Source organism: Aplidium turbinatum, chromosome 14 (assembly GCF_918807975.1).
Source record: "Aplidium turbinatum chromosome 14, kaAplTurb1.1, whole genome shotgun sequence".
In the NCBI taxonomy this organism is placed as follows: Eukaryota; Metazoa; Chordata; class Ascidiacea; order Aplousobranchia; family Polyclinidae; genus Aplidium; species Aplidium turbinatum.
Genome location: NC_137485.1, coordinates 6,880,745 through 7,024,923, shown reverse-complemented (window position 1 = coordinate 7,024,923; position 144,179 = coordinate 6,880,745). Strand labels below are relative to the sequence as shown.

The window sequence follows — 144,179 nt, the reverse complement described above, 5'->3', positions numbered from 1 at the left end:
CACGACTCACAAAATAGATAGGCTATAACTTGACGACATGAAAACAATGACAAAACAAATAAAACAAACTAGCAAAAACAACATCATCATCTTGCGGAAATTCAATTATACCCAGGGAAGTTATGTCTTGAAGATATCAAGCGTGCTTTGATAAAAGTTGCGTTGATAAAGCGATAATTTTATACCCCAGTCAGCTAAACTCGTCACCTCCACACTGATCCAACGTTAGCAAACGTTGAATTAATGCAAAAACGACAGGCATCGCCAGCTGGGATGTAGTAGTGGTTCTTTGTAGGCTATCTATTTTTCTTGAACATAATTTGAGAAAACAGAAAATGAAGATCTTTAAGTTAAAAAATCATCCACTGGCATCTAAAAATGTGAAAACCAATAATTGCGCATATTTTGTTGTCAGACCACTCGGTATGCGACAACTTAGCTAGCACACTTCAGCTACTGCCAAGTCAGCAAATGAGTTGCTCATTGCTCAATTCGGACTTGCTTGGTCCATCGCTTGTAAAACTCATTTTGTTAACTTTTGGCATGCTAAGCTTCGGCTTGTAACTGTTCCAAAATCAGTTATCACTTGCTCACTTTCATCGTTTGCCAATTTTAGGCACTTGCTGAAGTGTTGCTAGCTTAATTGTCAATTGCTCAATGGCCATTTACTCAGTTCACAACTGCAGACTTGTGGGAGACTCTGCATTTCTTGCATCAGTAATAACATCAATCTGTAGTAAAAATTGGTAGAGCAAGACAATTGAAACATATGGTAGGACAGTCTGGCACGTTGCTTTGACGCAGTTGTGACAACATCAACCTCATAGACTAGTTGACGACTTCACGTTGCTTTGTTTCAGCAGAGTGAAAGAATGGAATATCTCAATTTCATTAGCGAAACCCGCAAAGCAAGTCGACTCTTATTTGCAGTTCAGTCATAAATAACTCAGGTTGGAGGTCGGTAGCATAATGCTAATTAGCTAATAGAACGAAGTTCTGAAAATGGATTTTGCAGTTCCGTGCCATTTTGTTGTTATTTCAATATCATGGTTGAGACTTTCTAGTGACATTCCAAAATACCCTTTCCTACCTTCTTTTCACACTTTTTGATCGCACCGCATTGCGTTTGATAGCCGAGGTTGACGACGAAAATTAACGTAGGGTTCGGTAGGGGAGAGATTAATAAATAAATTGAAATCTACCTGCTTTTTATTAACAGCCTGGAGTAGTAGTAGCTTACCGGTAACACAGACCACAGGAAAGTCGCGCTTTGGCGAGATGGTGCTATCAGCCGCGATAAGTCAGCGACTGAAGTGGTGCGAAGACTAATGTGCAATAACCTTGAGGCTAACTTGCCAAGTGTAGATTTTCACAAATTTTCACTTTGTGTTATACTTTGTGTATACTTTGTGTTATATAGTAGCCTAGTGTAGATATCGAACCTTCTAGCTGTTTGGTCGACGTAGCCTTGTCGATGGTGAGTGATTTTATGTGGCGATATGTCAACGACCAAAATGGTGCGAAGACTAGTGTGCAAAAAAGTTGATGCTAATTTACCAAGTGAAGATATCGAACCTTCTAGCTGTTGGTCTAGTGATTTTGTGTCGGTGATACGCTGGCAAAGCCGACTGTGGAAGCATTTAGTTATAAATTTTTAGGTGGGGTTAAGTGCCAGCTGAGACTGGGATAGGCCTACATGTGCTTTCATTTAATTAGGCTTACCGGGGAAAACATGTGCTTGCGTATGCTGAATGAAAAGATTAAATTGAGACTTCGTGGAAAATCTACTCAAACCAGGGCATATTGACTCAAACACAACGAACCTCAGGCTACTCATAAAAAGTAGATTACGGTATCAGTTTTTGCACCAGACTATATTTGAGCCCACCCATTTTGTTAAAGCTCAGCAGCCGGACTTTCATAAGATAGGCTTATGTGGTAACATGGTGAACTCTGACAATAAAAAAAGGTTAAGAAATTCAGCTGAAAACACAAAAATTGCAATATTGTAAGTTACATTTTTCAGATCACTAATTGGGAATTAGCGGCATGCATTGTGGTAGCGAAAACCAAAAGATATAGCTGTCTATTGTAACTGTAACCCCGTGCGCCAAATAACCATGGATTTGTAAGTTTTTCGTGTGCCAGTTTAGGCTATTAATAAAACATTAAATCTTTTTTTTTCTCAGTTGGTTAGCTCGCGAATGAAGAAGCTTCAAGATCAAGCAGCGCTGGTTCGACTCTTGGAGTGTGCGCTTGAGCAGCGCATTTTTAGGATTGCTATCCATTCAGCGGCAACTAATGGATGAAATAATTCCCCTAGAACAACAGTTCAATAATCGGAAACTTCACTCTGTCAATCTCGGTAACCGCCGTGCGTCAAAAGCCTCTACAAGTATGCGAAACTACCAGAATAACTTATCAAGGCTTGTCAGTCCGACAAAAGATTTAAAAACTAACTAAACCAACTGAGCGCAGTTTCTGGCTGTGTTGCGGATTAGTGCGTCTATTAAATTAATTTTTAAATGACAGATTTTGTTTGCTAACAGTATTGAAAGTTAGTGGCATACGCAGGGGGCATGCCCTTCTTCTAAAATTAAAAAAACAACATCATGCATTTTATGTCTGCATACAATATCTTAACCGCAAAAACAGTGACATACCCAAACACAACCAAAGTTCATATTGAGCCAACCGATGGGTTACCTTATAACTTCTGCAGGCTGTAAGATATTGAAGTGTTAGCCTACTCTTTTATTTGTCAATAAATCTCAAATTGAATCGAATGGCCCCCCATTGCAAATCGCCCGCCCACGCCGCTGTTAAGTCATTTTTCAGCTCATGTTTCAGTGAATGTGCATATACAATCATTATGTTTTTGGAAAAAAATCTCGATTTCTTTTTTTATTGTGCTAATTATCACCTCGAGTTTTGGTTAGTATTACCGTACAGAAATGAAAATGAATTTTAATAATCACGGTAATACTCTGAAAAAGCGACACAACTTCGGTTTTTAAGCCATCGAGTTTATTCATTTGCAGTAATGGAGGACACAGAACTCCACAATAAAACAATAGTAGAAAATCGTATGCTATAAACCTAAGTGTAGGCTATTATTTGAGACCAGATTCAAATACATCTGTCGAATATTATTATTGCAATATGTGAATAGAATGCTATAACAAAATAATCTTAACTAAGTAGAGCACAATTACTTGGTAAAAGCGAACAAAGGTTTGTCTCTGGTTTAAAAATGATGTTTTTGCATCAATAATGTTAACGCTATGGTGGACGTTTGTTTGTAATCTCAAAACAGTCGCTTAAATTCCAGCATACACCCACTCACCCACTGTCTTGCATACAATCGGTATATGTTTTTTTAATGATTAACAACCTAACCTTAGAATCGAACCCTGGCCTAACAAAAAAGGCCGGTCTGTTAACCAGACAAGAGCAGACCTGAGCATACTGATTGGTGGTGTGGAGAAACAGTTTTGTAATGTAAACGTCAATACACAACTTTTGCAGGATTGTTACGATCAATTTTATCATATCCATGGTTGAAAACACGTTTATTAAAATGAAATCAACAACAAAGATATAACCAAAGGGACTGCTCAGATTCTTCATGGCGAGCAGGGGATGTGAGAATGTTAATTTTTATATTTCGTTGTAAGCCTATAAGTTATCTTTAAGTTGTATGTGTAGGCTATGCTTCGTACAGTGGTTATTTTTGGTTCAAAATCAAGTGGAAGCAATGTTCAAACAACCACAAAGCCGATATCAAAGTAACAACTCCTTCGATAGTTTCTTTTGATATCTGCTTTATGGATCAAATCTTTGGTAGCCATGTGCCACTCTGTAATGTTGAACAAATCTTGTGAAGTAGAAGCACAAATTTACTTGTTCGTTCCAGCCAAATGAACACTTGTTCGCTCTATGGTCCGCACAAGCAAGCTAACCGACCAGGCAACATACAAGGCTGTGTGTCTGCATAAAAGGCACAAAAACAGTTCACCTAATAGTTAAACTTTACATATGATTTCTTTAAAAAATTATTATAAAAAACAAGCATAAAAGAGAAAATGTTTGAAATCGACCGTGAAGATCAGCTAAAATCGATAAAAATTTCTATAGAAAAAAAAACAACTCTACAAATCTGAAATGCTGCAGCACAATAAAAGCAGTTACGATTGAGGAGTCGTCTTTGTCTTTCCAGCAGACTGGATGATTTGCATTAAACATTTTCCAAATTCTTCTAAAATCATCATTTCCGCGACTTGCATTGGTCTGTTGGTTTTCTCCGCTTCCTCTGCCTGGGCAAGCAAACATGTACACGTTGCTTCTATCACCTCTTGGGTGAAAAAAGTACTGGGTGGTTTTTCTCCCGTGCTCGTGACAGAGGTTTGCGCTTTCGTGCGACTTGGTCTCATATCTCCGAGCCGAGAATCAATTTTTGATCTGGCTGCTGCTTGTTGTTGAGACCTGGCAGCCGCTGCATCCGCTAAGTTCATTAGCGAGTGTTGTTCATTCTGTATTGCACTGTCTTCTTCAACGTTTTTGCAACCAATGCATTTGCATTTCGAAGTGCAGGGAATATGAGCTTCGTAACATTCACAATAGTTTTTAAGGCAACCTGATCGTTTGCAATTGCATCCCTTCTGATGGGTTCTATTGTCGTCACAGCCACGACCAATTTTCGGCCGAAACGCGGCCGGATTCCTCTCCAGACAAGACTTGATTGCTTTTGACCGATCCCCTTCATATTCTAAATTATTGTGGCAGTTGATACAGTTGCAACCTTCGCAGAAATGACCGTTTGCAAAACATTCGCAATAAAGTTTTAGGCACATTGATTTGGAACAGTTACAAGATTTGCGCATTTTCCCGTTGGAAGAAACTTTGGCAAAAGTTGGATTAGTGTTGCGAGGTTCAGTAGTTGGAGATGAAGAATCTGCATTGAGTAACATTTGACTGTTTAATTGTTTTTTCAACTGCTCAACATACTTTGCTGGAACCATTGCATATCCAACATTTCCAGCTTGTAAAAGAGACCCTGGAGAAATATTAGCAATAGAAGGTTGGCTTTGCTGTATGGTGTTTGCAGGCATGATTAAACGCTGTGCCTTGACCTGTGAAAGTTGAACTGGCTTTGGAACAGTTTTAATATTCACAATGGATTGAACACCTGGTTGTTGAACTATAGCGCCACCAACTGGAATTGATGTAGGTGTGCTTTTTTGTGGCGCTAACAAATTGGTAACAGGAATGTTGTTCGAAGCTGAGTTTTGGGCACCACTGGCAGGTACAAGACGTAAACATTGGACTCTGCCTCCTGGTTGCTGAAGAGTTAAATTATGAGGAGCTATTGGTCTGGTTTGTACAGTGTTTGTCTGACTATTCTGGGGAGTAACAAGTGTTTGAAACTGAAAGTTTGAATGGGGTTGATTAAGACCTCCATTATTTTGCAATGCAGAGTTAAGATTAATTGTTCTAATTGTATTGGCATTAGAATTAGGAATAACGGAAACCTTTAATGGATTTTTAAGTGGAGATATGGGAATTTTAAAGCCTCCTTTAATTGGTGACAATGTAAGGTTGTTCTTGTGCACCATTACAGCTTGAGTTTTCTGCTGACCAACTGTAGCAACAGAAAAAGTATTAGGTTGCATTGGCATGGATGCTGGTGTTCCTTTTTTCAAAACATATTTTGTAAACACACCACTTGGTTTGTCTTGTGATAAAACCTGCACTGGCTGAGTGGCCATGACAATGTTATTTTGCGTCAAATCCAAAGCAGTCTTAGATGACAATGAAACAACTGATGGCCTCGAAGATAAAACAACTTCTTTCTTTGCAGCAGTTTCTTCTTCCATTAAAATGGTTTCCAAAGCATCATCAGTTGTATCATGAGGATCATCAACTTCCACCATTTCAACATCATCACTATGCTCATCCATGATGCCCAACTCAAAAAAATCTTGAATTTGAGGACCACTGGAAAATGTTTCCATTTTCCACACTAAATTATTGTTCTATCTGTAATGTAAAAAAACAATGAGAATTTAATAAGATTAGGTTTACTGCAAACTACCCAGTTAGACTTAAAAAAAAAAACAAACATAATAATCAACAAAAGCAGTGTATTGACCGAAGACATAGTCATTCAGTTTTGAAGTATTAAAGGTTAGAAAAGTGTAAAAATTGATGCCCAATGGAACGGATTAAGTGGTAACTATTCAAATACTGGCCAACCTCATATGTATGAGAATAACTTTGGTAAAACAATATGTCAGGCTTGCTCTGAAAAACCAAATCAGCCTTTTGAACTTGCTGCCTCACTTCCTATGCAGGTTTCATAAAAGTGAGCTACAAGAAATCCGGATTGTGGTCTCCTTGACAAAATGTATTGACTAGCAGCTAAACAGCAGTATTTCACTTAAAGCGTTAATAGCTATTACTGTAAAACACTTCTAGTATAGCTTGAATGTTTCAATTAGAACAACCACTGTTCCAAATAATATCAATATAGCAAACCCAGTAATAACATCACTATTCACTACATAAGTCTTCTAATATAATCAAGTACGTATATTGTCAACTACACCAAATATAGTTACAGTAGAATTCGCCTATAACGGCACCTCTAGGGGATTTGCAAAAACTGACGTTATAGCCGAATTGACGTTATAGACGAACTACCGCAAACTATTCCACAACTGTCTTTTGATTAAAGAAAGAGATGTATAATCCAATCAGGGTTACTGTGTACCACCAAACTGACAAAAGGCACGCAGAAAATACAGTAAACAAAGAAATTGTTTTAAAAAAATAACCTACAGCGAAAAGTACAGAAAATTTGCGCAATACAGCTCGTTACATACGGTAGTAGAGAAGTTCATTGTTTATTAGCAAAAAAGGCATTGATCTTGAGCTGTTTTGGATTTGACACAGCTGTAGAGCTGCTTTTTACATGTGATAGTTTTTCACGTGGGGGAAAAATTAATTTAGTTAAAGTCCCTGTTGAGAACGACGTAGCAAAATAAAGAGAAGACATTTTGCAAGCAGCAGCGCTAACTGGATTAAAAGACTGACCGTTCGTGGTGAAGGTGATGGCTTAAAGTGACGTTATAAACGAACAAAAGACGTCTGGGGACCAATAAAGGGTGCTGTTGCATGCGAATGGACGTTATAGGCGATGCTGTTGTAGCTGAACTACAATGTACGTAAAAGATAGGAATTCTGCCGGGACCGAGCGAAATGTGACGTAATAGGCAAATTGACGTTATAAACGAAGCCGTTATAGGCAAATTCTACTGTATTACTTTCTAAAACCTCTACAGCCTGTTTCAGCCTAAAAGGGGATCATCAGAAGGGCCTTCAGATTTGAATAAGGACCATCTGATGATCTCCCTTTTAGAGTAAAACGGACTGTACAGGTTTTAGAAAGTAATAACTAATATTATATATATTTGATGTAATTTGTCCTGTTTGGCATTGAGCACTTTTTGCTGTAATAATAGCGTTTATTGTTAATATTGTCAATTACATGTGCAGTTAAATCAGAGTTATAATACGAATTACGATGCTCCTGAATATTACCATGTTGGAAACACACACACACATTCTACACAAGTATTTCATATCTGTGTTCGACAAACCTTTTTTTGTATTACAAGACTTTATAGTTAGCCTTCATTCTAAGAATTGAAAGCAGGGCATAATGCTGGGCTTAGTGAAATGATTAAAAGTGACTGACAGATGAAAAAATAAGAGTGGGAAAAATGCAGAAACTATTTTTATTTTTACAGACCTTGTTTGGAGAAAAAAAACACCTAAAAGAAACGGAGACAGGACAGAATATACAACAAAAAGGGCCAACAAACAATAAAAAAATTCTGTCAAAACAAAGAAAAACGTAGTCTTAATAAACAATAAGTCTAAAGAGATTAGATAAGATACTAAACCAATTGTATTTTCTCTGCAGTAATAAAACAATTAATTTACCACAGCAACCACCAATGCACAATAAAGACAGGAAAGTTCCAGCAAGCACTACTGCAGTACTGCATGTTATGATGATCACATTGAAGTAGCATGAATGCTAACCGATCGATACTGCCAAATAACTGTAAAATGGAGCACACAATAGAAGAACCCCACAAAAACCAAAAATTTTATTTTTAATGCTGGGGCCTTTCCCAGCTGAGTGATATTATATATATATTTGTCAAAGAAACCCAAATGCAACACGAATGGTACTTGTCGACCTGTGAGTGTGACATGCAGGAAAAGACCAGCACTAAACAGTCTACCATGCCCCAAATGGGGAAATTTTGATTTTCCTGAATTGTACAACAAAACAACAGTTGCCTAAGTCAGTGATTTTCAACCGGTGTTCCGCGGAACACTGGTGTTCCGTGAAAGATCGTCAGGTGTTCCGCAAGAAATTTATTAGTTTGACTAGTGTTCCATGGAACACCGGTCGAAAATCACTCCTTTGACACAATTAATCCACACTCCTCGCGATCGCAAAAAGCAGCGCATTTCAGGTTGAAACGAAGAAAGTTTTAATTATTGCATCATAATATCAAAAATTATTGTATTAATTATTGCATCATAATATCAAGAGTAATTTTCGTCAGCAGAAACTTAGGGTTCAGATAAAGAACAGTTAAGCAAAGGACTTGAAGGTTACTGAAGAGTTAGGTTTGCAGCAAGTGGTTATTTTATTTATGTTTGCAGCAAGTGGTTATTTTATTTAACAACTTATTGTTACTTCAACAGTGCTACAAATAGACTTGAAAACAGTACGAAAAATCATAATTAATTTTAGCTTTCGAGTTTAAACTGGTAATAATGGATAGATATTTGAAAAGGAAATGTGCAAATGAACAGGCTAGTTCTGGTAACAATGAAAAGAAAGCAAAATCTGTGATGAGACAATACAGTGAAGATTACATTTCGTTTGGATTTACTTTCTCTGGTGATCCTACTGCCCCGATCCCATTATGTATGATATGTGGGAAAGAGCTATGCAACAGTGCCATGGTTCCAGCCAAGCTGAAGCGTCATTTAGAAACAAACCACCCGTCATTAAAAAACAAGAAAAAAGATTATTTCGTTCGCCTTCGTAAAGACATTGAAGTGCAAGCGAATTTCATGAAACGAGTAACAACAGTATCTGAAAAAGCTCTAAAAGTGAGCTACCTTGTAGCTGAGCTTGTAGCTAAGTCAAAGCAGCCACATACTGCAGCAGAAAAAATAATACTACCGGCTTGTAAGATGATTGTAAATGAGATGCTTGGTCCTGATGCAGTTAAACAAGTAGCTAAAATCCCGCTCTCGGACAACACAATTGCTAGACGGATCGAAGACATGTCTGTGGACATCGAAAAAGTTGTTTTGGAAAAGGTACGTATCAGCGGAAAATTTTCATTACAACTTTATGAGTCGACAGACATCAGTGGACATGCTCAACTCTTGGCAAACGTACGTTTTGTGGATGGTGATTCTATCACAGAAAACTTTTTGTTTTGCAAGAGACTGCCTGAGAAGACAACCGGGGAAGAAATATTTCGTGTTACCTCAGATTATTTTGAACAAGGAGGACTTGAATGGAAGAACTGTAATAGTGTCTGTACAGATGGAGCAGCAGCCATGGTCGGACGTCACGAAGGCTTTGTTAGCAGAGTTAAGGAGAAACACCCAGCTGTCATACTTACACACTGCTTTTTGCACCGAGAAGCCTTAGTTGCAAAAACTTTGCCAGCAGATTTAGCTTCTGTGCTTGATGCTGTGGTGAGGATGGTTAATTTTGTCAAAACAAGACCACTAAAAAGTCGCATATTCGCAGCTTTATGCGAAGAAATGGGAGCAGAGTATACAACTTTACTGCTTCACACGGAAGTCAGATGGTTATCAAGAGGAAAAGTCTTAGCTCGTGTTTATGAATTGAAAAATGAGCTAAAGATATTTTTAACGGATGAAGGCTTTGATGGGGCAAAGCTGCTGGCATGTGATGATTGGTGTGCAAAGTTAGCATACATGGCTGACATATTCCATCATTTAAATGAATTGAACACACGGATGCAAGGCCGAAATGAAAATCTTCTGACAAGCACAGATAAAATACATGGATTTCGTTCAAAAGTGCAGCTTTGGCAACGACATGTGAAAAATACAGTCCTTGATATGTTTCCACTCACCCAAAAATGTCAAAGAAATGTGAACACTGCTGCTCTATGCGAGACTATAGAAAAACATTTGAAAACTCTCGAGGAGAAACTGTCTTTTTATTTCCCTTCTGCTCCTACCGAACGCTTTGACTGGGTCAGGGATCCTTACAGCTCAGCAACAGCTTTTGAGAAAGTCATGACTGTACAGGAGCAAGAAGAATTTATTCAACTTAGACAAGATCGCACGTTAAGATTGAGATTTTCCGATCTACCTTTGGAACGTTTTTGGGTGATGACTTCCAAGGAGTTTCCTATTGTGGCAAACAATGCTATTTTGACTTTGCTTCCATTTTCAACAACTTATCTGTGTGAGATGAGTTTTGCAAGCATGACTGCTATAAAAGTTAAAAAACGAGAAAAATTGAGAACTGTTGAGGAAGAGCTTCGCGTTTGTCTTTCTGCAATTCCTGCCCGAATATCAGCTTTGTGCTCATCCAAACAGGCCCAGATATCGCACTGAGAAAGCTGACAGCCAATAAATTGTTGTTGTGCTGTTTATACTATTGCATCATTATAAAATTTCGTTTGGTGTTCCGCAAGATTATTTTAATGCATAAACTGTTCCGTGGCTCAAAAAAGGTTGAAAAACACTGGCCTAAGTAAATGTCAGTCTTTAATGAACTGTTTGACAGTATAACAGTCAAACATGCAAGTTTCACCTCAAAACTAATTTTTCTCAAGAAAGAATTTTATGGTAACAACGGTTAAGCCTTTGTAGATAAACAAAATCTGTGCCTTGCACTTGAATTCACATGAGATATAAATTTTGTTACAGAAGTTGAAGCTTCCATAATCTGAGACGTCACCTTTCCTCAATTTTGCAATGTGGTGAAGGACATATTATATGCAGTGGCTACTCTTACCATATATATATTGTAAATATAGCCTCAGAGGCTATGCTTACCTGATCACTTAAGCTTTTCACGCCTTGTCTTCAACAACAAAACGCTGCATTTACAACCTCTAAACTTGACATATTTTGGCATGAATGTCAAGGCTCACTGAGTTTGTATTGGTCTCATATTTCCAGGACCTCAGAAGCGTTTTTTTAGGACTTGATTAATAAATAGTGCTTTTTAGCTGCTTCCAGCTCTGTAACAGCATGAATACCGTGATCAAGCTTAGTTGTTAAAATTTTTTAATTTTACTGGAAGAATTTCTCTATGTAAATTTTTGTTTGCCAAATTGTGGTGTGGTCACTTTTGCTGAACTAATTTGCATGTGATCTTTACCGGACAACAACTTTCTTCTGGTTACCGAGTCAAAATTTCTTTTTGGTTTTTGCTAGCATAGTACAGTAGCCTATATGAAATTGACTGATTTTATACACTTTGTTACTGCCAACGAGTAAGTTTGACGGCTGCAAAAATTAACAATACTTATTTCAAGAAAATAGTTTTATCACTTGTATTATTTAAAGGCTTCAGTTTTGCCATTTTTTTTAACTACCATCTTGATAAATTTATTATAGCATGCACGATTTTACATTTTGATAAATATAGCTTCTGCCTATATTATAACCTTGTAGAACTGGCAAACACATTATTACCAATACCTAGGCTATAACTTTTCATAACACTATCACAGCTGAGTCTCCTACAAGTCAACAGTTGTGAACTGAGCAAGTGGTCTGATGACCATCACAGCTAAGATAAAAAAAAATTATAATTCTATTTTCTTTAAATTTGTTCTTGAACACTACAGGTAAGTAACGTTGGCTAAGACATGCCAACTACAAACTTTTTATATCTAAAACATCAGAAGGAGTCAATTAATAACACAAATGGCATAGATTAAGGAAGTCAACTATTCAAGTACCGGTAATGTTTAAACTTGACTAGGCAATTAGGCATGACAACACCTAACCACAATGGCTAACCATTAACATGAAAAAAACAACTTATTCTACAATGGGTTTGTAAATGAGAGGAAGCTTCCCAAATAGGGCCATTGAAAAAGAAGGCCATTGGAATTGGAAAATATGGCCATTGAAAAAAAGGGGGGGTAGTTTGGTTTTGGCTACTACCGGTACCTAAGGAAAACTTTGTTGTAAAGGTAGACCTGGAAGAAGAACAGAGTGGAGCAACAGTGTTCTCAATTGGAGAGGTGGAATTATCGGGCAAGAAAAAGCTGCTCTGGAGAAAGATGTCTATGGCCCGACTCATGAACTGAGTTGTTCTGGCACGGGAGGCTGCTATAAATATTTATTTTTAGATTCATTCATGTTCAAACAGTCAGTTCACATTCAAACATTCAACGTAAAAACATTGTATTTAAATGATTATGCTCTCTAGCACAATTTAATACACATTCAGCCACAATTTTGTAGTGGATATTAATTTATACTTCTTTTTTAAAGCATTCTGATCTGGTTTTCACAAACTTATTTCTGCCCAGTGCTTTTTTACCACAAAAGAAAGTTTACAGATAAAAATAGATACGCAACAGTGACAACGTTTGAACGTATTCACAATGATTTCAAAATCATTTAAACAAATTTTTCTATCGTTTGTCAAGTTCACTTTTATCACAAAACTCAGAACTTCCCGCCCTTCGACACAGAACAAATTGTGATTTCCTTTTTCTTTTTGCAACGAAAAGTCAATTCGTTATAGCGAAAATAAACCTAAAACACAATCGAAAAATGTATTGCAAAGGAGCACACTTGCTGCAGATAAAAATATTCGTTGGACAATTTCAATCAATGGTTTATTTGTCGGAAACAAGAACACAGTACATGTTTGCAATATGCAAGTAACAGACACAATAAACAATGCAAAAGTTAAACATGTTCCCATAATGGCAGGGAAACAACCAGACGATCATACGGTCAATTGCCATTTAAAATTTAAGCAAAGCGTGTTTGTTTCTTGGCAGTCGAGTGTACCAAGATTTCAGCGATAGACACGTGTTTCGCGCATGAGGCTTGGCTCATCAGTATCGCACCACTAATTCATGCCACATAGTTCTCAACCGCTGCTTTTTCCAGTCAATTGAATCTCATTGTGAACTGTAAAGTCCGGTAGTGCTGCTGACGCCAGGAAGATCGTTCCTTCTCGACAAAGCGTGTTTGTTATGCATGTACACTGTACAGTAGGCCTATAACCAACACTTGGAAGAAAACTATTTTACAAAAGTTTTCTCTGTTTTATTTTGCTTTAAATTGTCTTTTCATTATTTCAATCAAATCTTCAATATTCAATAATTAATTGGGGTAGGGCCAACAAAACGTTAATACACAAGGTAGAAGTGATTCAGAACAAATTTATTAGAGCCTGTTTGTTTGGTGACAGGAAAACCTCGACGACCTACATGTACAGCAAATTTCAGGTATTAAAAGTGTGTGACCTTGCAAAGCTGGCATATGCACAGTTCATGTTCAAGTACGAAAATAATTTTTTGCCAGCATGTTTCTCTGGCTACTTTGTTAAACTAGACGACATACATCAACATGATACAAGACATAAGGCTAAAACCAGATTTTTTCTTCCCAGGTTTGAAACAAACTTTGGCAAAAAAACACTCCATTTCTTGTGTGTGCAAGTGTGGAGTGAAATTTCACACGATATAAAAGATTTACCGTTCCAATGCTTTAAAAAAAATGTCAAAAACCAACTGTTACATGAATATACATGCGTACCTTAAGTGCTCAATACAAAGGATAACTTACCTTTACAGTATATCATCATATCGTACTTATTAATCTTTGTTCTCTATAGTTAGTATCAAATTGCCCTGTTTTTGTATGCTTTACATAAAAATTGTTGCAATTCGGTGGTGGTATTCACGTTTTTCACCGTTATTTCAAGAAAACTTTCGCAAGTGCTGTAGCCTATTATAGCACACAATCACTTATTGGTCGTTGGTTAATTCTTGGTCGCTGGTTTGAATCTTCATCCTCGGCTTACTCAGTTTGAGGATGCAGATTCAAACCAACAGTAGTTGTTTTTCAATCTCAGTGGCGAACCTTTTTATTCAATGAAGTAGTGTGCCTGCCTCTGCACACTATTGTGTATGAATGTGTAGTTAGATTTACTGTGACGGGGTGGTGGCTGACTAGATGACTGCTTATGGTCTTTCGCTACCATCCTGATTGCGCCATAATCTAACCAACAGTTGTACAATGCATTGTTTTGACAACTACATTTTACTCTGATTGTTTGTTAATATATGGCGCTGTTAAAACAAAATAAATTGACTTGACTTGACTAGGTGTAACCGAAAAGACGATCTGACGTTTTTTCACTTGTCTGGCTACTATTGAGTTGGTTTGGTTTTGAATCTTTATCCTCGGACTGACAATACTTTAATAGATTTCTCTTGGTAGTTTTGCATACTTGTAGAGGTTTTTGACGCAAGACTGGTCATCGAGATTGGCAGATTGAAGTTTCAGATTGTTGAAGTGTTGTTATCGGAAATCAATTCCATCCATTGGGCTTGGCTGCCACTAAATGAAGAGCAGTCTTAAAATGAGTTGCTCAAGCTTCCTTCTTCACACCCCGAGAACCGAACCAGCGCCGCTTGATCTTGAGTCAAGCACTTAATCACTAAGCTATGCAGTGGCCATAACAGCGAAAACTAAAAAACATTGCATGTCAACACAGCAAAGACCTAAAAAAAGATTGGAGCGACAAAATGTGAAGGTCAAAACGTCTGCCCCCAGCTCATCGGTTGGCAAAACGTCTGACGATACGAGCGAAGAAGAAACTGTAAGATCAAGCAGCGCTGGTTCGACTCTCGGGGTGCGCTTGAGCAACGCATTTTAAGGACTGCACTCCATTCTGTGGCACCTAATGATTAAGATTTCAAAGAAGCCTTCTCAATAAAGATTTCCACAATCAATCAAACCTTTTTATGATAAAAATGTCGCTTACGATCGCCTCACTGGCAAATTCACTTCGTTTCGTTGATCTGAAACAATTTTACCGTCGTGATTCGGATTAAAAAATACATTTCGGAAGCGCAATTTTGGCCGTTTTGCGTGCTCGCAAAGTCTTTGAGAACCACAGACACATGCTCATCAACTACATACCGACGTTGACATTGTGAAGTTTCCGCTTTCTGAAATGCAAAGTTTGAACAGATTTAATTTCTATTCCATAATTCTAATCACTAGATTAGACAAACTGAAGCAAACTTCTTATTTGATTAAATATGAGATTAAATAACATGATGCGTTCTACTGGTGCAAATTAAGCTGAACTATCACAAGATGTATAAAGTGACAATCTGCTTTTATGCCGACGTTTCGTCAATTAGTCACGACTGACTTCTTCAGGGGCTAGAACAGTTGGTGACTATCTGCATGGCATGGTAAAATACAGGACCATGTTGCTGAAATCAACTAAACATTCATGCTTGGTCTTCATTCAAGACAAGTAGCTTAGGCTACCTATCTATAATTTATTATTAAAGCTACCATCTATTCAATTCATTTTTCTTTGTCAGAATGCAAAAGAAATGACATTGTGAAAAAGAAATACAGTAACAAAACTAACAAAAGGAAAAGGTGGCAAAACCTTAATGGTTTAAGACGTGCATGAAAGGATCTAATATTGCGGTTGTTCCAGACAATTGTTCACCTAATCAAACGTCATATAAAAACCGTTCAAGTCTACTGAATATTACGTCATGGAAGTTGCTAGAAAATGTGCCAAAGTTGCACCATCGTTCATGGACTTGTGTCAAACCTGTTTAAACCTGTTTCAGTTTGAAACCTGTTTAAACATGAAATATTGCATCAGCCTCTGGAGTAGGTGTTTGGATGACTTCATAATTGTCTTTCATTATTGCGTCACACTGACTGCTGACGTGCCTTTGAGTTATCACAAATTTTTCTGATTCATTCTTAAAATTGTTTGTTGAAAGTTGGCCGCACATTTAACTGTTGGCTTAGTGCTTGCTAGCTGGACAAAAGTTCCGTCTTTTATCCAATTAATCTGTTCTGTAGTGACAGTTTTTAGAGGTGTACGGCGTTGCATCTCGATTTCGATAGCCGCGGGCTAATTTTTACAGAAATACAATTTGAATAGACGTTTCAAAGGTGTGTTTCTTGTTCGGTCATTGCATGCAGACGAACGGATTTGGGAATCTTACGTTACAATTTTCCCACGAAGAGATTATGGTTTACCGCTGTGACCAGCGGTATATGCATCAATAAATATAGTTAAGCACGGCCACCAAACCTGATACTTTAAAATAAGTTGATGAATTAGTTAAGAATCAGCAGTCGCCTCCTCGTTCCTGGAACAACTGGAGCGCCAATTCTTAAAGCAATGAGAACACGACTGAACCCAACATCACAAAAACAAACTAATATACACAGTTACACACACATATTGAAATTACGTAACAGACTATCAAAACAAGGACTATTTACAGATTTCATACAGAAATAAAGTGTTCGCAGCAACGATATTAAGTAGCCTATAGATTGCAGAACAAATACATAATATGGGAGCTCATTATCAAGATAAAATAGTTAAAAAGCTTTGTTTTTTAAATTAATTTCCTGCGCACATAAGAGCAGTGGCCGAGTGGTTAGCGCGTTGGGCTCGCAGTCGAGAGCCTGCATGTTCGACTCCAGCCACCGCACTTGCTGTTGTTTCTCTGGGCAAGAAACTTTACGATAATTGCCTCTACTCAGTGATCGATTTCGAGTAATGGGTAGTACCAAATTTAAGTCATAAGTAGAGTAGACAACCGGAAACAGACATTGCCGTTGGCTGCAGCGTGGGTCAGGTGTACGTCGGAAGGCGCACACCGATGCATAGCGCTCAAGTCCGCTTTCCCGCAATGCAGGGTAAAGATATAACAAACAAACATAAGAAGCATGATGATATAGCAGCGCGTTTTTGGTATTTCTAATAAGAGTTGAATCATCTTTTATAGCGTCAATGAGGGATGGAGTGTTTTTGGTATCGCTAATGAGAGGTGGAGATTCTTTGGCAGTGCCGATGAAGGATGTAGTGTCTGAGTTGTTTCAAGCATCTTTTCCAAACCAACCTAAATAATAATCTTACGAAAAGTCAAGCGATCCTCTGAACGAACATATAATATCTCGGTAAGTCTGATTCGTAGGCTAATAAGTAGCCTAGGTTCCGCTCTTCCCTGGTAGGTGGAAAAACTATAGTCTATCCTCCGTGTGGCCTAAGCATGGTGTAGCCTTAGCTTTGCTGAATGTTTGAGTGTGAATACGGCTCTCCAAGCTGCCGTACTGATAAGAAGTTTTGTACAGAAAAAGTATTAGCCTAACTTACAAGGTGTAGGCCTAACCCTGTTAATTAGCGTTTATACTGTGTGGGTAGGTCCCTTTGTTGGCCTGTTTTAATATCGTGATATCATTAATTTCAAATACAAAACTAAACTTTTGCAAAAAAATGTGCTCCAATTTGTGTTTTCAAAAAATAATAAATATGACTCAGCTAACCCCAGTAAGGCTATGTGGCACAACTGACCTTCACTGTAGTGTTAGTTGAGCCATTTGACTGCTAGCTTACGCTTTTAACAGAAGTTCTTTGATATACAACACACGTAAAGCACTGTGAATGAAGAAATAAAAACAACATAGAAAAAAATTTATCTCAATTAACCCGACCATTCCCTATCGTGATACGCTAGCCAACATCAGATTAGCACCTACCTTATCAAAGACCATGTAGGCTAGGCTGCTTGTGTTACTTTGCATGAAGATCGCGTGCTCCTATCACCCCTCGCCTAGGGGTGTCGTCATCACACTGACGTCTAGTAGGCTAACTTATATCATATGAGCTGGTGGCTTAACACACCACGCCAACTTCAGGCCGCATATCACTACCCAACGAGCCTTAATTTGGTGCCATCACTGTAATTTGGCGATTGGGAAGTTTAGTCAAAAGCAAATCTGTAACTTCAACGGTTGTGGAATTTAGATGTGGTAACGCTGATAGCTCGCGTTCGCTTTTTACCCATGACATTTCACGCCGTAAGATAATTATCAAGCTCAGAGCTATATATTGAGGACACAAATCAATGCGAGACCATCACCGACTCGTAAAAGTGTAACATGTAGGCTACCATTATTATTATTATATTATTATTTTAAGCAACAAATTTATATTTTAACATTTAACCGAAACTTATCAAAATTGCAAAATGCATTTCAACGCTGCAAATTCAAAACCTAGGTTCTGTTCTCACGAAACTTAGGTCACGCTTCTTGTTTAACCAATGTCAATCACACGAATTTAGCTCATCACATCTGTATTTCTAATGCGACCCACCATGTAACCGGTATCGCTTCCCCACAAATGCCACTCTCACGATAGGCTATTACTCACTACCGGTAGCTATATTATGAAATAAGCGGGGAATTGAAAAAGGCACACACTCAGAACCGACCGAACGAGAAGGTAAAATTCACGACAGGAGAATGTCGCTCTTGTCGCAATGAACTAAATTGGGTAGAGACAGAATCAGTAGGCTACTTTTCAATTTCCCGAACTTGTAATTTTCATTTATAACAAATATATTTGATATTAATTTAACTTGTTTAATTTTTGTAGGAAATCATACCCCTAGACAGAAGCCTAAATTACCCTTTTTGTACAAGAGACTCAGAGTCTCTCAATAACCAAAAGTCTACACTAAAAATATAGCCAATTATTAGGAAAACCCTACACTGGGGGCTCGTCCGGGATTTGAACCCGGGACCTCTCTCCACTTAAAATTTGTAACTGGTAGGCTACTTAGGCTGAAGTCGATTGTTTTGTAATTTTGAGTTGTCACAACTTTAATTGCAGAATGAACAGGCCATCGATCAACTAAACTTCAAGCAGGCCCATGCGAAACCGCCAGGATAAAGCTTCCAAAGAGACACTCCAGTCAAAGTTAAAAATTCTTACAATCACATTGAGCTCAACATTTTCTTTGAAAACCTGGTGCAAGATAAACCAGCAATCCTTGAGGGTTGCTTTCTATTTAAAAACGAAACCATGACACTGTTAAGTAAGTTTTATTCCATAATAATACATGAAATAGTACACTTTCAGTTTTACTGGTTAAAGTTCCTAAAAGACTTGAATTCGAGAATTCTCTCTATGGCTTGCAGTTCATCTTTGTTGGGAGGCCTAAGTTATTATAGACCGCTTTAGAGGCCAAGGTTTCCAGAAATGTCATATTGCGCTGTGGGCCTTCGGCCTTAATATGGACGAGGAAGCATTTAAAGGTTTGAAAAGGTATAGAATAAAAGGTTTCCGCTAAACCGCAAACCAACGGGGATCATGACCTTCTTCATGTAAACGCTGAGGAAAAGACTGCAGAGCATCGAAGATTATATCATCTTTCATCTACTAAATGAAGCAAACGTTTGTCTCGGACAATCAGACGAAGACCAGTAGGCAGCTTTCCAGTTGCACTCCGGGAAAAAAATGGACAATTATAGGATCGTAAATGGGATACATCCTCGGCCCCAAATTACGACAATGAAAACAAACTTGTGGGCCTACAGTAGAACCCGCTTAATAAATTGACGAATAATAAATTTATCTGTGCATTACACTAGATTTGGGCCGAATTTTTAAAATATGGTGTCCATCTTCAAAATCGCTGAGAAAAGAGATAAATTAATTAAGTGGCATCTAGTGTATAGCCTAGAGACGAGGGCACAGAACTCTATTTTGCAGCCACGGTGAAACAAGCCATTCAATGCCACCATGGGCGGAGGTTACGTAATTCATCTAACGAGTGGATTGAACGGAGGAAATTTACATGAATCAACCATGTTCAACATTCCTAAGATTGCGTAAACTGCATCACCACCGGGCATGATCGGTTATTGCCAGTCAGTAATGATGCTCCATGTTTTACACCTCTGTTCCATCAGCATTAGGAGGATCACTTCCGCAGGTGTTGTATGAGCCGCAGTTACCACATTTCAAGCCCAAAATATGAAATTTAACTTGGCTAATCTGAACCAAAAGAAATGTGTCAGCTGAATGTGCAAAAACATAACCTAATAGACCCAGTACAAAATCCAAGAGCTTCTACTTCTTTGAACGCCAATCTTTTAAAACGTATAATTTATTTTACAGATGTCTTGTTTTGAGGGCCGGAGTTGCGGGCCTAAATAATCTTTTTATCGGCCTGATTTAATAAGCCTATATCATGTGGCCAAGCCCTTAAAATGCCACATAACCTGAAATACTGAAGTAGACGAGATAAAAGAGTTGAACTAAATTTAAAAAAAGTCACCAATAGGAATTTTTATGGAAAAGAGAAACAACCTTATTGAGTATTTTATAGAATTTGCACAACACTTATTCTTAATTTCATAAAAAGCAGGTATGCTGTTTTGATAAATGGCAAACTTGACTTTCCTCGTGTGACCTCAGATACACCGTCTATTAGGGTGTTTCAAAATTTCACCACTTTTAAATTTCAAAACGAGTACCTTTTTTTCTGATGGAGTTTTGGCCGCTGATTACGAATCTGGCTATATTTTTTCATTATGACGTCATATTGAGGGTGCCCCACGCGATTTTTCGCGTTTTTTCAATATCTCGAAAACTACTTGGGCTAGACGTATGGAATTTGTATCAAATGATGCAGAATATACAATTTCCTATCTCTACTTAAGAGTGTTTAAAGTCGTATCTGCTTCAGAAAAAAAGTTATTTGAGAAAAACACTTTTGTATTGTTTTTACATCCATTCCATATCTATAATCTTCGAGCTATATGACAATACATTGTGACGTCAATTCGGTAATTGGTAATAACAATGGTAATTGTTTGTAAATCAACGATCATAATTGTTTGTTGACAATACGGGTCTTAAGGGATAAAAACAATTTCCAATTTGAATTTAGTTGGTCAGTTTTAAATGCAGTATAAGCAGGGATATGGCATGGTTGAGATCTGTTGAGGTTAAGTCTCTGATAGTCTCGAAAAAGTTACTTGGAAATACATTACCAACGTGTAGAGAAGTTATAGAGCACTATCATTATATTCAGCAGCTTTTAATGGATACAGACACTAAATTTTTGAAGAAAACTCCAGGATTCAATGATATCAAAGATGTAGTTATGAATGACATAGCTCAACTGTGGAGAAGAGCCAGCTTGCCTGCTATCGAGTTGAGAAGTATCCATACAAAACTGAAGCAACTTATTCACAAGTTTGCTGTGGCAAGAAAACGTGCCAAGAAATTGAAACTTATTTCAATCAGCGATGGCTGGCTCGACCAGCTCTTTGATATAACCAAGTGCCGGTGTGAAATACCAGATATATTTCAAACGTATAAAGGTAAGCTGATTTGTAGTTGCAGTTTTGACCACAGAGTTCCAGAAAAAGAAATTATGTTTCTGAAAGATCAAACATCCGTTAGAAGAATGATTTTATTTTTGGAAGCAGAGACGAGTGATAATGTTAGGGACACGTCAACCTATTTCGACCTGGATTACCAACCTGCTCCCAAGCATCTTGCAGGAGGAAAAGCTTACCTTAAAAAACGTTCATTCTCGATCAGTACCAGTGACTGTGTTAAAGCAGACCGTCGTTTAGTGTCGATTCGCCAACAATCCGATCTGCAGCGATCAACTGTTGGAGAAAAAAATATTTCTGCTTCGCCAACAACTGTACTTCGAAAGCGCGAGCAGTGTCGACTTGAAGCTTTAAATCAATGTGAGTAAGAGCTGAAACATGCTAAAGCAATTCAATTATGCTATGATGGAATAAACAAAATGGACAGGTACATCTTTTTGGGACAATTTGTGGATACAGGAGTCAAGTGTGAAAAAGTTATAGCTGTGAAAACTTTTTTGGAAGGAATTTCGGTAACTTCTCAGACCATTTTTAACTGTGTTACCGAGCAAATTTGTGAGGATACTTTAAGTAAAATATATTCAGTTATGTCAGATACTACTGCATTAAACGGTACCCGGTCATTTGGTCGACAGGACGTTTGGTCGACAGACATTTGGTCGACAGGACGTTTGGTCGACAGGACGTTAGGTCGACAGAACGATTTATTTAGAGTTAGGGTTAGTTAACTAACCATAACCCTAATCTAACCCTGACTCTAACCCTAACCCTAAAATAAATCGTTCTGTCGACCTAACGTCCTGTCGACCAAACGTCCTGTCGACCAAATGTCTGTCGACCAAACGACCGTGCACCGCATTAAACACAGGGAAAAAATCTGGTATAAATAAGCGCCTGGCCGATTTCTTCATGGAACGGCATGGTCGAGGCATCCACACATTGGAATGCTTATTTCATGTTAATGAAATATATTTCACTCATGTCATCTAAAAAATCGAAAATCACAATTGTAATTGTCATATAGCTCGAAGATTACACTGGTCTACACGATTTTTGCTCTGTGAACTTTGAAAACTGATTTAGAGTAATTTTGGGGTGCTGAATCCAAATATGACCTCAGATTTATGCTATCACGTCAGGTTTGTGAGATATGATAACAGCATATTGTTACTTTTGTCAAAAGTGGAAGATTTAACGTTGCGTTTATTGCACATACACATTGTGCAAGATCCAGAAATCCAGGCCATGTGGTCCATAAGTACGGTAGCTGAAATACACCTACCAACTATAATTTTGATACCAATTTGTTTTTTAAGCAACATTATTAACAAGGCAGTAATAACAAGCTAAAAGGGAAGCTTTAAGTGTAACTGACCCCCTTCCCCCGTCAATGTTTTGCATGAAACCACAAAGATTTAAGCAAGCCTATGGCAATGCTTGTTCAGTAACCATATTTAGGCTGTTTTGGCCTGTCTAACACTAACCTTTCGTTACAGCACTGCATATGTTGGTGGTAAACGCAACGCCAAATCTTCCACTTTTGGCGAAAGTAGCAATTTGTTGTCATCATATTTCACAAACCTGACGTGATAGGATAAATCTGAGGTCAGATTCGGTTTCAGCACCCTAAAATTACTCTAAATCAGTCTTCAAAGTTCATGGAGCAAAAAAAAATTCTTTTTTTGTAGTCCAGTGTATCGATATGGATATAAAAACAATAAAAAAGTGTTTTTCTCAAATTACTTTTTTTCTGAAGCAGATACGACTTTAAACTCTCGTAAGTATAGATAGGAAATCGTATATTCTGCATCATTTGATACAAATTCCATACGTCTAGCCCAAGTAGTTTTCGAGATATTGAAAAAACGCGAAAAATCGTGAAAAATCGCGGGGGGCACCCTCAAGATGGCGTCATAATGAAAAAATAATGCCAGATTCGTAATCAGCGGCCAAAACTCCATCAGAAAAAAAGGTACTCGTTTTGAAATTTAAAAGTGGTGAAATTTTGAAACACCCTACCGTCTATGCTGCTGAAGTGTATAATGAAACGAGACAGTTTCACCTTCAATCAAGGCATCGTACGTCATCATTGTCGATAACATTATTTGAACAGCTATGAACTTCATCATATAGAAAATATTGAGTCAATGACTGTTACGAGCCATAACAAAATGGATAAATGTCGTTTTAAGACACAGGAAAGTGCAATTTCTACCACACTTACTTCATGACAATCCTTGCACAATATCCATAATTTTGTATCAGCATATTCAGCTGGCATTGGAGTCTCATCAATTTCCTTGTCCAACTATTGAAAATATGTAGGTATGTAACAAATGCAACAATGTAGTCAGGAATAATTACCTTCTAGTTTTAAGACCAAGTTGATAAAACCCTAAACATGAAAATCACTTTCAACCGATTTGTGTCATTTTAAAATGGCGTGTTTGCATAACAAAATCATTCATTTGGGTAAACACCTAATTAACTAACGGTTTCATCTTCAAGGACGTCGTACGTCATCGATAACATTATTTGATTTAATGAAGTTCACAATACAGAATATGTTGGATAAATGACTGTTACGAGCCATAACAAAACGGATAGCTCACCGCTCAGGCAGTTTGAGCACTCTGGCAAGGTGGGTCCAAATGTGGTTCCTTGCGTACCACAAATGGAAGAATCACCACGCTGAATTACTTATATAGTAGTAAGGCGTTCAAGTCTAGTCTAGTGTACGTTTGAGACCGAAATAGTGACGTCAGTTGCGTTGTACGAAAACAAAAAAAAGAAGAAAAAAACAGTGACGTCTGCAGTTATAAAATTATTACTACTATATGACTTCTGTGTTTACATGCAACCACTTACATTTTTCCAGAATTCTTCCATTTTACCGAAAGACACTCCGCACGTCGGGCATCGGAAGTCGCCCATTTTTAAAAGCTTTTCAAAGCATTTTTTATGCAATAGGTGACTACAGTTGGGAACATGTAAACTTTGCCTGGTGTGATACATATCTTCAAGACAGATAGAGCAGTTTCGTTCAGAATTGTTTTCAATGCATCTGCGCATACAACAGCGAGTGATTTTCTAATGCAACACCCAAAAATAAGTAAAAACTATTCCGGAATGGCTCGTTTCGGAGAATCCAATTCGGATAAACATCATTTCGGAGAAAACTGATTCGGTAAACTTTGAGAATTTGTAGAGATTCGATTCTAATTGGTTACTTTGCCATGATATAGTAACATCACCTGAGAGTCTAACCAAGGAACTGATGGAAGGAATTTCAGGTCATGTAACGCCAAAACTCAAGTTTATTCTAAACTGCCAAAAGATTTTAACTTAGTTTAGTTGACTATGAACCTCAAACACTGTTTAACCAATGACCAGTGCTTCTTTTTTGGCGGAGAGTTTATTTAATTAACCTCTATTGTTAATCATGAAACACCGTTTGATAAATGTTTATTTATTTTTCTTGCGGAGACTTTTTGCTGACACTTTAATTAGATAACCTAGCAATTATAAGCTAATTCCTTTGAATAAACAAATGCTGGTGTGGGAATTTAGAAATCCCCGAAAAAGGCTTTCTCCGAATACTGTAGTAGAAAACCGAAACTATTCAGCCATTAAACTCATTGATGCCGTCACCATGTGACCACAGGATTCAAAAAACAAATGCTACAGAAAAATCATCGAGCTTACAGTTGAATTCATTGATAGCAACGGTCTTCTTTATCACAATATATAAAGTAGACTTACTTATGAGTTCCCTTTAATGACGTTGCCAGACATAAGCCACATTTAAAGCAGTGGACAAAGTTATCCCTTCCACCAACACGACATATCCCACAGCCTTCACAGTGAAACTGACGTTTGTCAGTGTCGTCATATAAGTGGCAAATTGAGCAGAAATATTTTCCGAATGTAATTTCACATTTTATGCATCTGAAATGCATTTATTTTAAATATGCTTGTGATTACTGCTACAAAACAATACAGAAGAATTCACTTTTAAAACCCAATGTGGTTTACAGCAATTTGAGGTTAATAACAGAAATACTTTCCAAATGCAATGTTACATTTCATGCATCTGAAAAAAAAGTTTAGGTTCTATCTTAGAACCTGGTTCTAAGCATAGTTTATTTTCCAGAAGCTATATTAACCAGTAACTATGAAAGAATCAAACATCCATTTTCAAATAATTATTACTACAAAATCTATATTGTGTTACTAAGCATTCTTAAAATAACATGAACTTACTTTTCACCAGCAGGCTGTCTTTTATCGCATGCAGTGCATACCACTTCTTTGACAGCATGCCGGTCAAGAGTGTGTGTGCCAACATCTTCATCATGACAAATGCGGCAAGGGTATAGCTTTTCACAACATGGACTGACGAACCGACAATGTCTTTTGTAATGTTTGCACTCATATGTATGTGTTTCTTCATTTTCTTTTATTTCATTTTCATCATCAGAGATTTCATTGTCATGGTCAGAAATGTCTTCGCTTTCAGACCTTTCAAAATCGTCTTCAAACATTTTTACATCTGGCAATTAATTATCTTACAAGAATTATCGATATGTAATTTCAAAAAAAGACTGACAAACAAAATACAAAAGATGCAATGAAAATGAAGGCAGTTAGCATGTTGTCACCTCAATGCCAAAGTAGCCTATCCTATGCCCAGTTTTTATTACTTTATTTGTCGCAAGTAGTGTAACTCAATTAATTTAATAAACTTGCTGCGTCATCCTATCGTATGTAGTTTTGAATTTAATGCATGGCAATTAGTAAACTTAGACATAAAAAACAATTGTAAAATATGACATTTTGGTAATTTTAAAAACACCATACACAACTCTGTGAAACATGTATGACTAGTTCATCAGAACAGAACGTTATCAATACGCTGTTAACAAAAAGTTCAAAACAGATCCATTGTACTAGTATTTTCTAAAATTGCAATCAAGTCTCCAAATATATTATGAATTAGAACCACAAACTAAAAAAATATTTAATATTAGTTTACAAAATATTATAGAAAGAAGTTTTAAGACTACCGGTACTGTTTCATTGTTGTTGTTTTTTGGAATATGTGCATGAACAGCGTAAAAGTTCTGTTTTAGTTTTTGATTTAACATGCATTTCATAAGCAGATTGTTCCATGGAAGATTCTGTATGCAAGAGATAGCTTTTCATACAAAGTTGCTCTGCATACAAATGAACTACTAAGCCAACATATGCTCAATGTGTATTTTGTTTCAATGTCTTTTGTGGCTATGTCTATCCCGCTTACTTTCTCGATCTCTTCTTTTCGATTTAGACGATTCGCGACTTCTTTCTTGATGTCTGTGTTTTGCTTGAGGTTCTTCTCGCATTTTTTCATAATCTCTACGTTTTCCCGCACGACCTTCGGAAGTGGCTCGACTCCATTCACGATCCCTATGTTTTGAGCTTTTTGTTAAGGAAGATTCACGACGAATGTCATGTTCATGACCACGGTCACGCTCACGACTTCTGTGATGCTTTGGTAGATTTGAATTATCTGAAGATTTCTTTGTATCAGCTTGAGGCGATACTATTTCGGGACATGATGAATTATTTGTTGTATCAGGTGAATTAGTAGCTGATCCTAATGGATTGGTTGCTTGTCCACTTTCCTTTGCCTTCAATTTTTCCTCTTGAAGAACTTTTTTTCGTATTTCCACTTGCTTTTCCAAGTATTCATGGTTAGGTTTTTTGTGCTTATAAACACCAAGTATCGTTAAAGAAATCTTTTGAATTTCTTCTTCTGTAGCATTGAACAAGTAAAACCAGTGTGGTTGATTCGGTAAAGGAATTCGCAGCACTCGAGCTGCTAAGTAAATGCAAGCACAAGCTATTGTTTCAGATGTATGCTTAACAAACACACTAGTGCGTAAAGAATCGTTCATATAATTCCATGCAGTCTGAACAAATTTTCTGTTTTTCTCCATTTCAAGTACTTGAAGATAAACAACAATAATTTTGTGGGGATGCTTCACGTGGACACAAAATCCTAATTCTTTTAGCAGACGTCTTTCAGCTTTGATAACATTGTTTTTAGAAACAATATATGCTTCATCAAGCAACATAGGAGTTGGTGAGCTCATTTCTTTGAGCCTTTTTTGCCGAAGATAATGAAATACATTCATAACATCACGAACGCGTCGTGGCGATTCTTCTACTTTAGAAGCTAACCAAATACAAGCCATTGCAACATCCTCCATTTTATTCTTTACGAATGACTTTATAAAGAAAAACCTTTGAAAAAGCACTTGTGCTGTAGCCATTGCAACCTGCGGCATCTTTAACATAATCCCAGCAATCTGAATGTACTCACAACCTAAAAATCTTAAATCTTCCTCAACATCAACTTGTAAACCATCTTTTTGAGATGGGGTAACTTCTATTTGGTTCAAAGGGAATAAGACATTATCCAAAGTCAGTTTGACGCCAGCATATTCAATCTTTTGTGGCAGCTTTGAGGAGTCCACCATCATCATTAGTTTGCTGTATTAGAACACTCAAAGAACTCTTAAACACTTAATTTGTAAAATCTCTAAAATAAGAAAGATAAATAACCAACTAAAATTGTTTTGTTTATTAAGTAAAATAGACTTTAATAACTGCAGGGAGCTGGTACGGTAATCGGTATGCAAGTCCCTGCCCTGGTTAAAAAAGCGATGACGTCACGGAGAAGTGATGACGTCACGGAGAGGTATCCACCAAAAAAATTAGTGAAAAAGTAGGGTGAAATGGGCAAAAAGCAGTCAACCAACCAGCTCCAGTATTGTTCTTGACAACACAATATTATTTACATTGTAACAACTATTATTGTGTTGTCAAGAACAATACTATATATAATAATTGGCTTATGCATGTTGTGAGATTGTTACAACAATGGCAACCTGTATACAAAGGCCAAGCCAACGTGCAAGCTTCAAATTTGATTGAAGGCTGATCTGCTACGCTTGATAGATGTCAGAATCGCTAAAGCTGATAATCTAAGTACGGTATTAGGTGATAAATGCAGGCTAGTCTTTGTGTATATTTTGTGTGATGCTTGGCTACTTTTGTAGGCTATTATTATATTGTACAAATTACTTAGAGATGTAGGCTACCGATATATCAGTATCGGCGATATCGGCCATTTTTTTTATATCTGTAACGGCAAAATTTGGCCGATACTGTAGCCAATACTAAACATATAAAAAAGGCATTTGCTGCAGATTTTCTGCAGAAGCAAAGACATAGATTTTTTAAAGTAGTACGGTAACTAACGTCACATTGATGTAGAAAAATAACAATAATCAGTCAGAAATCCTTCAAAATTTCCTTAATAGGCGAGGTTATTTTTGACGTTATTTAAGTTAAAAAAGGTGCCAATACAACTCTAAAGTTGTTTTAATCTCATCTAAGTTACGTTTTATTATTCCATGTGATTTCACGAGCCGTACTGCTTCCATGCTGGCTCATGGCAGGTTGGAAGAGAATGATTTGATTTTGTGTCACCATCACTAGGAGATTGTCTTACTGGACTAGAGGGCTCTCCTGCCCTGGTCGAGGGACTACGTGTTTTAAAACTGTTCGGCCACACTAAAAGATCATAATTCGGAATCAGCAAAGTTTGCACAGAAGGCAAAGTAGAAGGAAAAAGAAAACGTGGCAGACAACTAAAACGATGGCAAGACAACATTCAATCATGGACCGGACTCAACTTGACGACACTGGACGAGTTGGCTCAAAATCGCCACTCCTGGAAGCAATCTGCCGCAGGCGGAGATGACGACTGATGATGAAGTTACGTTTTAACCTGAAAGAACAGAAAATCAGTGAACTGAAGAAGTGGTACGGACTCATAGGCGTAGCCAGGAGGGGGGGCGAAAGGGGCCATGGCTCCCCCCAAATTTTCAAAGTTTGGATTCCGAAGTTAAACCCTTTGTTGAAAATATAATTATAATTTGTATAAATTTATATCGTTTTCCAAGACATCTGGCTATTAACACCCCCCAGGAATTGTTTTAGACACACAGAAAGACACCAATAAATTTTGCAAATTGTAAATCGCGCAAAGTTTACGCGATTTACGCTTCTTTTAACTAATCTGTATAAGCAATTTCAGAATCGCTTACTCTGTTGGGTTTTTGTGTAGCTGAATTTTTTGTGTTCTCTAATTTTAGCCGCAGTCTTTGCCCGTTTGTGTGTAACAGCTACCTTTAATAAGTTAATAGCTGTTTATTTGCTAATAAATTTTATACAAATATTACCCTGAAAGTGTTTCCAGAAAGCGCTATAATCCATTATTTAAGTGTAATTTTGCAAACATTTTCCGGGGAAGCATGCCCCCGGACACCCCTAGAATAGGCGTGCCTTCGGCACGATCTAACCCTCCACCACCTTTATTGCTTCCCTTGCTTAACCCACCAGGATACGCCACTGCACATCAGGTGGCGATGTCTTAAATCAAACACTTTGTCTTTCTTTTCAATTCATCAAATATTAGCCCCCCCCCAAATTTTTTTCTGGCTACGCCACTGGGTACGGTATTCAAATCGCTACAATAAACAACATCTTGGAGGCAGTAACAAGGCTGATTTAGTTGACAAACCCAATCTAATACCAGAAATTTGACATATTAATGTCCAGTGTCGGAGTGACATTATTTATGACAGTGAATATAAATAAGTAATACACCACACAAGAAGTATCTTAACACATTCACACCTGCTGTAGTATAAACAGTTAAACACCACATGATTACATCATAGGAGCACAATAACACTCAGCTAATACTCTTAACACTCAGGTATCAAAAACATTATATACTAATTGTGAACAGTGAACATTGGCACTGCACACGTAAGTGGTGAAAACAAATAAAAATGAAAACAAAAATGGCAAAATTAGCCAAATTACACTCATTTACAGAGGAACACCAGTTATAATATATATAATCTTAAAACAAAATTATATTTCTAAGACCAGGGTTGTCAGACAGACAACTTTTGAGAAAAAGAGCCAAACAATGTCGAAAAAAGGGCCAAACTGGGTAAAAAACAGCCAAATTGTTCAATAACGTTACTAACATTTTTAATAATACATAATAACGTTACAACATTACAACACAGTCGGCTCTACATTTTACAAGAACAATTCCAAATCTTCATCTTTTACAGCGTTTCCACTCGAATCTTTGGCATTGACATAAACATTGTGAGCTGTGTTGCCAGATAACTTTTGATAAAATACACCAAGCACTGTCTAAAAAAAATCGTAATAACACTTTTCAGTCTCAATTTTCGAAAGACATTTATTTAAATAGCTAGTTTGATAGTGTGTGTCAACTGCTTCCAAAACGAGCCAAATTTTGAAAACAAAGGGCCTAGGAGCCAAACATTTTTTTGCGCCAACTGCCTCTAAAAAGGGCCAAATTTGTGAAATTTGGCCCCAAAAGGTACAATCTGGCAACTCTGATTAACTCTTAGACTAAGTCGGTATAGGTACTTTAACATAGGACAGTTTTCCGTGCGAACCATGCTACACCACCATTGCGCCGCGGCGCATTGGTTAAGAAAGGTAGGACAATTTTCCTTACAAACTCAATTCATTACAGTCAAAAAAAGAACATTAGCAGAGGGTGGGAATCCAACCCACGCAATCGAAATGACTATTCCCTTGCCCTAACCTTAACCCATTAGGCCACGCTGCTTGTGGCGATACATTTACTTAATTTTTTTATATCAAAAATCTTTCGAGTAGATCGGTCAGAATATCACGTGCTGAGTCGCATGACTGAAATCAGCTGATTCGTAAGGAAAACTGTCCTATGTCAATGCAGTGTTGCCAGATTTTTTGAAAAAAAAGAGCCCAAAAATGCGCCAAAGCGATTTAAAAGTAGCCACATTTGCCGTCGCGACGACGACGACGGTCTATCGACGAAGGCGCAAGCTTTCTAGGGGGGTTTTGGAGCATGCTCCCAAGAGTCATGGACAAAACAACATCTTTGTCCATCATGCTGATTGTGTAGATACAAAATGCATACACTGTTACAACATACAAGAAGTAGAATGTTTATTTATAATATTGAATCAAGCATTGTTCAATAGAAAAAACTTAGACGGGACAATGCTATACAGACTTCCTACAAATTCCTATTTTCAAATTCAAGATACAAATGGTTCCATAGTAGATGCTAACGCATAGCATAAGCCCGTTAACTCAGATGAACTACTAAGAACCAAGACCCGACAAAATTCTATCATCAACTGCTGAAGCTTCATTTTCATAAATAGAGCTGTCATACTTCAGCACTGATGACCGGGGATCAAACAGCATTTTTCCAATTGTTGCAGCAGAGTTCTGATCCTCAAAATCGCTGACAAAAGTTGAAGTCCCATACGATTTCGCAGTTTGGTTTTGATTGTCAGAAACTCTCGAAAAGGCTCGCTCAACCAATGCAGGCCTCGAAATTCACGGCGGACACCGCGGACATGTCCGCCGTCACAGCATGTGATGTCCGCGGGAAGTTCCATCTAGATCGGTCATATTTGTCCGCCGAGAAATAACACAGGAACTAGCGATACAAATCGTCATTGCATAGCACGAACAATTATTGTTGCGATTGCGAGAAATATTCAAGCTGAAAAACGTTCGATTTTTACGTTGTTTTAACGATTGATGACATTGAATCAGCGTAGCAAAGGTGAATTCTTCGCTGAGAATCGATGGGAGCACGCGCAACTTACTTCAAGTCTTACGTCACAATGTCTGGCTTTGATCTCCGAGTAATATTGATAAGGCAAGGTTGGTTACAAAATTAGATTATACGAGTAGGCTATTAAAGCAAAATGAAGCAAAATTTGTTAAGTTTTGGTATTACAGTAATAAAGAAAAGGCCCATGGAAAATTTACTTTCGCTCACATAACACGCAAAAATATACCTAAAGAAAAATGCCCAGTGAAACTTTGCACAGCAGAAAATAGTAGCGGTAGTGTAGAAGTTTTCCGACTAGTGCTCAGAGCATTGTGACGCAAAAATCCACACGACCTCGTTCGGTGGAAGTTAATCAGTTATGCGGCGTATTGCAGCTACACGGCGCTTTGACTCTCCAAGCGCACCTCGTTAGTCTGATGAAAGCCTTCGCTGAAATTTTAAAAAGCCTTCCAAACCGTAGCCATAGCTCTTAAATGGCGAAGAGTTATCAAGATAAAGTGATTAAGCATGACAATCGACGCTAAAACTAGTGTGTCCGCCGTGAAACTTAATTTGTCCGCCGAGATAGCTGCTCAGACCGGGGCGGACACGTCTGTCCGCCGTCAACAAAAACGAATTTCGAGGCCTGCAATGCATTGCTGATTGGTATACATTGTTAGTGCCAATTGAGCAACTTTCTAAATTTATACCCCCCTGCACTGCAGCATTTCTAAACTCGTACACCTTCGTACAAAAAGTAGCCTACAAGCTACAACAATCTATCATTGTTTTTTCATCATACAAGGAAGACCAGTTTACATTCAGTAAATTTCTCCACTGACATTCAATTTTTCCAACTTTAATTTATAGCTTAGACACCAATAAAAGCTTCAAAAATTATGGCACTAAACCAAGATCACAACTATAATTTCCGATATTCCATACAAGTGCAATTTCGCTTTCGCCACTCAGTCCTTCCGTTTTCCCGGATGAAAATGAATACAGCATTAATGTAACAACAGTTAAAGCTGCTCATGGTCAGCGACTCAGCGGTAAAATCAATCCTCATGTCGAATCATAAAAATAACGTCATTTTTTTCGTAATAAACCGAAACTTTACCAACATTTTCAAAGGCTCGTCAGATTCTACCAATTATTCAAGTCTGCCAACTCAAAATTCACTGCCAAACAACTTAAAATTCTGCCAAATTTGGTGCTACATATGGCTCTGTCTGATGGTATATTGTCTTAATTTAACTTGGTAGACCACTTAGTATGAATAATGAAACACAAACTGCATGTATCAAGCTAAATTAAAACAAACTTTCAAAGATTGTACGCAGCCACATAGTTGGAGCTAGCAAGCATCAACCAAGCGCAATCAGAAAAAGGTGATAAAGACCAACTGGCCTTGTAGTGTATGTTTTTACAAGTGGATGTGGAGCTATTCTGGCATCCGATAGGTTTTCACATGCATTCATAATATCAAACAGCTATCTGAAACTTTTGCATCGCAAATATTCTGTTTGAATAAGCTTAACTGAAGGTGATTTACAGTGGCGTAGCTAGGGGGGGGGGGGGGGCGGGCCGCCCCGGGCGGCACTTGCAGACTACAATTTTAGATTTTGATTATAATCTGATAAAAAAACGCATTTCATTTTAACATGCTTTTTCACATGCCATAGGCTATATAATAGACTGCATGTACGGTACTGGTGAGGAACTTCTGGTACCAATTCAGCAGCTCAAGTCAACGAAATTCCTGGTAGGCTGCACAGTGACCGTGTGCTCTTCGAGACAGTAGCCTCCCGTATAGGTTTATAGCCTACCTGCATGTCATTGTCAACGTGTTCAGCCCAGCCAGCCATTCATACACAGTACAGCATACCGGTAGGCCAAATACGTTCCGGTTCAAATTTCTACAAGACCTCTGGCCTAAAGACCCTAAGCTATGCTTTCAACTCAAACGGTGCGACTGCGCATCATTAACCATACCCTGTTAACACTTACTATTGGCAAGCCGCAAGAAAATAAATGTCAAAACCGCATGCCTCCACCTGCCCAGTCCAACACCACCGTCATTCTGGCAGAATAATTTTGCGCGATCCGCCTAAAAAAATGATCCGTAAAAAATTGCGCGGTTAACAATGCGATGAAAGCAGCAACATTCGGAAGCTGATAAAATCACTTCTCCTTACCAGATCAAAGCAAATGTTATATTTTTTCCATAGCCAAATGAACAGTGAACACAGAAATTTAAATAAAAAACTCAACCTGTCAAAAATAAAGCAACTGCAATTGCGAAAAGTTAGACAAAAAATCGTATCTATTAATACTGCGATATGTGATATGGCAAGAAAAGTAAGCATCACAAAAACGACTATAAAAATATTTTCCCGAAATATTTTTCGGAATTTTATTTTTGAATCGTGTTCATAATTAAATTTCCTTTCCAGGGGTGGCAAGCTCGTGGTGGGGCAGACGAAGCAAACGCGAGCAGAATGGTTTAAAAATGGGGGAAATGTCTTACGTATTTAAAAATAAATAGAGATTTTAACGTTGATAGACGCCTTCAATCAAGCGTCCATAAAAATATTTTCCCGAAATATTTTTCGGAATTTTATTTTTGAATCGTGTTCAGAATTAAATTTTCTTTCCAGGGATGGCAAGCTCGTGGTGGGGCAGACGAAGGAAACGCGAGCAGAATGGTTTAAAAATGGGGTAAATGTCTTACAAATTTAAAAATAAATAGAGATTTTAACGTTTATAGACGCCTTCAATCAAGCGGCTATAAAAATATTTTCCCGAAATATTTTTCGGAATTTTATTTTTGAATCGTGTTCAGAATTAAATTTGCTTTCCAGGGATGGCAAGCTCGTGGTGGGGCAGATGAAGGAAACGCGAGCAGAATGGTTTAAAAATGGAAGAAATGTCTTACGTATTTAAAAATAAATAGAGATTTTAACGTTTATAGACGCCTTCAATTGACCGTCTATAAAAATATTTTCCCGAAATATTTTTCGGAATTTTATTTTTGAATCGTGTTCTGAATTAAATTTCCTTTCCAGGGATGGCAAGCTCGTGGTGGGGCAGACGAAGGAAACGCGAGCAGAATGGTTTAAAAATGGTGTAAATGTCTTACGTATTTAAAAATAAATATAGATTTTAACGTTTAAAGACGCCTTCAATTAGGCGTGTATAAAAATATTTTCCCGAAATATTTTTCGGAATTTTATTTTTGAATCGTGTTCAGAATTAAATTTCCTTTCCAGGGGTGGCAAGCTCGTGGTGGGGCAGACGAAGGAAACGCGAGCAGAATGGTTTAAAAATGAGGGAAATGTCTTACGTAATTAAAAATAAATAGAAATTTTAACGTTTATAGACGCCTTCAATTAGGCGTGTATAAAAATATTTTCCCGAAATATTTTTCGGAATTTTATTTTTGAATTGTGTTCAGAATTAAATTTCCTTTCCAGGGGTGTCAATTTCGTGATGGGGCAGACGAAGGAAACGCGAGCAGAATGGTTTAAAAATGAGGGAAATGTCTTACGTATTTAAAAATAAATAGAGATTTTGACGTTTATACACGCCTTTAATTAGGCGTCTATAAAAATATTTTCCCGATATATTTTTCGGAATTTTATTTTTGAATCGTGTTCTGAATTAAATTTCCTTTCCAGGGATGGCAAGCTTGTGGTGGGGCAGACGAAGGAAACGCGAACAGAATGGTTTAAAAATGAGGGAAATGTCTTACGTATTTAAAAATAAATAGAGATTTTAACGTTTATATACGCCTTCAATTAGGCGTCTATAAAAATATTTTCCCGACATATTTTTCGGAATTTTATTTTTGAATCGTGTTCTGAATTAAATTTCCTTTCCAGGGATGGCAAGCTTGTGGTGGGGCAGACGAAGGAAACGCGAACAGAATGGTGTAAAAATGGGGAAATGTCTTACGTATTTAAAAATAAATAGAGATTTTAACGTTTATATACGCCTTCAATTAGGCGCCTATAAAAATATTTTCCCGATGTATTTTTCGGAATTTTATTTTTGAATCGTGTTCAGAATTAAATTTCCTTTCCAGGGGTGGCAAGCTCGTGGTGGGGCAGACGAAGGAAACGCGAGCAGAATGGTTTAAAAATTAAGTAAATGTCTTACGTTTTTAAAAATAAATAAAATTCCGAAAAATATTTCGGGAAAATATTTTTATAGACTCCTAATTGAAGGCGTGTATAAACGTTAAAATCTCTATTTGTTTTTAAATACGTAAGACATTTCCCCATTTTTAAACCATTCTGCTCGCGTTTCCTTCGTCTGCCCCACCACGAGCTTGCCAACCCTGGAAAGGAAATTTAATTCTGAACACGATTCAAAAATATAATTCCGAAAATATTTCGGGAAAATATTTTTATACACGCCTAATTGAAGGCGTCTATAAACGTTAAAATCTCTATTTATTTTTAAATACGTAAGACATTTACCCCATTTTTAAACCATTCTGCTCGCGTTTCCTTCGTCTGCCCCACCACGAGCTTGCCATCCCTGGAAAGTAAATTTAATTCTAAACACGATTCAAAAATAAAAATCCGAAAAATATATCGGGAAAATATTTTTATAGGCGCCTAATTGAAGGCGTACATAAACGTTAAAATCTCTCATTATTTTTAAATACGTAAGACATTTACCCATTTTTAAACCATTCTGCTCGCGTTTCCTTCGTCTGCCCCACCACGAGCTTGCCACCCCTGGAAAGGAAATTTAATTCTGAACACGATTCAAAAATAAAATTCCGAAAAATATGTCGGGAAAATATTTTTATAGACTCCTAATTGAAGGCGTGTATAAACGTTAAAATCTCTATTTGTTTTTAAATACGTAAGACATTTACTCCATTTTTAAACCATTCTGCTCGCGTTTCCTTCGTCTGCCCCACCACGAGCTTGCCATCCCTGGAAAGGAAATTTAATTCTGAACACGATTCAAAAATAAAATTCCGAAAAATATATCGGGAAAATATTTTTATAGACGCCTAATTGAAGGCGTCTTTTAATGTTAAAATCTCTCATTATTTTTAAATACGTAAGACATTTACTCCATTTTTAAACCATACTGCTCGCGTTTCCTTCGTCTGCCCCACCACGAGCTTGCCACCCCTGGAAAGGAAATTTAATTCTGAACACGATTCAAAAATAAAATTCCGAAAAATATTTCGGGAAAATATTTTTATAGACTTCTAATTGAAGGCGTGTATAAACGTTAAAATCTCTATTTGTTTTTAAATACGTAAGACATTTACTCCATTTTTACACCATTCTGCTCGCGTTTCCTTCGTCTGCCCCACCACGAGCTTGCCACCCCTGGAAAGGAAATTTAATTCTGAACACGATTCAGAAATAAAATTCCGAAAAATATTTCGGGAAAATATTTTTATAGACGCCTAATTGAAGGCGTCTTTAAACGTTAAAATCTCTATTTATTTTTAAATACGTAAGACATTTACTCCATTTTTAAACCATTCTGCTTGCGTTTCCTTCGTCTGCCTCACCACGAGCTTGCCACCCCTGGAAAGGAAATTTAATTCTGAACACGATTCAAAAATAAAATTCCGAAAAATATGTCGGGAAAATATTTTTATAGACGCCTAATTGAAGGCGTTTTTTAACGTTAAAATCTCTATTTTTAAATACGTAAGACATTTACTCCATTTTTAAACCATTCTGCTCGCGTTTCCTTCGTCTGCCCCACCACGAGCTTGCCATCCCTGGAAAGGAAATTTAATTCTGAACACGATTCAAAAATAAAATTCCGAAAAATATTTCGGGAAAATATTTTTATAGACGCCTAATTGAAGGCGTCTATAAACGTTAAAATCTCTCATTATTTTTAAATACGTAAGACATTTACCCCATTTTTAAACCATTCTGCTTGCGTTTCCTTCGTCTGCCCCACCACGAGCTTGCCATCCATGGAAAGGAAATTTTATTCTGAACACGATTCAAAAATAAAATTCCAAAAAATATATCGGGAAAATATTTTTATAGACTCCTAATTGAAGGCGTCTATAAACGTTAAAATCTCTATTTATTTTTAAATACGTAAGACATTTCCCCCATTTTTAAACCATTCTGCTCGCGTTTCCTTCGTCTGCCCCACCACGAGCTTGCCATCCCTGGAAAGGAAATTTAATTTTGAACACGATTCAAAAATAAAATTCCGAAAAATATTTCGGGAAAGTATTTTTATAGTTGTTTTTGTGATGCTTACTTTTCTTGCCATATCACATATAGCAGTCTTAATAGATACGATTTTTTGTCTAACTTTTCGCAATTGCAGTTGCTTTATCTTTGACAAGTCAAGTTTTTTATTTAAGTTTCTGTGTTCACTGTTCATTTGGCTATGGAAAAAATATAACATTTTCTTTGATGTGGTAACGAGAAGTGATTTTATCAGCTTCCGAGTGTTGCTACTTTCATCGCATTGTTTATCGCGCAAATTTTTACGGATCCTTTTTTTAGGCGGATCGCGCAGAATTATTCTGCCAGAATGACGGTGGTAGTCCAACTCCAACTTTGGTTGGTGACTGGTGTGACTGGCCTCTGGTCTGGAGCTTCCATTTCAATAAATTAAGAATTCAGAGTTTCTAGTCCATAAATTAAAGTTTTTTGATGGACTTTCATTAATAAAAGTTTTTGAAAAAACTGTAGTGGTGAGTTGTACCGGTATCGCAATAATTACAAAAAAATGCCAGACACAAAAATAAAAAATGCCAAAAAAATGCCAAACTGCCAAACGTAATTTTCTCCTGCCAAACGCTTTAAAAAAACGCCAAATTTGTGGAATTTGGCAGGAAAAACGCCAATATGACAACCCTGAGACCGACTATGCATCAGCGTTGCCCTTGCTAGTTGCTATTCATGAAATTTATTACCGACTGTTACTTTAAAAGTATGACCAGAATAAAGGTTGCCATTTTAGTTATTACAAGAAATTACACATATTTCATAACATTATGAATCAGAACATATCGGTACTGTTGAGTAGGCCTGCCACCAAGGCCTATGAGAGGAGGAACGGAGGGTACGGCGTACCCTTGAGGGCCCAGTCCTGTGTTTGTTGGGGGGCCCAAAATTGTGATTTTATAGTTTAGGCTACTTGCAAAAATTTTGGTTAAAACCATCCTAAAAGACTAAATTCACAGTGCAGCAAAAGCAGGTTTGAGAAAAACTCGGGCAAAAAGCCGGGTGTTTTTGTGTTTTTTAAAAACTATTTGAAAAAGGTAGTTTCACGCATATTTCACTTCAAAATGAATTTAGGAGTGGGAGCAGGAGCCAGAGTCAATACTTTCGGAGCAGGAGCGGACCCGGAGTAAAAAACGTGGCTTTGTTCACCTCTGCTAGGCATGTGGTGAATGCAAAAGTTAATGACGAAAGGTTATTCGTCAGATGATTAATTTGATTATGTTTTAACAAGATGTTACGTTTGAGCCTTGGTAGAGAGCTTGGCTTCTACCAGATACATGTAACACTCACTCAGTAATCTTAACGGATCATGTTTTATATTATCACACAAAAAAACAAGAAAAAAACTACTAAATCCAACGTTTTCGACACCACATACTCACATAGTGTCCTCATCAGGAATAATTATAGGCTACATCTAAGAAAAATATATAAATTTGAAAATTTTACATTAAAGCTGTACATTGTACAAGTGACACATCTCAACAGCACCATCAACAACAATAGGCTACTGACACACGAATTCAATGCAAGATACACAAATTGGCGAGGGTCAGATCACATGATATGCACAACACAAAACACTGAAGAATAGTTTTATTGCTGCATGATGCTATTATAGCGCACAGATGTCAAATTCTGCAGTAAAATGTTCTATGGTGTACAATACGCCTAAGGACATCACGCGTTTTGCCCATGACAAAGGGGGCCCGGAATAAGAGGGGGGCCCGCAAAGATTCTTGTTACCCCTAGTGAAAATTTCTCTCAGAGGCCCTGCCTGCCACAGGATGGAATCTGAGAATCATGGCATACAAGGTTGTCTTAGTTAAAATTTCTTTCGCTGAAATTTTAAAAAGTTTTCTAAACCGTAGATATAGTTCAAGATAAAGTTATTAAGCGTGACGATCGATGTTAAAACTGGTGTGTTCGCCATGAGACTTACCGTAATTTGTCCGCTGAGATAGCTGCTCAGACCGGACACGTTTGTCCGCCGTCAACAAAATCTAATTTCGAGGCCTGCAACCTATTTCGTCCCCTGACAAAATAAAAGGTTTCTTTCTCTCCCTGAAAAGATCGAGAGAAATTTTGAAATGTTTGCGGCAACTCCGATCAGCGACTTCGGCTCTGTTGTGTTTTTGTACCACTGCCTCACCACCCGTCTGCAACACTTACACAAAATGCACCTTTCTAGCTTTTATTGCGGCAAACTCTTTAAAAGGGAAGCATTATCCAATGTTTTGCTCACGTTGTGCTTAGGCTAATTGAAACAGAAGCTAGTCCAATCAAGCGTTCTTGGCTCATTGTAGAGCGAAGGTAATTTTTTATCAACTTTAGTTTAGAAAACGGTCTTTCCCTTGTACAGTAGGCTAACTGGCACAATATAAGAAATATTTTTAGTAACAAACACAAGTTAGGGTAGGCTACACTACATTCAGTTTGTTTTGATACAGATACCGTAGAACAGAGAGAACTATGTGGTTTCTTTTGTTTTCAATGGTGAATACATTCTTGTGAAGCTCTGCACTTCAGTGGAAAGTTCTTCACTATTAAGGTCTCCAGCAAATTGTGGGGATGTTTCAAAGCAGCATTTTTTTAACAGATTTTCTTCTGTGATGGAGGTCGGCAAACAAACATCATACTCAAAACCATACTTTTTTGGAACTTCATGATTTTTTCAAACCTATCATCTATCTTGGTAGTAGCTTCATCTATAGGAGAATTTTAAATAAGCGCGTGCCCCATAAATTCGCGGGCCCTGGGCAGTCGCCCAGTTTGCCCACCCCAAAGGCCATCACTGTAGACTACAGTAGGCTTACACTGCGATCACAGATGCGATGCAACAGAAGTGACATAGTCTTCGAGTCAGCTGCTCCCCTTAGTTTGGCTTACCATTTGTGTCTTTGCTTAGACACAGCCGCGTGCTCTGGAGCGAGTCGAACCCATATCCTTTCGAACGTCGCGCAGACGTTCTCACCACTCGGCTACGCAGCCGACATCCTTTGAAGCGTTGAAAAATCCCTATTTTGGGACAAAATCCTTCAAAGTGGAAGCACTGCTTCCCATCCGAACAGGTTAACTTTAACGTAGCCTAACACACTCTTCGAAAAAATATTTTTACAAAACAAAGATTTTTTTATTGGCAATATAAAAAAAATTTGTTAGTGTTGTTTTTATACTGCAAATACTTATTTTTTATTTATTTATTTATTTGCAATCAGACTCAAAGTCCATAGAATTCAAATTTTTAACAGTCATCACACAAAATATCAGACTAACACAACATCAAGCAGGCTACATCAAACAACGTACAAAATACTGTTGTAGTGAATATAAAATGTAGAATTAAAATAGCAATCAGAAGACATAATATTGCGCAAAAGTGGATTAATTGAACTTATGAAAAAGGTTAATGTGAGATGTCATGTGGGTTCAGTCTGGGGAGCTCATTCGCACAACAACGTATTACTACCCAGTCAGCAAAGGTTTGTGGGGCCCACTTGGGCTGCATATGGGTTACCCACATTGTACTGCGTGGGCCCCAGTACCTATGTGTCCACGGTTTGCAGAAATGTCCCAAGTGGGCAGCCCACCTACGTCTAATGGGTGGGCAGCCTACAATGAAACCATTATTAAAATGTAAACCGCCGTCGCATTGTATCGTTGTATATATTCAATTTTTATGATTATTGCACTTTAATATAGCATAATGGACCGGTGCAAACGTATATTTTATAATTTTTCATCATGGTGGGTAGCCCACTTCATGCCCACAGAAAGCCCAGAAAGTTTATTTCAAGAAATAAAAATAAATTCCCAGATACATTTTCATGATATGATAACATTATTAAGATAAATTCAATAAAAGATGTCGGGAATCGGTTGTAAAGAAAACAATATGAAGTAGGCCGCGCACTTGGGGCCTAATCGGAAACATCAGATAAACTCACCTTAAGCCCACAAGCCCACGAATGCCCATGGAAATCCCACGTGGGCCCTACGAACCCTTGCTGACTGGGTAAATTATTCTCAGTTGAATTTCCCACATTAGTGCAGAATATCAGAAATTTAAGCTATAATAGTAACACAGATTACTTATTTTTTACACATTTTCTTCTTTCATAACTACAAAAAAGCTGCTTTCAGTAAGCTATCTTGGAACTCGAAGTCTTTTGGCGTGAGGTTCAGTGGCGCATCGTTTCCGTCTGAGAATCATATTCCTGAGACATCAGTTCGACACCATTCAGAAGCGTTTTAGCAAACATTTTCAAGCTGAGCTGCCCAATGGGGTAAGAACTTGAGCCAGCGGACAAATATAACTGGAGCCCAATCGAGCAGTCCAGTTGGGGCCCAATATATTGCCCCATTGTTACCCAAAAGGGCCCCAATTGTCATTGCTGGCTGGGCTACAGTTGTTAATGATGTGTTCGACGCTGTTTTGTTGAAAATATTGCTTCACTTTAAGCGTTTTATATACAGAATGATTGTCACATTGGACCATGGCCCCTCCTTTCCAATTTTGTTTAGCAGTGGCTCCGAGAGGGGGGGGGGAAGTCGGGCTACTTCCCCCCCTAGCATAACATTGTAAAGGAAAAACGAGTAGTTTTTCGTTTTGTCACTTTTGAGGGGGGCCCATTTGCCATTTTTACTACTCAAATAAAAATTTATCAACCTAAAAGTAAACAAACTTTTGAATGAAATGCGTAGTTACAACTTTACAAATCGATCATTGTTATGTTGTTTTAACTTAAAAACTATGCTGCTTTGGCTAAGCGTGTATTAGGCTATGTTTTCTTGACCAACTGTATTGTACCTTGACATGAAAAACTGCGTTTGCCAGGCATATGATAATGGATCAAACATATTTGGAAAAGTGTCCAAGCAAGATTGAAGAAAGTAAACCCTTTTTGCCTATTTTCTGCTTATGGATGTCATTGCTTAAATGCACTAAAGTTGGAGCTGATGGTGTGCAGTGTTGTCCAAATAATGGATCATTTTTGAGTAGTGTAGCCTAATTGATCGACTAAGCTTATGTCATTTTCAATTGCAGCCAAGCCAGATAGGAAATTCTAAAGAAAGCTACCGGTATACCATTTCCAAGCAGCCTACTTGAGCAGTTTCAACCTACAGTCCTAAGCGAGATTCACTCTACTAACCTATTTATGCAGCGATAAAGAACTGTTCAATGTTTTTCGGACCCAGAGTAGGCTCGCACGACGACGAGGAATGGACAATAAGCTGATGAATTTAATGAAGTAAAAGGAAGATGTAATCAAAGTTGCAGAAAGCTGGAAAGTAGGCTACTCGCAAGCTTAAGTTGTTATAGGAACTATGAATTAAAAAAAAAAAAATTTATGGGGACGGAACGCTCCAACAACTCCACTTCACCAGCTCAATCTTACAAACGAAATTTATTCTACTGTACGCTATGTTGCAAAGGATTTGCTAGCTGTAAGTGGTTTATTCACAAATGTATCAACAAACTCAGATATCATCGATAAGTTTGAAGTCCTATGGAAATATCAATGTATGTCTGATGTGTAGTTGTAGGCATGTGGAACAAATTTAAACATGACATTTTGGATAAGTTGGTAAGCTACTTTTGAAAGAAAGCTACCCATCAAACGTGAGCTGCAAACCGGAACGCATCACCCCATGATATCTACTCAAAGAAATCCTTGATTGCAGCTTTCGAAACACTTTTCCAAGTATTTTTGTTGCTTTGAAAATTTGTTACCTAAACCAGTAGCCTACCTCCAACGGTTGCAAGTTGAAAACGTGGTTTTAGCACACAGAAATTTGTAAAATTTGTTTACGCACCAACACGACTCAAAACCGAGTGAACAGTTTATGCATGTTGTGCATCAAATTAGACCTTGCAAAATCTTTATTATTTGATGCTGTGATCCGTAACTTTGCATGGCAAAAGGTTCGGAATGGATTGAATGATTTGTTGAGCTATTTTCATTGCCCGCATTGTGTGTTAAAAAATTTTCCTTTATCTACTGTAGGTTATACTAAAATTACCATCTATAGCAATTTCGATTCACAACATGACTGGAACCAACGCGACGCAGACTTGTCAAGGGAGGAGACGTTATCACCGACCCAAAAGCGGCTCTTGCAGGATTCCACATAACGAACAGGCAATAATTCATCAGCAAACATGCCCGCACTGCCTTAACACTAGAGAGTTTGAACAAACTATACTGCATTCTTTGGATATGGTGCATTTTTCTTGAAAGTGTTTTTATTGGGGGCCGGAAAATCGTTTTGGTACTGAACCTAAATTTTCCTCTCAAAGGCCGTGGCCAAAAGCACCATGTATGAGGTGTGCATGTGCACATCGTATAACTTTACTGCAATTCTTTCAAGAGAAAGTATTGAGCAACAATAGCAATTTTGCTGCAAGTGTAGTCCAGGGATTTTGTTGATTTTCATAATTATTGAAAGAAGTTTTTTATATAGATATATAGGCTACATTGTTTAAAATCGAAACTTTAAAGGAATTCATTTTCACGATGAGGAAAGTAGCCAAGTTCGGCATAAGACACATGATGCAACGCATGATCCAAATTCGTTACTTGCGTTTTTGCTGAAAAGTGTTTTTTTGGGGCCCACTTTTAGTATTGTTTCCCGACCACTCATGATTTCTCTCGGAGGCCCTGTTGTTTAGACGACTAAAATTTACTAATGGTTGGGTTGGTTTTTGGTAAAAAAACAGTAGTAAAAAAACTCCAAAGTGTAACCAAGAGGCAAGAACATATTAAAATTTCAATGACCAGGCCTAGCGCTCAACTCATCCATTCGTAGCTTGAGGCAGTTTATTGTTCGGTACCGGTAATAACAATAAGCCAGACTTGATAATGTTGTCGAGCATTTTTAGGGGGCCCGGATTTAAAAGATTCCCCGCGACTCCAAACATTATTATTAAGGTCTTAATAAAATCAAATGTAATGGAATTACCATCAGAGGTTAAAACAGCTACTTCAGCCGTCAGATGAGAATGATATTCCTCTTAATTTTCTATTTTGAACGGCATGTGTCATCCTCATTTTAACAGCACATCAATAAACGTTTGCACACAACCTTTATTTTCATAACATTGTCGACGAAGGGGGCCCGAAAATAAATTGGTACCGGGCCCGAGATATCCTGTCAACGGCCCTGCCCACGAGAGAAATGAACTTGATGATGATGATAGCCTACTTAATAGATAAACAATAATGCTGGAGATTGCACAAGTAAATTATTATTTATTTGCGTCAAACAAAGTTGTCCATATCCAAAACAAAAACAACGAAATAATACACAAACTGAAAATGCACAAAGATCACAGAGAGCCACCTTGGATGCCGTTGGTTTAAAAGCTCACTAAATGGGCTATCTACTGTTACAAATTTATATACAATGAGCGTTGGAAGAATTGAAAGTATTCAGAGCGAGAAAAACAATCAGATGACATCAGGTCTGATATAAAGCGATTGGAGGAGTGAATGCAACGGTTGATAAACGAAAACATGTTTTTTCTCAATAAAGCATCAAACGTTGTTATATTATACATTACTTGATATTCACGGGCACTGACATAACGAGGCAAGTTGTGCAATATTCTAAAGAATCATTGTAAGCAACACGTAATCGTTTTATGCTAGAAGATCTAAACTTGTTCCACAACTGGGATGCGTAAAAGGACATACAATAAGAGCGAAATACAATGTTTTTTACAGAGGGTGAGCATTTAGCGAAATGAGATTTTGCATTGTTTGCAGCACAGTACTGAGAGCGTACCTGCCTTGAAATATCATTTTCATCTGAGAGAGAACTCTCAATAAATACACCCAGGTATTTTACAGAGTCTGTGAACACAATTTCAGATTTACCTAGATGTAGCAGAGGAGCACGTGAAAGATAAAAGTTTTTTGGGGAAAATAACATACCAAATGACTTTTTAGAATTGAAAGTAATTTCATGTTCAACAGCATACTTGTGGCAAACATCTAACAAATTTTGTAAGCCACACAAACTAGGCGAGATGCAGCAAATGTCATCAGCAAACATAATATGGTTAGTTACAGTAGTTTTGTATCATGTAAAGTCATAAACGACAGTAGGCTAAAGGTTATCTATGGCTATCTCATTTTTAATAAATCTAAATCACTAAAATTCGTACCGTACATTTTATATTGATCACAATTCACAAGTAATTTGTTTTGTTTCAGTAAAAAGTACAGAGCCCAAAAACCTTAACCTAGCGTTCCTAACAAAGTGTTGCTTTCAGGTCAAAACGACTGAGTTGGTTTTTGACGTGACGTCATTCGAAAGCAAATTCGCTTATCAGCTTTCTAGTTCATCGCTTTTGGCATTTCGTTTTGTGCAACGTTTCAGCAGTCACAGATAAGACAAAGTGTTTGTTTCTTTATTTTAAGCAATTAACTAATTTATTGTTTAGATGAATTCGCGAGAGTAATGATTGAAAAAGCGCGCCGGAAGAGATGAGAGTTTGGAATAAATTGTTCCATTTTTTCGACTTCCAATTCAGTTGGAAAAAGTTACTGCATTTTGAAAAATGATTGAAAACCGCAACCACAATAAAGCTCTGCAAAAGGTTTTGGTAAGTACAAGTAGTTTTTTGTAGCCAGTTAAATGACCCATTGATTGGTAGTATTTGCAATGTTTTTACAATTTTATCTACAGTAGCCCGGTGCACTTGGTCTTTGTAGGCTAGTTGGAGGGTAGTAAAGAATTACATTTTTACGAATGCACTTTTTAAAATGTGAGAAATGCAGATCTTTTACTTTAGTTCATGAGTTTTTTGACAAAATTGTATTCTTTGGTCGCAGAGGGTTAGGTAAACCAAATTCAAAAATACTTTTCAAATCTGTTCGGTTGCCTTCATTTTTTTTTTATCTCGAACTGATCCTTCATTAAGAACAGTGATTCCGACAACTTGCATGAGGCATAAATTTTCCAAGTGTGTCATTAAAACTTTCTGTTCCTCAAAACATGACTACGGAATTGTGGCCTGGTTTGTTACATTTTGCAGATTTTGATTATCGCTACTGCTAGAGTCTGATTGAACTTTTCTAAGTTTTTGTTTTTACTTTTTGCTGACTCTTAATAAAAGCTTTTTAATGCCTTGGAGAAACAGTAGAAAATGAGAAAAACGCTCAATCAGACTGCTTGTTTAAAAGCGATTTGCAATCTGACTAATATTTTCGAAATCAAATTGTCTGTTTTTCAACGCCCGTCGCCTGATGATGTTAAAACCCATTATGTCACCTGAGGAAGACAATAAAGAAGACTTTAAAATATCATTTTTAGAAAATTTAGTTATCATAAGCTGGAAATTTCTGCAGAATGTGACAAATCAGGCCATATCTCTAGGCAGCCATTATGGTCAAAGGCATTTGCTTGCGGTTTTAGGTTGCTACTTACTGTAAGATAAATTCAACGGATTGATCTTGATCATCTTCTTCAAACTGTAGCCTATAAATAAAGGTTCCTACCAGAGTAGACAAGCTTAAACTTTTGTGAAGTAATCATAATTCCGCAGTGAATAAAAGAGGACTGCAGAAAGGACCACGTATGGAACATCCTTTGTTTATCGCCAGTAAAACAGTAAACTGAACTGAACATTGCTCTTTGGACAATACTAGTTCTTTCATTGTAGCCTACTTGTAAATATTATTTTTATCGCTTTTAATTTTGAATGATCATATTGCTTTTATTTGCAGATATTGGATTTTCCTTTCCACGTCATTGATAGACGCAAGGTACATTGGAATATGTTCTTATGGACAAGTAGGCTATCCATAATGGAACTTTTGTTAAAACAATGGAATTGTTAAATTTAAAACCCAAAGGAACTGTATGTCACATAGTAAGTATGATTTTCCCACTAAGCACCTCGTTCAAGTCAATAAACAAATAAAAACAACATTAAAATCCATGTTTATGCATTTTCCATATAACGTGTATCCGGCTTTACCGCTCAACTTTGGTCCGAAACTATGGCAAGCTTCAACCCCTGGATGGATTCAGGGGTGATGTCTTCTTATTTTTATCGGTGTCATCTGTTTCAAGTTGTCAGCGACTGTGCTCAGACGTCCGAGATGGCTGAAAGACATCCAAGACTTTCTTTTGACATCCGAAGCTTTCGCAAGGCGTCTGAGACGTTGTCCAGGTGTCCGAGACTGTTGAAGATGTTGGAGACTTTCGAAAGACGTCCGAGACTTTCGAAAGACGTCCGAGACTTTTGTAAGATGTCCGAGACTGTTATACGACGTCCGAGGCTGTCATGGACTGACGTCCGTGGCAGTCGTAGACAGTCGTCCGAGACAGTTGTAGACAGACGACTGAGATTGTTGAAAGATGTCTGAGATTGTATTAAGATGTCCTAGATTGTTGTAAGACGTTGGAGACTTTCTTAGACAGACATCTGCGACCGTTGTAAGGTGCCCGAGAACGTTGTACGAAGTCTGAGACTGTTTTAAGATGTCTGAGGCTTTTGTAGACAGAGGTCTGAGATGGTCTCAGACGGCGTTTGGGACGGTGCACCATCACTACTTAGTTACTGCTAAATTGGCCAAGTCTTTTGTTTCCTCGTGACTCGAATTAAGGGGGTAACGCGCCTTCGAGTGCCAATCCTTACTCGAATTCAGTCCCTGGTCTACATGGTCTTGTTAGTGCGGAATTCAAAGCTGCGTGTAAAGCCGGTGCCTCAAGATATACAAAAGGGCAGTAACCCATCATTACCAAACAGCTTTACAATTTGCACGTTTAAATTTCAACTTTGCACGAGTGTATTTGAGCGTGTGTTTCGATTAACCATGTCTGTATCGTGTTTGTATTTCTGTCTTACTAATATTGTTGTTCAGGTTTCTTCAGTGTTTTTATACAAGGTCTAACTTACAAGGTCTAACTTACAAGGTCTAACTTACAAGGTCTAACTTACAAGGTCTACACTAGGTTCCAAACACCGCCGTTTTTCGGAGTGTGAACTTGTGTCGTCAATGGTGACATTGACATACACCTACTTTCACAACATCTCACACACTTTGTTTGAGAAAAGATAAAAGGAAATATGGATTTCTGGCAAAACGGTAGGCCTACATATTATCACATGACATGACACAACCTTTCAGTTTTCTAGCGTAATTGCCAGATACAGGTTCATATGGAGGAGTGACAGCAGATAGCCTACATTCATTGCCAAAATATAAACTTGGAAAAAAGTGATTGTGATATTTTTAACTTCCTACTACTTGGTCTTGTTCCAAAATTCCAAGTGACTGGTTCTGATGACGATACAGGTGAGCAACTGGCTATCAAAGACTACCTAATCAATCAACAATTAGCCTAACTAACTACATAACCAACCAACAAAGATAGCCTAATTACCTAACCGACCATCAAGGTCTGACTTATTGCCTAACCGACCATCAAGGTCTGACTTAGAACCTAACCGTCGTAACCGACCAATACCATCAAGGTCTAACTTACGGTACTAGCCTACTTAACCGACTATCAAGGTCTAACTTACTGCCTAACCGACCATCAAGGTATAACTTACTGCCTAACCGACCATCAAGGTCAACTTACTGCCTAACCGACCATCAGGGTCTAACTTACTTTCCTAACCGACCATCAAGGTCTAACTAACTGCCTAACCGACCATCAAGGTCTATCTTACTGCCTAACCGACCATCAAGGTATAACTTACTGCCTAACCGACCATCAAAGTCTAACTTAGGCTACTGCCTAACCGACCATCAAGGTCAACTTATTGCCTAACCGACCATCAAGGTCAACTTATTGCCTAACCGATCATCAAGGTCTAACTTACTGCCAGTCTAACTTACTGCCAGTCTAACTTATTGCCTAACCGACCATCAAGGTCTAACCAACTGCGTCACATCTTAGTAGTAAGGTGGCATCAGTTTCTTACAACTTAAAACAATATAAAACAACCTTGGGACTTTTTGGGCAACACTCAATCTTGCTGCGTTGATTGAAAATAGCAGTGAAGCGATACCAAAATATAGTCAACACCAAACTGGACACCAGTTGCACTCAGGCAAGCACAAAAATGCTGGTGAGATGTTTCAGCTCAGGACAAGCTTTGTTGTAAGCTTGCGCGTAAGGTAAAAGACCAATCGCTTGGCGCAAAATCATAACTTCCGAAATCAGGCTTCGTAGTAGAATCAGATTCTGCTTAGCAATGTCATGTAAAATTTACTTGTAATAATCTTACATGTAAAAGTCACAGTGACACCGATTTCCACCTATGTATTGTCGTCTTTGGTTAGTTTGCTCCCCCCTAAAACAAGGAAAGGAATCCATTGCATTGTCTCCAAAGTGCAAGGACAATGCTTGCTGACAAAACAAAGCAAAATTATATTTTTATTGATACAAGAATGTTGTTGACTTGACCGACTCTCATGCAACCAAACCTTTCCTTCTACTTTAAAGGCATATTAAATGAAATTTTCAAACGGGAATTAAGCATTAAAATGCGTAAACTGAACATTCAAGAATACCTACATTTCAAAAAAAATTACCGAAAAAAATTTGTTTTTAATGGCGCTGGCAAGGCCCAAAGTCCAATGTTTCATTTATTTTCATTTTTTTTCAAAATGACCAAAAAATGCAAACACAGCTCGAGAATACGTCACAAAAGACAGCAATAACAAAAGCCACGTTACAACATCTGATGTTTTAAAATCAGATCTGATGTTTTGACGTTGAAATCTGATGTTTTGATGTACATACATATATAGCCTACAGTTAACTCGTCGGCAGTAAAAACTGTTGCGTGATCAGCTGATTGCTCGTCTTTTGTTACGTAGACTGTACACTCGTACAGTCGCACGCTTCGCTGCTCGGACCCATTCTGGTTCTGAAAGCTCTGACAAAAGCACGCGCGCAATGATGGTCAGACCGCAATGGGGCAAAATTTTATTGAAAATTGTTTTATGGTACCAAGTTAAACACAAAGAACGTGGAAAATCGCCAAGTCAGGTTTTTCCTTTAGTATCCCTTTAAGTCTGTACACAACCAAGCAGCTTTTATTATGCAAGCACAAGCTACTCCACGTCCGGTTAGATTATAGCCTATGTTTATCTCAAAAAGTTGCACTAAAACCGACCTCAATTGTTTTAAGAGTAGCAGAGTTCTTCAAGAGGTCATTTCCTCTTGTATAAACTTACAATGCAAATAGCCTTTTGACTGGCCCAGTTTCAAAGGCCGTGTATCAAACGTTCTTTACTTCCCGGTGGGTGACCACATCTCGTGTAGGCCTATTGCGCAAACACTGCATCTATTAAAACAAATTTATGTCCGCTTTTTAGGAGTAGGCCTAAATGTTGCAAGAATTGGCCCAGACACAACAATGCATGTAGTCTGTACCTAGTAGGCCTATATTGCCTGTATAGTAGGCTATATAGAAATGAAGTAAACCTTCTCAAATTTCAAACAAAAACAATAAATAATATAAATAAAAACTTTTGGAAATACTAACTGAGAAAAATACTCAGGCTAGCTTGGCAATATGCAATCTGACAAATATTTACTGTATCATTCTTTACTGCTATATTGATGGCTTTGTGTTTTCCTCCACGACCTGGATTGTCACGTTGTCGGCGTGTGGGGGCTTGCGAGCATTGATGATTCCTGTCAGGCCTGGCCAACACAGGGTTACCCATGTTGGAACGGCTGCGGAAGAGATGTCAGACTAAGAACGATCCAAACCCGACACAATGAATTTACAACCAAAACAACTTTATGCTATGCTGTATTGCCAACATGCGTGGAGCTGAGGTGGGCTTAGCCTATGTATTAGAATGACAGTTGTCATTTGAGCAGAAATGAAACTCTGTGATGTCGTAGGCTATGCATTTCAATAAGTTGTTTGTGAAATCTAAGTACAAAAAATGCAGCGACGGTTATTTTTTTGGTAGTGATCTAAGGTTGGATAGAACTGATTAGGCTACTGGTTACTTTCAGCTTAGCCTACTCTAATTTCCGTTATCCACGGTCAGGAGTATAGGTTTGTGGGATAGGCTACGCGGCGGCAACAAAAAAAGCTGCTGATCATTTCGTAAGCGAACTTTGCATCATGAAACTGCTTTCCCCCGCAATCAAAACTCTTGTTGAAATAGTAGGCTACTCCAAATTAGGTCAGATCTGAAGTTGGTCAGAATTATTTGGGATATAGCTTCTTCGACATTTCAGTGATGCTTGATGTGCTAAACATTGCTTATGCTCGATTGACTTTAAAATTAGGAGAAGAGCCATAGGCTAATAACCAGGGAAATCGGTGGCAGCGCTTCATCTCGAGAATTTCTTTATTAGGCTAGTCGATGATTGCCTATAAACTACTTGATTGACCTTTTGCAAGTCTGAGAAAATACGATCAGTCGAATTTGAGGTTATAAACGCTTTTCTGTTGCCAAAACGACCTTTCCCGCGGCTCTATGCAATCAAGCGTGACATGAAAAACAATCACGTTGGTTGCTTCATAAGCAAGCACCAAATAGACCTTTCCAGAAGCCAACCAATGAAGCGTGACGTGGAAAACTAAACACTTTACAAGCCGAGTTCCTAGTGGTGAAGCATAGGTTTTGAACGTGATGGTTGTTGTTTCGATCGAATAATTGCTCATTTTAGTCGTACATTTTGTACTAAAAATACTTTATTGACTAAATATTACAATTAAGTTATCTATCTTCAGAAGAAAAAAAATATTGAATTTACTACAGGACCGTAGCCCTTGGGCCTAACCAACTAAAGCCGGCACAGCGTTATAGCCTACTGCACAGAGCCACTGAATAAAAGGACCTCGCATGATAAATTTTATTAATATTTCAGTTAACAAATAATTAAAGTAGGTAGCGTAAACTTGTTATTATTTGATTTAGAATTCATGCTTATGATCTTTTTGTGCAACATTTTCATTTATTACCTGATGTTTTTATCTTAGCTTAATTGGCCTATGCTTAGGATTACTCCAGATTGATTAATTTTTTATTAGATTTTCTAGTTGACTGCAGTCGTTGTGACCCTTCTGGCGCTCTGCCAGAGAGTTAATTCTTGCTTTGAACTTTGATAACTAAAAAACAGAAAAAGTGTTGACGGGGGCGAATTGAGATTGCTTTCTCCCTAACTCTGGACCGCTGGGCTACACTGACGACGACTAAACGTTTTCTTAATTTAGTTTCTGTTTGATGTTTCAAGAGCGCTTACAATATTACGTCCATGTAGCACTGCGTCTCCTGCGGCGACCTACGGGTTTCATATAGGCTAAGCCTACGATTACGACTAACCGGGACGCAATTAACTGACTACCAGTATTATCTACGTCTACATGACTTAAAAAGCCTTTAACAAATTGTTTATATTTCTATGCTGTTTTAATATCTACTGTATCGTTTTTTGCTAGTCTTACAAGGCCTGGTGCGTTGCGTTCTGAAATGGCTTGCCCATGGTAGGATTTCTTTCAGGGGTTTTCTTTGCCTACCTTGCTTTACGTGATCAGCTAACCCAACAAGAGTGTTCCTCTCAAGACCATTAACACTTTTGATAACCCACCAAGATCGATCAACAGCAATTGTCTGTTTGTCTTGTTTCGATGAAACCGCTCTTGTTAAAGGAGTTTGGTCTGACAGTAGCGTTGTTCGACTAATTTTGTTGCTGTGGTATTCTAAGATAAATATTAGCAACATGTAACGCTAGATACTGGGTACGAAATGCATTTTTTTCTAGCATAAGAGGCGACCTACCTAACATTTTATTAGTGCGGCCCGCCACAGCTCTCCTTAGCGCTGAAGTGGCCCGCATGCAAAAAAGGTTGGTGACCCCTGTTCTACACAATTGTTACTTGAATTATAATTTTAAGTTGTCATCTCTGTCCGTCAAATTAAGATCGAATGTGAACACTTTTATTTTCTGTTTCCTTTTTTTATGTAAAGCGGCTTAGATGGAAAAATACAATTTTTTTAGAAAATAACGCATGGGTTAACATGTTTTACTTGTTAGGAAGGGAAACATGTTTGGCATGATACTGGATTGCTACACAACACACACGCTTTCATTTTACATTTGACTACAGCGCAGGTTATTTTTACATTTGACTACAGCGCAGGCTTGAAGATTTATCTTTAAGTGGAAAAATACTAGGAAAACGGTCAAGAGGAGCTCAAAGATTTACATTTTTGCACAATTTTCAACCACATACCAAGAACCCTACTAAAATTTGGCAAGACGCACGAGATCGATCAAACTGGAACATCATTGTACATCGAGGGCTGTATCAGCCATGATACCTACAGAGAGAGACAGCGCAGGTAGCACCACCCAATAAGCCTACCATATTTTTTGGTTAGGCTACTACAATTTTATTAAATTATATAGCCTACTATAACTATTATCTAAACTTTTAGTAAACTTTTTAACATTATTGAACTCTAGTTAACTACAATTTATAGACCCGTAGCGGCTGCATGGTTGAGTGGTGAGAATGTTCGCAAAGGACGCCTGTTTGACATCGCTCTAGACTAGAGTTTGCGGCTGTGTCTTGGCAAAGACACAGGACACTAGAATGCTAAAGTAAGAGTAGCAGCTGACTCGACGACTATAGGTTATTATATCCCTTCGCTGCTTCCTGTTGTGTTGTGTTAGCATTTGTGATCGTAATGTAGGCTACGTAGCCTATGTTGTCGCAATGGGAGCAAAAAAAACGTGGTTAGGCTAGCCTATTACTGGACCCCCATGCCAACGTTACTGGGTAGCCTATATGAAACCGGGTAGGCTAAGCCGCTAAATAAACAAATTAGTGAAATCCCTACGTGATCGGAGAAAAGTTTAAAACGTAGCTTCGATTTCTAGCCTAATCTAAAGTAATCATCAAATCTCTAGGCTACGGAAATGCAAATTTTATTTAATGAGTTTGGGCAAATGCGAAGTGTATGTCCATAGGTTCCGTCTTCATCAACTAGGTTAACTCGTTGGACTATTGAGCCCAAAAAGCGGCCAAAACAAGGTAGGCCATATAATGATAACAATAAATTTTGTAGGCAGCCGATTGTAGCAAAAATTGCCAGCGATAGACATTGGTATTTCGTGGTTTGTAGCTCATGCGAGCTTTACATAGGCTACGTCATTTTTACGTTCTATAAATATGCACAGAAAAAAACGGAGACCTCATAATTGCATCAGGGCCCCAACTGACGAATTTAAGCTACCGCCTTGATTGAATGGCAATCCAGCCAAAAATAAAACAAACTCGGAAAACGTTTTCTCTACAGCTGTGATAGCCTAGGCCATAGGCGCCGAGTTTTCAAAATAGCTGGGCGGGCGAACACATGTTGTCACGTCATAAAGGCTATTTTGTGCGTTTTTCAAAAGGGCGATTTTGCTAGGTTGGTGGGCTAGCCTAGTTTTACATTTAAGTCTATGTCTCCTCTAATACTAATACGATTTGGAAACAAGTAATAAATATAATTGGTACGCAACAACGTCTGGTCCTGGTAATTCAGTTCCGCATATTTTTTGTGATTTGCATGTGACGTAACAGACGCAACTGTGATGATTGAGACGACAAAATACTGTAGAGCATTTTGGCAGCAGAGTTAATTGATAACCTCGTTTGAGAGAAAATTACTCGTTTGAAGAACAATGCTACAGTTTTTACACCAATTTAACATCTGACATATACAACCAAGCAACCACACGGCATTTAACATAATCGATTAAACTTGAACAAAACTATAAGCTACAAACGTTTTCGGCCATACACACGTTAGCCCTTATCAAGTAACAAAAAATAACTGCTTATCGTATCTACAATGAAAATGAATAACTGATCTAAACACTGAATTGAAAAACGAAATGCAAAATGAAACGGCAGAACATAGGAGAAAGGCACATCACATGGCGTTTAAATTACACCAGGCAAAGACGCATCATATGACGTATCAAGAAAAGACGTTGAGTAAATAAGCTAATATCGTCATATGATGCGTAATATCGTCATATGATGCGTCTTTGCCTGGTGTAATTTAAACGCCATGTGATGTGCCTTTCTCTTATGTTCTGCCGTTTCATTTTGCATTTCGTTTTTCAATTCAGTGTTTAGATCAGTTATTCATTTTCATTGTAGATACGATAAGCAGTTATTTTTTGTTACTTGATAAGGGCTAACGTGTGTATGGCCGAAAACGTTTGTAGCTTATAGTTTTGTTCAAGTTTAATCGATTATGTTAAATGCCGTGTGGTTGCTTGGTTGTATATGTCTGTGGTTGAAGAAAGTGACCTCTTTACCAAAATTGAATTTAACATCTGGCGATGTTAAAGCGATGTAAAAGCAGTGGAAATTGCGGTCAGACTTTTGCCGCGAATGAAGTTCCTCACAGGTTTGCGCAATTTACTTGATTTATAGCACTGGGCTACGAGTGGCAGGGCAGAGTGGAAACAAACGGCGTGGCTGGACACTTTTGCTCGTTTAACGGCGAATCAACGTTGTTTAATGTTGCATGAATGTAACGATGGCAATAATTGACGAAAACTAATCGCTTAATTAGTAGGTCTACAAGCCTTAAAGCAGCCGGCGGCCATCGCGGCCATGGCCGCTAAGTAGTGCTTGAATGACCGCCGGAGCTACCTCCTCAGTCGGCCAATTTGGCCGCCGGTTTCTTCTAGCTAATTGTTTAATTTTGCAATAGAATGATCGTGGAAGAACTGTCGCAAATATGTAGCATTAAAGAGTGACGCAGAATTAGGTCACTCAGCGCGTCATAATCACCACTGTTGTAGTGTGCGGAAACATTTGGTATTGTATGGAAAATATCCAGCTGCGATCACCAGCAAACATAAGTCTTGTTTGTAATTCCCGAGGTTTATTTTAACAAAGTGTTAATCCGAAGTGCTAATTTAGGTTGGCTAGCAATATTGTCGTTTTTATGTAGATTCAATGTTGTCGGACATTGAATCGTTGATAAAAAGGAGAACTACCCAGACAACAAAATTCGTCATTGCCCTGATTTAACGACTGCAAACGTAGAATCAATGTAAAAATGACGGATTTTGTTGTCTGGGTACGTTAGTTGAAATCCGAGAGGAAAACACGTGTCTTCATAGTTGAGAAATGTTTCCGCTGCTGGTTGGTGACTTCACACACTAAATGGTGACATCATAATGGTATAAACGGTCAGGTTTTATGAAAGGCGGCATGCAGTTGAAACAATTTACTGAGCCGCGAGCAGTTGAAACAATGTAGTGTCGTTAGATGGTCCGCAATGCCGGATTACAATCTCGATAAAGCAGTTATTGTGTGGTACAACGATTCTACAGCAGGACGTTGTCCAGACTTCAACAACTGGTTTGACTCTCGGGGTGTGCGTTTGAGCAACGCATTTCAGGACTGCTCTCCATTCAGCGGCACCTAATGAATGGAATAATTTCTCGGCAACAAGACTTCAACAATCGGAAAACTTCACTCTGCCAATCTCGGTACCCGGCCCTGCGTCAAGTGCCTCTACAAGTATGCGAACAAGTACCAGGAATAACCTATCAAGGCTTTGTCAGTCCGAGGATAAAGATTCAAAACCAAACCAATCAAAACCAAACCAAACGCTATAAGTGATCATTTTAGCATTGTTGCAAGTTTAATTCTGTTTACTTGTGGTATCGTTATTTGTATTTTGGCCTCCAAGCACGCAGATTTGGCCGCCGAGAAGGAGCTCTCGGTAGGCCACGATGGCTGCCGAAAAAAAACACGAGTTTTAAGGCCTGGGTCTAGTAGGGCCTATCATATGGCGACAAAACTATGCGAATAAGGTAAGTAGGCTAGAATCAGAAGGTAGCAGATGGTTACAGAAATTTTGGGACTTAAAATTGCATTAAATTTTTTTTTTAAATTCCTGAAATGTCCGGCGGGCGTGGCCCGCCCGCCCGGGACTCGGCGTCGGTGGCCTAGGCTACAACTAAAATGAGCGATTGTTTGATCAAAACAACAACCAAAAACGTTCAAAAACTGTGCTTCACCACAATAAAGTCAGCTCGTGAAGTGCTTTGTTTTCCACCTCACGCTTCATTGGTTTGCTGCGGGAAAGGTCTGTTCACGAAATTATTGCCCAGCTATTTGTTCCCGTATTGTTACATAGGTTGTGACGCAATCGTAACGTCATCATCGAGATGCACTGTCACGCTTGAGCGACAATCTCTCATTATTATTTTTCTTTATTTACTAACTTGTGTTTTCGCTAAAAGGTGATTCGGCCTTTTACCATGTGCGAATCTATCGGACAAACATGCCGTATTAGAGTGTGCAGTGACTATTCCACATCACAATTGAACCCATTTCTTGTTGACAATAAATAATCATCACTCAACAGTTCAACACATGTGGAATTTGAGTCAAAAGTTATGAAGAAGACAGGTTGGGTAGCAGTTAATACCTAACTGCTATCAGGAAGAAAGAACGAGGTTTATTATTCAAAGCCAAACTGAGCTACGAGCAAATCAACTGCTAACCAACTGAGATAATTTTATTTGTTTGGCTAAGCCAACTTGCTTTAGCTAAGCCAAACAAATAAAATTATCTCAGTTGGTTAGCAGTTGATTTGCTCGTAGCTCAGTTCGTGAGCGAAGAAGCTTCAAGATCAAGCTGCACTAGTTCGACTTTCGGGGTGTACGCTTGAGAAACGTATGTTGAAGACTGCACTCCATTCAGCCGCATCTAATAGGCTAAATGAAATAATTCCCAAGTAACAACACTTTAATAATTGGAAACTTCGCACTGCCAATCTCAGTAACCGGCCCCGCGTCAAAAGCCTCTACAACTGTGTGAAACCACATGGAATTACCTATCAAAGCTTTGTATGGTCAGTCCGAGGAAAAAAATTCAAAAACCAAACCAAGTGAAAACAAGAAGAATGGCATCAGGAGAATTTTTTAGTATAGGTCTACCGTTGTTAAATTATTTATGAACACACACTTTATGATAAAACAGCCAATTTTGTTTTTAATCTTCTTTTCTAATCTGTCACTGTAAAGTACTTATCTAGAGAAAGACCACCTCGTTGTTAACACAAACTTATAAAAGCACATAAAATACAAACTTGTGATCACTACTTAATAAACACAAACGTATTGGCTCATTTAAAGATTAAATTAATGTTTCAAGAATTGGAAACTCTAAATACCATTTTTTGAGCATGCGATTACGTAGTCATGATCTGTTAGCTTCCTTTCTCAAATTTTCTGTGTAGAGTTGGTTGTTCTGCTGTGTACACGTGTCGAGCAGCTGTATTTTTGCTATTGTCAGCAAACTAACAAGGAAATTTAGTCATGTCTGGAAAGTTGTACACTTACCCCAAAAATTTCAGAGCTCAAAAAATAGAAATTGCTGCTCAGTACAGTGGATATCAGCTGGAAGTAGCAGAATTTGTGGCTGGAGAAACAAACAAGTCACCAGAATTCTTGAAAAAATTTCCCCTTGGAAAGGTTCCGGCATTTGAAGAAAATGAATTTCGTCTTTTTGAAACAAATGCTATTGCCTACTATGTGGGTAGTGACATCACTCGTGGTGGGAATGATGAAGCTCAAGTGATACAATGGCTCGGTTTTGCTGACAATGATCTTCTTCCAGCTGCTTGCACATGGGTATATCCAACTCTTGGAATAATGCAATATAACAAGCAAGCAACAGAAAAAGCAAAATTGGAAGTAAAAGCTGCTCTTCAACTTTTAAACGACCATCTTTTGACCAGGACTTTTCTTGTTGGTGAACGAGTTACACAGGCTGACATTTCAGTTGCATGTACTTTACTGATGTTGTACCAGAATGTGCTAGAACCAAGTTTTAGAGCCCCATTTGGAAATACCAATCGTTGGCTTACTACCTTAGTTAATCAGCCACAGTTTAAAGCTATTTTGGGAAATGTGCAATTCTGCACTAAAATGGCACAATTTGATGCTAAAAAATACAATGAAATTTCCGGTAAAGGAGCAAAGAAAGAAGGAAAAAAAGATGGGAAGAAAGAAGCTGCTCCTAAAAAAAAGGAAGAGAAAAAGTCTGATGCAAAGGAAGCTGGTGACCAACCACCCCCAGCAAAGAAAGATCCATGGAGCGATTGCCCAAAACCAACCATGGATCTTGAATCGTGGAAGCGATGTTATTCCAACAGTGAAAATGATGTTGCATGGAAATATTTTATGGAAAACTTTAAAAGTGAGGACTATTCCATGTGGCATATGAAGTACAAGTATAATCATGAGCTTAAGATGACATTCATGGCTTCAAATCTTATTCGTGGTATGTATCAACGACTTGAAAAAATGAAAAAAAATTCTTTTGCTTCCTGCCTGGTATTTGGTGAAGATAATAATCTTGAAATAGAGGGAGTTTGGTTTTGGCTTGGACAAGAGCTTGCGTTTACATTGTCTACTGATTGGCAGGTAGATTATGAGCAATATGAATGGAAAAAGCTCGACTTTAAAGATGAAAGTGTGCAAAAACTGGTGCAAGATTTTTGGAGCTGTGAAGGCGATTTTAATGGTCGAACTGTAGCTGATGTAAAAACTTTCAAATAAAGCTTGTTGTCAAAACATATATTTTAAACAAGGCGCAATAGAAATGCAATGCATGATATTATTAGTGGTTCATCTATACATTGTTGCTTTCTAGGTAAACATAAATACACTATTTTAGTCAGAACTTAATTTCAGCTGAAAGTTTTTTTTATTCCGAAAAGTTTGTTGAGCTTGTTACTATTAAAACTAACTAACCCTTCAAAGTTGTACATTTGGGGCAGATATTACTTTTTACTGGTCTGGTAATCCAATTTTTTGTCCATCTCAAAAACTCTTGAAGTATTCATTATGTTTCAGTTGAGTTCCTCAAGTATTTCAATAAACTGCGGTGTGTTGTATTTAATTTAATATGTTTCACTTTAAAATATTGCTAAGAAAGTACGATGACGACATTGTTATAATAATTTATTTAACACCAGTTAAGTGCAAAATAGCGTCAATAAAAAGTCTCGATAATTAGGAATTTTCAGCCAACTATTACAGTTCTTTCTGGCTGTGCTTTGTTTGAGATCAAACCTTTTGCATAAAATGGTGTTCCTTGATTTAGGATTATAATATTAGACTTGTTATAGTCCATTGTTTTTCTATTGTGACTGCTTATTAAAACAGTGCATTCATTGGTTTCCAGATGATTGAATGTGTATTGCTTTTGACTTGATATTTGTTGACTGAAAAAAGCATCATTGTATGTGATTTAACATTATAAAGTACCGTGCGTTCATTATCATAACTGTGTCCTTGTTGTGCAGAGAGGTAGGGTATCATAGAACTTTGTTAAAATATTATGCAGTCCGGTGGACCCGGGTGGAATGACCCACCTAAACTGACACATAAAGTTCATTCTGAAACAAAGACAAGAAAAAACCTTTTGAACAAGAGAGTTGCTTACCTAGACCAAACTGGGACTGATTGTGGTGGGAAAATGAAAAACTTTACGTCTGACATGCCTCCACCCACCTCACAACTTCTTTCTGAAGTAAATTTATCAGCAACATCCAGTCCTCTCGAAAAGTCTCTTGCACCACCACTAAACATTTTTGTTCCTGGGAGAATGGATGATCAAATTTTACCACCAAAAAGTGAAACTTCTGCAGAAAAGACGTTTACTGACACTGTGTCCCAAGAAGCTGCACTTCCAATGCCTAAAGTTAATTCTAAAACTGATATTTATCACACATTGAAAAAATTAACAGACAGGTGCAAAGACTCAAAGGTATTTAGAAACTGCTAAATTATCATGACACTAAATGTAATATTTTTCTCCAACATCATCATCAACCTGTCACACCACTGCTGGTAGATGACCCCCACATTTGTTTCCACATCACTCTGTCTTTAGCTGTTCTAATCCAGTTGATACCAATCTTTTCTTTGGTCTCCATCCAATTCTTTTTGCATATCTTTGTGTTCATTCTGTGGTTATTGTTGCTCATCTATTGTCTGTCACATGTCCTGTTCATTGCTACTTTTGATCTGTTGTTATTAATATTTGATATTTATGTGTTTTGTTTCTGATTTATAGCATACTTGACTCAATATGACAGTTCTAGCACCCTACTCCTCGTGTTGTCAAATGGTATTTGGTCAACAATCTTTCGTGTTATTTTTTTCTTTCTGGTTGAATTGTAAGTGTAATGCTACAATAATGATGGACATTGGACAGTATATGTATATGTAGCATAATCTTCAAAGTGAGTGTTCACACAATGGCCATTTCTGTATTGTACTTTATTATTATACAGAATACTGTCACCACTGATATCAACAAAAAGCTTGAAGTTTTGAAAGCGAAGTTGGATGATGGCTCATTATCACCTGAAGTCGTGACCAAGACGAAGCAAATGACAGGATTTCTTTTGAATCAACATTATGATAAAGCTTGGGACATCCATGTTTCGCTTATGTTTGATCATATATCGGAGGTAAGTGTCTTCTACAGTAGTAAACTATTAAGATTTAGTGAATAAAAAAAATAATAACAGTAACAGATCTCTAATTAATATTTAATCTATTTATATTTGCATTTTTAATGCATTGCAAGTGTGAAGTTCACATGTTAAAATGCAAAGCATAAATTAATTTAATTTTTATTTTAAACTTTTTACTGATTTGTTTCTATAGTTACGATAGAACAAACTTTTTTGCATAAAAGTGCCACCAATGTTAGACAAGCTTATATGTGTAAAATATATTCCCACTTGTCCACAATTGCACATTTGATCATTTATCATATTGCCTTGAAAGAATAGCTTAAAGGGAAGATGCAATTAATGTCTGCAAAGTTTGATTTCCATTTGTGCTTTAAAATTGAGAATACATATGCGTGTGATTTTTACCATATAAGTTTATGCATTTCAGGTCAGGTTATGGATGGTTGGAGTGAAAAGGCTGATCACTGAGCTGAGGAAGTTGGACTCTGTCTAAACAATGACTACCTTTGCATAAACTATGCATGTTTATTGTTGCACTGTAGCACTTTTTTATTTCAAGATTTTTTTCACCTCTGTAACTTTAAATAGTGCTCTCATATTTGAGTACCGATAATAAGAGTTTATTGATTGTGGTGATTTCATCTCCAGATTATCGATTAGGGAGGGGCACGAAATTGCAAAATCAACAATTCAATAATGAGCACACCTGAACTTTATGCTATGGGTCAATGTTGAAGCATTACCAAATTTTTTTATATTTTGGTTGAAAAAAATCCCCGGATAATCAGATATCAAAAATGGGGGGGGGGGGGCAAATGGTTTTTCAGAGATAATTCCAAAACCACTTGTCAGAAGTGCTTGCAATTGGTTTTAAAAGATGCAGAATAACAGTCTGAGAAGTTTGGTACGGTACCTTACTTTTTAATCTAACAGAACATAAACATGGTATATTTCTTTAAAAAGTGAGATTTTTCCTTTTTCTCGCCCCTGAAAAACGTTAATTTTGCATATTCTCAGAATTTTGAATAAATATTCATTTGCATAATTCCACGACTTGTGATCAAAATTTGGGGAAATAAGGTGAGTCAAACAATCAATATATTGCTCAAACACTGTTCCATCTGTTGTCGTTGCATTCACTAGGAAAGCTGAATATATTTTTTGAGGACCGAACGTACTCTCAATGTCACTGATGACTTGCAAAAGTTTCCTGTTGAACATAAGGCAAGGATGTGTGTGACAAAGGAGATGTTGAGGAATATGGTCAACACCAAGATCTATAGCAACCATTTCATCCACATGAAGATTATGTGTAGCTGAATCTGTCATCTGAAATGTAATTTTCTTGAAAATTTCTTCAACTGCAACTACACTCACAGTGGATAAAATAGCAAGGATGGTCTGCTTTAATAAGGCCAAGCTTTCTCTGCATTCACTGCTCACAGGTAAAGCTGGGAGCTTTCTATAAGTACCACTAATGGTGATACCTTGAACACAATATCCTCCAGTTCCCCGGACCTTAGATTCATCAGTGTGATAGGTTACCACAGCATCACCGCTATCCATAATCTCCTCTACCAAGCAACCTAAAGACAAAGCATGTATGGCACCTCCAGCTCTTCGAATGCTTCTGTGGTGGGGAGCGGTATCAAGGTCAATCAGCTCTTCATTTTCATTATGATATTTCCAGTTTTTCCGCCCAAACATCATGCGACCAGTTTCAATCACTGCAGCTGTTGCTTGCATTTTGGAGCAATGGTACTTACTAATCAACACATCAACTGTTCTGTAAAAAGTTGGCCTTACAATGTTCGAGCTCTCTGTAATATGTCTGTATTCTTTCGGAATGCTATCGCTTGTAGATTCATCAGTAATAATGTGACTATAGCGCCATTTCTTGCTTTTAGATTGTTCCATTTCTGGAGAATAATCATCATGGTCATCAGTTTCCATTGCAACTTCAACATCTTGTGCATCAATAGCTTCAACAGCACTTGCTACAGCCAACTCTTCTTCTCTCCTTTTGCTGCATCTTCTTGAATGTACGTTCTTGAGCAGTTTTCCTCTCCATGCATTTTTGCCATCTTCTGTCTATTGCTTCTTCACAGTATTGCTTGCGAACTGTTCTCATGTCATCCAGAAACTTCCACTCCATTTCTCCCATCTTTACTCCATACATTTGTTCCAAAGCCACTCTTCGTTCTTTATCTTCACAAAATATATCACATAACTTGGTCATGGATGCATTGAAGTCAGTGAAGATGGACTTCTTTGCTGGTTGCATATAAAATTTTTGCTTTGATATTTTCAGGGTATCTTTGAACAAACTATAAAGACTAATAACACGCTTCTTGACTGTCTTCAAACTCACAGTGTATACGTTGCAATACATCCAGTGATCCATAGATTACATGCCATGATATGACATGCCTCATCTACACAGGCCCGGTGCTAGGAACCGCGGGGCCCAATTAGAAATGTAATGACGGGGCCCCTACTCTTCATAGCAAAATTTATGGGTGTTTATATATCATAAAATACATACCAGTACATACAAACTACAAAGATAGACATTTATTACTTGCTATAAAACAAATTAAAGGTAATGTGGATGTTTATTTACGATATGTTGTTTTACTTTTAATAGCAAAAAAGGAAAATTAGGCAATTAACCTTTAGTTTTTCAGAAAAAAACTTTTCTTGCCTTTTCATTAGCAAAGTCATTCAAAATAACTTCAAAGTCAATGGCTTTAGCAATCTCGCATTCTATAGAAAGCATTGACAAACTGTTAAGTCTTTCTTGCACGATTGTAGATCTCAAGTAGGCTACGTTTTAATTAGTTTCAGCTTTGAAAAGCTTCTTTCCCCTGATGCAACAGTTCCCCTGATGCAAACTTTGATTTAGTTACGATGCATAACAAATTGATGTTATGAGAAAGAATATTATTTCAATTTTTATTTTACGTTTCAGTAGTATTTTAAACCTCGTAATACAGAAAGACCCCCGCTGGCGCGGGGCCCAATTTGATCTAATCGGCCTAAAACCAGCCCTGCATCTACAGTTCTTAGAGCTTTTCCAGCACGGTGATCACGCAGCAAATATATCATACACTGAACAATATCTTTTTTGGATGGCAAAATTCCTTTTTTCAACTCTTCTGCTTCAGTGTACGTTTCCTCTGCAACTACTCTTTGGGTTTTTGATCTTGTGGTGTATACCCCACTAACAGATGCCATCTAATTTGGCTAATTACAACAACTATATGTTTTAAAAGTTTTGCTTACAATATAACTCTGAAACATACCAACAGAGCACATTAAAAGGTACACTGGTACAATATACTCACATTCATTGAAAAAGCATTTACATTTTTGGGTCTTATATTAGTTTTCTCACTCCTAATATAGCTCATGGAGTATAGTTTAAATAATTTTTTTATTAAAGCACTTCAATACTTAATCATTAACAAGTATATGTAATATTAAAGTGCATTTTCTCATGAAAATATTTAAAATCTTTCTTTTCTGGAGGGAAAGTAGTAAAAATTGTCATATATTTTATGATTTTAGAATATGTTCTTTGGTTGGAGCTCCAAAAGTGGTCCTTAATTACTCACCCAGTTTTTCTGCATCTTTTGAGACCAATTTGAACAGTTTCTGACAAGTGGTTGTTCAATCATCTCTAAAAACCACATTTTTGCCAGCGCGACCCCCCCCCCCGGATTTTTTAAAATCTCATTATCCGGGGAGTTTTTCAAACCAATTTCAATTTTTTTTTCTCAGTGCTTTAAGTATGTCTCATAGCATAAAATTAAGGTGTACTCATACCAAAGTTAATTTTAAGCCCCCCCTCCCCTAATCTTATGGTGGCTTAAAGTCGCTCCACTCAAACAGGCTGGGTTATCAAAGTTGACAACATAATGTCACTGCTCCAACGATTATCTTTATCACCATAACTCCTCCCCAAGTACAAAATAATTTGAACAACCACATTAATTTGTAAAACTCTGCATTTACAATTAAAATAACGCAGAACACACTTTGTATTATATTACACTAAACTCAACTGTGTTCCATTATTTTTGTATTGAAATATTTTGTTATAGTTACAGTAGTTTAACATAGTTTATGTAGTTAATATGAAATCGATGCAATATATTTTTGTCATGTGGCTTCATGTCAGATATTGACTTCAGAAAACGAGACACAAAACTTCACAGACTTTTATTTATCTTTATAAAAAATAAATGCTATCACAGTGAAACAAGGTCGACGTTTGTTCACAGTTTAAATGGCTTGTGAGAAAAGGAACAAAAAATTTGAGCAAGTGTAACCACTAGAGCAAATTTAACCACTTGCGGAATGACGATCATGGAATTCGTTATTCACCGTTGGTGTTGTAAAACATTGTAAATGCTGAAGTAAAAGTTAACAAGCGACTTGTTTAAGTATCTATTTTTCTTCACTTACCGGTAGTTACAAAGTTTGTAATGCGAAACTTTTATAGACGTAAACGAATTACAAATCGGGTGTTACGGAGACGCGTATATTGGTTACAGAAGTATAAAAATAGCTTTAACAAGCTATGTCAAGGTATGACTACCTCCTCAACCACATGGTCCTCAGCTATCTGCAGCTCCAACTTCCACATTTGCGAAATTTGGAATAGTAAATGGAAAGAAGTCGCGAAACAAGTTCAATTCACGATATTTCCTCATACCAATGCTCCACCAGAGGCAAAACTAACTCCGAAGGAATGGGCGAAGCTCCAACGTTTGCCAACTGGGGCGGGCCGTCTCAATAGCAACATGAAGACAGCCTCTACGGGAAGATGAAGACAGCCTCTACGTGGCCTTCCCTACAAGTAACTTCGACCAGAGCTAACAAGCACTAGAAGTGAAACCAATGTCTTCACCACGTCACACGACAACCGTACCTACTCTAACGCCTAGCCAGCCCTTTTTAGGGCTTGCTCTAACGGTGATCTCGGCCAATATCGAAGGGTTTTCTTCAGCAAAATCAGCCGTCCTTGCTGAACTCTGCAAGCAACATCAATGCAATGTCCTCTGCCTACAGGAAACCCACCGAAGTGCTACACACCACAGGCCAAGAATACCCGGAATGGACCTCGTCAACGAAATCCCTCATGGGAAACATGGCAGTGCTATGTACGTAAGATCTGGATCATAATGAACAAGCAGGTTTCCGACCTGGTAAATCCTGCACAGGACAACTCTTGAATCTAACACAGCACATAGAGAATGGGTTTGAAGAGGGTTCCGTCACTGGAGCCGTCTTTGTAGATCTATCTGCAGCGTATGACACTGTCAACCATCGTCTCCTTATATCAAAGATCCTCAATATCACCGAGAACTTTCGATTCACTAAGCTGATACAATCATTGCTTAGCAATCGCCGTTTCTATGTTTATTTTTGTGGCAAAAATAGCAGATGGAGACAGCAGAAAAATGGTCTACCACAAGGAAGTGTTTTAGCCCCCATCTTGTACAACATTTATACAAACGACCAACCAATCCATCCTGGTACAAGAAGCTTCATATACGCTGACGATTTGTGTATAACAACACAACACAAACACTTCACTTCCGCGGAAACAGTACTCAGTGATGCTCTGGATGGGCTGACGACATACTACACGGACAACCACCTGCGCGCCAACCCCAATAAAACCCAAGTCTGCGCATTCCACCTTAGATCCCGGGATGCATCACGCCAACTAAACATTTCCTGGAATGGAACCAAACTGGCACACTGTATCAATCCCACATACCTCGGTGTCAAATTAGATAGGTCCCTCACATACAAATCCCATATCGAAAAAGTAAGAGCTAAGGTGGCTTCTAGAAATAATATTTTGCAAAAACTCGGAAACTCTGATTGGGGTGCCCTCCCTGACACAATACGGTCAACTGCTTTAGCCTTATGCTATTCGGTTGCAGAATACGCTTGCCCAGTGTGGGAACGCTCAGCACATGCCAAGAAAATTGACCCCATATTGAACCAAAGCTGCCGTCTGATTACAGGTTGTCTCAAACCAACCAACATCACGTCGCTGCACATTCTGTCTGGAATTGCTCCCCCCAACATCAGAAGATGCGTGACCAGCAGAAAGGAAAGATCTTGTCAGGACATAGATTTGAGACACCCACTGTATGGCCAAACTCCAGCACACAGGCGTCTGAAGTCAAGAAAAAGTTTCCTTGCTTCAGTTGTCCCATTAGGTCATGACGATGTCGCCGCCAATGTGCGGGTTCAACTATGGCAGGAGGGACTGGCAGCCGGACCGACATTGGCCAATATGGAGCTCACACCCATGGAGAGCCTTCCTCCCGGAAAACGTGAACCGTGGAAGTACTGGCGATGCCTCAACCGCTTAAGAACTGGTATTGGCAGGTGTAAAACCTCGATGAGACACTGGGGGTATTCCATGGGGAGCACAAGTTGCAAATGCGGACAGGAGCAAACGATGCAACACCTACTCGAATGCCCTGACCTAAAAGCAAGGTGCTCTGCACAGGATTTGGCCGAGTTCAACGATAGAGCAAGAGCCTGCGTGATGCTCTGGGCTACGGCCGTGTGACACACGATGAAGAAGAATAGCAACATGTTTCAATGAGGCCTCGGCGGCTCACTATCTTGTGCAAATGTGCATGTGTCTCAGGTTTTCAGACTGCATACCACATTCTCTACCAAAGTCCTGTATACCGACGCAAGGATAGACATGTAAACCTAACAACGATCGATGAACACAATCCATTGGCTGCTGCGCTTGGATATAACAACGTGACATGCGGCGGCCTCAAACGCAAGAAGAACAGTATAAAGTGTGTTACGGGTCTCCTGGGCTTTTCCATTCAGAATGCTGAAGGGTTCACAATACGCTGAGCACGTTTAAAAAATCTACGTCACCGCGCTTGGCACAGGTTAAAAGTCACAGCAAATGCGATTACATAAAGGATTTATTGATGCTGCAGTAGGCACTTTTGGGTATCGTAAAAATGTGTCATATGTAAGAGCATGGCACCTGCGAAAGAAGTGTGTGTTTTCAGTGCGCCGCTATGTGAAGAGGTTATAACAAAGATTTTAGATCAGGAAGTAATAATAATGTGACGGTTTATTCAGTGTCGCTCTGGTCTGCAACTATCGTACCAGTGTCGTTTAGCGACAAGGCTCATTTTGTATCAGATTTGCGATGTCACCACATTATAAGTCGTCTTGTCTTTCCTGCGTTATACAAGATAGAACGCAATCGGTGCCGTTTTCAAAGTTTTCGGTATGACTCTACCTACATGGAATTGATCTACTAGCACAGGGCCGAAGGCAATAACCACTCGGCCACTGAGCTAGTGCTAGTGCCAATAACCACTCGGCCACTGGACTTTTTCAATCAAAATGCTGAATGGTTTAGAATGCACACATGTAAAAAACACATCACTACACTTGTAGCATAGTTTGGCACAGGTAAAAAGTCACAGTAAATGCTATTACATAAAAAACTGTTTGATGCTGGATGCTGCAGTAGGCACTTTTGGATGTCGTAAAGATAAATCAAATGTAGGAGCATAGCACTTGCAAAATAACTGTGTTTTCAGTGCGCTGCTGTGTAAAGAGGTGTTAACACTGAAAGACTTATGAAGAATGTTGATAGACATGATAGCAAGTAAGAACAATAAAATAGTATTCCCACGAACGTATGTGGTGATAATAGGTAATACACGATCCAGATGTTGGGAGATTCCCTCGTTAAGTTGACGTCAGCGTGATCAAATTATTCAGCAGCGCCCTTCCTGTCTTTAAAAGCTTGTGAAACCAACTTGGTTACCAGTTCGAAGTCGGCACTTTCGACATCGCTTTGTGCATCGTCACTGCCACCTATATGGAAATATCCGATCACGAATTGCTTCAATGTTGCGGCCTGTCACTATTTTTGACATGCACCTACCAAACAAACATCTAGGGCTAGGCTATTCAGCCACGTTTTAGGCCTTTCAAAGTAAGTAAACAAAATCAGTCAAGTTTGGAAACTTGAATAACTTATTCAGCATCTTATTCAAACATTAAAATTATTTTTATACAAGATTAAGCTAATTTTCCCCGTTCATTGACATGCTGGTGTAGTATCTCTTATTGCAGCCAGTTTGGTCAATTTTGCACGAACTTGTTCATGACGACAAATATAATCACTTGATACTTCCAAACCGAAATCGTATTCTTCTGTTATAAAAATTTACTTCCAAAGTTAGGAAATATGTGTTGCAGCCACAAGGCTGTTGAAAAGATGACTAGGGCCAGTTACCAATGAGATCCCCGGGCCCCATAAATACAAAATAAGGCACTTCATAACAGAAGTAAAAGTACCTCAAGAAAGGAAAACCTAATAGCTACACCATTGCTATCAAAATCATTGAAGAATGAGGTAATCTTTTCATAAAAGTTAGAGGTTGTTTTAAAAATAGATTGTATGCAGACGCGGTACAGTTTTCATGTTTCTGAACCTCTAAAATCATCCCGGGTTTAAACATAACCCCTGGGCCCCCTGTCAATAACTTGGATGTCCCAGGAAGACGTGAGCTGAGAACATAAAGGATGACAGGGATCGGCGGAAGATGACCAACACAAGCTCCCTAGATCATGATGAGTGGAGACTATGGATGTGTCTTGCCTGACCCAGTCTTACAACGACATCCGGGAAGTGAGACGAAAAACAGGAAAAAGAAGAAGAACGAAAGTCAAATGAATTTGTGGAAAGAAGATGACATTTTTCACCCCACTCGTTTTGAAGTTTTCCAACCTCTGGGTTAAATTTATGTTTGCAAAATAGTTTGAAAAAGTAACCATTGAGATTCAGGCGAAACGTAACCTCTTCTGAGTTGGCTGCCGACACTGAAATCAAAAAGTTTGAAGAACCTTGAGCGCCCAACTGTTCATATTAAAAGTATTCAAAATTAAACGATTTAATCAATCAGTCACATTGGCATTAAATTTTAGACACCGAAAGGCATGGCCGAAGGTGTTAACACGAAAATTGGCTTCCTTGCCTTCTCGTACACTTCATCTAAATCTTCAACTACCAGGTGTAAGCCTGGATAAGTAAAAAAAAAGTTCAACGTGACCTACTTAACAATTTCAGTCCCTCATTTCCATCACATATTGGCGTCATCCACGTGGAAGATCTAGTTCTTTGCTCGTCCATGCGGGTCCCGGCTGGAACGTAGATGTGGAAAGCGACTTCCAAGACATCTTCCAAACTCATGGCCGTGGGAGAGTGCTTCTTTTTGGCTGGTGCATAATTCATGCTCTGAAGAAGCAACAAATTGATACAAATCGATGATATCAACAAGGCTTTTACAATGTCGACGGGCAACTTCGTCGCGGCTAACGAAAAATCCAAAAGAATTTCCGAGCCGATAACTCAGTGGATAAAACATGGCGCTGCGAAGAGAGAAATGGTATGATCTACGCAACAATGGTTCAAGTACCGAGGTGCGCACTCAAACTGCGCATTTTAAGGACAGCCCTCTACTCAGTGGTACCTGTCGGACAGAATAGGCTACTTTACAGGCAACAACACTTCGACAAGCGGAAATTTAACAGCAACCTTTACGACCGATCAGCTGTTCAAAGCCTCTACAAGCATGTGAAACTGCGAGGATGTTTTTAATCCGAGGATAAAGATTCAATGAATTTCCGAAGACCCGATTGTACTCAGACTAACAACGCTTGCAAACCTTGCCCACGACATCCCAAGCTTCGTTTATTTCATCCTGGGAAGGAAAGAGGTCGCAGTCGCCGAAGAACGCAGGTAGTTCGTTTGACTCCATTTCCTTCCAAAACTCTCGCTTTTTGAAAACCAGTTCAAATTCTGTAACAAAAGGAATTGGATGAACAAATTTTCCGACTGCTAGATGATTGCGGTAAACCCTTAGACTAAACGTAACCAATTGACAAAGTACGTAACTTATTTCTATTTTGTTGTAGTAATGAGTAGCCCACTGTTTCATAAGGCAGAAGGCCACCCGGCGCAAGCACACATCGGCCTCAGTGCGATTTCAAGGCAACCGTGCTTGGGCTGCAGGCAAGAACTTTTAACACCAAAAATCCATTCCTGGTATGTTAAGCGGGAACAAAATTTAACGTTATTTTTGTCTATTTTTATAAGATAGCCTATGATCAGACAAAATATTGAATTCATGAATACTGATTCAAAGGAAGGCACTCTAACCATTAAGCTATCGAGTAGGTATGCAGAATATCATACACAATCCAGGCTTGTTCGAGATTTAATAATGATAATAATCGTGTTTTTATTTGCGCCCATTGCGATAACATACAGTACACTGCGATCACAGATGCGATACAACAGACGACAGAAAGCAGCGAAGTGACATATAGTCTTCGAGTCAGCTGTTTCCCTTAATTTGGCTTGCCATTCAGTGTCTTTGCCGAGACACAGCCGCGTGCTCTTGAGCGGTGTCGAACCCATGTCCTTTCGAACGTCGCGCAGACGTTCTCACCACTCGGCTACGCAGCCGACTTTACAATATTTTTAGGTAGGAAACAGCTCAATAAAACAAACAAAAGGATTATGACCTGGCAAACTATTCATACCGGCCAGCTCCCAAAAGAAAATCTCCCGAAAGCAGTTCCCAGACAGCAAAATCCGTCATTTTTACATTGATTCATCGTCTGCAGATTTTACTGTCTGGGTTTTAATAAGAATGATCAAGTGCATCTCTATCACTGTGCGATGTGCAAAATAAGTCAAGATATCTTTTATCTTGTTACAATTGATTAAACTCACTCGCTCGTTGGTGTAAATATTCAGACAATTCTTCGTACGTCAGATACAGCGATGGACGTAGCTTTCCGTGACGTCTCTGCGTACGTTGAAGCAGTCCGCGGTATTCGTTGACAACAGCTGCAAGGGTACTTTCCCTTTTGGTCGCCTAAAAAAAGACGAATTTTATTTTATAAACCCAACCTTTCGTGGAGTTATCTCAAGACAAGCAACTTGTTTCCTGCACACTAGTGATGTAGCTAGAATTTTTTAAAGGGGGCAAAAGCAACTGTTGGGGGGAGCAAACATTTTAACATTTTAAATAAAGAGCTTGTTTAAAAATATAGCTACTGAATGTACCAAAGGATGTATTTATGAAACGTCATTCAACAGTATGTCATTAAAACGCTGTAGCTTAATAGCATTAAAAGCCCAGTTTGAGGGGAACATGACAGTCTAAGGGGATGATCGCTCTCCTAACCCGTTCCTCTCGTGGCTACGCCCATGCTGCAAACGGCCACTCACAGTTCTCCGGAATACGCTGCATGTTACGATGGAATATACCTATAGCCTACAATATGCCAAACCATACCAGTTGTTTGACATTCATCAGCTTCAGCCGCACCAGCCAACCCCGCACCATGCTCTGTATAACCACGGCACTGTCTTGTATCAGCTCGGTATCAGGCAATTCCGGACCGGGGTGATATATCTGTTGTTTGATGCAAAGAAGTCGTTGATTGATTATTATGTTCTCTGTACCAGAGATGTAGCTAAAAAAAATGTTAGGGGGGCAAATACTTTCAGTCATTAAAACGTTGAAATACTGTAATATTAAAAACATATTTTATAGGAGGCAAAATAAAATTTGAGAGGAAGGCAATTGCTCTCCCAGGCCCCCCTTCCTTCGTGGATACGTCGCTGGTCTGTACGTTTCACTGTCTCAAATAGGGTAATAAAAGGGGAAATAAGAAAAGAGCAAAGAAAACGTGAGAGGTGCTAGAGAAGGAAAGTTGGCTGAGGAAAAGGGATTTGACAATTGAAGACGCTAACAATAGAAACAAACGGAGAAGTCTATGTAAACAACTGAACGACTCTGATGTTTCGAGATAACGACTAAGATTGTTTTGAAGCAGAATGAGATGAAAAAGCAGGAAACCACATTAGCAAGTGACGTGGGAAATAATCAAAACTAAACCAACATGTCTTAAAAGCATTGCCAAAAAAAACGACCTAAATCATTATTCACACAAATTGCGCATCTTTGAATCAACATATTCTTGTTTCGTAAGCGGTTTATTTGGTTTCTAATCATCACAATGAAAGCAACGTCTCACTTAGAAGAGTCTAAAAAAGCCAGTAAAACGTAATGAATCTGTTAACTAAGGGACAAGGATTGAAATCGTAAGCGGGAGCGGAATTACCTCATAGACTTCTGTATGCGGTCCGATCCTGCCCAGACGCTTTGCATCTCTCCTCTGCATCGATCTCGCGCTGTGCCGAGATTCCTTCAAACGTCGTCTGCGAGTCTCGCGCTTCTCCACAAGCATCGCTGCAATGACGTCATGTTTACGTAAGTACAGTGCAAACAACGTGGGGCACTGAGAACTGAATCGAAAGGACTGGACCTCGATGCCTAACCTTGCACCTTGATCAAAACATTACTTCTTCACTCACTTAAGATTTTCACACCTATAATAACCGATTACCCTGGCTATGTTATGGCAAGTGATATTGTTTTTTTTGTTGTTGGCGATCGGAAATACAAGACTTGATAATGATGTAGCTTTGCGAGATTGGACAGCGTTGGACAAGGAAGTCTGCGTTGTTTTCTTTGTTTAGATTTTAAGGTTGAAGGTCAACCTTTTGGCTACCCCAGGTTTAAGATGTTTCCCGGACTGCCCTGGAAGGCTATTAAAAAACGGTCAGCATTTGTTTTCATGATCCAAGACACGCAAACTTTACAGACACCAATGCAGCTCCATTGGATGGGTTGAAAATGGTGCAATCGATAATATAATCCACGGTCTGTACCTCACCACTACATTTGCAAGAAGAGGAAAATGCCATTAGCCTTTGGGGCCTTCACATTATTATGATCACCTTCTACATTTGTTACGACACAAAGGTAGAAGAAAGCAAAATCATCTTCTCACCTTTATACGAACGAGCCCATTCCAGGACTTGTTTATTGATGCCACTGCATTTTCGTGCAGCGCGGGTCCTCGAAAGATGTCGCCGGTAAGCTCTCTGCATCTTCACAATCGCCTCCTTCTCTTCTTCCCGGATGCGACGTTGATCCAAATCAAACTCCTTATAAGGATCGCCTGAAACGAGACAATATAAAAAGGAGTTTAAAGTGTTCTGGAATATCTCAAACATCAAATCGTTTCATTTTTATACATTTTATTGATAGTTTATATATCAAAAGTTCAGTTGTTCAACAACTTGGTCAGGTCAGTCATAAAAAGTCCAGTACAATTTTTATCACATATTGATACATAAACTATTAGACAATGGATTAATATATTTAGACGTTGAATCAACGTGAAAAGTGATTTGCTGGTTAGGATAAGCTCTCACAGTGTGAAATATCAATGCAGTAAACTTTTCATACAAGTGTTATTTGGTACGCAGACGTGTCAATGTGCTAAAAAGTTTTGATGTTCAATTTTTTTTCAGCAGATACTTATGCTTTTCCAATGAGGTGTAAAAAAAAGAAAAAAGGTAAAAATACGGTTCAGTATTATTAACGTATTACAATTTAAATTGTATAAAATTGGCTTTATTGTATTGAAAACGATATCCCATACCTGTCACGGACCCTTTGAATATTGTCTGCACGTCGACACTGCGGTCAATTTGTCGCTGCCGCGTACTTGCGACCATTTCGACAAATGGGTCTTTGACCTCAGCCTCCGATGGGATCGGTCGTCCAGATGAAGGGCGCGCAAGAGATGTCACAGCCGCTACTTCTTCAAAAGTTATCATGCTCGTTGAAGAGCTTTCAATGTCTTCGTCTGCAGTGGCAAGCGGAGTTTGAACATCTTTATGAATGAAATCCGATAAATTTTCCTTGTTTGGCGAAACAGCCCTTTCAGTTGTATGTTCTTCCTTTTCAACAACATCACTTTCTATCGTTTTCGAGAAATTTTGCTTCTGACTTGAAGTTTGAACATCTTTATGTACGGAAACCGATGGATTTTCAACGGTTGGCGAAACAGCCCTTTCAGTTGTATGTTCTTCATTTTCAACAACATCACTCTCAATTGTTTTCGGCAAATTTTGCTCCTGACAGCTCATCGTTTCCTGTTTCAGTTGTCTTTCTACCTTCCTAGCAGATGTGATCACAATACGGACCGGACAGGACTCGCTGATGATCTCAGTCTCACTCTCTGAGGGACTGCCGCTGTCGTATGATGACGTGTCATTTGTTACGTCACTTTCACTCTCTGCTGACACGTCGGCTTCACCAATTCTATCTTCAGCAAGGGAAATGTTATCCTGAGTATCTTGATCTTCATCCCCCTTCAACGGCTCTTCTTCTTCAGCTGCCATGGAGATTAAAGTGTTGTTTGTACTTTCAGTTTTTGAATCTTCATCGGTTGGTTCATCTTTATGAACTTCAGAAACAGATTTATCAGCCATGGAATGTTTAACTTCAAACGTGACAACGTTGCCAATCTTACCTTCTGCATCATCATCATTTCTCTTACCCTCCACAACTTTATGAATCTTTTCTGTTTCTGAGTTTATTTCGTTGTTCTGGCAAACCTCCGTTTTATCAAGATGTACGCTATCCAGTAGAGATGTTTCTTCAGTAGCGATGTCACCAGTTCCAATGCTGTAATCATTCGTCTTAAGTGTCTCACCTTCAGACTCTGGAGGGCTTTTTTGACAAGAAATTTCTGTAGGTCGATCATTACTTTCACCGGATGGAATAGGACTACTCCTACGTTCTACTCCTTCTTCTGAAGAGCACACGCCATCATCTTCTTCTAGTAATTCCTCCTCCGAATCGTCAAGACTTTGACTGGTTTCCGAATTCTGATCAAATTCGAAGTCTTCATCTTCCTCCATAAGACATTCAAGCTTTTTTAGTTGCGGATGACTTGAATCCTTTTGCTTGTCGGTGTCATCCTGTGTTATATTTTCTTCCACCTCTTTCACATCAGCGCTATCCTCGTTTCGGTTAGAAGCAGACGAAACATCCGATGATCTGCGAGAACTAAGAGAGGATTGATAATCACTGTAGCTCTCCTCTCCTGAATCGGCTTCCTGCTTCTTATACTCCTCCAATCTCTCGCTTCCTCTTGCTTCATAATCCTCATCAGTTGTGGTACGGTGAGATATCAAAGGATCGCTTCTGCAAAAACAAAAAGAATCTCATATCTCGAACACAAAGGCGGTAGAGTTTGGACATCAATCCACAATGAGGTTCCCACGTTGACGAACCAAACGCTGGAAAGCAAACCCCGCAAAAGGGGTGTGATTTACACTAAGTTCCGTTGATCATTATATCTTTGTCGTATTCAGTCTTGCAGTTTGTAGTGAAAATTTGGCTTTAATTGACTGATAGGTAAAAGGTTAATCTCCCTGCCCATCTTAAAACGTGCCATCGCTGGCACGCGGCGTCTCATAAAACCTCACGATTTCGATGGAAGTTATACCCACAACCGTTCAAGACGAAGCTGACCCACCACTCGGCCATTAAAGCATCAATAACATAAACAACCATAGAAGCAAAATCTACCCCAGAAGCAACCAACCATGAACCTCAATAACATAAAGCAAAATCTAGCAACAACAGGTCATTCAAGAATATAATCAAGCTAAAGACTACACATGACAAATGAAGTTCTAAACACCGGAAGCAAATTTACGAGACGAAATTAAAAAGGGTACCAAAACAAAAAAACTGAAATTTACCGAGGAGATAATGAGAAATCTTCTCTTGGAGAAGAGACATTGATTTCACCAACTCCCGTGGATGATGGAACATCTTCGGAGTACGATCTGTCTCCAGAGGAATTGATTACGGCCGCCCGACTCACTAAGTCCGCATACGTCGTCGGGCCCCCGTTCTCCTCACCGGCATCATTCAACCCATCAAGAGGCCCCCCTGCAAAAGAATCTCGATTTAAAAAGGGATTTTCCATCAAATACCATGAAATTTGAACAGTCTGTCTCATACATGAGATAAATTTGCGTGGCTCTCAGCACTTTACAAAAACAACGGTGTCAACGAAGCCGAGTACATTTATTATTACCCGGCACTTTATCATTATCATTAGGCTACATTTTCCATTCCTTTACTAAGCGCCAAGCAGAAACAAGATTCAGTACCAATTTTGAAAAGTACTTTGGCATGACACGGCAGAGTATCGAACGCATGTCTTGCGGGCCAGAGGAATGAACTCTGACCACTAAGCCACCGAACCGGTCGAGTTGTGACAATGACATGGCGATCACTGGTTGAAGGCGTTTGTTTGTAAAAAATAGTAATACGGGCGATAATCTAGCAAACTATGTGCACAATCAGGTTAAGTATAAGTATGAGGGGTGTATAAAAAATAACGAGCCCCCAAGAAAGTATCCCTCACAAGCAAATCTGGACGCTTTCGTTTTTCAACATAACCTCCATACCTCAGTGACTGTATAATTTCTTTACTAGGCTCATTACTTTTCATACACCTCTCTGCTCTGGTGTCCAGTACCAGCTCACCTGATAACCACTGAGAAAGCCAGTTGTCATTAGCTGGTTTGCTTTCATCATCCGCCGCTTCTTCATTGTCGCTCAAAGAATAAACTAAGTTGAGATAATCAAAAATTAGTTGAGCAGGCATGTCTTTGTAGTAATCTTAATATATATTTGTTGTACTAACACACAGTTATCGTTGAAGATGTTTGTTAAAATGGTTTCAATTTATAAATAATCTGCGAAGCAATCTTTTATACCAGCGCTTTTTAACAGAGTCTCTGGAGATACGCAGAGATTCCAAACGAAAAATCTGGAGGTCCCCAGAAGAAATTTTAAATGTTCTGTCATCAATAGCTTCCTTTGTATGTCGAGCAGGTGACAATTTTCCAAAACAATGCCTTTAGAAATAAGGGTTTCTGGGGACGGAAAGTTTAAGGACAGTACTCTATATCGTCACGCTGCTTTTCTATAACCGGTTAAGCCTTCACAAACCCAAAAGCGTTACGAATCTGTTTTGTTTCAAACTCGCATCTTACCTTCGTAACTCAGTCCATCATCAGACGCGTCATCCATCACGTTGCTTGGATGCTCGGTTGCCACGGCAACGGCAGCGGTTGAACCACAATACACTCCACCTAGCAATACACGTCATGACGTCACAGGATCAGGTGGTATAAAATATTGCAGGAAAAAAACATGTCAAAAGGCTAAATATCCAACTTATCAATGGCAAAAAGCTGATGGATTGTTGACTGGTCCTATAGGGGTTTTAATGTAGTTTTAACATTTTATAGAAGTTTTCTAAAAAAGATTTAATCATAGACTTTTCCTGGTATAAAGCGATATTACCTTTAAGCCATACTACGTTTGTTACGAACCTATATAACGCCATAGGACAGTACAAAAGCCCACTTCAAAGTTGTCATAATTAAACATCCACTTACGAAACAACATAACAGTCAACAAGTTAGGTTTGGTCACTCGGTTCGTTTAAACTGAGTACATGTGATTTTATCATTACAAACGCTTATCGCGACAAATGACTTATCGCATAAAACTACTTATCAAAGCACACTGTACCACTCAGCGGCGGATCGAGAGGGGGGGGGCAATCGCTCCCCCTAAAATACAGAAAAGTGATTTTATTCACGGTGTATATGCAAGGTCAGATTAATGTAGATTTTACACATCATTCTGTTTTGTTAAAATTGCCCCCCCCCCCCCAGACTAATTTCTGGATCCGCCCCTGGCATCACTCATACCCGGCCTAGCATACGACGCGTGGGGAAGATCTGGAGGAACTGGGAGTGGACATACGATGTTGACAAACGAAAGATGAGGATTAAGATCTTGCTCATCTCCAACCACCACTTCATAGTCCATCTTCCTCTTTGGAGCTGAGTTGTTAGGTCAGTAATGATGCAGCATTCTTGAGCAACAACATTCAATTGCACAAGAATCCAGAAATATCAGCGAAAGCATGAAATATTGCACCTTCTTTGTCGTTTCTCGAACGTGCAAAAGTAACGAACCGTAAACAACCAAATGAACTACAATCGGTAACTGGCCAAAACCAGACAAAACCGGTTTAAAAACGAGTTGCGTGAATGTGAAACGTAAATTACAACCTTTTAGGCGGCCTTAGGTTCAAGCAGATATTGAAAAACTAATGTAAATTACACTAGATAACGAAGAAATGCGCAGTGACATTTATACGCGAAAAGTCTGTGGTAGCAGCATTTTTATTTATGACGAATCATCCATACAAGTCACATATGACAAAAACAACAACGCAAACCAGTTTTCGTTTGTGAAAATGCAGCCCCTCCTGCTCGTTTCCGCTCACGGAGCTGAGCGACGTAAGAACTCGCCGATGACCTTCCTGACGTGCCACGTCGCGACCGTTTGTCGACGCATCTGCGCAGATAGAAAGATTGGTTAAAAAAGTAACCTCTGTGTATGGTTAAACGTTAGTGTCTGCTTATGGTTAAAAAACCAACACCTCTAGACCTCTACACAAATTGTAGATAAAAATATGGCCACCATTTGGTTGACAAGTTGGAACATGCTAATTGTTATACGATAAATAGACTATATTAGTCTAGGGTTCCCAGCCTGGGTGTGTGATTGCATTGGTTTAATAAAAATAACGATTGTGTGTTTTAGCCTAAATAGAGCTATATCCATTGAAGGTAGATGTTAGTCTCAGAGCTTTACACAGCAGACCTCAGTATCAGTAGAGCCGAGTAGAGGCGCGGCACAAGAGGAGATATAACCTGGAGTAATAACCAGGAAACAGTGACATAATTTGAAACGAAATTTGAAATAAGTGCAAAATATCAAGCATTAAGACTAAAATTCTAAACAGTGATTTTGCAATCTTTCAGCTTAGAGATACAAAAATTCTCTACAATTTTTAACTCAGAGTCGCTCTTAAAAGTTTTTTGGGCCCCCAGGTTTGGTTATTCTTTCAAAGGAGTCGTGACTACAAAATGGTTGGAGACAATTGGTCTGGCTGCATAGACTGGTTTGGTTTGGTTTTGGTTTTTGAATCTTTATCCTCGGACTGACAAAGCCTTGATAGGTTATTCCTGGTGGTTTCGCATACTTGTAGAGGCTCTTGACCAGGGCCGTTACTGAGATTGACAGATTGAAGTTTCCTATTGTTGACAGGAAATTATTCCATCTATTAGGTGCCGCTGAATGGAGAGCAGTCCTTAGAAAACGTTGCTCAAGCGCACAACCCGAGAGTCAAACCAGCGCTGCTTGATCTTGAGCCTTGAGACTGCAATAATGAATTACTCACTTTACTTTCATGGTTTCAGCAACACTTCTATGACGTAATACTCCGGTAGAGGAATGACTTGCTGCTCCAACAGACCGCGATACCTCGGACCTGGCTGGGTAAGATCCCCAGGATGCTGCTGTTCTAGGCCGGCTGATTCCTCCAGTAGTACCGGCACTACGTAAAGAGCGACGATGCAATTCAAACTCGCTGTAGTCGAGGTCGGTTTTTGGATCTACAGAGTGACGACTTCCTGCCGCATTGCGGTGGTAGAGAGCTCGAACTGAAAAACACACAAATATGAAGCTACCGACTGTATCACGTCATTATACGTAAAATAATTAATAAATATAACAAAAGTGCAGACATTTTTCAGGGCTCATGAGTCAAAAAATGGATAAAATCACGTGAAAAGTTTGAGAGCATTTTTCTTTCGCTTAACGCTGACACAGAAGACGAAAAAGGCAAAGCTGCAAGCTCCACAATGCTGAAATATAAGCTTATTAGTTTACAAACATATGACTCTACCTTCCGTCACGTATCGAGGACTTGACATCGGCCTGGTGGAACATCTTGAGGGTAATGAACTTCCACCTCCAGTGACAGCTGTGTATGATGACTTAGAGCGAATGTAGTCTCCTGTGACAAAGATTGCATAACCACTTAATTAGTTATTTACGTAACATATACGTAAGATTGCATAATTACGATTACAAATACTTCCACAGAGCAGTTTTGTTGGTAACCACAGCGGAAACGTGTGGATTATCAGACGACAATTCACACTGCTTGGTAAAGGACGTTTTAACATTATTTAAATCAAATGTGTAGGTTCCAATTAAACATATCCTGAATAAGCTACCTACCCGCTCCCATATCCCGTAGTAAAGGTAACATGGCGTTGGCTGGACTCGTTTGCAAGGCCTAGTAAAGGTAAAAGAAACTTGTTAACACAAATAAAAGAACTTAGCACAAATTCGGTAAAGAACTTCTCAAATCCGCTGCATCTGATCACATCTACCTTTCGTGTAGTTTGACATACGAACCATCAATTCTAGCAATTCTTAGACATATTTAATTGACAACATGTAGGCTAATGTAGTTGATCCAAAAGAAAAGGAAAACAATAATAAACAGAAAAAAGGAACATAACAAGATTGAAAATTGTGGAAACAAAAGAATTTGTTGCAAAATTAGTAAAAAAAAAAAGGAATAAACAGTAAGAAGTTAATTCTCGCCTTGATGTCACTATGGCGGATGAAGATCATATTTTCATGTGACACTTCACGTTCATGTGACACACTCAAGGTTCATAATGCTCGTAGATTTATAGTAGCCTAGTTTTAATACTTCTTAAGTTGCACTTGAAACGTTGATTTGATGAATGGGAAAGCAGAAACTTGTAAGTTGTTTTTATTGATTTGCAGACTTTTCACGCACCATGACAATGAGCAATTGAACATCCTTATAGAGCGAATATCGTACAAAACCATTTCGAAAAAATAACAACTTTTTACAGTAGTATTTACTTCCACCTTCTTTATTACGAAAATAATAAACGCCGCTATTCACTCACACAGGCACGATACACCCATGACATACCTGATGGTCTGCTTGCTGCTGGTTGCCGCTTAAGGGCGTCAATGGTATGAGCACTTTATGCTGAACAACGTCATCATCTTGCAGTGCGATCACAACACCAGCCGCTTTTTCGGGTTCATTTTGATTGACAGCATCGATTGGGACCATTGGGTACCTCCAGCCGTGCTTAGGCGCAGACAGTGCCTTAGTGTCAGTCACAATGTTAAAGCGCTTGGAAAGAAAATCCGTTATGATGACATAGTAAGTAATTATATCGTTGAATAAGCGGTGTAAAAATCTAATAAAAAAACGGCAATAATACACATCACAATCGGCACCATCAAAAACTTTTGGAGTGTAAATTTTCCAACCGGACATTTTCCAACAAGTCTTAGCCAGCCAGTCGAGGCTATTGCCCGTGAGGTGGGATGTGGATCAATTTGTTAATTTCATGTGGGATCAAAACCAGTTTCTCAAGACCCATGGTTTAAAATTTTCATGACGACTGCCCAAAGTACAAAGATGTTTAATTGTTTAACCACCTTAAACCACCACACTAACAATGCAACAGCCTATTGTTCTACTACAAACTGCCTTTATATTTGGACACTGACCACACTGCTAGAATAAGCAATGGTCACTGTAAAAATTGTTAGTGTTAGAGTGTTGGTCGCTGCACTTTCACGTTCAGTTTGGGAGCACATAGAAACAAATTGTCGAAAAACATATTGAACTACGTCACTGCTTTTGGTTGCATTGGAATCATCAGTTTCGGAATAGCAGCAAATTTGAAGCCAGAGAACGTTTAAAAAACATTGACAGTCGTGACATCAACCGTCCCACCTGTTCGCTGGCCGAATTCATTCGTCTTCCGGCGCCAAACGCCAGATCAACTACTGACGACATAGTGACAGGGTCACGACACGGTTGAACGACTTTGCGCGGTTGTTTGTGAGGGGGGTGGGGAACTTTTAAGTTCGTATATGGTGAAGAACTAAAAAACAAAAAACTAATATGTAAGATAAACTAGACGGTCATGGGTGATCTTTTCCACACACATGATAACCACTTCAACAACTGCATACAACGCTGGACCTACGATAACAAACAGTAAATGAAAGATCACAGATGGCCTAGCTAACACATCATTTCTCATTATCTCTTGAACGCATCATAAAACAGCAAATTCAAGTTAGCCAGACAAGGAGATCGCTCTGTAACTTAGAAAGCTAAGGAGTTTAGTACAAACTTGCTAACTCAATATCCAAAAATAATTTTTCAGTGTATGGTAACTTTAAATAGGCTAAAAACTATTCGAATTTTTTCACCACAAACCTTCAAACAATAATCAAAACAAACAATAACTTACTTATGAGCCTTAGTACATACAGATGCAGAATCGCGACGACCATTGGTCATTGAAAGTTTGGTTGTCCCAACAGATGTCTTCTGTTCTCTACATGTTTCCTTCGCGTCATGGTTCGACTTTTCAGCTGAGTCGCTTGGTGAGGGAATCAACGACTTGACATCTCTGTCTAAGAAGTCGACAAGCGACATCTCTCTGTAGGTTTCTCTCTGATAAAAAACAATCGGTCAAAATATTTTGCAACATAGAAAAATACATGATGAAGTAGACGCTGATATCTCTTAACGTCTGTTCCGATATCTCGATATTAGTGAATATGAAAAGTTATAGAAGCATCCTTCATTTCGAAGACACCAAACGATTAAACATAACTAGCGAAGAAAATCAGTCAGGTTCGGAAATTATATAATTATTGACCAAGCTTTTGCAACCGTACAGGCGGCTTCTTCAGTATCTTATTCAAATTGTTTATGCTATTTGAAAAAAATTACTGAAAAGGCCGAGTTTGCAGTAGCGAAAGTTTTAATAATAAATTATATAATTTCCGAACCTGGCTGATTTTTTTCACTTGTAGAAAAATAACACTGCAAAGACCAGTAATCGTAAATATACAAATCCACAATGCCTTATCCAGTTGTTATTTAAGGCACTTCTTGCAGAGGGAAGACTTGTAGGCTACAAGTGCATAATTGTACAAGGTAAGAGCATTGCTTCAAAATAATATCTCAGCAATAATCCATGAAATGTGAAAAAGTGATGTTTTTTAAATTACTGACGACTTTTGTTTTTGCGATTAAGTGATCAAGAAAAAAATGTGCACTTTTATAAAAGTAAAATCGTTAATTGCAAAATTTGTGAAAGACGTCAAATATCTTTGGTAAATTTACGCAGTTAACAGTAAAAAAAGCTAATGCCGAATTTACTCACTCGCTTGACTTCAGGTTTAACAATAGTGGGACCTTTGTTCTCCGCGTACAGATCAGTTGCTGTCTTACGCACCGTATTTTCGGTTTTATTTTCCGGAAACTCTAAAAAGTGTTGCCGGGTGCCGTGCTTGTGATGAGTGTACTGCTTCATGTTGGTCTCTTGTTGGGTGGCGTGCTGTGAGAATAAAAATAAATAAATAAAAGTCTATTTTACAAAAACATGTATTAACTATACGATATGTTTACACCAAATGCAGTTACTATTCACTAAAAACCTGAATCTTCACTATTATTAGGGTCCTCAGAACTATCGGAAGGTTCTTGTTCAAAAAGAATCTATCTTTCTTTAAAAGAAGTGAAACACGAAATTCTGATGAGTGGCACAAGTGATGCCATTCGGTCTATACTGTAAACCAGTGGCATTGAATTCTCTGTTAAATAAAATCAAAGTCCTTCTTAAAAAAAGAAAAAAATAGTTGAATGTGATTTAAAGATGCGGAAATTGAAATATATTAGTCACTGATCATCATTTAAAGCATTCATTGACGGTTGAACAATGACCAGTGAAACAATAGGTGATTAGTAAGTAAGATACAAACAAGTTCTTCAAACAAAAACATCACGATTACCAATAACAGAACAGACTCTCTAGTGTAGCGTGGTGTTTAAGACAACACAAAGACTGCTGTTACTTTCACAAAGTTTAAATAAACACTGAGGAATTTATTTTCACGTAAAATAAAGGAACAGTTTTCAAAACGAACCCCTCCCACTGTCTAGATTTCACAAAAGCGAAATAGATTAAATGTTTAAATGAAAAAAGTACTAAAACAAGACTGGTAATATTCTCATACAGCAACCCTTTTCTGTGTGTAGTGTCCATTTATGTAATCTGTGTTCGGAAACCCGTAAACGCCTCAGCTACTTAGTACTCAAAAACATACTTCTCACTATGAGCCTATGACACGTGCCTTTCTGGCTGGCAATAGCCTACAAGTGTAATCACAAGCAAGTTAAATATGTAAACAGTACAGTTGTGTCAAACATAAGGTTAGACAAACGCTTTTTGGTCCAAACTGCTTTTAAGCTAAAATACCGTGACAAAAAAATGTTATTTAATTAAAAGAACAATTTCACCGTGAACCCACGTGTGTGGTTGTGGCAACTAAGCAGCTTAAATAACCGACCTCTACACAAAACTTCTTGAATGAAATAAGATTTGCAATTCTTCTTTCATCAGTAATGAGTTCCTGACTTTCCTTTGTCTTCAATCCTGCCTTGTCGTCATTGGCTACGTCACGTCCTGTTCCTTCGGAAGGGACTTTGACCATGATTTTGGTTTTGCTACTTTGATCATCGTCATGTTTGAGAGCATTGGCGTTCTGGTGAAGGAGCACAGTCAGAGGAAGAGGAGAAGTCTTGGCCCATGAGAGATCGTGGCGAATCTATGTGTAATAAAATGCGATTTGATTAATGTTTGACGCAGCAAAACTTAAGCTTGAAGTCGCAGCGTGTCGCGCAACTGTGATGAAATAATTCGTTCTGGATCGCAATCACACTTTCTAGAATTTTCTAGCTATTTTCTTTCTAGGAGATCAAATTAAATGATTATATTTCTATTACCGCATGCTGCGCAGAAACCAACAAAAAATTAAATACTTTTTCACTTCGACTAATACAAAGTTGGCTTATCAATGTTGTTCATGCCCTTGCAAATCTTCGCTTGGATGGTTTGGCTCACTTGCAAGATTGCACTTTGTGGTCTTCTTTTTGGGAGTTGTGAGCTTGTATTGGGATATGGCAAGTTGCTGGATTGGCTGCTTCTCCCTCCAGTTTTGATTGATGACGTTCGAGCTGAAGAAATTAGTTTCAAGGGAGCAGTCGTTGGTCGATTCAACCTCTCAATGGGGTTCGCCCCCGTGTATTCATGCTCGTAAACTTCTCTTGCAAAGTCCAAGTCTTCTTGATAGTAACCCTGAGAGGAAGTACACTAGCAAAAGAATCAAAAACTTGATTTCAATGCAAAGTCAGTTTTACACACTTGATCATTGCCAGGGGCGGATCAAACAATTAGCTAGGGGAGGAAGGTTTCAACCATGGCGCCCTCTAGTAGAGGCCAGGTCATCGCGCGTACTTCAAACGTGACTGACGGCCTATTCTTAACTTAATCAGTTGTGAGGAAGATGTTTCATCTATAGTCTATACTTTATGCTAAGGTTCTAGTTTTACTGAACTTATTTTTTATATTTTCCTTAACTTGTTCACTAACTATGCATCTTTGCCAGAAAGTAGAAGTTTAGTTACAAACTTTATGAAAAGCTGAAGCAGTTACAGTTATGCAGCTTAGTTTAACAAAATTAGGTATAAGCTACAATGTTTTTGTTTCAAGGAGCTTTTATCTGTTCATGAAGTCATTGGTTACACAGAAAATTCACAACAAACTGCCATTACCAATCTATGTTTTCTTTAATAATAAGTTTCTGCCCAGTTTCCTTGTAGCATGTTGTGGGTAAAGTAGGCAGAAAATTGTATTTCTTCCAGGTTTATTAAAGTTAGCAAATAGAGTAGGCCTATTTAATAAATCTCCATTTATATGTTCAGTTGTATGCAATGTTACTCACTACTGGTAAGTTAGTTTAACAGCTTCAGTCAAGTTTGAATGTTGATACTAAATGTTTACCTGTACTTTATATTACAAATCTTCATGTAGGCTACCGTATTTTTTTGCTTGCCAGCAACATGTCTTCTGTCCACTCACCATTTTCTTATAGATAACATATCAATATTCACAAAAAAGTATTTCACTGATATTACATTTGTTTTCTTAAATACCAGTACCAAAGCTAATCTTTGTAGAATGTAATGTTATTAATTTGTGTGGATTACCGTATACTTACTGTATAGAGTTCTAACAAATCTTAACTAACTTAAATAGTAACTTTCAATAGGCTATACTGGTAGTACAACAATTTTTAATAGATTGACTGCCCAGTTTCAACAACTGTTTAGTTTTGTAGCATCTTCATTTAATACATGCATGATGGGGGATCTTTATTTGTTATGCTTTGATTTATTTCTCGAGATGTTTTGATTTTTGCAATACATACATCTTGAGAATTCATGATCTGCATGTCAGTAGAAAGTAGTTAACATGCATGGTTTGATATTATTTAGATTTACTAATCTGATTAATTTGCATGAAAGATAATTCCTCTGTTTTAAAAAATGCCTTTAAAGTGTTGCGTACCAAACTGCAATTCAAATTATAAGTCTACTGGGATTGTTGTGTCCATATATAAGTTACCACAGGATGAGGAAGACAGAAAGAAATGGATAGCCATGATACCGCGTTCAAATTTAGTAGTAACGAAACACACAGCGATTTGTCGCAAACATTGGCCAGATGATTGCAAGATGGTTGCTTGTCGTGGAAAACTGCGCCCCAGTGAACCCCCAAGTGTCTTTCCCAATATTCCAAGAAGCTGTTTGTCCTCACCTCCTCCCAAATGCAGAAAAACAATACAATCTTCTGTCAGTGTTCGAAGTGTTTTGCCAGATGAGATCGCAGAGTTTGAAAAGGCTGATATGCTTACATTGAATGAGGTTGAGAAGAAGTTACATGATTCAGAATTATTTGTGTACAGTGATGATGAAAGTAAAATTATTCAGTCAAAAAAAATGACGCAAGGTGTACCACATTTCATAATCAAAATAAAAAGTGATTTAACCTATGAATCATTTCACTGTGGATCCTCATGTACAGTTAACACACTTTCAGCAAACAGAGTCACTTCTTGCAATCGTTGGTCTACTCTTCATGAAATTATTCGATTTTTAAAACATAAAGAGCAAAACCACAAAACCCAAATCATTTTTGAGCAACTGAGTGCCATGGGAAAAGAGAAAGTTGGGGAAGCTATTTATTCACCAGATTCAGTCACTAGAGCATTTGAATATTTCGCATTGTCAAGATCATTATACAACCGATTTCGTGAAGATTACAAGCTCCCGAGTGTTAGTACACTGAAACGTATTACTTCGAAAGTGGATAACATAACTGATTTGGCTTTCTTAAAAAATGTTTTAGATGGTTTACCTGCGCGTCAACGTAACTGTGTTTTGTTGTGGGATGAAGTATATATTAAATCTATGATCACATACCATGGTGGCACACTATTCGGCAAAGCTGCAGATCATCCAGAATGCTTAGCAAAAACTGTTTTGGGGATGATGGTAAAGTGCTTGTTTGGTGGTCCGGAGTTCCTGGCAAAAGTTTTACCAGTGAGTAATTTGACATCAGATTTTTTAATCAGTCAAAGTGAACCTATTTTGCAATGTATCAATCAGTCTGGTGGAAACATTTTAGCAATTAATGCAGATGGGCATCAAACCAACCAAAAATGTTTTAGGAAACTTAACACGGTTAAGGGGAAACCATGGCTCAAAGATGAAGGAACATTTTTGCTGTATGATTATGTTCATGTTATGAAATGTATTCGAAATAACTGGCTCACTGAAAAGTGTGGCGAGCTGGAATTTGAATTTGATGGTAAGCGTCAGGTTGCAAAGTGGAGTGATCTAAAGCGGTTACATGAAATGGAAACAAATCATCAACTGAAGCTTTCGAAGTTAACAAATGTGGCTGTTTCTCCAAAACCAATTGAGAGGCAAAAGGTGTCAACCTGTCTGAAGGTGTTTTGTGATGAAACTGTCGCCGCTTTACAAACTCATCCGAAACTGAAACATCTTCCTGTTGCAGGTACAGCAAATTTTATCAAAATTTTCATTAAATTATGGAAGATTCTTAATGTCAGAAGACTTGGTACTGATGTGAGATGTAACGATCCAACTAGGGCAGTGATTCGGTCACCCGATGACCCAAGGCTACAGTTTTTGCTAGATGTTGCAAGCATGGCAGAAAAAATGAAGAAAACTGGCTCAGTCAGAATTCGTCAGTTAACGGCAGATACTGCCAACTTCTTGTATCATATATGCCATGGTTTTGTAGATCTAGCAAATTATTTACTTTCATGTGGAAATGATTTTGTAATCTTTGGCTGGTTTACAACAGACCCATTAGAAAAGTGCTTCAGTAAACTTCGACAAGGGTCTGGAGGTACCTATTTCATTACTGCTCAGTCAGTTTTGGAAAAGGTAAGAATTCAACATGCGAAGCTCTCACTGCAATTAGATTTAAAGTTTGATGTTGCCGAAGGTCATGCTTGTGCCGCTTGTAATCGTGATCTTGTAGAAAGTGAGCTTGAAATTTTGGATAGCTTATGTGCTTTGGAAGGGAAAGTTTCAGAAGAGGTTTTAATTGCAATGGTTTATATTGCTGGGTATGTTGAGTTGAAGAATGGATGTGCTATTGCAGAAGACACATACTTCTATTATGAAAGATTTGGTTCTTATGTTGATAAATTAAATCGAGGTGGTCTGACACGTCCTAAGGATAGTGTTGTACAGTGGTGTGTATTTTGTTACATCTTTTTTACAAGTGTTGTTGGCGAAATGTGTCGAAAATTTATTTCCTGTAACTTTCTATCCATATCTGAACGACATTGCTTTTTCATGACATTGTCGCACATTGGCTAATGTATTTTTAAAGAACTATGCCCTGTTGCAGTCTCCCAGATGCTCAAAAGAAAGTGCATTGAAAGTGCTAAAACTTTCGTAGAATATAGTCTATACATGCTGATAGCTAAAGGCATAATCTTTCTTTGAATCTTTATTTAGCTGATCTGATGTGATAAAAATGCCTGGTAGTTTATTTGTATATTTTTCCAGGTAAGCTTTTACTTTCCATGCAACTTTTAATGTTTTTAAACAACATTTCTACTGTATTTATTTAGTAAGTATTTTCTACTTCGTTATATGGCTGCATTTATCAGTAGTAATCATTCACCATCTACAATTAACCACTTCTATAGTTCTATTGTAGTAAATCACAATATAATTGTGACTCATTTGACTTTCTCTTCTACTCGTTCATTTTGTAAAATTACAGCTTTATATTTTGTTTAACCTTATTGTTTTTGCATTTTAGGCAGTCACTCTAGGGCTAGGCAGACTGGCTTCATTGATTAATTTATTGACTGTTGATATTTGAAGAGTTGAGCTTAAAGTTTTGAAGTATAGCTCTGTCTGTCCGATGAATATGAAAACAGAATTTCACCATTTATAAGTGAGTATATGGCAGAAGAACATCGCACTATCAATGGTATGAACTACAGAGACCAACGCTGATCCTGATCAACCAACACCAGGTGCCTCTCCCTCCATCAACTGATGACTCAGAGATAACCATACAATATCAGATTCAGAGGGTGAACACTGACTCATTTTGATGTGGCCAAACTGCTTACATGCTTATTGTTTTGTGTATATGTCTATTGTCTAAACTCAAAACTATTCTTGGATAAAATTACCAGCAGGCATATTTTTGTTTACTAGTTTCTACTGCTCTAATCTCACTGTATTTTCTGATTGTATAGGAGAGTTGGATGTAATATCTGTCTAGAAGGCCAACACATAAGATCTTTTGCAGCGCGATCTAACGAACGATATAGTTTGAGCAACGTCCGGCTCACCTGCATTATACTGTGAAGGCATGACTCAATTGAAAACTATTGATCAGCATGATTTTGTTTAAATTGCTATTAATGTTGTATGGAAATTAGTTGCAGATATGTATGATGCTCAGTACTTTATTTCTACCATGTTTAAGTTTTTCTGTGCTTTTAAACTGTTAATGGTTTTATATTTTATGCATCCAGTAGGCTACTTGAATTTTTTGAATTACAGTACGTACTGTTTAAAGTCAATAGGGGAAATGCAGAAAACTGATTCGTAGAAATTGTGGTCTATCAACATTATGCAGCGATTCCACTGTCATTTGCTTACCTAAACTACTAAAACTGCTGTTATTACTAAATGCTATTTGTAATACAGTAAAACATATGATATGATGATCAAGTTATATCCATGTGATATTGTTTGTATATTAATTACAATAATTAATAAATTTTGACGAAACATCACCTAACTATTAATAACGTTCCAGGAAAGTGACAAAATCGTGTTTTTTTACATAAAGCATATCGGCCGTCAGTCAGATCTCGTGCGTGCACGATGCGCTGGCCTCTATTATAGCTCGCCGTGGTTTCAACATACTAATGCAGGTCTACATTAATTCAAAATTGCAAATACACAGTAAATACAGTTAGTTTTTTTGTGTTTTAGTGGGGGAAATCGATTTCTCAATCGCCCTCTGGATCAGTCACTGATCATTGCTATGCTACTGAGACACTAAAACTAACTGAAACTATACCAAAGAAATCTACCACTTTACATCTTAATTTCTTCCTCACCATATCATTGGTTGTAGCGGAGGCAACACTAGTTAGATCTTGTGTAGGACTGGGAGCAAACATAGATGAACCGCTTGGCAAAATCCTACTCTCTGTGTCTTGTTCTGCTTGATGCAGCTTTTCAAGATGCGCGTCTATACTCTGCAAAGAATAAGCCAAGGTACCGTACATGTGGTGTCATTAGTTGCTCTGTATTAAGGTAATTATCCACACAAAGCTACAAAACAAATCTTATATTAAGATGAAGAAAATAAACTCACTAATTTTTTTATCTGCACAGTGACAGTTTTATTTTTGTTTTAAATGAAAATTACTTGAAGGGAAAAACTTTGAGATTGCCTTCGACTCGAATTCCTGCCACTTCCAAGTTTTCTCCCTGCACGAGACTTGAGTTGTCTCGCATGGATTTCTTCGGTTATTTTTCTTGCTGATTGAAAGTACTGTGATACAAGACAGTGAAACCAGGCGCAAAATCGCACACGGAAAGCAAACCCTGACAAACTTTTATGTTATCTTTTTATTATACACGGTGAGTTAAGCTTGATACTATAGCTTATTATGCTCCTAAAACTAAAACTTGACATCCGATACTGAGAAAGTGTAAATAAAGGCAGCTTACTTCAATAAAAATAAATTTTAATCTCCCTGTAATCTCCATCTCTAAAAATGAATAAAAATTCAAAATCGTTTAACTCAACTCACACCATCTGATTGAACCAACACACGCTTGTTACTTTGAAACCAAAGGTACACTTTCCGCAGTGACAATAGTTGTTGTTCTGCTTTTTTAATCGAAACATCGGTGTAACATCTCGAAACCTCAAGCAACATCTTTTCAAGTACAGAAAAGAAAACTTGATCTGGTGTTTGCTGCTTGCGAATGTTCTTCTTTCCTGTGTAAAGAAATGCTCCACTTTAGAATGTTAACTCTTTAGTCTATGTCGTGTGAGCCTCTGGGGCCGAGGGTCTATCCTTTTACCACCCGAGATTCACGATGTTTTCGGAGTACACAGGAAGGCTACTAGAAAGCAGCCAGTCTTTGGTTTCATTACCCACAACGTGCAGACCTTCCACTTCGTTAAGTGGCTTGAAGATGGTGCAGTCATTGCTGATATGGTCTGCAGGCTGTTCCTTGGCACAACATTCGATAGCAACATACAAAAAGTGGTATGGATTCTTATTTTCAATATTGGTAAGCATGCACAATAATCCAATTTTGTATGAAAAATCTAATACTTATAAATTTTACATAACACTATTCTGTGAAGGTAATCAACAATTTAAAAAAAACCAGACACAACACTAATTTGGGTACACGTAGAGTCGTAGATGTAAGTCCTTCTGTACAAGTATGCAAAACTTTTATGCAAACTGAATTATACATACAAAGAGAAGTTTAAAAAGTAGACAGATGTAAACATTAAAAAGAAAATGAAGAAATATAATAGTCATCAAGGACAAAGCTGATCTTTTCTATATTGACAAGTGACAAAACTATAGAAGTAAAATACCTGTTATGGCTTTCACAGCAAGATCATCTTTAAATCTTTGCAAAGCATTTACCATGGCATGAAACTCGGAAACTTGCATCAAATGGCTATGCTTTAAAGCCTTAGTTTCTTTGTCAGGGCCAATCATATTGTTTCTTCACACTCAAATGCTGTGAAAAATTACGGCCACAAAGAAACCATCATTACAAAATTTATCATTATTCACCTGCAGACCAATGCATAACAAAACAATACAAGAAATTATCAAGCTCATTAACAATTGCATAAAGAATTTCTCACATCTGTCACCACATAAGTTCTATCAATTTCCAAGCATAAGATGTCTTCACAACCTGGCAGCAGATACAACTGTAACTAGATTGCACAAATATCAAAATCAATAAACACATTTTACATTATTTACATTGAGATATTTAATGAGAAAAATATACATTTAAGATTGATTATACTTTTACATGACTGTATGAAGTAAAGGCAAACATTTAAGATGCATTGTGAAGAAAGGAGCGTTCTTCCTGGCTATTAGTGCTAGGCTGAGTAGGCTACCGGTACTCACTAGTACAGCGAGAAATTGCGATTCGCCAACCATAATGGCGTAGCTTCCACACTAGCCATTTAAACTATCCAACCAACAAAATGTTTCTCGGCAGCCGATTGTAGCAAGAATTGACAGCCATAGACACGATATTTCAATTATGCCAGAAGATAAAAAACTTGAAAAGTTTTATAAGTTGGTCAACGAGGAAAAAACGTAATAACTTGAAAATGTATGACACTGCTTGCTGTAATTTTGCCCATTCAATACCTTAACCTAACATTTAGACAACATTTTTTCCAGAAAAAAAAATAGATAAATTATAAAGAAAGCTTTATAAGATTGAACTCAGTAGGAAACTGAAATACACATGAGATGGAATAGTTCACAGTTATCATTTCAACAACAGGACAGGTGAAAACTTTGTTCTTACAATCTAGAAGACCACAGCTGTGTCAGTAGTTCAATGCCTCTACCAGTGTACCAAGCACATCCAGAGGTTTTCTCAAACCCAAAGCAAATATTTCCAGAATCAATCAACAAAAAAGAAGATAGGCCTAACCAAACTGAAAATAAAATGTTTTGCATGAAAAAACAACTTTAATATGTTGAGAGTGAAAGGGGAAGAGACTTCACAATGGAGCAATATAAGCAATTTTATTCATAACATTTCACCCCATGTAAAACCACTAAAAGAAAAACTTAAACCGTGCTATTAATAATTAAAATTAAACTAAAGAAACAAATGAAACTATGAAGTCAGGGAAAAAGAAAATCAGCAAAGCTGTAAAGCTAAGAAGAAAAGCATCAAAATAAAAACAGCCTTCATAATAATACGCTGCTGTTATGTAAGAAAGATGTCTTATCTTTTGTTCTATTCTATCGTTTTTCTTGGAACATCAAATCAGAGAATCTATGCCTTATGGTAGCTTGAAAATCCCTCTCTCTGAATAGTTAGAGAAGCACAGTTTAATGCAATCTCAATTTGGCAATATGTCATTAAAACCATGAAAAGTTGACACAAAATAGCATGGTATAATTCTTCTTTTGTTTGAGGCTACTGCAGGTCACAATATTTGATCCAAGCATAGCAGCTACGAGATTGTGCATTTGTCGAATGCTGAGATGTCCACATATCCAGTTTGTCTTAATAGCTCAGCTGTGTTAACAAAAGGAGAAGACAAATGATTTACTACGCGAACTGTGCTGACGTCATAATTAAGGCAATCTGATGGCAGATGCAAGTAGATGCTCAGTTGTCAATACTGAAGACTTTAATTGCTGACAACCCTTTACTAAAATTACTAATTACTGGCAAGCAACACAACGTCATTAACCAAACAAGGACTAACAAACCTACTCTGATTCTGTAGTGGCCATCACCCTATGCTGTTCTATCCATTGCTGGCTCTACTCTCTGTACAAAGTAGAATCGCTTACCTCCTGATTCTGGGAAAGAAGAAATATTGTTTTGAGTAACTGTTGCTTTGATGTCACACCCTTTTGGCAGACCATAGCCTTCACCAAGTTGAGATGTCTATCGACAAACTCTTGCTCCTTCCCTCATGTCGTGACAACATATCTCAGATATAGTTTATAGCAATAACAACTACACAATTGTAAACGCAAACAAACTCATGAAGTTCAGCATTAACAACTATTGATTGAGTTTCGCTTTTAGCAGCATGATTGTAGCTTACTTCACAAGGTAGATTTAAACGATCTGTCTTAGCCTGATGCTGCGAGTTTGCTGTGGCAATAGTAAGTCGCGCTAGCTTTCGGAACACAGTTCCCTAGTCATGTGCTATGATGACAACTATGATGACAACTGTCGAGTGGCTGATGACATCATGCCCAGATATAGTCCAGAAGAACAGCTCATACGACGAAGAAGAACTATGATTAACAACTATGTAGTAGGGCAAACTGGGAAAAGTGGTCACGATTTTTACAAAGCAGTATGTAATGTATCTCATTCTGTACCAATGATATCGAGATGCTAGATAGTGGAACTGAAAGAGATATCATTCATCTTCTTTTAGCTGCAAGTTAAGTTTTTCCCGATTATTTACTTATTGCATAAACAATAAACATACATTTTGGATGAGCAGTGACAAACCAATGGGTGTGTTATATGTTATATATGTGTTATTGACAGTTATATTTTGCACTCATTGCGACAACATATATACAATACACTGCAATCACAGTTGCGTTACAACAGACAACAGAAAGCAGCAAAGTGACATGTTAGTCTTGCAGTCAGCTGCTCCCCTTATTTTGCCATGCCATTAAGTATCTTTGCTGAGACACAGTTTGCGTGATCTAGAGCAGTGTTGAACACATGTCCTTTCGAACTTTGCCAATGGCGTAGCTAGGGACTGTGCCGCAGCTAGGGACTGTGCCGCCCGGGGCGAATACAGATTTTGCCGCCTCTTCAAGAAAAAGCATGTGAAAATGAAATTTTTTTTAATTGACTTGAAGTGGAATTATTGTATGTTTTGAACCAGTAGCGTAGCCAGTAATTTTGAAAGGGAGGGTTTTAAGGGCCGGCGGGCGAAGCCCGACGGCGTCCTCGCCAAAGACGACACCCAGCGGCGGGGGGTCTGGGGGGCCTCCCCCAGAAAATTTTGAAAAATTACTTTGGATTTGGTGCATTCTGAGAGCATTTTCAACAAAAATGTGGGTATAAATCCCCTAGTATAAATATTCCTGTAAAATGGTGCTGTCCGGTGGCATAGCAAAAGGATAAGATCATGTTTTCTTGGGAATTTTTCGGTAGCTTAATAAAGCTAAGTCTCTATGTTTTCTTGTTGCTAATTCCTGGCTGAGATATTTGAATGTTTGGTATTGGCAAAACTCGCTCTTTTAATGGAGTTTCGTTTAAAATTAGGCAAACTTTGTTTTAGAGACATAGAGACTGAAAGCATCATTTTCAATATCGTGACGTCACATGCGTGCCAAAAGGGGGGTTATAACCCCCAAACCCCTCCTCCCCCTTGGCTACGCCACTGTTTTGAACGTTGCCATTCTGTTTGCTTTTATTTTTCGTGTACTTTTACATTATCAAAAAAAAAACAAAGCTTTCTGTCTAAAAGTGCCGCCCTCTAGACGTGCCGCCCAGGGCGGTCCGCCCCGCCTCCCCTAGCTACGCCACTGAACTTTGCATAGACGTTCTCATCACTCGGTCATGCAGCTGACGGCTAGTAGGGTATAGGCTACTTCCAAAGGTACAGTAGAGTTAAAAGTTAACAAAATTAATATTAAAAAAAAAATTAAAGATGTTTTATAATTTTATAAGAATGACACATCTGTCTGAACACCAGTTATTAAAATTTTTGAAGTGAACTGAAATGTCACATGGTCATTCTGGTTTTGACAACAATGGACTTCAAAAGTTTCCAGAAAAAAAAGTTTTTATGTTATTAGTTAATTAAAATTGAGTTGGATATAAATTTTTCTCATTGCTAAGCAAGGACACATTCATACATGCGGTACACTCATAAAACACAACCTACTTTTCATCAACCATACCATCTCATCTTTGGATAGCCTACTTGTAAAATTGAAGCAAGCGTTCTTGACAACAGCAAGTACAGCACTTGTCGTCCTGCAATGCCCTCTAGCGGTACATTATCACGTTCACTCGTTCAGATCAGAGGTGTGCGGGAGCCGTTTTTTTTCAATCAATTGATTGATTGATTGATTGATTGAATCTTTATCCTTGGACTGGGAAAGCTTCTTGCAGAGCTTAATCCTGGCAGTTTCGCATACTTGTAGAGGCTTTGAATCACTGACGCAGGCCCGGTCACCGAGATTGACAGAGTGAAGTTTCCGATTGTTGAAGTCTTGTTGCCGGGGAACTATTCCAGCAATGGCCGAGTGGTTAGCGCGTTGGGCTCGCAGTCGAGAGCCTGCATGTTCGACTCCAGCCACCCGCACTTGCTGTTGTTTCTCTGGGCAAGAAACTTTACGATAATTGCCTCTACCCAGTGATCGATTTCGAGTAATGGGTAGTACCAAATTTAAGTTATAGATAGAGTAGACAACCGGAAACAGACATTGCAGTCGGCTGCAGCGTGGGTCAGGTATACGTCGGAAGGCGTACACCGATGCATAGCGCTCAAGTTCGCTTTCCCGCAATGCAGGATAAAGATAATCAAACAAACAAAAAAAGATGCCGCTGAATGGAGAGCAGTCCTTAACGTGCGTTGCTCAAGCGCACACCCCGAGAGTCGAACCAGCGCCGCTATTGATGTTGAAGTTTCTTCGTAATGGTTTATTAGTCAGTAGCAAGAACAGAGTAGTTGAGAAGGAGCGATCTTCCTAGCGTCAGCACTATCTGACTACTCACTATAGAACAGCAAGAATTGCGTTTCGCTAACCATACCGGTGTAGCCTCCACACTAGCCATCAAATGAGTAGGCCCTCTCCAGCTTATTGCAAAATAATTTGGTGGTAGCCTAGGCTTATTGTTATGTCGTAGTATCATTGTTCATATCTGTTTAGCTTTTTCTTTCTTTTTAATTGATTTTCAAATTTTCTGGCCCTCCCCGAAAAAAACTCTTAGATTCGCGCCTGGCTCCATTAATAAATAATTATGGATTCAGAAAAATGTGAATATTTCAAGGGTAGCCTACGCTACTATAAAAAAGAGCTACAATAAATTATGTAAAATTTATTTTCATTTGAAAAACATTGTCAGTGAGTGGGGACCATTCGGACATAGGGTAGGGATCATTCAGACATGACCATTGTTTGTATAAAGTACTGTATTGAAAAACGGCAGCAATGTCTACAAAACGGACATTCAAACAAAGCTGTTTTACTCAATAAAAATTTTAGTGATTTTTAAACGCCGTCGGGCATAGCATGACCTCTGAGTGAGTGAGTGAGTGAATACTGAATAGCCTAATAAATTTCAATGAAATCCTACACAAAAAAAGATTGGGCTTAAATTAAAAAAACTCCTTTTATTGTAGCTGATTTTTTGCCGTAATGTGTGATTGCTGGGACAGAATGTTAAGGTTGCGACATCATCAGTCTTGATGGATGCTGCACCAAAGTTATCAGGAAATAGCCTAAAAGCCGCTTTCGACTTCATTCCGGTCTTTTTATAAAATTTACTGAACCAGTCTGTTTCCGGGCCATCACAATTGTTTTAATGAATTTTTATGATTTTTTTTATGTTAGAAAGCTACCAAACAAGTTTTGCATCGATCAGCGGTAAATATAACTTACTGTAGGCCTAATCGAAAACAGCAAATCGAAGAACACCTACGTTTAGAGTTGCTGTTCTAATGCTCACCCATTTGCAATTGCTCGTTTCAAACTCACTGAAACTAAATAGCCTATGTGCAAAAATTCAATTCTTAATTTTTTTTAAATATGTGCACCTTTAGACAAGCTTTTTTTCGTTTTTAGAATTTTTCTGTAGGCCTACAACTGCAGAAATCATATGGCCTATTATATCGCAAATGTAAATTTTTAGGAACAGCTTTCAAAACCTTCGTTCGAAAGTTCTCCTGAGTCCTGGCAGCAATTTTTGAATAATTTGTAAAAATTTCACAATAAAATGCAAAACTGATTCAAATGTCATTGCCTCGGGCTAAAGTTGGGTAGCCTATTCCTGATACATTTAAACACCAAAAATCCTGAAACCTTTTCTTTGACCATCTTTAAATTCGATAGACCTGCCAGTGTATTTTTTTACTTTGAGATACAAAAAATACGTGTGTCACCATAATATCTATGACGAATCTTTTCGCCGGTTCGTCATGAAGACAGGTGGTCTGGCAGGTCTGGTAAATAGTAAAGTATGGATTGCATGACAGAAACATTGCCGCGAAAAAACACAAAAACGTTGCTGTCCAATTGGTCCCCATGTCCGATAGGTCCCATACTTTCTTCTGTGCCTGTCGCTGCCACCTATGGTCATAAAATAGTAACCACAGGAGTAAAACAGTTTTTGCCGAAGTCATATGCCAATAGTTGGTTTTATATTGTTGAAAATGTAAACTGTGAATTGACAACATTCATGTAAAAGTACAACGTAGTATACGACACAGAAAAAGTATCCGAGAATATAACAACAACAGTGCTGATTCCTAAGTCGTAAGTTTTATCTCAGCTCAGGCTACATACAAATCTCCTTGGAAGACAAGAAATTACGTTTAGTCTACATTGTCTAGCCTACAACATCTTGCAGACTACGCTTACTTTATGTTGAAGCAAAGAATACAGCTGCACATCAATACAACAACAATGTACGGTAGCCTATAGGCTAATTAAAGTACTAGCCTATAAAAGCAAACAAAAAGAAGGTTTCAATTTTTTTTTTAATGCTTGCCGATACCAATGCCCGGCAGCACTCATGCTTTGACGTTTTACGCAAGTAAAGTACCAAAATTCGAATTCATACATTTGACAATTTCTACAAATAAATTTTTGCATAAATCATATCATGCATCATCATCATCCATCCCGACTACATCTGGGCCATAGCTGGGTGTCCAGTAGTAAAACCTTCTGAGACCATGTGAAAGTTCGGCAAGATACACACGACCATCCACGACATAAGGCTGTACATCAGTGTTGCTTTGTTTCAGTCTCTTGTCTTTTATGATTTTGCCAAAAGCAATACAGGCGCTCTCGTCTAAATCGTTTCCCCAAATATACACGTTTGAAAGTGTAGTATTTACGTTCATTGCCGTTGCCACAGATACAATACCATCACCTCCAATGCAGTTGCTTACTAAAACCAGCGCTTTTAAATTGCTGTTGTAAGTAGACAAAGCTAAACTTAAGTGCTTTGCGCCGTCAGATTCAATACGATTGAAACTTAAGTCCAGAATTTCTAGAGGCGTGTTACATTTCAATAATTTTGCAAGGTGACCAGCACCGTCTCGACTGATTCGATTGCAACTAAGGTTCAAATAGGCCAAGGAATAGTTGTGTTTCAGTCCTTCACACAACCTTTCCACACCAAAATCACGCGTGTCATACTTTGCAAGGTGTATTTCACGAAGTGTGTTATTGACCTTCAACATTTTCCCGATATGAACTGTGACTTCTTCTTGAAGCGAAAAAAGTATAGGGCGATTTATGTTCAGCGCACGCAGGTGTTTATTTTGGTTTAACACAGTGGCCAGGGCAATAACACACTCCGTACCAAGATCACAGTCTCCCAAATCCAATTCTCTCAGTTTATTGTTTACTTGTAGTGCTTGTGCAAAGTACATTCCTCCTTTGTTTCCGATTTTGTTTCCATTCATTTTCACAGACCGTAGAATTTTTGATGAGTGTAAAGCTTCGGCAATAACTTTTGCTCCTTGTTCAGTAATTTCGTTGCACATTAAATTTAATTCGGTAAGTGAAGGACTTTCTTTAATTAGCTTGCTTACACTTTCCGCTCCTTCATCAGAAAAGTTGTTGTAACGTAAATCAAGGCTAGATAAAGCTGTGCTGCGGCTTAGTATGACACAAAGAGCATCAATATCTTCATTGTTGAGATGTTTCAGAGTCATTAACTTGTTGTTTCCAGCCAAGTCGAGTTTAAAGTCTTCTGATGAACTCAACATGTAATCTTTTGAAGTTTTTTCCAAGGCATCAACAATATAATCATGTGGCTGTGCATCACGCTGCTGGCAGAGAATCACATAACGATCTTTTGTTTCTGCAGCTGCAGTTGAAGCCATTGTTTTATAAGGCTAGCTCACAGTGGGCTAGCTTCGAAAAACAACTGAAAAAATTTACTTTTAAAATACACCTGATATTGAAAAATAACTAGAGTTATTGAAAATAAAGATAACTTTACTTGAAATGGCTTACTATATCCAAAGTGGAAAGAATAGAACCTTTCTGTTTTGGCATTGTTGGAACTAGCTAGTTAGTTAGCTACGTACTGTAGCCAACATCTGCTCAGAACAGAACCATCAGCTTGAAATTGAAATTCCCTTCTTTTGATGTTGCTAAGCTGTGAAGCGTAGTTAAGAAGGGTGGCACCTTGTGGACACATTTATTACAAAACAAAGGGGACAAGAATGTTAAAAAGTGCAAAAATACGGTTTGGTTCAAACTGATTTTTTAAAGTTCAATGAAACGTGATGACTGGTGGTGATGATGGCGTAACATTGAAATAATGGTTTGGTAGATAGTCAGAATTATCACGCTTGAATAAACATAAACAATAAACATCGTAAATGGGCTGAGAGCTTCATCAACACTATGACATCATCTTCTCTACCATCTTATCCATTCTACCACCCACCAGGACAAGAAGCAATAACCTAAACTTGATTTCGAATCTCAATCGTTGTGGGCTACTGTGCATAGCATCTTTTCACAAATTGGGACTAGGTGGGCAAATTTTCAAAAAAGGGCACTTTTAGCGCGAGAGTTATGTTAAAAAGGGCACTTTTCGCACGTAAATGAAGGGAAAAAGGGCATTTTTTTCCCGAGCGTAAAACATTTAAGCTTAAAAATGTAGATTTTTAAGGCAAATTGTGGGTGAAAAGGGATATTATAACTAGACTAAACTTTTGAGGCCCATAATTGATTCCTATATTCATCCCGCTCACAATATTTTGTAAATAATAATGTAATGAAATTTAATCTAGCAACATTTAGTTGCAGAGGTCTCTTGCACTAAAGTACAAAGAAACAACTATGATAATAGCGTAAGTTATATGAAGCACAATTGCTAAGATATTATAATGAGTTGAATCTTTGCAGAATTAGATGATTCTAAACTAAAGAGCTGGTATTTTATTTTGATGAAAATCAGGAAACAAATTTCGGTAGCCTAATTCAGACATTTAGAATCTCAGAGAAAATTTGAGCTACTCACAACACAAATTGATAATTAATCTGCTTGAATGGAACATTAAGGATATTATAAGTATAGGCCTAAGGTCAAAGGTAGGCTCATGTTCTAAATCAGTGGTTCCCAACCTGGGGGTAAATTATCCCTGAGGGGTAATTTGCCTATTTTTGGGGGTAACGAGACCTGATGTAGAAACAATGAAGCAAGTGAAGGTTGTGAACTTTATAGAAGCGAAAGAATTGAACAGCCGTCTTTTCAAGGAACTGTGCAAGAAAATGGGAGAAAGATACTAAGCATTACTGTACCATACAGAAGTAGGCTACAATGGCTGTCTCGTTGCAAAGTGATAACCCGCCTGGTCGAACTTCGTGAGGTTGTCCATATTTTTCTGATAGTAAAAGAAGTCCGACTTGGCTGAATATTTCCCTAACCAACAGTGGATTTCCCAGCTGTGCTACCTGGCTGATATCTTTGGTGAATTGAACAAAGACAACCTTTTAATTCAAGGCAAGAATGTAACTGTGATCGACACCAAAGTAGCCGTCGCTGCATTTATCGCGAAGGTTAAATTGTGGAACAACCAAGTTGGAAGAGGCACAGTAGTGCAGTTTCAGACGCTTGACATGTAGCCTACTTCGAAGGCTATGGACTTGAGTTGACAGCGGCGTTAAAGGAGGACATAGCTGACCGCTTACGCCAGCAAGCCAAGAAGATGGACATTGGCCAACTACTTTTCGAATTAGTCTCCAATGTTGCGCTGAGCCTTTCACATGTGTTGACAGCCAGGTGGATGATGACGACTTTCCGGCGAAAGAAGAATTTATCAATCTCGAATGAACGAAGCGTTGAAATTTGATTTCAAGGGGAAAGGCTTGGATTGGAACCCTTCTGGTTTGGCAGACTCCAGGACGCACCAACATTATAGCGACACTGCACTAAATATTCTGAGATCTTTTTCAACAACGTATCGCTGTGAACAAAGGTTTTCAACTGTCTTGGGAATGAAGACAAAGAAGCGCAATCGCCTGGATGTCGAAAACGACACAAGAATCGCCCTCAGTACCACAAAGCCCAGGATCACAAAGCTGGCGGCTGAAGTCCAGGTCCATTGAATGTTTACCACTGAATGAACTTCCCATTGAATGTTTACCACGCATGGTCATCTTGTAGGCTATTCAGCATTGTAGGCTATTGCATTTTGATTGTCATAGTTAGCCCTTTGAAATACGTAGCAATAAACACTTTTGTTTTTGAAAATTGAATCTTGGGGGTAATTGGCTCACTTAAGGGCGGAGATTAGGGTAACAGCCAAAAAAAGGTTGAAAACGACTGAATTTAGCTGTTCATTCTTTAACTTGGATCTAATTTAAACAAAAATTAAGTCTTAAAAGTTGCCCACCTAGTTTCAAACTAAGGGGGCAAAGAAAGGGCTAGGGGGGCAAGCAAAAGGACTAGGTGGGCAAGTGCCCTTCTAGTTTATATGTGAAAAGATGCTATGCTACTGTGTGATGTGCAGTCTGACCATAAAAAGAGCTCAAAATCATGCTCTCCTGGGCCACATCGCTAGGCATTTGCCTTGGGATGGGTTTGCTTTATGTCTGGTTTTCTTTCTCAATCATATTACTGGATTATCATGACTTCTTAATCTCATCCACATCAATATTGAAACTAGCAAATTCAATCCACAACACTTTACATTAAGTTATCATTTATTACTACATCTGTTCAATTCAATATATTTTTCTTTGTCAGAAAACAACAGCAATAATAAAGTTACAAATAGTGTACGGAAATAAAACCAACAAAAAGAAAACGTGGCAAAACCACAGAAGTTTAAAACGTGCATGCGATGCAGATTTAAAGGAGACGTCAATGAAAGTAAATTAAGCACGGCTTTTGGTTTTGCTGTTTGTTTTTTTGGTCGTGCTCACTAGGCTACAGACATACACTCGTAGAGTCGTAGGCTACTGCAAGATCTACCTTCACTCCACATATTGCAACAGATGTAGCACAGAGCTTATATTGTGGCCAGGGGCGTAGTCAGTGGAGATAAATGCCTACCCAAGATATTTTAAATAAAAATTTTACTCTATCACAGCATAATTTGACAAAAGTTTTTCTATTGATTTAGGCCGAAAGCAGTAGGCTGTTTTCAGAATCCGCAATTTTAAGGTTTATTTTTTCAAAATTTTCTGGGGGAGGTCTCCCTTTGGATGCTTTGCCGCTTTGTTGCCGGACACACCAATATGTGCAAAAATATTTATTTGGTTTCAAAATTTTGTGATGGCTACGCCCTTGATTGCGGCTTAACGGTGAAAGAAATACAATGCTTTCTGCTCTGTCAATGGTGTGGTGTGAGTAAATTACCATCACTTGGAATAGTTGTTTTTTCGCTATCAAAAGTACAAGATTTTTTTAACAGAAAGAAATTTAACGTTAAATATCTACAGTAGTTTGCCTTCTAAATCTTCATCAGCAATCCATTGTTCTGAGATAGCTATTTAGCTTCCTTCATCTTGAGATGAAGAGTTCTTACATTGCTGAACCGACGAGTTTCTTTTGTCAGAAGTCAGACCCCGGTCTGCCTGCTTGTGGGGGTGCAAAATTCCGCCGTATTATCCGTAGGCTACATTTATTTATGTATTTTTGATCTGTAAAATCATCATTCTTGGGCTTCTTGCCAACGTTGCCGGTTGAAATACTACATTGGCTGTAACCGCTGGTGGGTGTCACGTGACTTTATGACACCCAAGCAACAAGATGGTGATAATCGCACAAAAATAATTATCAGCTCCTGCTGAGAGATCAAGCGAGAACGTTTGAACTCGTAGCCTCGTCTGTACGTCCAAGCGTCAGAAACGAAGAGTCGATAAATTATTTATGTATTTCACACCAGTCAGATACAATACAAAAAATAGGCGCAGAGAAAAAATAGGTTTTTCGGCAAACTCAACTTACAAATCCACAGCCTTCACGCCACATAGCAACCATACCAACGCTATGAATTTTCAAGTGGAGCTCTTGTTTGTAAATTGCACATAAGATCGATATATTGAAAAATACGTACATTCCGCATGGAGTTGCCAATAAAAATTTTGTTGAAATAGTGACACGTCACAATCGGTGTTATTTGGTCACAGTGGTGACAAGTTGGTGGTAGGCAATAGCCACAGAGATGAAACGACAACGTGATTGAAAAACATTGAGAGAAATTTTCGAAGCAAAGTTACCGGTTGCATTAGTTCACTTTCATGACAAGCCCAACCAAGGTACCTTCATTCTTTTCAACTGATGTGCAAGGTCTTTCACGTGACGCAACAGATCACGAACGAATAGGATATCAAGTAAAATATAAGTCACGACAATTTTATGTGTGAAATGACGTTGATACTACATGTCAAGGCTTAATTGAGACGTAATTTGTTAAGATATGAACGAATTTCAAAGCATCAAAAGTAAAAAGGGAATGACATCCTTTGAAATAACAATTCCATTCCCACACACTTCCCAGCTGTCTGCGAGCAAAAACAGCTTAATCCCAGTCTACTTAAATTATTATAAGAATGATTGAGCCAGCATCGTCAAAACTGACGACAGCTTGTTCAGTGATAATACCTCGGAGCAGATGTAAAGCTTACATTAAAATTTCACCGAAGACATGAAAGAAAGACGACAATCCAGTCCTAGCTAGCAAAGCAGTCATTTTTTATTGATTCAATGTCTGCAGAATGCATGAAAAAAAAATGACTGTTTGCTGGCAAGCATAGCAAAAAGCAGCAAGCTTACGCCTCATGCTTTTAAGAAGCCCAACGCTTGAGAATAAATTTAGAAAAATCTATTCAAAAGTTGGTCAAAAGGCTTTTCGGCAAGCTAGATGAGAAACGAGTAAACAATCAAGACAGCAAATCAGTCGTTTTTTACAAAAAAAACGATTGATTTGCTGTCTGAAAAACCGAGGAATAACTTTCTCGAGCTTTACGATACGAATACAGTTATAGATTCACGGTCCACGTGAAAACATAGGTAGTCGACAGTTTTGCAATGAAGATAAACTTATTAATAATATCTGACGATGATCAGTATCAACCACTGTCATCCTTCACGCATTTAAACACAATGAGTAGATGATAAAAGAAAAGAAAGCAGTGATATCAGAAACACATCCCGTATACGAAAACACAAGAACAAGACGTGTAGTTGGCGATAAGACACACTTACAGCAACACGCACACGATTTGCAAACACACCTTCCAAGCAAAGTTCACACAGGATTACGAACAAGACCACGTTGGCCTTAAATACCAGTTTTTGAATACTTGCAAGAGCTTGCACCTCAATACTTGCTGTATTTTCAGGAACAAAATCGTTAAAAATTAACCTGCTAATGCCAGTGGTAATGACAAAATGCAAGTGGTAATGTATGTTCGATTTAGTTCGTTTCAAAATCAACAAATACACTCTTGTGCAACAAGACAAAGAAAGTTCGTTGTCATGATGGTGCGCAGTTTTCAACGCTTTGATGGACCAAATTGCAGAACAAAACAGGATCAAATAAAAACACACTTTATCTTTGCGATTCTTCTCATTTTTCATACGCAACACACAGAGATGTATTAATTAACGAATAGATGCCAATAATGAACACCAGATAACATGTTTTCAAGATTGCTATTATTGTCATTATGCTGGATAAATGGGGGAATAAAAATTGGAAAACATTAATTAGCACAAAACCTTTCCTTGTCAGTACAAGGTGTGTGTTTTTAAACATCGCCAGACGTTTCAGCGACGTTAAAACAAATTTTGAACAACAAACAACTCAGACAGCAAATCAATTGTTTTTTACATTGATTTTCTGTCTGGATATTTGAATCACTGAAGTCATAAATTGTCCGAAGTAAAATAAGTTGTTAGGTAATAAACAAAACAAAAAGAAACTGTTTTACATCATAATTACTTCGGGTAAATGTCTATCAGGTAATTTGTTGCGACTTAACTGGCTGTGTAATCTCGTACAAGGCCCCTCATTTGGAGGTTGGGGAATTGTGCCATTTTGCTGTCTCGCATATTGCGGAAACTCCTTGACAAAGGCATCATAATCAGGCAACTTGGGTTGTGACCCAGAAGTTCTATAGCGAGTGATGGAGGAAGTTCTCATGAACAGATTAGGTTCACTAGATAGTCCGTGGGGGGCACTACATCTGGGTGGTCCACGGCCAATCATATCAGCTGAAGACTGTCTTGCGCTCGCGATCTGCGAAGGGGTCGGCGTCGACTCGTCGATCACGCTGAGAGAGTTGATTGACGAGCCGCGACTCAGTAGCGAGCTTTTGCTTGACGCTAAAGAAGAGCGGCTCCCGTTACTGCTGCTTAGACTGAGTCCGCATCCTGGAGGAGTAGTGGTTGTTGTTGTTCTGGTGAGAGACGCAATTGGGCGTCGAGTGAACGCGCTGATGTTGCGATCCGGAAGGATGTCGTCATAAGGAGGATTCTGAGAACTTGATCCCACAACAGCGATGTCGTTGGTGGAGGACAATCCGGAAGATGCAAAGGCAGAATCGGACGCTCCAGATGACGAGGAGGAAGATGCAAACTTAGAAACTAAGGGCCGAATAGGCACTAAAAATATAATTAACAGAGAGTTATAACTTTGAAACAATTGCATATTATTGCTTTAAATCTACCTAGCAATGTTAAAGTTGGATATTGCTTTCAACATTAGGTGGCAGTTTACAAATTACAACTTAAGTAAGTTCAGATATCAAGTAAATCTCGATACGTCAAACTAGCAAATCAAACCTTTTTACATTGATCCGATGGCTGCAGACGTTACTTAAATACACACATTTATATGAATTACGTCTGCCTGCAGGCGACGTTTCATAACTAGCGCCAGTGCGAAGGCACGTCAGCTACAGTGAACACATCTTACCTCTGTCGGCTTGTTCGGCGTGTTTGCGCAAACTTCTGCGCACGTTCTGAGCTTGTAGCCTGGTCATGGAATTATTCCTGCCGGTGAAGGAATGTGGTCTGCGCTGCTGAGTGGGTTGCTGGCCGGAAGAAGCAGCCACTTGCCCGCACGACGATCTGCTGTGGGCAAGGGAAACCGTCGCCTGGTTTGAACCGTGGCTAGACACCGATGACAATGACACGCTGCTGGTGGATAGACTGAAATACAAGTAACCGTATTTTAAGTTTAATTAATCGAAGGCTTCCCGAAACTATTTAGAACAAATATTTACTCCTACAAAAACACTTTTAAAGTTGCACTGTTCAATTTGCAAAATCCACATTTTGATTGATTTGAAGGAGGATTTCATCACAAAACTAAATATAGCTACAAATTTTCAGCCATCAAAAAGTGCTGAGTCGTCTACTTTCAACCGGGGTATATAAAATTTCGCCCCCCTAATTCTGTCAAGTAAAATAAATAATTAAACATTAGCCTAATAATAGAGTGATAGACAAATTTAGTTTTGGGAATTTAATCAACAAAATTGGCTGTGCCATGATAATGTTCAATGGAATGGATGAGCTTGGCGACTTTTACAAAGTTTTGAAATGTTTGGCGACATCTTCGTAAGATAGTCGAAGATTACCCCGTTGATGAACTAGCAAGCGATTTCTTTGCTTTGAAAGCATCAATGCCACAGCCGATAACCCCTTTTCAACCATATATGAAGTAGGAAACGACAAAATCCACATTCTAGCTTCTTTCCAGTTAAGCTCATAGCCTATTTGTCAGCAACCTGGCACCAAAACAAATCGTATCGACCATTTCTGAATTTCACTCTTGAGGCTAGTTTCTAAAATCTATTCTGAAACTTTTTATCTAATATCTTTATCTAAAATCTTCTGTTACAGCTTTTGCCTACTATAAAATTGGAGATAAAGTTCTGAATTCTATCAAATCAAAATTAATTATGAAGCCACTTTATTACTTCCCTTTGTCTGCCACTATAACTCATCGACAAGCCTAGCCCCGATTTTTGCTGTTGAACGTTTCTAACTATCAGCAGAGAATGTTGGATTATTATTTAAGAAGCCTGTTAATCCTGTTATAATTGAAACCTTGTTTGTCGGTTCGAAATCGCCCCCCTGGGGGCGATTTCGCCCACTTTGAGAAACGCTGATTTAGACCATCTTTTATATTTTTAGTAGTGTTCCAAATTTAAACCACGCTTGATTTATATCTTTGAAATACTGTTTGGTAGTTGTAAAGTCCTGAAGTGAAAGCAAAGTTATTTATTTAAAGGAGTTGCATACTCCACAATTTGCCGAGAATGGAATGTGTTGATGGGATATTGAAACAATCAATAAAAACCTCCGGCATTGGAACAACAATCCAAAAGAATCAACAAAAGAACAAATTACATTTCGAAGCAATGCACACAGTCAAGACACGGCCGAATAGTAATTGATTCAAACACTCATGTCCAGGTGTGAATGACACACGTGGTAAAAAGCAGCCATCAAAATTTCCAGATTCGAAATGTATTAAACATTGAAAGCATACCGTAAATATCTTTCTACGTAGCTCGCATACTCACCATTTCAGTCGATGCTCTATCTTATTAGCAAGTTCCATAGAATCACGTAGCTGTCTATTGATGCTTTCATGTCTTTCAACCCGCTTTAATCGCTCTCCCAGTTCGCGGTTGTTGAAATTCTTGGCGTTTCTGGAAGATAATAAATTCTATGTCAAGAACGTATTTGGTTGCTTCAACGTTTATTTACGTCGTGCCGAGGGTTAAATGGCAAGTGAATATGGTTAGAACGATCAAGTATATGGAAAAATGTTTCCTGCACACCAGAAGCGTAGCAGTTCGTAGAAAAATGTACAAAGCTTTTGAAGAGTAAGAAAAGCCTTCACTTCGCTCGTGGCCGCATCTCAACGATTGTCTTGCCACCTTCTCTCGCCACTCTTCATAACATGTCTGTGATGATGCAAGAGACTGAGAGCGTGTATCATGATTATAGCCCTTCTCATGAAATATTGAAAACATTTCCAAACGAAAGAGGTAAAGCAGTATTCAGCAGCAGGTGGGCATGGTTGCTAATGCATGTCAACTAGCAAGCAGTCTGCTGCTGGTTTGAAAATGTTCTCAATCTAATTGGAACTCTGTACAAAGTTAAAGGCTTTAAATACACCATGAGGACACGCATTGAAGGTTTTCCAGCTGAGACGTTAAGAAAACCAAGTGTACATGTTGGTACCAAAGACGCAATCAAATGCTAAAGACGCAACGAATTGCGTCCAATTAATCGGCCAAGTGCTGTATCCAGCATATTCACAAGCTGCAAAGTTTCACAAAACTGCACGTAGTACTTATCCAGACAGCAAATCAATCGTTTTTTACATTGATTCAACGTATTCAGACGTTGATTTGATATCCGAGTAGCGATTATCGCAACTGCAACTGCGCAAAATCATCAACATCATTTTGGGACTATTAAATAGTGAACGATCATGAAGTAACAAGTCAAGATTCTTTTCAGTTCAATAAATCGAATTACAGCAAAGCTTGGCAGTCTTAAAAGCGAAAGATAAACATATCGATGCGCGCTAGAGATACCATTTCGAGATAAACGTCTCTGTGCTGATTTAAAATAAGTAAGTTCTTGATCGTTTTATGATCAAACATCATCTATTCTTCAGTGACAAACATTTTAGTGCTTCACTGAATAGGAATGTTTGAACAAACTCCGTATTCATCAACACAAGATCTTGTTCGGACTTCCATTTCAATGTAATTGCTGATGTGCGATGGTTTACTACCAGGCATCGGGAGGCAAAATAAACAAGGCGTGAGCAAAGTCAAAGTGCGTCACAGAAATGAACATGAAACGTTCATGTAGTTTAGCCTTGGGTTATATATCGACAAATCCGTGTGCTTTTCTGTACGAGTGAGTTGCTGAATTATTAGAAGCAAAGTGAATTGTTTGGATTTTAATCCAAAGATTTCACATCACGCCACAGCAAGAGGTACGTTGCTCTTGCTCCACAAGACGTTTAATCAACGTAAAATGAAAGACTTTTCGCTTGATGATTCCCCCTTGTTAAATCAAATATATTATGCTGCCAGTTTGTCTTGGTTAAACTTTCACTGATCAAAAAGCCTCAGAACAAATGTTTGTGTGAATGCTAAAAATGCTCAACCCAGTTAATTAGACCCCAGTGAGCAATAAATCAAAGCTCTACCGGTGAAAATGTTGTTGAGCATCAACATTCCTTCGTAATTAGCGCATTGCACTGTCAACATTATTGAGTTGAGCTCAGAACAGGATCAGTAGAGCAACTCATTCCAGTCAATATGTTTGTGTCGATGGTGCCACATGACGAACAAAAAAAACGTCATCGAAGACGAATTCTAATGGTTGTTCACAAAAAACCCAAGCTGGAGTTAACGAGGGGAAATGCAACAGAAAATGTCAGTTGGTCAAAGCTTACACAAAACTGAGAAAAACAATCTGTCACAACAAACTAAAAACATTCTAAACTTTCACTAATTAAGGCCTGTCGTGTCCAAGCGCAAATACTTTGTTTCCTTCTCAGTAAACTAAAACACTAGTTACAAACTATGGTGGTTGTATCAAATGACACATTCCACAAATACAGTCAACAATGCGATCGTCCGTTTGTGATATAGTTGTGTCCACCTTGATGAATGTTGTCAACAAGATACTGATACATACAATACAGTAGCTCATGATTTGCGTATTGCAAAGCATGTGGACAAACATAGAGTGGGCATTTAACATTAATGGCGTTTGCATTGTGTCTGTGGGAGATATGTCACTGCGAATTAATTAACTGCTGATCGTAAATTATTAACGACTCACGAAGCGACGAAAGAAATGTTTTCTTTCGCAATAAAAAAACAATAAATATCACAACGCTTGCTAATGTGCGCTTTCGAACTTGGTTTACCACTCAAGTGGCCTTTTTCATAACTCGAGGATCTAATCTTCAACTGATGACAACTAACTTTCAGGTCTCTCAAACGTTTTGCGTGGAATGATTGATTATAAATATTATTATTGTCATATTCATGGTTGGATGAGTCAAATGCTCATCATTTCTCAAAGAAGTAAACTGTAAATCTCCAACTCACGCGTTAAGCACCTGAATAAATTCTTGAAACATCAGCTTGATTGTTGAAGAACGTTAAACAACCCTTTTCTGACTAAATCCGAAAGGTACTGTAGGTGGGGCCACACCGCCACACATGTATCTTCGCACCGCAACATACCGTAATTCTTGCTTTAACTTTCTGCATCGGTCGGCAGCCGTCTTTTTCTCCATCTCTGTCGACCGTGCGCCGGCGCTTCTGGTATACATGTCGTTGAGGAGTTCTTCTTTTTCAGAGATGAGGAGCAAAGTGTTTGGATTGCCATCTGCTGATCCCAATTCTTCCAGGTTCCGCAACTCTTCTGTCAAATCGGCAATCCTGTAAAACGGAAAGGGTAATTGACTAATTGATCCGCCTTGTTTTATCGATCCATGATCCATTACTTTGCTAGAGTAACAACAGTGGCTTTTTCATCCTCGAAATACAAAACAATATTTCAAACGTTTTTCAAAGCGCATCACATTTAACCTGCCACGAATGGCAGCAAGGTATGCGTAGCCTTCGGCTCAGTCCTTTTAACATTGATTCAACATTTTCGAACGTAACATCAATGTAAAAAAGAACTGATTTGGGGCTGCACAAAGTTTCTACCATTCGTGGCAGGTTTATAACACGTCTGAAGATATTGCATCAAAGTAAAAAAAAAAAGAATTACTGGATGATTTTTTTTTCCTATAAAAACTGAATGTTGGCGAACCGCACGATTTCGAGAATCCCACAACAAACCTGTCATTGGTTGTTTGCAATTGTGACATTAGCTTGCCACGTTCACCATCTTCAATAAATCTTCCGGGGGGAACACTGTTTACTTGCTCCAATGAACCGTAGGTTTCGCTGCTACCGTCACTTTGAAAGACATTCCTGGAAAAAAAAAGAGGAATCGTGTCTTTAAAAACATAATCGAAAACGACAGCAAGAAATGCACACCAGTTTAAACTTAATAATATTGCGTGCAAAAAAAAAAATTTAAACGCTATCTTGAGCATCTAATCGGAGCAGTCATTAGGCATGGTAAATTAAATGGGGTAAAACTAAAGTAATGGATATCATAATGCTCCAAAAAACCTTTAGTGGGATTTTCAGAACATTCTTCTTAACGTAAAAATGATATAAGCTTCAATGATCACGAAGCTTAGGAGAGTGATGCGTCCCTTATTGAAAGCAAGCAACTGTGTCTTTAGCAAGATATTTGAAGACATACTTAAAGGTGGACATTGATTGGCTTCTCGGCATTCCAGTGTCTACTTAATCTCAATCTTCAACCATCTGACGTAAGCTTGGATACGACAAAAAGAGCTAACACTTACCAATGACCCTTCCATTGTTTATGCTTGGAACGAGCGTTGACCAAATCAGATTTGGCGATACAGAGTTCACGACAGAGAGCAGCGACTCTTTGGTTCATCTCATCCCATTCACTCCGGACAACCTCAGGGTCGAACTTGGTACAGATGGACCAGTTGGAACAAGATGTGCCAGCGCTGTTGACTGTAGATTAAAAGTTATGGTTTCAATCTCAGGGCTCGATGCACCAATGACGACTTTCAAATGCTTGAGCAAGTTAATGATCTGATTAGTTAATCGAGAATTAGTTTGTGCAACGTTCATCGGAGGATTAGTAATTGGCAGTTCTAATCAGCGGATTACGCTTGGATCAAACAGGGAAAATAGTCTGCCATTTTTAACTGCATAATCGACCGATTACTTAGTCTATAATTGATCCCCTGTTGGTCCATCCATCTTCCCAGACAGAAAAATCCGTCTACAGACGTTGAATTAATGTAAAAATGACAGATTTTGTTATTTGGCTTGGCACATTAACAACACACGATTCTGCAAATTGTCGGCGCCACAACCTGACACCTATTGACCGTTTAACAACCAAGCAATGAACTGTTATACAGAAGACAAAATGTTAACTATCTGATAACCAAAACAATGTGAACTTCCACCTTAACAACCAAACATGCCGTTTGTTACAAAGTAATATAAAGAAAACTGGGTAAATATGCAGAATTGCATCTAACAATAAAAAATAATTACCTTGACTGTAAAATTTATAGGTAGGTGCAAAAGCATGTGAATATAGCGTATAAAAAAAAGCTTCATTGCTTGAAACAAAAGTGGTACGGTATATAAAAATGATTGATGTCACTGGTTAGCAATAAGAATGGAGACGTACAAGAAATGGTTCAAGTAGGAAAAACAAAAACAAACAAGACAGACAGTCTTTGAGTTGAGTAAAGTAGGGTCTTTTAGAGATATGGATTTATGTTTCTGAGCAAACAAATTAAGTCCAGCTAAGATCTCTTTGTCTGCAGCTGTTGATACACATAGACATAATTACGATAAGCTCACTCCTCTTTCTAAAGTGCACCGTTCGGGCATAAAAGTTGCACACTCAAGCAACTAAATAAAGCTGTTTTACATTCGGTTTTGCACGTCATTATACGTCGAATCAATCATGTAAAAAAAGCTAGTTTTGTAAAGAGTGAAAGCCCAATGTAAAACTTACTGCTTTGTGAAGACTTGGCACTTTGCTTTCGGACAACTTGATGCTTCAGGTCCTTTATCTGCAAAAAACAAAAAAAATGTTGTTAATTTTTTTAAATCTTTTTTCTACCGCTCTACGTTAAGCAACGTTGCTTAAAAAGCACTCAAATGCTAAGTTCTTTGACCAAATGCACAGATAAGTTCATAAGTTGTTTATAGTTGGTAAGCACCTGCTTCTTGGCCAATTCAATTTCTTCCGCTTTCAGATGAACAACTTCCTCCTTTTCCTGAGAAGAGAAATAATAATTAAATGACCAATGAAAGACTGAAATTAAAAGTCATTTTCAGAGGCGAAAGGCAGTCGCCATTTGAACCGTTGTAAGCATATATTTGAAAGAAGATGGTTTGTAACAATTTTCGCATAAATGAGCTGCCGTAAAGTTGTAAACTCGGTTTTACAGGTGCTTTGGCAAATCTACCATGATCAGTGCTGCAGTCAACGCTCTTAAAAGCTTTAAAAAATCTACCAACCAATGGTAGAGCAGTGAGTGTTGCACTACCCTGATGAGGTCATGGCCAAATTACGTATGGATGAGAGTTGTCGTTTGTGTTATGAAAACATAACCAGCATCTTTGTAATTGCGACGGGCGGGCGTGCCAAAAGACCAATGCAGAAAAAACTTTAGCCACTTTTTGTCATAGGCGGAAAGCACAGAATGGTAAACAAGGAATCAAAACTAACCCAAACCTGGGTCAAACATTTACAATTTACTTTTGTGTTCAAAGATAAACCATACAATGATCTCGAAAAAAGCTAACTTCAATAATACTTTGAAGCAAAAAAAAAAGTTTTAACTATTTGAATTCATCTTCTTAAAGTAATGGATCCATCCATCATCCCTTACAGCTTGGCGATTTCACAAATTCCACTATCGCATACAATGGAACTATATGCCAAGGACAATGAAACGGTGAATGTATACTTAGCATTCCTGAGTGGGTGCCCGTATACACGTCAAGAGCACTTGTGGGTCTCGAAATTGTTTTTACGCCAAGAGCCCGAATAGTCAGGAAAGTGCTTGCTGTTTCATTGAGATAGTTTTATTTACAGTGGGCGAAGCATGTGCATTGCCTTTTCAAACAAGCTGTCCAATTGGTGTATTCATCATTGTTCGACGAACCCAGCATTGGCATTTCACGGTCGCATAACTTTGTACTCGATGTTAGATTAAGACAACTTTTCAATGTAAAGTAATATTTTAATTTTATGCCCAGACACAGAATGTGTTTAGTCGTTATCAAATAATTTTATGGGATATATTTGCACTTTCAACAGAGTTGTGTAGGTACAAAACCACAGGAATGTGATATAAATCATAACAAAACTTGCTGATGTCACAGAATAAGCTCAAGTAGCGGTTGCATGTTATTTGCGGCGAAGGGAGGGCATGTACTTTCCAAGAAAAACTTTAGCCAAGTCTTCTTGAAAAACCACTCCATGCAAATCATTGAGCCTGTTCAAGAAACACACAAACAACGTCTGTACACGTTGAATCAATGTAAAAATGACGGATTTTGTTGTCTGGGCCGTCTGGGCATCAACCTTTGACCACCTTACAAACTCAAACTTTTTGTCATGATTGCCAGCGCTTTTATAACTATTGAATGCATTGAAGCAATGCAAAGCTGTTCGCACGTGAAGCAAAAAAAGATTGACCATAAACATCCGATCATTTCTTGTTAAGAGCTTCAAAAACATCGCGCTTACACAAGTAAGCAATGCTCTAAGCAAAAAAATGTTCCGTTTACATTGGTTCAACGTCTGCTACTGGGTTTGGCAAAATTTCGAGAGAAACCTTACAAAGCTATAACACCGACTTGCACTATATAATCAAAGAAAACAACAACGTTAATTCAACGTTTTTACGCATGGCATCAACACAACAGTTACGGAACTTTAGATTGAAGCAGGTTTCCCAAGCCAACTGAACTCTTCTTTGATTACGTGATCCAAGTATTCAAAAGTAGCCTAAAATGAAGACTGAAGACCACAACAGGTTAGGAAATGAATCAAAACGAAAAGTTCTTAACAAATGCGTCACGTCTTCGGTTGAATCTAATTGCAACTCAAACTGTAACTGTGGTATCGTGTCCATTGCTGTTGGCATCATCAACCTGAACCACAATCCGCAGAACATGTTACAGTGATCAGCACGCCCACACAATTACATAGTGCGCTCAGAAAACGCTTTGTGTTGTCTCAGATATAGCCTGACAGGCATATTCAGTGAAGTGCTATCGGGATATTGTAAATGTAACATTTGATCACTACAATCAGAGTGAAAATGAAGATAATAAAAACCAAAGAAACAATTGCAGAATGTGCAATACGATCCTTGAAGCAAAATCCCATGTATCGTCAAACAATAGTTATAACGATTTTCACTTTCGCTTATTCCTTTCATGGTTGTTTGAAAAGAAAGTGATCCTATTGGTCAAACAATAACTTTCAACTGATCATAGAGATAGATCTGTAGCATTGACCTAATCAGCAAATCAGTCGTTTTTTTACATTGATTCAACGTAAAAACGATTGATTTGCTGTCTGGAAGATTCACAATGACGAAAACGAACGCAATGAAACACTTAGGTATCTTGGGACGCATAAGTATTATTGCTGATGGCACCCAAAGCCAGCAAATTAGTTCGCAACCTGGAGAACCATGAAATGAAATGAGAAGCAAAACATGAAATGAGTGGCGTTTTATACCACAAAAATATTAGTAACAAAATTAAACACAACGTTTGTACCACCACCATGAGACCGGTGAGAATGCTGGCTATCAGCAAAAAAGACATCTCAGTGTATTGGGAATAAGGCTGCTGAGATGGGCAAGTGATCGCACGGGAGGGTCTGCTACTATTCGGTGAGTCCGATTCGGTGAGTCTGATTCGGTGTGTTCCTAACCTCTAACGCTAACCCCAAACCCCTAACCCTAAAACGGCAATGATAATTAGGCTACGGTACCCAATAATTAAAAAAAAAAATTGAAAAAATCCCCCGTTAAGGGATCGGACTCACCGAATCGGACTCACCGAAACGGGCCATTCCGCGCACGGGACATGATCATACACACAATGAAGATCTTCCGAACCGGTCTTACGGCGACTCGCAAGCCAAAACTACCACGGTTCTGGATTCTGGAAGCATGGCAAGAAGCTGATTAAAGCAACCTTGGTTGGGTATCTTCTATCAAGGCCTCAAGGTGGGCGTTGTCGCAAACTGTGCCCAGGATGCGAGTGCCAAATAGCGATGGAAATTCAAAGCTAAAGACCCAATCGGGAAAAAGAGAAAGTCATTTATGCAAAAGTACATTTGGCTTCTCAAGATAGTTGAATATAATAGGTGACTATAGTTAATAATAATGATGCTTGTCTTTAACGGTATCCATCGCAAAATGCGTTGCTCCTCAGGGCTTTACAAAGCAGACAGAGTCAATCTGTAAGCACGCCCACTGTAGATAATTGCAACTACAGTCGGTTGTGACAAAAGTACGCAAGTTGAATTGAAATCCTGTTTCATTTTTGCAGAATAAAATTAGACAGGTATTGGGTGATTGACAAAAAGTCTTTCTTTATTTAGAAAATCAATCTTAGTTCCTGCTGTTAAAATTTCATCACCAATGAAATGTTGAAAACAAGTCCGACGACACAAAACGACAAAAAATACTTGGTACAGAAATATTTGTGAATGCAACTTCAAAAGAAAAATGCGGAGGCCGTGTACTTTGATTTATGCCAAAACCGAAAAAGAAACGGCAAACAAGAAAGCTTTTTCTTTCGATTCTTTATTGGAAAATCCATTTCATTGTCTGAAACACAGTTTGTAAACGTAATGGAATTCTACACAGTGGAACGTGATTGAATTACCAAAGTGGTGGTGGCCATTGTTCATCAGCAAAAGTATCGCATGTCTTTTCTATTGTTCCTCACAAACGTGGTTTCAAACTAAAGACATAGGTTGTTTGACGAAGAGTTGACTGAATAATCATGCTATAAATATAGTGTTGGTAATCCTGGCATAAGACGACGCGATCAAACAATGGGCGCAATGTGCAGAGCTCGCATTGGCTAAACACGAACTCAGACGGCAATGCCACAATCAATTTTAAGCTGACAACTGGGCAATGGGCATACCACCCAAGTGCCGACCGCAGACAACGAAATATTAAAAAAATGACGTAATAAAACAACAAAACGTCTCGATCAAATGACGTAATGGTTAAATAATGCTTGTGGTTGTCCATTACATCATAAATCGTCACCCGAACAGTATTTCGCCAAAGAAAGCGATGAAGTATATTTTTACTTTTTCTCAGCCGAAGATGTCCGACTTTTCGCCCAGGTTTCCTGAAACCAACTTCGCCGCTTTATGAGTAATACCAGGAAGGCACTTTCTCATCAACACAGCAATGCCTGATTGAAACGATTTTTGCGTAACCAGATCTAAACCATCGGCATTGTTTATTCACTGATAAAAAAGGGGTAGAAATTCTTTATTTCAATAGCAAACTGACCGTAGCATCTGGACAGAGGCAAAGATACGAACCAATAGATAACAAAGCGGATCAAGTGTCAGTTGCTGTGGACTTAATTGTAAAATTATTTAGAAAAATGAGCTTTTCAAACACGACGAAATCTTGACACAAGAGAAACTGAAATTAAGAGTTGTGGACAACATTTTAGTTTCAAAATTTTGTTTCAGTTTTGGTTCTTGATTTTACTAAACTTCAGAAATCATGATACTGTTGAATATGCGCAGGCATGTTTCATTGTAAAAAACTAACAATTCTTTTTGAAAATATTACAACTTAATTTCATTCCTCAAATCAAACAATCTCAACTTATTAGAAAAACGAAAGAACGTTTCAAGATTTGTTCCTTCGGGAAAATAATATTATACAAAAAAAGTTCCTTTGGCAAAACATATATAAACATTGGCGAACTTCATAATCGCTGCTAACTGTAGTAGTACCGGAAGTCCAGTTTTAATCCTGCGATGTCCCCATTGCCGAGGGTGGCAAGATACACCTTTCGGCGATAAAAGAAAACATGCCAGCAGATGGTTCGAATGCGAAAGCAAGGAAGTCATAAGCGGGCTTTGTACGATAAAAGGTATGACAACCTGAAACGTTACGTCTACCTTCAAAGAGAGAGTCCTTATCAAGTCGTCTGTTTTTGTTCGTGGTGATGATATTTTTCACAACATACAACACAAATGAAACAGGTCATATGAGGCAAAGTCAGGCCTCGAAACAACTTTTTTTTTTCGGCGGCCAAACGTGTCCGACTGAAGCAAGCTGTTTGGCGGCCAATCACAAGCACATGGCGGCCATCGGAACTTCGACACGCATCAACACACAGTCTTCGAAATTAGCACATTTTTTCTTCGGTGAAAAATATACTAGAGTAGTCTATCACGACCGCACTGTTTGATTTGTTGTGATGTAATAATGCCAAAAGTAGCGATAAAGCGAGCTACAAGATACGCACGTCGCATGCTGTTACAGTAATTCACATTAAATAACTCACGGGAGGAAAGTAAATTAATTTTGGGTTGATTCAACGTTCGAGTCAGCACAAATCGATTTAATTTTCTCGGCGGGTTATATTGCGTAGCAACAATGCCCAATAAGAAAGTTATGTTTGTTTTACATTAATTCGACATCTAGCAACGTTGAATTATCATAAAATAACGTCAATTGCTCAACCAGGTAACAATAACAAATTAATAGCTCCCTGCAAGAAGATTGCCTCGATTTACGTATACACTAACATAATTTCGGCACAATTGGGATACTGCAAACAACACAAAGTCTGTTTGATAAAGAACTAGCTGTCAGAATCGGAATCATCAGATGCTGTATCGGAGCACGAGGTTGTCGCGTCATCACTGGAATCAGACACATCAAGAGGCTCATCGCTTGGCTGTAAATCTACACCGTCTTTGCCGTTCGCAATAAAGCGTCCACGTTTTGCGGCTTTGGTACCAATCCACACGCCTCTTTCTTTTTCATAGAGATCCATCAGGGTGTTGACTAAGGAACAAATCTATGGCTGTGCCATAACGACTGGGAGGAATGTCTAACCCTAACCTTACAAGCGCTCGTGTGGCCTCGGAATTTTTATTGCCGACGCTAATTTCGAAGACTGAATATATCGCATCAATAAAGTGTATTGTGATGTCACTTGCATCCAGCTTATCGTCAGACATCAGCTGCTTGATCAATCAATAATGTTAACAATTCAAGCATAGACATTAGACAGGGTGTATTTTGATTTATCGGATACTTTGACTGCTTCCTAATCCTTTGTGATTATAAGTGGCAAAGTACTTTATTCACAAGGCTGCGTGCGTAAAATTTTCTCGGAACTTCATGGCGGACAAATGCGTCCGACGGAAGGGAGAGACCCGGCGGACAAAATGTCGGTTTTTGTAGGTTAATCGCGGCCATGGCCGCGATGGCCGCCTTCAGTTTCGAGGCCTGAAAGTTGGGGAAGAACCGAAACCGATTCGATGTGTTTGGTAACATGGACAGAGTTCAAACTGATATAATTCATTGTATTTACTTTGGTGTGGAAATATCTGGAGGCGAATTGATTACAACACTAAAAAAGGGATTACATTTGGTTCAATATCAGAAGACGATAAAACAACGTAATACTTTCAGCCATTAAAAGACGGTTACTCTTTATTATATATTCTAATCCCTACTTGATAGTTTAATGACAAAATATGAAGTACATAGCATTCTTTTGTTTTTGTGAGTTTGGTGTGTTTTTAGTACACTCCATGTCAGGCCCGTAGCCAGCCGGGGGCCAGGGGGGGCCTCGCCCCACCTGAAAAAAATTTCGCCCCCCCTGGCAAAATCCCAACATTTTCGAGCAACAGCTATAATTATAATGATTTTGACCATCTTTTCCGTTGCAGAGCTCCAACCTAGTCCCAATTAACTACAATTGTTTTGTTTAGTTAACAGCTGAAATGATTAAACAATTTCGCCCCCCCCCCCTACCCCCTCCTTTGGCAACCTCAACATGTTCAATTCAACCAAGGCCAACACGTGTTAGGTTGGTAGAAAAATTGTCAGAAACGGTGCAAAATGAAAATGTTTTGGGAAAGAATGATAACCTAACAAAGAGGGAATGGTTTTCCAGCAGGCCTACAAACCGGTACAAATTAGGCTATTTGATATCAGCTGTCGCTATTCTCGGTACCAGTGGCGTAGCCAAGGGGGGGAGGTGGGGTGTTACAACCCCCCCTTTGGCACGCGTGTGACGTCACGATATTGAGAATGGTGCTTTCAGTCTCTATGTCTGTAAAACAAAGTTTGCCTAATTTTAAACGAAACTGCATTAAAAGAGCGAGTTTTGCCGATACCAAACATTCAAATATCTCAGCCAGGAATTAGCAACAAGAAAACACAGAGACTTAGCTTTATTACCGAAAAATGCCCAAGAAAACATGATCTTATTCTTTTGGCTTTTGCTATGCCACCGGACAGCACCATTTTACAGTAATATTCATACCCAAATTTTCGTTGAAAATGCTCTCAGAATGCACCAAATTCAAAGTAATTTTTCAAAATTTTCTGGGGGAGGCCCCCCAGACCCTCTGCCGCTGGGTGTCATCTTTGGCGAAGACGACGCGGGCTTCCGCAATCGATTACTTTCCGTAATCTTTTAAGCAGTGTTTATTTTTTCTCTTCAATCCAATCAGTGTAAGTCAATTTTGTTTCTAGTTTTGTGATCTGTGAAGTGTTCAACCTTGCAGCAGATATTGCTACATTTGGATCTAGCACTGCCGTTTGTGAGTGTGGATTCTCAGTGTTAACAAGGGTTGACGCTCCCACTAGACCGAGCATGTTACAACCAAGACAGGCAAACTTGGTGCTTATGGCCTTTGAACATTCTGTATCGAAATCTATCGATTTAGACTTGTTTGTGTGACGGTTTGCATCCAAACATCCGCGACTGCAATTGCAATAGACGTGCTCACGGGTGTATAGGCGGAATGTAATCATATATATCAAAATCCTCGGCATTAGCTTCTTCGAGCCAGTTAAAGTTTTTGCTCATAACAAGTACCGCTATTTATACAAGTCAACAATTGCTGTGATGTTGGTCATTGTAATATGGTTGCCGTGATTTAACTAGCGGATAAAATAAGAGACCAGTGTTGGTCTTAACACTAATCTGATATATTGCAATTTTTTTGGATACCGGTATTTAAAAGGTTAAAATGCCAAAATCATTTAAATTTTTTCGGCCCCCCCTAACAAAAAGTTGGCCCCCCTTGCTCTGCGGTCTGGCTACGGCCCTGCTCCATGTCGCTCTCATAGCAGCAATATGTGTGCAAGAATTTCATTTTTACAAACTGAATTGCTGACACTATTCGTGTTATTTATATACCTAAAATTGGGACGACAACTGACGAGTAGACCGCATGGTCGTTTCGTTGTTTTTCTGTCAAAGACACTAAGATTGATGTGCGACAGAAGCCCAACATCTTTTGACGAATGTAAAAAGCAACCAAATAGCCACAGAGACTTTTCGAAAATTTAGATTTTTATACGTTTTTCTGCGATTATGTCAAATAAAAAAATAAATAGAATTTATGGTGAATAAAAATAAGCCTTTAATCGACTGTTTCGCTAACTCTGGCACGGAACTTCCAGACTTGAAAAGCTAAGCCACTTTAACTTATCATTCATCAAGATCAGTCAACAACTGAAGCTTTGCAATTAAAGCAGCCTTTGAAACAACCGCCAGCAAAGAATTGTGTCTGAAGAATACATAGAATTTGCAGATTTATATTTGATAGAATTTGCAGATATATGCGCAGACGTTAAATCAATGTAAAAAACGATTGAATTGCTGTCTGGGATAGTTGAAAAACAAACGCGCATACATACTGCAGCACATCAATGACAGAAGCAGCCAGAGAAAGTAGGCACCCGTTCTTCAAGGCTAGACGTTGAATCAATGTAAAAAAAACTATTTTTGCCGGTTGGATTATTGGCACAAAATTCTTACCGCTGCTTCATCAAACAATGGCGCAACAACCACTAAATTTAACTTTGGCCAAAGCTTTGAGGAACAAAAACTTCTGAACTGGAAACCCATAGTTAATCATCGGAATGCTGTGTTTATTTTACAAACTTAGAAACTACCAAAGGTTGAAAGCAAAGCAAGTTTATAAACAAGCCATCTATTGAACTGCCATTGACCGATGGATGGCAATGAATAAAACGATCGTGCTCAACGTAGCTACAAGTAATCACTTCAGCTTGTGGCATAATTATGAAGACAGATAACCGGCGCATCTTCTTATCTTAGCTGAGAGATAAGCAATCCAACTGAGACGGGGTGGAGATTAGAAAACACCAACAACTGCGAGTAGCCATTTCCCAGTTTATTTCTTGGAAAGGCTCACCACTTCCAATTCAGGTCATATAAAATCTTATATATAACAGTGTTCTACTCAACAAAAACGTTCCTTGTTTAAAACAAACTGACAAGATAATTGACCAATAACTTTTGGCTGATAGTGAAATACAGCCACATCGCCAAGCAAGAAACGAAGGAGAAAGAAAAGGAAACGAAAGTTTTGAATTATCTTAACTTGTTTTTGACGAACAGCCATGGCGGCCTTACTTCCAGGAATTCCATGAACAATGTGAAGTGATTAACAGGATAGTCAAGCAACAAGCTTGAATATTCTTGTCACGTCTACGGTCTACATGGTTTCAAATACAACAATAACCGCTTTAAGTTTAAACCCTTGATAGGATTAAAGTCATCGTTGGAGCGCTTCAAACCGGATTTATAAACACACAAAATGAAACTTGCTGCTGAAGTTGACCGAGTAACCCAAAGTTGGTCACATGACAAAGTCAACATCACTATAAAACAACACCAACCGAGGAGCGGAAGTCACAATAGTTGTCTAATCTTTAAAACAGATTAAAAAAATTCTTTGCCCCCTACTGTAGGTGACATAGTCTGGGGGCCTGCAAGGTGAGCTTGCGTGAAAGTCACACAACATCGAGTACACGTTATCGCCACCAGCCTTGACAGTATGACGTCAGATGTGTTTGTCACATCTTGAGTAGAACAATAAGCACATCATGGTGAAGCTACATAAAAGGGATCCATTATACAACAATCAAAAAATATTTCACAAGTAAAGATGTGTTGCTGTTTAGTCAAACAGTTGATAAAAACTTGCGCAGAAACTGTGCGCAGAATATCACAACCAGGGATCCGTTTGCCATCTTTTTTTTAAAGACTTGCGACAGGCTTCATGGTTAATGATTGTCTGCGCACCTGACCGTCTTCGCACTCCACACTAGCCTACAACTACAATGAATAGTCTACATCGCAATGACAGCAGAAACACAAAGAAAAATTGTATGTGGCTGTTTGCAGTAGAAATCAAACTGTGCTTTCTTGCACCTGATTTATTGACTCACCATAAACCGCAAATAAAACCTAATAATTAAAACTTGGAAGTATGGTGACATAGTACATTCTTTTGGTGCTGTGTCATTAAAATCAGCTTAGCCGCATTTAGCCCTTTCTGATGGTTGTAAGCTGAGTCATAAGATGAAAGCAACAACAAATTTCATCAGGCAACACGACTAACTTGATTAATTAAGTACTATCTATACTATGTGATAGCTGCTTATATAACACAAAATGGCGCCCCACAAAAATATGCTGAAGAAAAGACGATAAGGTACAAAATAAAAGTTGAATCCACCACGCTAACAAACGATTTTGATTATTTTATGATTAAAGTAAAACTCTTTATAATAAAATGTAATTCGAAACATAGGCATAGAATTTTGCCCCAAAACAAAATATTTTTGAACGGAGCCTTCCTATGCCTATATAATTGACATGGCATTGATGTGCGTTATCAAAATTGAATATTCTTTTTTCAACCTTCATATAGTCTGCAGGGACTCAGTAAAATCGCAAAAATACAAACCCACTGGTGGGAAAAAGATAGCCATTTCAGCAATTCACAATCACAAGAGTACATCACAATCTGTCACAGTGGTCAAGAAAATATCGTATTTATAACGGTGCGATAAAAAAAATCAAAATAAATGTTACTAAAGACAGATGAACTAAGAAGCTGTGCTTTAAGGAATGGTTAAGCAGCATCAACTACCAACAATCACCTTGATCAAATGACTTAACTTTTAAGACAGATTGCAATTTCAACACACAAACACAAACAAACCTGAACTTCCTGCAAAGCAGATGAAAGATAATTTTCAAGCATCGATTGCTGAGTCCTGCGCCATACCACTCGCGGATCCTCCTTTTGGTTCACCTCTGTTTTAAACAAAAATTCAAGACTTGCTCAATGCTCTGAATGTTTTAACAGAAAAGCTGAGAAAATCAAAATTACCTGTGACTTGTGCAACTAAATGCAATCTAAAACTTTATATGAACCAGTATGATATATACAGTACAATTGCAAGTGGTCAAACAAAACATTGTAGCAATGTAGCATGCTACTACTTTTTGGATTTTAAACAATTTGTAGAGATTGCACAAAATATATCGAGTCAAATACATTAATAGAAGTATTTTTAAATCCTAAGTTTCATGTTTCTGAACAGAAATGAATGATTATATATCTAGTGAACTTAAAATGAAAAAAAAACAACATTACATTCAGGAACATTTATAAGTAATCAAGACTTACGATTTATGTGATCAATGTAGTAGACTCCATACTCTTCATCACGATACTCTTCCCATCCTATTGGCAATTCTACAATACATTTGAAACAAGTTCAGTAAAAAAAGGCTGAGAAGGTAACACTGCTTTAACCGTTTCATTTTCCCTGCATTTTGTAAGATATAGTTTTCAAAATCTGGCTTCTGTTTATCTTCCGGTGTTGCTACTGTTTTGTGCATACAGCCACAGCATAGCAAAATCTGAAGTCAACCATTATTTTTACTTAGTGTAGAAAATGTATAGTCCTATATATATGTCTTGAGATGTTATTATGGTAAAAACTTTAGTATTTTGACTATGTAGAATTGTAGATTGCAAGCAAAGTAATAAATTCTGATTTACAACCACAACACGAATGTTGTAGCCTACTTACTGCATGTTTGATGCTTTATTCACACAACTATTTTTGCACTAATCAACAGATGCAGCAAAGTGGTGATATTCAGAAAGAATTCCTTTTATTTACTTAAGAAAAAAACTGTCACAAAATAAAATACCCAGAGGCTATTCTTTTGATTGAGCTACTGGGGTCAAGAGTCAATTCTTTCACAACCCTAGGGTCAAGATGATTCCGACTACACTGAAAGGCTGCTCGAGAATCAGTCAGTCTTTGATTTTACTGTACAAGACATGCAAATCTTTCACTTCAGAGGCTGTTTCACTCTAGTAAGATCTTGCGGTTCAAATGCATGCATTCTCAAGCGTATGAATGAAATAAACAGAAACGTAACTCACCTGTACTTATGCAATCAGCAAATGTGGAAGGCTTAGTTAATCTATCCCTAGGGTCCAACCATGAAGTACGTTGAGTGTTGTGATCAATATAAAATACACGTCCATCAAAATCTTGAGCTTCTTCCCAACCTGTGGGAAGAGGAAGCTCACCGCATGTATCTCCCATTTTTGTGTACATATATATCCATAAAATTCTTAATGCAAGTGATTACTTCCAGAAACACACACCAAGTAGAAAGTGCAAATCAAATATAAATGATCCCTATTTCGTATAATAATTCTTGAATGTCTTTTTCGTCGCCTTTCAAGCTTCATACAGTATTAGAATTAAATTTTTATGTTTCTAACTCTATTATATAGAAAAAATTATTATTTTAATTACCGGTAATGCTCTAAGATTGAAACAATGAAACTTAATGTAACATTCAAATCTAGTTAGCAACAAAATTAGTTACATCAACATATTGCACAACTATTCATGTTTGAGGCAATAGGTACGGTAGTTTACAGTTCCCTTCAAATATTGAATTAATTATGGACTGCTTATTTTGGCAAATGCTAGAATTTCGATAACATAGGCTACCAATATAGCAAATAAAGTAAGCAGATATACATAGCCTGGTCAAGTTCACATAAATACAATATCACCAAGCAGAATTAACTATCTTAGAATAGCTACTCAATAAAGCTGCACAAGATAGGCTTCTGTCATAAGCACTCGTTATATCATTTACCGTAGCCTATTAGACTGTCAGTCTGTCACTGACAGGCAAAACTGTAATGTTAACCTGTACTGTAGGACTAGGTTTAATTTTAATAAGTTTACTGGCTAACTTACCACTTTCATTAAAATTTATGAAAACCATCATTATAGCCTATTTATTTTAAAAACTTTAACTTACTAGGCCTTATCTGCTTTAAACTGGGGAAATTCATAAGTAAGCTTGCACATTCAGGTAAACCTAGCCTACTCACTTCCATAGTTGGGGCTAAATAATTAAGTATAAAACTAAGCCATATACCAATAACAATATGAATTATTTGCTGTTGCCTTACCACTCTTAGTTTTATTTGCAGGAGCGGTGCACTCATTTTAAGTCTTCAATAAATACTGTTGCATTGGTTCTTTTTTACATCTTTAGGCAATGAAGAAAACAACTGGATGCATTTTTAAAGTACGACCCAACCCGAGTCTATGAGAATAAAATCCAAACTGGACTGCAACAGCAAATGATAAGATCCCTAAACTACCTGTCAAATTCAAATCAATAGAATGATCAATGACCCTTCTTCTAAACTGTCACAACAATATTTTGGCTAATCTAAAATCAAATTTGTATTAGGCAAGTAAGATAGATAGCCTAGTCTTTTTCATTGTTCTTAGATGAAAACAATTCTGCAGGCCAAAAACTGACTTTATGCTCGATGAACTTGACGAAAATACAGTTCAAAGCTCTGAAATCACTTTTTCTTCGAGCTTGATAACACACCCAGTTGCCAACAAAAGCTGCAAGCAACCATTTCAAGAGAGGAATGCGATTCAGTAAAGTTGCGACATCGGGTGTAGAGATTTTTTTACATTTTTGTCAAAAGCCAAATACATTAGCAAAGAATACAGCTTAGAAAATCTAACCAAGATTTTTGTACAATCATGGGCTCTATCCAAGGGGGGGTGATCACCCCCCCACTAATTAGAGTGGTTGGAAAGACTAAGACGATTTTAGCCCACTATCCGAAAATCACCCCCCCCCCCCCGAATTCTAAAAGTGGATAGAGCCCCTGTGTACAATATTACATTTTTAGAATGGAATAATGGATAATATAGGGAATAAAACAAGACAAAGAACCAGTTTAATTAGTATGTAATTGGAAACGTGAGTGTATGAGAAAGAGAAAGAACTTTTATTTCGTCTGTTACGAGATTAGTACGGTACAATTACAGTAGGCCTACAGTCAGGCCCAGATTTAGGAGGGGGGGGGCAGAGGGGGCAGTTGCCCCAGGCCCCCCGACTTTTGAAGGACCCCCTATGTGGAAAAAATGTGATTTTGTGTTATTTTTTTCCTTTTGGCCTTTAAAGTTTCTGCAAAATGCTGTGCAGTACTGGACTGATGCTACTGTAGACGTAGAGATGGTTTTTCGCACGGGGTCCTCCGATCTAAAAGTATCCCGGGCCCCCCATCAGCTAAATCCGGCCCTGCTTACAGTATAAACAATGTGAATTCAATTCAATTCAATTTAACTCAAATTTGAATAATTCAATTTAATTTAATTAATTCAAATTTGAATAAAATAACACTAAACAATCTAGATACCACAACAGACAGGAAGCAGCAAAAAACTATATTAGTCATCGAGTCAGCTGCTTCCAGTTGTGACAAATGTCAAGTTATAGCCTATCTATTTTGTGAGTCGTGCAAGGCCTATGGTGCGTTGCTCTTGAAATGGCTTTGCCCGTGGTAGGATTTCTTTGGGGGGTTTTCTTTGCCTGCCTTGCTCTTCTTTGCTATGAGCTAAACGCATCAAGACGTGTTCCCCTTACGACAATCAGCACTCTTGAAAACGCACTGTCATATTCTGTCTGTTTACTGGTGTATTATATACAGAAATAACATGCACTTCTACTTTGATTAATTACTGACAACAGAATGTACTTCCGGGATACTTGCCAGGGTTGCCAAAAGATAATCTGGTAACCGGTCATAAGCATAACATAATAATCACATTTCAATACACTACATCCCTTCCTTCTCGGATTAAAACGTAGTTCTCCAAGGCATTACTTATTTGGATAAAAACTCATTTTACATTAAATGATCATAACAGGTGATGATAACCATGAGCACTTGAACCAAAAGACGCATCATCATTAGGTTTCGATTACGTAAGCATCATTCATGCAATCTATGATATACACAGATTAACTTTAAGTACCAACATTTACTGTCAAAAGCAATATAGCCATACACTAAAGATCATAATTTACACGTTTGCTTCCACTTTAAACTTGAAATTGTAGTGGTGAACAATTAAATAGATTACCACTCAATTGACGTGACGTTTAAACAAATAGACAGGCATTCCAAAGCTAGTTTTTATAACGAAAGAACAAAAGGAATCATAGACATACAAGTCTGCATTCTTAATAGTCACTTCAGGTTACATAATCATCAAAGCGGGCAGGTTTACTGACATTACGTGTCGGACGAGTACGTACAGGTATTGAGGACTCATTCAAATCAGCGTTCACGGTCATGTCAGCAGGAGGTGAGTTTACATTTTCATCACTGGTGTTCAATTTCTTAAAAAACGACGAATTTCGTGTCAATTGAACCCCTTCATTGTTTTGTACTGTCACTTCCCCCCTTTCCTTCCTAACTACCTGTTGGGTAGCGCTATCAAAATTTGCAGAAAGTTTATTTGATTTTTGACTTTTAACCAAAACTTCATCTCCAACCCGAATATCTGAGTCGACAGCACGTCGCTTAAAGTCAGTATATAGTTTACCGTCTATTTTACCCTTCCAGTCTCTGTCTCGAATCCCTTCATCAAAGATCTGAGGTTCTCGGCACAGTTCAGGTAATTTAGATTTGATTTCTCTGCGAAACATCATATAATAAGGAGTAGAACCTGTAGAAACTTGCGGAGTTGAACGATATGCCATTAGAAATTTGTTGATCTCATACCGCCAATCTTTCTTTTCAACTTGAGCAACTTTGATTGCCTTTAACAATGTTCGATTTTGTCGTTCCACCTCACCGTTTGCTTGAGGCCATAATGGTGTTGTTTTGCGGTGTATTACTCCATATTCTTCAAGAAAATTCTCAAAATCATTCGATACAAATTGTGGACCATTATCAGTTCGCAATGAGTAAGGTACTCCAAACCTTGAAAACATGGGCAGAATCGCTTGAATCAATTTTTCGCTTGTGATTGATTTCAAGATTGCAATTTCGTAAAAACGACTAAAGTAATCTACCACTACTAAAATGTTCTCACCACTTGGTAATGGACCAAGAATATCTGCCGCACAATCTTGCCAAGGCCCACTTGGTGGCAATACCCGAGCAATTGGTTCTGGTCTGCAAAAGTCGCTGGTGACTTGACATCCGTGACAAAGTTTACACATCTTTTCTGCATCAGCATCGATCTTTGGCCACCACACCTTTGTGCGTAATCGATTCTTTGTCTTGACAATGCCTTGGTGACCCTCGTGTGCCAAATTGAGCACTTTTTCACGCAATGTAGCAGGTATAACGAGTCTTGTCTCTCTGAGCAACAAGTTTCCATATGTACACAGTTCATTTTTTACATGCAAAAAGCTTGTGTCTGTACACTTGGACCAATTTCCTGAATGAATATAGTCCCTAATTTCTGACAATTGTGGATCAGCAGCTGATTCTTGTTCAAGTTCTTCTGTAGATAAAGCGACTGGCATACTTTGAAGAACAATAGATCTCACATAATCATAAGGTTCTTTTAAATCTCTGCTTTCTTCATAGGGCTCTTTATTTAGCCTTGACAATGCATCAGCAATGTTAGTTTTCCCTGGACGATAGATAACACTAAAATCAAACGATTGTAAACGCAATACCCAGCGTTCTATTCTTGCTGATGGTCTTGATTTCTTCGTGTAAATGTATTGCAGGGGCTTATGATCTGTTTCAAGTTCAAAATGTCTTCCAAATACATACAAATTGAATCTTTCACAAGACCAAACCAACCCTAGAGCTTCTTTTTCCGTTTGGCTGTACTTCTTTTCCACATCTGACAAACTTCGAGATGCATAAGAAATGACTCTCCACATTCCATCTTGTAACTGTGTCAACACAGCACCTAGACCAACTGGAGATGCATCTGTCACAATTCTTGTCTTACAGTCATTCCGGTAATATGCCAATGTATCAGCCTTTGTGATCGCTGCTTTTAATTTCAAAAATGCATCTTGGTGTGCTTTATGCCATTGAAACTTTGCAGTCTTTTTGGTCAAGTCTAGTATAGGCCTTGCAATGGTTGCTAAATTTGGGATAAACTTAGCTGAAAACTGAACAAGACCCATGAATGATCTGACTTCACTAGCTGAAGTTGGAGGTTGTGCTTTTTGAATAGCTGCAATTTTCTCTGCACTGGGACTTACCCCTTGTTGGTGCAAGTCATGTCCAAAAAATGTAAGCTTTGACATTCTAAACTGACATTTTGTTTTATTCAAAGTCAATCCAGATTTTAACAACTTTTCCAGTACCACATGTAATCGACTGTCATGTTCTGTCCTGTCTTTTCCATAAATGACAATGTCATCTGCAATGTTAGCAACACCATCGCAGTTCTTCAATAAATCCCAAATAATTTTCTGATATTTTTCAGGAGCAGAACTCAGTCCAAACATTAGCCTTTTATATCTGTATAGACCTCGATGTGTAACAAATGTTGTAATATGGCGGCTCGTTTCATCCAACATTATTTGATGAAAGCCCCATTTTAAATCCAACTTACTGAAAACAGTACTACCATTGAGTTGATACAACAGTTCTTCAACAGTGGGAATTGGATGTCTCTCTCTAACTATAGCCTGATTGGCTTGTCGCATATCAACACAAATGCGAATGTCACCATCACTCTTAGGTATGACTACCAATGGAGAGATCCAACTTGATGGTCCTTCTGGGACTTCTTCTATAATATCAGCATCAAGCAGTTCATTTAACTTTACATCTACCTTTTCTCGCATCGGAAATGGTATTCTTCGAACAGGTTGAGCTACTGGCTTAAGAGAATCATCAATATGCAATTTTAACTGATAATCTTTTAACAAGCCAACACCAGTAAATAAACCATCATATTTAGACACAATGTCATTATCAACTTGAGGCTCAACATTATTAGCACCAGATTTAACACCATTTACATGTATTGGACCAACATGCAACAAACCTAAAGTCTCTGCGGTGTCTTTGCCCAATAGTCTGTGTCCATCGGTATCGGCTACCACAAAGTCAGCAACACATACTTTTTGTGTAACTTTTGATTCAACCTTTGCCGTAAATGTTCCTAATGTTGGAATTGGTTTCTTACTTCCATACGCGTACAATGTTTTAGCAGATTTCCTTGTTGTTGCATTAATATTACATGTCTTCAGCCATTCCCAAGTTTGCTTGTTCACAATGTTGCATGATGCACCGGAATCAACTAACATGTCTCCCACAGACACACCACCAATGTTTAAACTTACACTGCACAGCCCATGTGTTGAACTTTTCATTGAAAAGACATTAGTTGATGCTCCAAATTCATTTTCACCCAATCCTGAATTATCTATTTGATTGGCATTAGATTTTAAAAAGGTTTTAGATTTTGCATTTCTTTGTTGATAAAACTGTGTTGTATTCCTTACTTTTGATCTGCATTTCTTTTGAAAATGTCCCAGATTTCCACATTTGTGACACTTCTTCCCTCTTGCAGGGCACTGCCTGTCAAGTTTGAAATGACCAAATAATCCACATGCAAAACACTCTTGTGTGTCTTTTCCCTGTTTTGACTTAATGTTACTCTTTCTTTGTATAGGAACTGAATTTACTTCATGCTGCATGCTTGGTTCTAATGATTTTCTTTCCATCATCTTAACCTGTGAATTAACTGCTTCATGTGCTCTAGCAATAGCTAATATATCATTTAACTGCACATCTCCTTTTTCCAAAAACTTTCTTCGTAAATGATTGGAATGACACTTATCAATTACTTGATCACGAAGTTGGGTATCCAATGAATCACCAAATTCACACATAGCTGCCTGTTGTCGCAGTCTGCAAACAAATTTGTTCACCGGCTCATCATGTTTTTGCATCAATTGCCTAAAAACATGGCGTTCAAAAGGTACATTAGCCTTAGGAAGAAAATGATCATCCAACAATGTTAAAGTCTCTTGAAGAGTTTTACCTTCATTGTCTGGAACCAAAGAAAAATAAATTTCTTGCACATCCACACCAGCAGTGTGCAGCAGCAGAGCCTGTTTTTGTTCATCACTGGTGACACCTTTTCCAGTGATATACAATGAAAACGCCCGTTTCCATCGCTTCCAACGTTGTCCCTGGTTTTGTGCATCACCATTGACATCAAAGGGTAATACAGCTGACACCTCACAGGTAACTGCAGCTCCATTCATGATGCTCACTAGTAGTTTGGACAACACGATAAGAACAATTCACTGTCTGCTTGGACCTCTTGAACCAATAGGCTACAGATTTAAATATTTTCCTCGTCGCCAAATGTCATATTCTGTCTGTTTACTGGTGTATTATATACAGAAATAACATGCACTTCTACTTTGATTAATTACTGACAACAGAATGTACTTCCGGGATACTTGCCAGGGTTGCCAAAAGATAATCTGGTAACCGGTCATAAGCATAACATAATAATCACATTTCAATACACTACACGCACCATGGCCGATCTTCATAGAAACTGTCAAATATGTTGTTTAGGCTATTTGTTTTTGTTTTGTAACATTTTCTTTTTTTTTATTTTCCCTTTATATCTTAAATTTTTCTGAAGGTGTTGCGACCGTGCGGTGCCAAATTTTTTTCAACTAAATAACTTACGGTACTTCGGTCTCAAGCACGTTTTAACGTTCGCGTTTTGTCGCTTCTACCTTTTTCTCGACCTTTGCTATGTTGACATGTATTGTTTTGATATGATGGTCAGAAATAAAAACAACTGAACTGAACTGAACACCGGCAAATTATGTTGAAACAAGATAGACCGATGTTCAGTAAAAATAAAACCAAAAAAAGAAGTTATGTGCTGCTGCGATACTCAAGTGAAGTCCTGTGATTTTATTCAAATATAAACTGTATTTCAGATGTTTAAAAATAAAACTTTTGAAGTCAATAAAACTTGTTGCAGCAAGAGTGATAGAATAAGAAATGAACAAAAACACAGCTGTAGCCTACACTTCGCATTTTTGAAGTTAATGTGGTAAGGCTCCATCCTAAAAAATTACACTTTTTACAGTCATGCTTTATCGCTGGCAATGTAATTTAATAATCACAATGCTTGTGAGATGTCACATCAAATTTTCGACGCAAAAATTCTGCAACTGCGATGGAGACGTTGTTTCGTGATAATGCGATAAAAGGGCTGTGTTTCATTACAAAAGGGTAAACATCGGTCACATTGGCACAAAGTTGCCAGTTCAACGATTTTGGGCTACTTTTGCATAATTGTTTCGTGATAATGCGATAGAAGGCCTGTGTTTAACAGGTCACAATTATACAAAGTTGCCAGTTTAGTGATTTCCCCCCGAAATAAGCTAAGTTAGTTTTATATCCAAGCCGGGAACATTTGTGGGTTGTGTTCTGGTTGATTCGTTTAGTCTCGAACCAATTTCTATAACACAAATACTATATTTGGCCAAATTACATAAATTTTCAATTTTGGGCTACTTTTGAGCTTTTTTCAACTTTTAATGACTGCGCTTTTTTTGAGTTTGTTTTTATTTTTGTGACATATATATAGCCTAGGCTAATTTGCTGGTGACAAATCAGCTTTAAACGAACAATTGACTTGACTTAATAATTTTAAGAACTTGCCAATTGCCAAACCTATTACAGTATAACAGGCCATTTGCTGGTGCCTTAGGTAGGCTACAGTTGTTGAATGCTGATTTTCAACAAGAACAAATCCAAGCTCGGATTCTGGCACATTGAGTCACGAGTCACGACTTAGGCCTACAGTTTATTTTATCTTGTTTGATTTTGGCTTATTTTTAGCCTTTTTTCTACCTATTTGGCCTCAATTAAGTTGGCATATTTTTTTGGTGAGTTTGACCTTTTTTGCAAATTTCAGTCTGGCAACCCTTGTCCAGTATTAGATTTCAGCTATGTTGTTCAAGACATAGGCCAACTTGATTTATGATTATTATTTACGACTTCTTGTTGAAGGGATATAACGAAAAAGATTGTAGTCCAAATGCTTTTTTTTATTCAGTTAGCCTATGTACGGTTCAGTTCAGTTTGTTTTTATTTCTGATCATCACAACGAAAAAACAATATATGACAAACATAGTAGAATTTTAGAAACAGGTAGAAGCGACAAAACGGTACAGCCTACTTTTAAACTTAATGTTTCAAAATTTAAGAAATATTTTTATGAGTTTGTCAAAGAGTTGTTCTATAGTTTTGCTTAAAGACAGTTTTGCTGTAAAGGAACAAAGTTTTTATATTGTTTGAAATGAAAATTTATTTAAGTATTCTGTACACGTCTGCTTATCTTATTTTATCGTTACAAATTTCTAACGGATCTTCTGGAAGCCTGAAATTTATAGATGTCTTTGAAGGAGACACAGTAAAACTTACTTGCAAAGGTCAGGATGATGAAGATGTCAGGCATTCTGAAAGTTTGTTTCAACACGGTAAAGTTTCTTCGGCTCAAGGAACTCTGGATATTTCAGTGTGGACTTATTTGAGAATATCAACAGCTGGTAGTCATCAAATTGCAATAGCATTCAATAAAAATGAGGTATGTCTTCATCACCAAAATTAGATTTTTTATTAAAAATTTCATTCAAAAGTGTTCTTGAAAAATATAAACAAGACACGCCGATTTGTTAAAGTACTGCTAGGCCTTCAGCCTGCTTCAGTCTCATTTATGATGGAAGTTTCGTGAGATTAATATTATAGCTTACATTTGTTGTTAGACTAATAGGGCGTGGGCTCTGGGCCTTCATAGTCCCATGAACTTAAAGGTATATGAATTTCAAACACTTTTTTTTTCTTTTTTGGAAAGCTTATCGCTGTCTGGCGTAGCAATTCATAAAAAGTTTCTGTCAATAAAAACTTCGTGAAACACTTGGTAATTTGTCACAGGACATTGCATCTACAAAAACAAAGGAACAGGAAGGTATTATGACAAACAGTGGGAATGCAGAAGGCGGTTATTGTGTTTTTCCTTTCACTTACGAAAAGAACAATGGGAAATCGCTGTCTTCACACATGTGTTTACCAACTGGTCGGAAAGATGCTGCGTGTTGGTGAGAAATGTCAGTGTTGCCAGATAAGAACTTTTGTTGGAGAAACTTTAAAACTGTTTGGAAAATTTATACATTTTTTTTTCTTTGATGTCGCGAACATGCAGAAAACTTCAAAGTAGACACACGAATTTAGCACCAACAAAAGGAAAAGATAGCGAAACCCTAGAAAAAAGATTGAAATTTTTCACTGCTTCCCTTCATCTTGGTATCAAAATGACCACAAACAAATTTTCTACTGAATTTTCCTTAAAATGGGATGACTCCAGGCAGTAGCGTAGCCAGGAATTTTGAAAGGGGGGGTTTTGACGACCCAGCGGCGGGAGGTCTGGGGGGCCTCCCCCAAAAAATTTTGAAAAATTACTTTGAATTTGGTGTATTCTGAGAGCATTTTCAACAAAAATGTGGGTATGAATATTCCTGTAAAATGGTGCTGTCCGGTGGCATAGCAAAAGGATAAGATCATGTTTTCTTCGGCATTTTTCGGAAATAAAGCTAAGTCTCTATGTTTTCTTGTTGCTAATTCCTGGCTGAGATGTTTGAATGTTTGGTATTGGCAAAACTCGCTCTTTTAATGCAGTTTTGTATAAAATTAGGTAATTTTTTTTTAGACTGAAAGCATCATTCTCAATAGCGTGACGTCATACGCGTGCCAAAGGGGGGGTTGTAACCCCTAACCCCCCCCCCCCCCCCCTTGGCTACGCCACTGACCCCAGGCTTAATTTTTTCGTAACAATTTTTACATTTAGACCTGGAGAGCAAACAACTCACTGCTGATTCTAAAAAGCGCGGGGAAACAAACATTCTTTTTTTCGAGGCGCACTGATGGAAATGCAATTGTAGAATTTTTGAAGCGACAGTGTGTGGAAGGTGGGGGAGGGTTGCAAATTGCGAACTTCTGCAGACAAGAGGTTCCTGGAATGCGGACATTCTTTTTTTTATGGTTGATACAAACAACAAAATCATTTTACCAATCGTCTGACCCCTCGTTCCCATACCGATTTCACAACCCGGTTTCGCGTCTGATTGTTTGTATTGTATTCGCGTCTGTTTGTATTGTCACAACTAGGGTTGAAATATCCGGATATCGGTTAACCGTTTAACCGTTTAACCAAGGCATTTTCACCTATCTGATATCCGGATAGTTTTTTTGTCGGTTAACCGTGTAATAAAAAAGAGAAAGTATTACTGTGTGTTGAGTGTTTTACGCCTCTTTTACAATTTTGAAATCCGATATTTTAGCTATGGGTGGCCAATAGCAATCCCGCAGTTATCTACACTCCGATAAACACGGTGTGGTGACTTCCCACAAGAGGTGAAAACTGCAAAGTCGGCAACATTAGAAGAAATATTTCTTAGAAGTTTGATTGATCTAGACGGCGGCTTTTAGCGCTGTTACGACGTCACTGCAGTCTGCAAGTCTTTCTATTACCACACGTCCTCACCTCACAGTCCAAAAGTTAGATAGACACAAAACGCAGTGAAAGAAGCGTGAGACAGTAGGCTTATATCTTACTTCGAGTGTATAAAAAAGACTGAAATGGAGTTCAAACGTTTTAAAAGTGAAAATCCTGTGTGGGCCTACTTCCTACGTTCAAGAAATAGCGAGAAGGCAAAGTGTGAAACGTGCAAAAGTACTATTTCCTGCAAAGGAGGATCTACAGGGGCCATGAGAAACCACTTGCATTTGAAACACAAGATTCAGGTTGAGGCTAAAAAGACAAAAATGCAAAGTTCTTCTTTGGCAATGACAGACAGCAGTTCCACTGGTACAAGCAGGATTGACAACTTTTTTAAACCAGCCAAAGATTCGTTAGAGAGAATTGTTGCAGAGCTAGCAGCTGTTGACAGAATTTCTTTCAACACAATTGCTACCAGCAATCAAATGAGACAAGCACTTTTATCTAGAGGATATAAGTTACCACAAAGCGTGGTAACTGTCAGAAATCTTGTCATGACATTCTACCACCAACTGAAAAGCAATACGAAAGATAAAATCGAAATGGAAAAAATGAGTACAAAATTCTGCTCTATCACGCTTGATGAGTACACAAGCACAAGAAACAGAAGAAACATGAATTATCTAAACCTTCACTATCACGAAGATTACATTAATCTTGGAATGGCGAGGATAAAAGGCTCCATGCCAGCTAAAAAAGTAGAAGATTTGGTGAAAGAAAGATTGCACGAATTTGGCGTAAAGATGGAAGATATTGTTGCAGCCACCACAGATGGAGCTAGTGTGATGAAACGTTTTGGAAGGCTGGTTTGTTGCATCCACCAGCTTTGCTTCGCAAATGGTTATCATTTAGCTGTCATGGATTTCTTGTATGCTAGGCAAGAAAACGTTGATGAATTGGAAGAAAGCGAAAATGATGAAGGATCGGAACATTTAGAAGAGGAGATGGAAGAAGTAGAAGATGGTCTAGATTTTGTGGAGGATGAAAGTAATGGCTTAAATCGTCCTCTTAAGAATAAAATTTTGCAAAAGCACGTTCAAAGACAGTTCAATACCGAGCTGAAGTTAATTCTAGATTCAAAAACCAGACGGAACAGCCTTTTACAAATGATAGAACGGTTTGTAAAAATGGAGAAATGCATCAGATTGGCTCTTGTTGAAGTTAATTCTCCCATTACAATCAGTGAGAGGGAAACAAAGATCCTCCAAGATGTGGTTAATGTCCTTGAACCTGTCAAACATGCAGTAGATGCACTTTGCAGAAGAGATTCCACGCTGCTGACAGCTGAACGAATTCACGATTTTGTACTTAAAACTCTTTCTGATACTGATTCTGCGTTTTCAGAATGTCTCAGATCTTGCCTTCAGACCAGAATCAAAGAAAGGCGAGACACATGTCTCACCCACCTACTTGAATACCTGCATGATCCCAGATTTCTGATGGATGATAAACTTGACACGTTTGGTGAATTCGGAAAAAGAAGCAAGGTATACGCTCTCGTAGCAACCCTATTGCAAAGGTTACTTGGAGAGGTTGCAAGAGATCCTGGATCTAGAGTAGAAGATGAAAGCAACTTGGTATCAACTACTTCTGCAAGGGTAGAAAGAGGGCCTACATCTTTGAAGGAACAACTAGAGCAAGCCATCATGTCAGCATCTGTTGCTGCTACTGCAACTACTCCACCTTCCAAATCCAATACCATAGAACTTAGCAGAAGGACAATCCGAAAAGAATGTGAAGTCTATGAAGCAACAGTGAAACGGCCGGCCAATCTTCAAATTCTTTATGAAGCGCTGCTTACCATTCAGTCCACTTCTGTAGAAGCAGAAAGAGCATTTAGTGCATGCGGGCTTTTTGCTACAAAACTCCGGTCTCGCCTAAACGATTCAACTATTGATGCGTTGTGCTTTATTGCAAGATAACATGTGTATTTTAGTGGTTAAAAGACTAGATATGCTGCGACAGGGTAGCTTTCAGTGTTCCTTCCAATATCCGGTTAACCGGATAATAAAATTAGCCTATCAAATATCCGTATATATCCGTTATCCGGATATCAAGCTTTTACAACTATCCGTTCAACCCTAGTCACAACGTTGACGACTGTTTCGCAAATTGTTTTCGGAGTGAACAATGAACATTGTTTGTACTACGTATTATATAGGCTGTCATCTTATTAACTGTATTCAATTCGGCCCATAAACTGACTGATTGCGTTACGGTTAGAGTATGAAGTTTTAGCATAGGTGTTTTTTTTCTTCTGTTTTTTGTTTTGTTTTTTCTCGTAGCCTACTATTTTTCTAGGCCATAATGATTTTGATATTTGAATAAAACCATAGGATCTCACTTGACTATCGCAGCAGTAAAGAACTTTTTGGTTTCATTATTACTGAACTTAAGCTTATCTTGTTTCATTGCAATGCCGATGCTTGACAATTGGCACATTAAAAACACGGGAAGCAGCTGACTCGATGACTAGTAGCCTATAGTCTTTCGCTGCTTCCTGTGTGTTGTGGAATCTAGATTGGTTTGGTGCTATTTTATTCGCATTGTTTATAATTGTAGGCTACCGTATACTATTCACTCTATTCTCGCAACAGACAAAAGAAAAGTTTTTTTCTCTCTCTTTCAGAGTCAAATGTTAACCTCCATATATCTTACTACTTTATTATATACTGTAGGTGCTCTACCACAACAAATTTTACAAAAGATCTAAAATGGGGATTTTGTCCTTGTGCTATTCCTCGAGTTGGAGTTCGTTTGTTAGCTGAGTACGGAACAGACCCAGGGAGTTACTGTACATTTCCCTTTAAATTCAGAGGTTAATTGATTTTTATGTAACCTGTATATTTATCTGTAAAAAAGTCATCCGTCTAACTCTAGAAGCACATTTGTATGAGAAAAACATGTTGGATGGCTTATCTGCTTAACTTTAATGCATGACATGCAAAACGCTTGTCAACTATCAATCAGCATTTTAGCAGCATTTCCATCACAAACTAAATTAAATTGTTGTAATAGCGCAAAAGGTTTGCAACAATCGAAACACTTGGGATCATCATCATCATTTTCAGCCTGTGAGAGCCCACTACAGAGCGTAA

General features: G+C 38.2%; 11 protein-coding genes across 12 annotated transcripts in view; 4 read left to right on the top strand and 7 right to left on the bottom strand.

The window, feature by feature from the left end:
- Positions 1–3,026: 3,026 nt before the first annotated feature.
- LOC145783291 (protein lin-54 homolog) lies at positions 3,027–6,023 on the bottom strand. The gene has a single exon (XM_082595129.1). The coding sequence runs from the start codon at positions 6,012–6,014 to the stop codon at positions 4,188–4,190; it is 1,827 nt and encodes a 608-aa protein (XP_082451255.1). The 5' UTR covers positions 6,015–6,023; the 3' UTR covers positions 3,027–4,187.
- A 2,836-nt stretch (positions 6,024–8,859) lies between these two features.
- LOC145782854 (SCAN domain-containing protein 3-like) lies at positions 8,860–10,698 on the top strand. Its single transcript, XM_082594619.1, has one exon. The coding sequence runs from the start codon at positions 8,860–8,862 to the stop codon at positions 10,696–10,698; it is 1,839 nt and encodes a 612-aa protein (XP_082450745.1).
- An 8,516-nt stretch (positions 10,699–19,214) lies between these two features.
- LOC145783001 (RING finger and CHY zinc finger domain-containing protein 1-like) lies at positions 19,215–26,081 on the bottom strand. Its single transcript, XM_082594756.1, has 5 exons — positions 25,801–26,081; positions 25,300–25,485; positions 24,406–24,601; positions 23,762–23,845; positions 19,215–20,185 (listed from the first exon to the last, which is right to left on the bottom strand). The coding sequence occupies exons 1-5, from the start codon at positions 26,079–26,081 to the stop codon at positions 20,081–20,083; spliced, it is 852 nt and encodes a 283-aa protein (XP_082450882.1). The 3' UTR covers positions 19,215–20,080.
- A 60-nt stretch (positions 26,082–26,141) lies between these two features.
- Positions 26,142–28,119, bottom strand: LOC145782999 (cyclin-L1-like). The gene has a single exon (XM_082594755.1). It carries the CDS (start codon positions 28,065–28,067, stop codon positions 26,805–26,807), a length of 1,263 nt encoding a protein of 420 aa, XP_082450881.1. The 5' UTR covers positions 28,068–28,119; the 3' UTR covers positions 26,142–26,804.
- Positions 28,120–59,739: 31,620 nt separating this feature from the next.
- On the top strand, positions 59,740–61,839 carry LOC145783322 (elongation factor 1-gamma-like). Its single transcript, XM_082595169.1, has one exon. The coding sequence runs from the start codon at positions 59,845–59,847 to the stop codon at positions 61,087–61,089; it is 1,245 nt and encodes a 414-aa protein (XP_082451295.1). The 5' UTR covers positions 59,740–59,844; the 3' UTR covers positions 61,090–61,839.
- A 1-nt stretch (position 61,840) lies between these two features.
- LOC145783323 (steroid receptor RNA activator 1-like) lies at positions 61,841–64,272 on the top strand. The gene is made up of 3 exons (XM_082595170.1): positions 61,841–62,302; positions 62,832–63,011; positions 63,448–64,272. The coding sequence occupies exons 1-3, from the start codon at positions 61,874–61,876 to the stop codon at positions 63,511–63,513; spliced, it is 675 nt and encodes a 224-aa protein (XP_082451296.1). The 5' UTR covers positions 61,841–61,873; the 3' UTR covers positions 63,514–64,272.
- A 732-nt stretch (positions 64,273–65,004) lies between these two features.
- On the bottom strand, positions 65,005–65,424 carry LOC145782853 (uncharacterized). The gene has a single exon (XM_082594618.1). The coding sequence runs from the start codon at positions 65,422–65,424 to the stop codon at positions 65,005–65,007; it is 420 nt and encodes a 139-aa protein (XP_082450744.1).
- Positions 65,425–67,303: 1,879 nt separating this feature from the next.
- LOC145782852 (uncharacterized) lies at positions 67,304–95,221 on the bottom strand. The gene is made up of 26 exons (XM_082594615.1): positions 95,059–95,221; positions 94,250–94,440; positions 93,862–93,987; positions 93,548–93,688; positions 87,919–88,152; positions 87,365–87,622; positions 86,179–86,352; positions 85,255–85,460; positions 84,729–84,879; positions 83,907–84,089; positions 83,171–83,228; positions 82,833–82,943; positions 82,326–82,587; positions 81,318–81,436; positions 80,782–80,916; positions 80,056–80,154; positions 79,544–79,627; positions 78,748–78,940; positions 76,632–78,184; positions 75,975–76,145; positions 75,243–75,370; positions 74,411–74,530; positions 73,843–73,987; positions 72,770–72,903; positions 72,159–72,339; positions 67,304–70,913 (listed from the first exon to the last, which is right to left on the bottom strand). Exons 1-26 carry the CDS (start codon positions 95,183–95,185, stop codon positions 70,810–70,812), a joined length of 5,388 nt encoding a protein of 1,795 aa, XP_082450741.1. The 5' UTR covers positions 95,186–95,221; the 3' UTR covers positions 67,304–70,809.
- Positions 95,222–101,570: 6,349 nt separating this feature from the next.
- Positions 101,571–103,530, bottom strand: LOC145783496 (leucine-rich repeat-containing protein 34-like). Its single transcript, XM_082595384.1, has one exon. It carries the CDS (start codon positions 103,288–103,290, stop codon positions 102,055–102,057), a length of 1,236 nt encoding a protein of 411 aa, XP_082451510.1. The 5' UTR covers positions 103,291–103,530; the 3' UTR covers positions 101,571–102,054.
- Positions 103,531–107,283: 3,753 nt separating this feature from the next.
- LOC145783131 (protein WWC2-like) lies at positions 107,284–129,939 on the bottom strand. Its single transcript, XM_082594913.1, has 11 exons — positions 129,600–129,939; positions 128,829–128,897; positions 128,358–128,452; positions 117,274–117,330; positions 117,066–117,123; positions 115,858–116,038; positions 115,277–115,411; positions 114,671–114,868; positions 111,968–112,096; positions 110,350–110,585; positions 107,284–110,036 (listed from the first exon to the last, which is right to left on the bottom strand). Exons 1-11 carry the CDS (start codon positions 129,775–129,777, stop codon positions 109,360–109,362), a joined length of 2,013 nt encoding a protein of 670 aa, XP_082451039.1. The 5' UTR covers positions 129,778–129,939; the 3' UTR covers positions 107,284–109,359.
- An 8,866-nt stretch (positions 129,940–138,805) lies between these two features.
- LOC145783461 (uncharacterized) overlaps positions 138,806–144,179 on the top strand; it is a 21,044-nt gene continuing 15,670 nt past the window's right edge. For both annotated transcript variants that reach the window (XM_082595346.1, XM_082595347.1), the window contains exons 1-3: positions 138,806–139,113; positions 139,461–139,624; positions 143,760–143,899. In XM_082595346.1, the coding sequence (XP_082451472.1) occupies positions 138,826–139,113; positions 139,461–139,624; positions 143,760–143,899 (592 nt within the window). In that variant the 5' untranslated portion in view covers positions 138,806–138,825. The remainder of the gene's footprint in view (positions 139,114–139,460; positions 139,625–143,759; positions 143,900–144,179) is intronic.

Bases quoted from the DNA above. Each gene is read 5' to 3' on its own strand.
- LOC145783496 (XM_082595384.1), bottom strand. From the start codon at position 103,290: ATGGCTTCAACTGCAGCTGCAGAAACAAAAGATCGTTATGTGATTCTC.
- LOC145783323 (XM_082595170.1), top strand. From the start codon at position 61,874: ATGCAGTCCGGTGGACCCGGGTGGAATGACCCACCTAAACTGACACAT. The intron at 62,303-62,831 runs GTATTTAGAAAC...ATTATTATACAG, and splicing joins ACAGGTGCAAAGACTCAAAG to AATACTGTCACCACTGATAT. The intron at 63,012-63,447 runs GTAAGTGTCTTC...TATGCATTTCAG, and splicing joins TGTTTGATCATATATCGGAG to GTCAGGTTATGGATGGTTGG.
- LOC145783131 (XM_082594913.1), bottom strand. From the start codon at position 129,777: ATGTACACAAAAATGGGAGATACATGCGGTGAGCTTCCTCTTCCCACA. The intron at 128,898-129,599 runs GTGAGTTACGTT...AATGTATTGTAG, and splicing joins TGCTGATTGCATAAGTACAG to AATTGCCAATAGGATGGGAA. The intron at 110,037-110,349 runs GTAAGATGTGTT...TTATATTTTTAG, and splicing joins CGCCGAACAAGCCGACAGAG to TGCCTATTCGGCCCTTAGTT.
- LOC145782999 (XM_082594755.1), bottom strand. From the start codon at position 28,067: ATGATGATGGTGGACTCCTCAAAGCTGCCACAAAAGATTGAATATGCT.
- LOC145782854 (XM_082594619.1), top strand. From the start codon at position 8,860: ATGGATAGATATTTGAAAAGGAAATGTGCAAATGAACAGGCTAGTTCT.
- LOC145782853 (XM_082594618.1), bottom strand. From the start codon at position 65,424: ATGGATCACTGGATGTATTGCAACGTATACACTGTGAGTTTGAAGACA.
- LOC145783001 (XM_082594756.1), bottom strand. From the start codon at position 26,081: ATGTTTGAAGACGATTTTGAAAGGTCTGAAAGCGAAGACATTTCTGAC. The intron at 25,486-25,800 runs GTAAGTTCATGT...AATGCATTTCAG, and splicing joins AGACAGCCTGCTGGTGAAAA to ATGCATAAAATGTGAAATTA. The intron at 20,186-23,761 runs GTAAGTGTGGTA...CTTTTGGTTCAG, and splicing joins TGTGCAAGGATTGTCATGAA to ATTAGCCAAGTTAAATTTCA.
- LOC145782852 (XM_082594615.1), bottom strand. From the start codon at position 95,185: ATGATTGGCCCTGACAAAGAAACTAAGGCTTTAAAGCATAGCCATTTG. The intron at 88,153-93,547 runs GTGAGGAAGAAA...ACTTCCTCTCAG, and splicing joins CCGCTACAACCAATGATATG to GGTTACTATCAAGAAGACTT. The intron at 81,437-82,325 runs GTGAGTAATTCA...CTATCTGCGCAG, and splicing joins GCTGAAACCATGAAAGTAAA to ATGCGTCGACAAACGGTCGC.
- LOC145783322 (XM_082595169.1), top strand. From the start codon at position 59,845: ATGTCTGGAAAGTTGTACACTTACCCCAAAAATTTCAGAGCTCAAAAA.
- LOC145783291 (XM_082595129.1), bottom strand. From the start codon at position 6,014: ATGGAAACATTTTCCAGTGGTCCTCAAATTCAAGATTTTTTTGAGTTG.